This window comes from Brugia malayi, assembly GCF_000002995.4.
Source record: "Brugia malayi strain FR3 genome assembly, contig: Bm_v4_Chr4_scaffold_001, whole genome shotgun sequence".
Lineage (NCBI taxonomy): Eukaryota > Metazoa > Nematoda > Chromadorea > Rhabditida > Onchocercidae > Brugia > Brugia malayi.
Window position 1 is genome coordinate 8457167 of NW_025062478.1, and position 108699 is coordinate 8565865.

General features: G+C 31.7%; 22 protein-coding genes across 33 annotated transcripts; 8 read left to right on the forward strand and 14 right to left on the reverse strand.

Moving 5' to 3' along the window:
* Positions 1-4702: 4702 nt before the first annotated feature.
* Positions 4703-7686, reverse strand: Bm3245 (Uncharacterized protein; the record flags this gene model as incomplete). Of its 2 annotated transcripts, none has more annotated exons than XM_001901506.2 (9): positions 4703-4908; positions 5062-5275; positions 5546-5680; positions 5880-6071; positions 6212-6478; positions 6817-6909; positions 7137-7226; positions 7331-7452; positions 7593-7686. In XM_001901506.2, 9 exons carry the CDS (start codon positions 7684-7686, stop codon positions 4703-4705), a joined length of 1413 nt encoding a protein of 470 aa, XP_001901541.2. The 2 variants fall into 2 exon arrangements, with proteins under 2 accessions (XP_001901541.2, XP_042938073.1); XM_043082139.1 differs by having other exon boundaries at positions 5062-5281.
* Positions 7687-10031: 2345 nt separating this feature from the next.
* On the forward strand, positions 10032-12234 carry Bm3241 (Uncharacterized protein; the record flags this gene model as incomplete). Of its 2 annotated transcripts, none has more annotated exons than XM_001901504.2 (6): positions 10032-10134; positions 10360-10435; positions 10737-10881; positions 11113-11217; positions 11508-11766; positions 11993-12234. In XM_001901504.2, 6 exons carry the CDS (start codon positions 10032-10034, stop codon positions 12232-12234), a joined length of 930 nt encoding a protein of 309 aa, XP_001901539.2. The 2 variants fall into 2 exon arrangements, with proteins under 2 accessions (XP_001901539.2, XP_042938074.1); XM_043082140.1 differs by having other exon boundaries at positions 11508-11522; positions 11993-12004.
* Positions 12235-13008: 774 nt separating this feature from the next.
* On the forward strand, positions 13009-17341 carry Bma-fmo-4 (Uncharacterized protein; the record flags this gene model as incomplete). Of its 4 annotated transcripts, XM_001901503.2 has the most annotated exons (11): positions 13009-13146; positions 13827-14015; positions 14277-14394; positions 14621-14763; positions 15023-15178; positions 15516-15632; positions 15700-15837; positions 16015-16226; positions 16530-16626; positions 16785-16976; positions 17138-17341. In XM_001901503.2, the coding sequence occupies 11 exons, from the start codon at positions 13009-13011 to the stop codon at positions 17339-17341; spliced, it is 1704 nt and encodes a 567-aa protein (XP_001901538.2). The 4 variants fall into 4 exon arrangements, with proteins under 4 accessions (XP_001901538.2, XP_042938075.1, XP_042938076.1 ...); XM_043082141.1 differs by lacking the exon at positions 15516-15632; XM_043082142.1 differs by lacking the exon at positions 13827-14015.
* Positions 17342-18244: 903 nt separating this feature from the next.
* Positions 18245-20655, reverse strand: Bma-ccnk-1 (Uncharacterized protein; the record flags this gene model as incomplete). 2 transcript variants are annotated; one of them, XM_043082144.1, is made up of 7 exons in its annotated part: positions 18245-18298; positions 18737-18871; positions 19257-19361; positions 19495-19590; positions 19714-19836; positions 20206-20290; positions 20516-20655. In XM_043082144.1, the coding sequence occupies 7 exons, from the start codon at positions 20653-20655 to the stop codon at positions 18245-18247; spliced, it is 738 nt and encodes a 245-aa protein (XP_042938078.1). The 2 variants fall into 2 exon arrangements, with proteins under 2 accessions (XP_042938078.1, XP_042938079.1); XM_043082145.1 differs by lacking the exon at positions 20516-20655 and having other exon boundaries at positions 20206-20238.
* Positions 20656-21391: 736 nt separating this feature from the next.
* Bm10527 (Uncharacterized protein) lies at positions 21392-22828 on the forward strand (the record flags this gene model as incomplete). Its single annotated transcript, XM_001901501.2, has 5 exons — positions 21392-21479; positions 21712-21769; positions 22045-22145; positions 22265-22348; positions 22734-22828. 5 exons carry the CDS (start codon positions 21392-21394, stop codon positions 22826-22828), a joined length of 426 nt encoding a protein of 141 aa, XP_001901536.2.
* A 1129-nt stretch (positions 22829-23957) lies between these two features.
* On the reverse strand, positions 23958-26064 carry Bm10526 (Uncharacterized protein; the record flags this gene model as incomplete). Its single annotated transcript, XM_001901500.2, has 7 exons — positions 23958-24035; positions 24129-24269; positions 24436-24603; positions 24727-24861; positions 24932-25210; positions 25708-25863; positions 26005-26064. 7 exons carry the CDS (start codon positions 26062-26064, stop codon positions 23958-23960), a joined length of 1017 nt encoding a protein of 338 aa, XP_001901535.1.
* A 643-nt stretch (positions 26065-26707) lies between these two features.
* Positions 26708-27828, forward strand: Bm10525 (Uncharacterized protein; the record flags this gene model as incomplete). Of its 2 annotated transcripts, none has more annotated exons than XM_043082146.1 (5): positions 26708-26719; positions 26916-27011; positions 27201-27311; positions 27417-27506; positions 27718-27828. In XM_043082146.1, the coding sequence occupies 5 exons, from the start codon at positions 26708-26710 to the stop codon at positions 27826-27828; spliced, it is 420 nt and encodes a 139-aa protein (XP_042938080.1). The 2 variants fall into 2 exon arrangements, with proteins under 2 accessions (XP_042938080.1, XP_001901534.1); XM_001901499.2 differs by having other exon boundaries at positions 26922-27011.
* A 486-nt stretch (positions 27829-28314) lies between these two features.
* On the reverse strand, positions 28315-33087 carry Bm3623 (Uncharacterized protein; the record flags this gene model as incomplete). 2 transcript variants are annotated; one of them, XM_001901498.2, is made up of 12 exons in its annotated part: positions 28315-28510; positions 29480-29615; positions 29848-30042; positions 30393-30572; positions 30777-30867; positions 30982-31093; positions 31266-31402; positions 31542-31664; positions 31753-31836; positions 32134-32268; positions 32530-32695; positions 32855-33087. In XM_001901498.2, 12 exons carry the CDS (start codon positions 33085-33087, stop codon positions 28315-28317), a joined length of 1788 nt encoding a protein of 595 aa, XP_001901533.1. The 2 variants fall into 2 exon arrangements, with proteins under 2 accessions (XP_001901533.1, XP_042938081.1); XM_043082147.1 differs by lacking the exons at positions 31753-31836; positions 32134-32268; positions 32530-32695; positions 32855-33087 and having other exon boundaries at positions 31542-31607.
* Positions 33088-37327: 4240 nt separating this feature from the next.
* Positions 37328-45446, forward strand: Bma-pqn-73 (Uncharacterized protein; the record flags this gene model as incomplete). The annotated part of the gene is made up of 11 exons (XM_001901496.2): positions 37328-37412; positions 38067-38464; positions 40173-40367; positions 41562-41726; positions 42268-42399; positions 42514-42664; positions 42932-43126; positions 43314-43487; positions 43661-44190; positions 44539-44670; positions 45387-45446. The coding sequence occupies 11 exons, from the start codon at positions 37328-37330 to the stop codon at positions 45444-45446; spliced, it is 2217 nt and encodes a 738-aa protein (XP_001901531.2).
* A 939-nt stretch (positions 45447-46385) lies between these two features.
* On the reverse strand, positions 46386-48312 carry Bm10524 (Uncharacterized protein; the record flags this gene model as incomplete). The annotated part of the gene is made up of 5 exons (XM_001901495.2): positions 46386-46646; positions 47021-47268; positions 47446-47572; positions 47811-47960; positions 48073-48312. 5 exons carry the CDS (start codon positions 48310-48312, stop codon positions 46386-46388), a joined length of 1026 nt encoding a protein of 341 aa, XP_001901530.2.
* A 951-nt stretch (positions 48313-49263) lies between these two features.
* Positions 49264-50508, reverse strand: Bm10523 (Uncharacterized protein; the record flags this gene model as incomplete). The annotated part of the gene is made up of 4 exons (XM_001901494.1): positions 49264-49538; positions 49737-49823; positions 49940-50170; positions 50406-50508. 4 exons carry the CDS (start codon positions 50506-50508, stop codon positions 49264-49266), a joined length of 696 nt encoding a protein of 231 aa, XP_001901529.1.
* A 1064-nt stretch (positions 50509-51572) lies between these two features.
* Bma-sid-1 (Uncharacterized protein) lies at positions 51573-59131 on the reverse strand (the record flags this gene model as incomplete). The annotated part of the gene is made up of 18 exons (XM_043082148.1): positions 51573-51764; positions 52031-52141; positions 53242-53383; positions 53632-53725; positions 53825-53915; positions 54306-54436; positions 54690-54832; positions 55189-55343; positions 55491-55565; positions 55699-55775; positions 56185-56263; positions 56440-56518; positions 56748-56898; positions 57193-57349; positions 57461-57626; positions 57934-58107; positions 58591-58709; positions 59054-59131. The coding sequence occupies 18 exons, from the start codon at positions 59129-59131 to the stop codon at positions 51573-51575; spliced, it is 2214 nt and encodes a 737-aa protein (XP_042938082.1).
* A 1312-nt stretch (positions 59132-60443) lies between these two features.
* Bma-lsm-5.1 (Uncharacterized protein) lies at positions 60444-61391 on the forward strand (the record flags this gene model as incomplete). The annotated part of the gene is made up of 2 exons (XM_043082149.1): positions 60444-60490; positions 61205-61391. The coding sequence occupies 2 exons, from the start codon at positions 60444-60446 to the stop codon at positions 61389-61391; spliced, it is 234 nt and encodes a 77-aa protein (XP_042938083.1).
* Positions 61392-67914: 6523 nt separating this feature from the next.
* On the forward strand, positions 67915-68920 carry Bm17770 (Uncharacterized protein; the record flags this gene model as incomplete). Its single annotated transcript, XM_001901491.2, has 3 exons — positions 67915-68011; positions 68431-68497; positions 68875-68920. The coding sequence occupies 3 exons, from the start codon at positions 67915-67917 to the stop codon at positions 68918-68920; spliced, it is 210 nt and encodes a 69-aa protein (XP_001901526.1).
* A 2952-nt stretch (positions 68921-71872) lies between these two features.
* Bm876 (Uncharacterized protein) lies at positions 71873-72885 on the reverse strand (the record flags this gene model as incomplete). The annotated part of the gene is made up of 3 exons (XM_001901490.2): positions 71873-71918; positions 72321-72390; positions 72795-72885. 3 exons carry the CDS (start codon positions 72883-72885, stop codon positions 71873-71875), a joined length of 207 nt encoding a protein of 68 aa, XP_001901525.2.
* A 3580-nt stretch (positions 72886-76465) lies between these two features.
* Bm17771 (Uncharacterized protein) lies at positions 76466-77466 on the reverse strand (the record flags this gene model as incomplete). Its single annotated transcript, XM_043082150.1, has 3 exons — positions 76466-76523; positions 76908-76971; positions 77376-77466. 3 exons carry the CDS (start codon positions 77464-77466, stop codon positions 76466-76468), a joined length of 213 nt encoding a protein of 70 aa, XP_042938084.1.
* A 2607-nt stretch (positions 77467-80073) lies between these two features.
* Positions 80074-80603, reverse strand: Bma-lsm-5.2 (Uncharacterized protein; the record flags this gene model as incomplete). Its single annotated transcript, XM_001901488.2, has 2 exons — positions 80074-80255; positions 80510-80603. The coding sequence occupies 2 exons, from the start codon at positions 80601-80603 to the stop codon at positions 80074-80076; spliced, it is 276 nt and encodes a 91-aa protein (XP_001901523.1).
* A 1550-nt stretch (positions 80604-82153) lies between these two features.
* On the reverse strand, positions 82154-84567 carry Bm6926 (Uncharacterized protein; the record flags this gene model as incomplete). Its single annotated transcript, XM_001901487.1, has 7 exons — positions 82154-82228; positions 82656-82751; positions 82972-83055; positions 83270-83435; positions 83716-83879; positions 84002-84169; positions 84427-84567. 7 exons carry the CDS (start codon positions 84565-84567, stop codon positions 82154-82156), a joined length of 894 nt encoding a protein of 297 aa, XP_001901522.1.
* A 2951-nt stretch (positions 84568-87518) lies between these two features.
* Bma-par-4 (Uncharacterized protein) lies at positions 87519-90781 on the reverse strand (the record flags this gene model as incomplete). Of its 2 annotated transcripts, none has more annotated exons than XM_001901486.2 (9): positions 87519-87555; positions 87971-88206; positions 88342-88597; positions 88794-88980; positions 89361-89595; positions 89724-89903; positions 90191-90286; positions 90437-90556; positions 90719-90781. In XM_001901486.2, 9 exons carry the CDS (start codon positions 90779-90781, stop codon positions 87519-87521), a joined length of 1410 nt encoding a protein of 469 aa, XP_001901521.1. The 2 variants fall into 2 exon arrangements, with proteins under 2 accessions (XP_001901521.1, XP_042938085.1); XM_043082151.1 differs by lacking the exon at positions 87519-87555 and adding an exon at positions 87850-87856.
* Positions 90782-92572: 1791 nt separating this feature from the next.
* Positions 92573-94669, reverse strand: Bma-slr-2 (Uncharacterized protein; the record flags this gene model as incomplete). Its single annotated transcript, XM_001901485.1, has 6 exons — positions 92573-92764; positions 92932-93044; positions 93177-93352; positions 93790-93913; positions 94179-94326; positions 94592-94669. The coding sequence occupies 6 exons, from the start codon at positions 94667-94669 to the stop codon at positions 92573-92575; spliced, it is 831 nt and encodes a 276-aa protein (XP_001901520.1).
* An 881-nt stretch (positions 94670-95550) lies between these two features.
* On the forward strand, positions 95551-100113 carry Bm4506 (Uncharacterized protein; the record flags this gene model as incomplete). The annotated part of the gene is made up of 15 exons (XM_043082152.1): positions 95551-95636; positions 95912-96011; positions 96262-96367; positions 96574-96822; positions 97240-97442; positions 97599-97733; positions 98020-98166; positions 98267-98348; positions 98449-98598; positions 98699-98876; positions 98987-99086; positions 99189-99269; positions 99345-99491; positions 99643-99770; positions 99969-100113. The coding sequence occupies 15 exons, from the start codon at positions 95551-95553 to the stop codon at positions 100111-100113; spliced, it is 2037 nt and encodes a 678-aa protein (XP_042938086.1).
* Positions 100114-102391: 2278 nt separating this feature from the next.
* On the reverse strand, positions 102392-107423 carry Bma-dkf-2 (Uncharacterized protein; the record flags this gene model as incomplete). 3 transcript variants are annotated; one of them, XM_043082153.1, is made up of 10 exons in its annotated part: positions 102392-102523; positions 102701-102893; positions 103196-103271; positions 103704-103788; positions 104011-104109; positions 104560-104721; positions 104826-104932; positions 105501-105614; positions 105800-105988; positions 107138-107423. In XM_043082153.1, 10 exons carry the CDS (start codon positions 107421-107423, stop codon positions 102392-102394), a joined length of 1443 nt encoding a protein of 480 aa, XP_042938087.1. The 3 variants fall into 3 exon arrangements, with proteins under 3 accessions (XP_042938087.1, XP_042938088.1, XP_042938089.1); XM_043082154.1 differs by having other exon boundaries at positions 107138-107195; XM_043082155.1 differs by lacking the exon at positions 107138-107423 and having other exon boundaries at positions 105800-105908.
* Between the last annotated feature and the right edge of the window lie 1276 nt (positions 107424-108699).

A 108699-nucleotide genomic window follows, 5' to 3' on the forward strand; every position in this document is an offset into this window, starting at 1 on the left:
ACGAAAATTACTGGAATAAAAAAATGACTTACAGTATTGGTAACGATGATTGCTTCCATCACTTACTTAAATCAAAAAAGTAAGCCTAAATTGTCATCCACGTTGTATCTATCCTCAAAATCAAGTGCTCAATACTGAATAAATTCTTAAAACATATATCAATCCCAAGAGCAGTCAATATATATATATATATATATGATTTTAAAAACACAATGCTTATTGCTTTTTGATAAAAAATTTAGTTAAATAAGTAAATCTCAGGTGAACTGTTCATATGTTCTGTTCTAAAATTACATTTTGATCGTTCTACGACATCATTTCTATCAGGGATGATATATATATATATATTGCATTACGATGAGGTTAACAAATCTCACCGAAATATAAAAAACTTCATTAACAAATTACTTTACTCCTCTAACAACTCAATGTTTTATTTCAAAAAGAAAAAAATACTTGAAGTATGTAGGTGAGACGTTATTTCATATTTTATTAGACTATAATCTAAATACCAAGGCAGTAATAACCATAACAACGGATAGAGCACCTGACAGAAATCAATAAGCAAGATTAAATTCACACAATCAACTTTTCAAAGCACGATTAAATTTACATAGTAATGTTAATCATCTTTTATAATATCCATGGAAATTCTAAAGAAATGCCAATATGTTCAGTTAAGTTTAATTATAGCATAGTCCCATCAACAAATGTGCTACGCATACAAAAGTAATGCAATCAGGATTATGGCATTCAATTGCATCACTTTGGTAATAACAGTGAAACTGAAGATACACTTTTTTATCTACTGGATCGATTATCAATGGTCAAATTTATAATTTTTAGAACTCTAACATACTTAAAAATTATATAACCAAAAATATCCGTCCAAGAAACAGTGTTTGTAACACTTTTCTGAATGCAACAACTTAATGAACAAAGCATACATTTGTTTTTGTTCCTTTATTCGTTCGTAATAACGGATTCCACTGCAAATTCTCTACTAATTTGTAATTTCACTAAATAAATCTACAAGCCTATTCATAACTAACAGTAAGCCCTCGGATAACTTTGCTGGGACTTCTCCGGCAATCGTAATAGTGAATTAACGAATAATAGAAGTTTCATGATAGAATAAAATGGTTCTTATTAAAGAACAACTAACATATATCTGCCACTTAGTTCATAAAAAAATGATAGATGTCACTTATTTGATCAAAGAAAACGACAGGTGGACAATTTTTTTTGACAAAAATGTACAATCGCATGTTTCTTTTCCATCCTTCCAATTATGTAGTGCAAACTCCCAGCGGCGACAAATATTCATTATAGAGTTATATAATGTTATAACTTGAAATTTCTGATATCATTTATTCCCCGGTAGAACAACAATGGAATGATCATTTTCAAATGAAATAACCAGTGAAAATAGTATAAAATGACTCCAGTCAAAACAACTATGCAAAACATGTTAATAAGAGTTCTAATAACACTACCGTAACTTGTAAAGATATTCATATGCTGATAATCTGCTTTTAAAAAAGTACAGATGATAAATGTCGTCACAGAGTAGCCATTTTAGTGACACTCTACTTCATAAAAACCTTAATTACCATATGTTAAAAACGCTATACTTCATGCACTAATTCGCTCAGTGTATTCCAGCTCTCTTCGAGTAGTTCAACTGTGGTGCACATGCAAAAACCAGTTGTGTAAGAAAACATATATGTATGCTAATCCATGCCGAGATCGACCAGAACCTGTTTGTTTTCATAATTCTCACCATTTAAATTACTAAATGGGTAAACTAACCTCCCAAATTGTTGTCATCCCACACCCAGTATTTCGATTTCTTTTGCACAGCCAACGGATCAGTACGATTCAGTTTTGTTGCATCACTGAATGCTCTTCATCTAATGCAAACATATAGGAATACTTATATCGTCATGTGTTAAAGTATCGCATTAATCAAAACAATGCCATAATTATTGTGCCAAAAAACAGAACGTAAATGAAACGCGCCACATAACATATAAAAATGAACACATGAAATTGAACAGGTGGAGACAAAGAAAAAATGTAAAGTAACGAGATCAACAAAATCTCACTTTATATTGAAATTTATAGCTCCCATCAGCAAAATTTGCGACCCCTGCTAAACGACGTTGTCATACATCAAATTCTGTGTAAGGTCTGCTCGCAAAAAGTGTTACCAAATAAACTCGAATTCAATACCAGACATTACATATATCAAAATTTTAAAGATCACAACAGAAATGGGCGAATCAATTTTGCATTAATGATTATTATTGTAACTAAAATAGCCCTTGGATATGCAACACACTCATAAATGCTTCAAACAAAAGAATATAGTTTGTAAGTAAAAAATCCAATATTCACAAATCTAATCAAAATGCCGAGAAAATGACATTTCGAATATCGCACAAACACAATTTATCTTTAAGCTAACCGATAAACCAACAGAACCCTCTACATTGGTCCAACAAAGCACAAAAAATATCCCCGAGTAACCCTTAGTTACGGGATATGAAACATTTTCAGCGCTCATTTCGCTTATTTAGATATACCATCTGCTTATGGCTATTATCACACTCAATATCCACAAACCACTCCAATAAATTCTCCCTCGCCCTTTACTTCCTATTCCTTGGACTACATCACTAGCGAACAATTTGCGCAATCACTTAACCAATGGGCATAGAATGACGGCTGGCTCACACACCATATCATCCCTTGAATTTCCCACTTCCACACTAAGATTTCAAGGGAAAGTGATTACTTCTGGACAGTTCTACATATTCATAAAACTTCTTTATATTTACTGCCAAAAACACTTCCACAATCTCGAAGTGGAATACGCTGCCTATATGTAAGTCACGTCCCTCAATCGTAAAAAGTACCAACACTAGTAGCCATTTTTAGCAATGAATAACACTGAATAATTACTTTTCCTTACCTTTATGAAATAATGAATGGAGAAAATGCGTAAAAACTGGCTTAAAAAATTGTTTCTGTAATTGAAAACTAATTGCGGATGAAAAATCATCTACACTTTAGAATGCGTCAATAATAATAACCAGGAATTTCATAAACAACAAAAAATAAAACGGATATAGCATAGTGGGAACGAATGCCAGAAATTCCTTCCCTGATCTCTAAAATTTCCCTACAAAATGTATTCCAACAACGAAAGTAGTAACAGGACACATTGTGACGAAGAGAAGTTGAAATTTCAAGATACATCATTGACAAATTAGTTCCAAACATCGAAATCAAAAATTACAAATGATATTTTATGTACAATAAATTTTTTTAAAAGAACATTCAATTAATAAGGGAATTCTACGGCATGTGTTCTAAAGAATGAATGAATGAAGAAAAGAAAGGAGGTTCTAAGAAAAGTAGACTACGGAGATAGAGGGGAGGAAAAGACATTATGAAAACAGACAAACATGCACGCATCACTCAAATTACAACTGCTTTCCGCATAGAGGTAGATAAACATTCGAAAAAGAAGGAACTTGTTGGTATCGATGATGGATATGGGGTAGTAACAGCTACATAACATTTTATGTTATGAGAATAAGAAAAAATGCCAACTAATATTACCGCGTGGTCTTTTCCTCCCCCACTAACACCATGATACTTTCTCAACGGTGTAGAGGCAACGGATAATCAAATATTCCTCTCAGTTATGCTCCATATAATCAATCATTTCTCTATGTGACATGAATGTATGTTGAAATTAACAAGCTCTGTTAATTTCAATCAAAACACTAGAATTCTATTTCTGAGAATAACCACAGTACCAAACATCCCTATAAATAAACATGATGGGCCTTCAGCGAGTAATTTTTTTCAAACGTTATTCAGATATCAATGTTATCGTAGTGTGCATGTCATCCCTTTTTTTCAGTTCAGCATAAATTTTGGATAAAAATTTGGGAAACATGAAAACACGAGAATACCTTATAAAAAACTACCACATCACTTAATTAGACCCAACTACATTACTATAACGGATAACACTCCATTTACCAATCTATTCCAGTAATCTCTTACTATCAGCAGCTTAACGCTACCTGATCTCTACTGAAAGTAAAGAAAACCAAAGAAAAAAAAAAATCAGAAAGGAACACTAAGTGTGATAATAATTATGTCACTCCAAGAGGGCAGCAGTACAGGCACATCTTGTAGCCATAATATGATTTCAGAAGTGAAGCAATAAGCTTAGAGAATGAAGCTTACGAAGCATGACTGGAAATCATGGCGTTATATACTCCGCGCCTTTCAGCCACATGAGAAATGAAAACAATAAAAACTCATGGTGAGCCTATACACAAAATAAAAATATTCGAAAAATGAATTGACCTGTAACAAGTTCAACAATGTCATGTATTCCCATATAAAATGATAATGGCAATCAATTATCAACTTCTCTTCATTCATTCGTCTCCTCCTGAAATAATTTAACATTTTTAGAAGATAATTTTTTTCCATGATTACTGTCCATAAATGATGGAGCAAACGCAAGCATAAAAATCGTGATAAATCAAATAACTTTCGAGGACTCCTCTATTTTTTTTCCAATTTAAACTGTATATTTCCTCCCCGAGAAAAGTGAGACTGCAATAAGCAATGAGCATATTAACTGCAATGAAATGCGTATAAAAATTACTGCTTAATGCGTTTTAGCTGCTGGAGCACGACCACGTTTTTTAGGTGGCGTTTTAGGTGAGTGAGCTTCGGCAGCATAAGCAGCAGCGCGTCGCTTCGAAGGAGCAGGCTTATAGGATTCCTCACCAGAACCAGTTGAACCACCGGCATCATTGTCCGACAAATCCATTTCCTCATCGTCATCATCGCTCTCATCTTTGTTCTTTTTTCCTGCAAAAAACAGATTAATAGAGAAGCATAATTTGGGAAACACTGCGAAAATGGCGACTGTCCTCTAAAGGGCTTCAAAAAAAATGAAAGGAAGAACTTCATGCATCATTTTGCGCATACTATTAAAATTTTCCAAATCAGATGAAAACAGACCCAAACTTCGAGATGGTCTTCCACGACCTCTACCTCGTCCTCGGCCCCGTGAACCACTACTTCCAGCTCGTTTCCGTTTTTTGTTGCTACCATATTCAGAATCACTATCTTCACCATCATCGCTATCAGCTACAGCTCGTTTACGACCACTGGAACGTCCACCTCGACCACGACCACGGCCCCTTCCACGATTACGATTAACTTTTTGTTGAAGCTGAAACTGTAACAAGCTTGTGATAGTATCAGTGAGAGTGAAATCGCTGAATATTCCGAAAATATTTACTAACTTTAGTTAGTGAAATCTACTTTGTATTTTTGTTAAATCCATTTTATGACCGCACAGTGAAGCAGCCGAAAACACTGAGGAAAACATCATGAGTTAAAATAGTTGCTATCCAGGACTAACAAAAAAGAGTGCCTTACAATAAGAAATTGCGGAGTGTATTTAAGATCATCAGAAATCTATAATTTCATAGCACAATACCTCATTTTCCAAGTCTTCCTGCTCAGCAACTACAGTTGCTACATCTGGATGAGCATAATCTACGTTTGAACGTGTCGAACGACGAGGGCGACCAGATGCCAATGATTCTGGTTGCGGTTGTTCGGTAGCAGCCTCCTAAATCTCAATAAGATAAATAAAATTACTGACCCGTAATAAATTTACGATGAGCTACGTGAAAGTCATCCAACAACCCTAGTAAAGATCTGAATTTATAATAAATCACAAACTGTTGATTAAAAAAGGTTCTAAATGCTACCCATCTTCCCCTTCAAGCTTTGTTGATGAACTTCACCCTTTTGTAGTGCTAACATACATTATGAGGTTTAGCTACAGCTCTCGTCGTGTCACGCCCTCTCCTACCACGTCCTCGTCCTCGAGCACCGCTAGCTGGTTCGTTTTCAGTGACAGCTAAGGTTATCTCTTTTTCATCTGTCTCTTCTTTTGGACTTGGTGGTGCATCTGCATCCTGCACCATCCATTTTGGCAAAACACGTTTAGCACCACTCTGAAATTCCCATCCTTTCAATTCTTCATGAATGAAACATATTTCAAATGAGTAAAATTCTTTGAAAATTACCATTATGAAACACAATAAATGTAGTCCACTTCAAAAGGAAAATCATTAGTTTTCGAAGTATTACTCACTTCCTCTCTTTTATCAGTGGTATCAATTGTCTTATCTTCTCCTTTGTCTGAAGCATCTGCGTCATCCATCTTTTCTTTTTTCTGTGCTTCGTCTTCTCCTTCCTCAGTATCTGTTTTATCATCATCATCATCATCATCATCAGTCTTAGAATCATCGATATCTTTACCAGAGTTATTTTTGATTTCACTCGACCTCTTATTATCATCTTCTTCCGAATTACTCTTCGTATCCGTATCCATGTGCAATTCATCTGGAGCAGCGCTGCTCTATAAAAACAGTATGTTTCAAAAATAGACCATATCAAACTTGAAAGAAATAGGAAATGTGAATCGAGGAACCTTTGTTATTTTCTAAGTTGAAAGTTGATTGCCCTTCAAAACCTCAATTAGATGATAATCAGTCACGCCAAGACCTTTTTCATTGATAGTGAAAACTTTATAATCGTTAAAAGCTACAAATGCAAAACTGGAAAGTCATACAAAATACAAGAAAACAAATATACAAAGAAAGACACTGTAAGGAATCACTGTATTGTCTAACTGAGAATGTAATAACTCCTACAGCGCCGTTAAAACAAGCATAGCTTAAACGATAAAAAACTTACTGGTGGAGGAGATGAACCAGCTGAAGCTGCAACGCTGTCATGTTTTTCCGATTCGAGTACTTCACTAGTGTTTTCGCTTGATCCTTCTTTCAGCTGAAACTAATCTTCCGAAACGTATATTAACTTTATTATTAAAATGTTAAACTACCTTGGAACTTCATATGTGACCACGTAGAAGCGCTTGCTCTATTCACGGTTGAGAATACATTTAGCTACAGAAAATACGAAAATTTCACATATATAGTGTATCTTATTTGTTACTTTTATCTATAAGTCGCTCTAGTTTTTACAAATATTGCTTTAAATTAACAAAAATGAACCTCAATTCTTTGATCTTCAGCAGCATCCTTACTTGTCTCTTCATCACGTACATTTTCTGCAGATCCCTCAGTCCTTTGTTCCGAAGAAGCCTGAATTAAACAAGCGAAACATCTCTCATTATACTTTTACTACGGTAACACCATCTGGAAAAAAGTGTATAAGAAATCCAAACAAAATTAAAAGCTCCATTAACCTCAGAAATGGCATGAAGACTATCGCCGTGTTCGCTGTTCAAAATTTGGGCAAATCCTCCTTTTTGCTTCTGTTCCATGACTTTTTCACCATTTGTAACCGTGTCAGTTTTAACTGAACTTGCTATAAATGAGAATTGTTGGCTACGCTAAATTTCCATTCACATTTCACAAACCGCTACATAATTTTTTAAGCCAATTTCCAAGCAGTGTTAAATTTAATTCTTTAATACAAATCTAACAATTGAGTACTGCAAAAAGTACCGTTTGAAAAACCCACAACTTGTGGATCACTACGAGAACGATCTACCGACTTCTCACTATTTCCCGGGAAACTTTCCGACGATTCGGCGTCCATTGACGACATTGAACTTTACAATCACAACCGATTATTTATTTGAACCAAGTCCGCTCGATATTACTAAAACACTAAGCAGATACAAAAAAACTTCAAAAACATTCCGCTCAGACACTTTTCAAACTCTCATTTGTACGACATAACTGAATCGAACAAATTAAGTTAAAATAACTAATTTCGATCGACCATTTTCCTGTGTATTGTAAAGTATTATTAAAGCTTTAGAAAAAGAAGATAAAGATAACACGTGCATATGTAAATATACCAAAATACTAAACTATGACTACACGGAAGAAAATGTAAGGATAAAATAAGATGGATTATTAGTTTGCTTTCCAGTAGCTGTAAGCTCAATGATCCTACTGAAAAGACAAATGTCCCATATTTCATCAAAGTATACAGTTGACAACTTCTAATAACCAGCTACCTACACCAACCTTTTTTTTTTTTTTTTTTTAACTGGTCTGCTATTATTAAAAGAATCATGACTGAAATTCTACAAGTTTTCATCCAAGAAGTTGTCATGTTTATTAAAACAAATTTCCCCGCTTCCAGAAAAAGACGACAAGTGCAAAACTAAATCGAATTTTTGAATGGAAAAGTAAACATCGATCACAAATCAAACAAAAACTTTTTGACGTAATTTAAAAGCAAGTAAGAATCAGAAATCTTAGATCTATTGCTGAAATATCAAAATAACTGATAGCTATTTAAAGTGCAGATGCCATCTAAAACAACAATGTGCATGACTGCGGAAGAATCGGTAATAAATGATAATAGTGACGACGGTGATAAGACTAGCAACGATAAGGAAAGTATAAAGTTTTTTGTGATAACAGCAATAATAATTACAACTTCAGTGGAAAAATGGAAAATCGTAGCAATATTCCAAAATTTAATTCGACAATTTTCTCAGATGCGGAACTATGCTTAATGAATACTGATCTTGTCCCCTCCCCTTCTCCGCTACTTTTTACAGCAATATGACATGAGAAAAACGTTAATTTATGCCGGTAAAGGACAACCTAAGTTTACATTCCTAAAATTTAAGGAAATAATTAACAAACAATAACAACAAAATGATTAGTTAAATCATACTTCAAACACAACATGCCTTAAAAAGCTGTCAACCGATTTTAAACACTGAAAAAGAAAATAAAGAATGGCTTGTTACGATAGAAATATTTACGGAATATTGAAGACATAAAGGAGAAATAAAAATAATAAAGCTGAAAAGTTAATTACGACGATAGTACCACACTTTGAAAAAGACACAAAAAACAAGACAGATTAAAACTTCAGAATCGAATAACATTATTATCATTTTTGAAAAATTGAAAGTTCAACAGAACCCTAAGAACGAAAAATCCCGTACACATTAGTGAAAAGTGCAAATTTGTTGTCAACAATTGTTTAAACAAACCACTGCCAATAAGAAGGTGAAAGGGAGCGAGAGAAGTAAACACATTAAGAAATATATGGTAACAATGAAAACAAGGGACCTTCTCAAAACAGCATTAACAACGAAGTGAAAATGCTTATGCAATAAAATCTGACCGACAAATCATTACCCTTTCCTCTCCAAGTTTATTTTTTTGTTGCCATCTTAATTTATAACTTTGCTTTCTTCAAAACTTATCCTACAACGGTTACATTTACTCTTTAAGGATCCTAAAATTCAGAAGGATTCACTAACCTTAATAGTCTAAGCATGCCGTATGTAATCCACACAACACATTCACCATAACCTAATCATATGATAAAGCTGACAGACCACTTTATTACCACTCAAAGGTCAAAGAATAACTGCAACTGCCAATCGAACGCCACAACGGTGCGAATGCTTATGTAAGAGTGAATGAATATCTACGGGAAATAGTGAACTAACAAACAGTTCAACAACACTGCAAATAATCAAAAACGGTCCATCAGATGTACAGTTTTGGTTGCATCCTCCAACATTTTCTAGAAGAGCAACAACATTTAACTTCACGGTTACCGCCCCGAAAAGAACCGACGAAACCGCAACCTCTGCCCTCCACTGGAAATATCCCTCCCTCCACACGTCCCTCCCAGCTGCTTATCGGCTCATTTCACATGCATTCTTCGATTGCGAAATGCATCGCACATCACAGCGATACTCCGACCGCACTACATACGCTCGTCAGCCATTCCAAAAGAGACACTGAAAAGCAGCGCGAATTTGAACATTCCTGAAATTAGGTAACTGTGACTTTGTTTACGGCGCCCTCGAACGGGCCGGGTAAGGACACGTGTTGGGTTGATTAACTGTATAAGTGATTTTTCGCGCTATTTCATCCGATCGTAAGAATTTACGTGCGGTAATGCCACCAGTGTCGCTGTCGTTCAAGCGCTTACAACAACGCTTGCGAAGATCTCTTTGTTATGGGAGTCGTCAAATGAAGTCGTTGCCGCTTCCACTTTCCGGTAGGATAATCAACTTGAAATTTCACTTCAGTCGGATTTTCAAATACGCTATGCTAATGAGTTACTCTCATCTTTAAATATAGCAAAATTATTGTAAGATCAAAATTGAAGATGCCTTGAGCGGGATTATAGGATGGAAATTTCAAAGCTTGGTAATTCTTTGAAATCATTTCAATATTGAGTCGTATTGAATGACCAGTTTTCACCTGTTCCAAAATGTTTTAGAACTTGCAATGGACTATTTCGATAGGCATTGTCCGTATGATTACATGAGCATGGATTCAGCAACCTCTTTATCACGGTATGCATTTACTGTAAATTTTGTCTAAAGTTTGTTGTGAATTAATTTAGAATTTTACTTTATTTCATAAAACTTTGTTAGAAACAAAAAATTACTACACTGAACTGAACTCAATTTATTGTTTATTATGCCAATTTATATATATTACAAGCGTCCACACATCCATGACTGCCGAGAAGAGATTATTCAGAGAAACTGCTCTAGTCAATTGAATGCTATATTATCAGGATCTTTTCTTCTTTTCTTACAGGCAATAAGTTTATTTCTTTTAAATTTTGAATTTATAAGAGTTTATCCGCAGTCATGGATGTGTGGACGCTTGTACATTTTTAATAGCAATGGTTTATCTTGATCGTATACGAACTGCTGATAAAACTTGTTTTGAATCTTCTGACCCGGGCGAATTATATCTTTCAGCTCTTATAATTTCAAGCAAATATCTTCATGTGAGTTTTGTTTATAGATCTTTGTTCTTTTTTCATTCCTTTCGCATCACGAATTTTTATTTTATATGTATCTCAAATTAGTGATGAAACTATATCAAAATGTTTTACTATAAAAAGCATTTGTTGACACGTTGACTTCATCCGCTAGGTTAAAATCGACTTACTATTAGCATTCTTTGAATATATCATGCATGAATTTGTTTAATTTGTTTAGCAATGATAGGTTTTTAGGATGTAGGACAACGGGAATTCGTTTACAATGACGAGTGGGCTGCATTAGCCAGTATCTCTTTGAAACGAGTCAATGAAATGGAGCTGAGCGTTCTAGATGCTATTGTATGTTTTTCTGCAGTTAGTATTTTGTTAAGAGCTTTTTCCTTTTCTGATTCGCACTTATAATTGCATATTTTTGGTATTCTTGGGGAGTGGCTTTTCAGAAATTTTGTGAAGTTTTCCAAGTTGTTTCTCAATCTGTTAGTTTGAAGAGCATCTACGACAAGTGTAGTATTTACAACTTTTGAAACTATCTGAATTTTCACGAAAGGAAATTCAAGTCAATTTTCGGGTTTAGTGATTATTAAATTTCGATACTGATGGAATTTTTTTTTGTGTTTCTCATTTTTCAGCATTGGAACACCAATGTAAGTTATGTTGAATTTGTGCAGATATTAGAAGAAGTGGAAGTATGGGTAGCAAAGGATAGCCTAGAAAAACGCGGGTTTTGTACTTATAATGAAATAGCTATACTTCTGTCGAAGGCAAGTATCATATCTGATTGCGTTAAGCTTTTAATGTTATCACTTGCTGCATTTACTTTTGTTTATTCTACTGCGATTATTTCACTTCTTATATTTCCTCATATTGCGATATCAACAAGTATTCAACGTGAGTTTGACGGATTTCATTGTTTTTAGACTTCACTGAGTCATGTCTTGTATTGCTGAGGTTTTCTCTGAATTCGTTTTTTTTGTGGCCATTTGTTTTGAAAACATTTTAAGACTCTGAAATTTGATAATTGAAGTAAACGAAGAACAGAGCTAGGAACGATGTCACAAATTTGAATTTATTTTTCATGTTCGTCAAAGAATTACCAAACATTACATAATTTCAGACAACTTGGTAAAAAACGATAGATATATATTGTCTGCCAGCCCCACTGTTGATAACGTGACGCAACAAAAGATAGTTACTTCTTCTCTTATACCTAATAATTTTTACGGCTGGTACATATCCCATGTTCATCGTGTTTTTTGCTCCTTATTAACGTCAAATATTGCTATTAAATATAATATGCTCTTCAATCGAACTACTTTTTGGGAAGACGCTTTATCAGTATACGGTTTACACAGCTGAAAGATGTATCTTTTCATTAGAATTTATTTGTTGTAAAATTTATTTTTTATTTTTTTTTATTAATTACAAATTTAGCTCAGGCTTTTATCATTTTCCTTCGTTCTTTCGTTTCTTTTAACCAATATTTTTGCTACTATCAGTAAAAGTGATACTTGAAAGATGTTTTATACATTTCGTATATTTTAAACGTCTTTCCTGTAATTTATTTCAATTGCTGCTCAACAATCTGTAAGATCATACGATTAAGCTGTATACATATCGAGCATACTATTATAATAAAAACTGCAATTTTATAACATATGTTTGAGAGAGCGAGACTTTTTTGATTAAGAAGGGAAATTGTTCATTCACTTGAACATACGAACCAATTGAAGAATGAGTTTGAAAGATAGGAATTTTCTTTTGATCCTTTTTTCTTCCCGGTAAAGTCACTCTCTGATGCTCATAAAGTATTCTGGCATGCAAGAAGTCAAAAAGATTATGAAAGAAGTGAAAAGAATTTTCTAAACCTGAAGTATTTTATTTTCCACTCTCGCAGAATTTATAAGAACATGAAATCATTTTATGCAGCTCAGAAATGCATCCTTTTGCAGATTAATACTTGGCCTACTGACCTTTAATGTTAAATCTCAAGGACTGAGGGAAATAGATTAAAATGAAAGGCGGAGAAGGGAAACGACATTTGTCCTAGATTGTCGATTCTTGAAGAAACAAAACTATAACCACATATGAAATTGTTTTGGCTGCTATTGTACTAATCGCTGTGTCTGTACAATGAGAGTTTGTGTAATTGGCACGGGAGCAAGCGGATTGCCTGCCATCAAAGAATGTCGCACAGCTGGCTTGGAAGTGATAGCCTATGAACGCACTAATGATATTGGAGGCTTGTGGAATTATCGACCCGAGTTAATAGTAAGTTGATCTTAGCTTCTCAACTTCATTTCATTTTGGAACTTAAGAATTAGAAAACAGGAAGAAAGCATCAAGTACGTGCATTTGACGTTTAATTCTTAAAATTTTCCAGTAGTCTACCAATTTTTCATCATTTCGTGTCAAGGCCAATGGGACAATTAGGGGAGCAATCCTAGATAAAAGTTATTGCTAAAATTGTCATTGTAATCTTCAGTAACATAAAGTGATGTTCACTTCATTTCAATTACATCAATTATTTCCCAAAATTTTTTGGGAAAGCTTTATGAATTCCTTGGTATTTTTGTTGCCAGATTTTTTATCTTGGAGAACTCATATCAATAAAGTGGATTGTAGGAAGAAAAGAAAGAAATATATAATAAAGCAAGCTAGAAGGCAGCATAAATATTTACTTTATCTTCCAGAAATGTTAAAATGGGGAAGAAAAAATAAAAGTGTTCTTCCGCATTCTCACTTGTCACGTTGTTCATCAGTAAAGATATAGTTTCTCATAGAATTAACATCTTAGCAGAGTAAGTAGAATTATAAAACGAAAAAGAAAAACGAAAAAATATAACAAAGCAAAAGACATTGTTAAGCTGATGGAAACGAAAAAAAAGGATTTAAAAAAAGTGAGAGATGAACTTAATATAAACAAATTTAAATTTCGAAAATAAATTCAGGAGGGAGGTACAGTGATGAAGTCGACAGTAATGAATACATCGAAAGAAATGACAGCCTACTCTGACTTTCCACCACCGTCTAATTTTTGCAATTTTATGCATCATTCAAAAGTTTTTGAGTATTTGAAAGATTATGCTAATGTGAATAAGTTATACCAACACATTTGTTTTAATACCACAGTCCAGCAGGTAATTCTTGTGTTATTTAATAATAGCACTAAATAACAGCTTCGTTGAATTAATTTAGATCATTTAAATTTATATTAGGAAAATTCAAATATCTTCAAATGTCGGAATTTCTTCAAATTCATATATTAAACGAACATATCATGCTTAAATTTGAGCTTTTATTTTGAATAAAAAGATTACATTGCATTAAGTTATAAATTTTATTGGGTTTTCATTTTTTAGGTTTCATGAACGGATAATTTTAGGATGGACTTTTTTTAGGTTTCACGGAAGGATAATTTTTGGGAAGTAAAGACAAATAACGGTGATAAGAAGCTATTTGATTATGTAATGATATGCACCGGACATCACAGTCTTCCGCAGTATCCTCAGATACCTGGTACATCTTCATTATTTCGATAAAATCTTCGTTTGAGAAATATTTAAATGTTTTTGTGGATTTGTTGAAAAATCTTTTGGTGCTTGTTTAACTAAGACATTTAGCATTTTCATGATATTTTCAATGTTTTTTTTTTTTTTTTTTTTTTTTTACATTTAATAGAACTTTCTTGGTTGCTACCACTACTTATTTGAAAAAGTTAGCTGACTCGGTCAGTTCGATTTAGGAAGTGAGAAATTTAAAGGACGCATCCTTCACTCTCATAAATATCGTGATTACCAAGGATTTGAAGAAAAAAATATTTTTATCGTTGGAATTGGTAATTCAGCTCTTGACATTGCTGCAGAATTATCTGGAGTTGCCAAGACGGTTAGTGTTATTGCCAATAATAAGTTATTCATTGCAGTTTCTTCAAATTAATGATTATTCAAAATTTTCGTATATGAAGAGTGATTGAATATTTATGAGAGCCGGTTTCTGAATCACGATTAAGACTGATAGATACTGCTTGGAACATTCCCTAGCAATCCGACGACAGCGACTCATTAATTATCTATTTATTATCTAACACTAATTATTTAAGGGTTATTGTTCAATAATTTGTATTTGGAAGATAAATTTAACTTAGGTCACAATTTCTACCCGTCGTGGCTCATGGATTTTCAATCGTGTAAGCCAAGGAGGTATTCCTAATGATCTGAAGATGATGACCCGTTTATACAGTTATTTGATGGATAAATTACCGTGGACAGTTGCTAACGATTTCATGGAGCATCGCTTACAGGTTTCAAGTTGATATATTAAAATTATGAGTGAAAAAAAGAGTTTAATTATCTCCAATAGTAACATAAATAGATTTCAATTTCATAAATTCCAGTTCGTAAAACAGGTGACTAAACATTCTTCTTTTTGTTTTTGACCCAGAACAGTTTAATCTGTTTATTCTACAAATGTAATTCCTACGCTTGCTACCAGAAATTTAATATCGAATGCAAGCACTGCATCATGCATCATCCCTATTTTCATTTTTTTTTTTTTTTTTTTAATTACGTCTTATCCATTCTGACACCTTGCAAAGTTCGTATTTCAAAAATACTTTTGGCCTTTTTTTCAATTCAAAGCTACGACTGGATCATGATCTCTATGGACTTCGCCCAAACCATCGGTTTCTGCAACAACATCCTACTATCAACGATGATTTGCCCAATCTTCTTTGTAGCGGACGAATCGTTATTACAGTAATTTTTTTCTATTACATGAAATGTTTTCTTCAAAGATTTTTTGTTTATATTATTCATCATTCAGGAAGATATCGAATTAATCCAAGAGACGACTGTTCAAGTCAAAGGAGGACGTCAATTCCCAGCTGACGTCATCATTTTTGCGACTGGTTATACCTTTGGTTTTCCATTTCTGTATCCGAAATTTATTATACCACTAAAGGTACATCACCAATTGAGAAATTTAAATAATTCTAATCAAAATCTTATTATCCTTATACTATTAGAGGAAAACCATATGCGTCTTGGAATTTAAATTAATTTGGGAAAAGTGTTATTCCCTAAGTGTTTTCCTCAAACTAAAATCATTGATGAATTTCGTCCAAGCCATATTTTCCAGGATCATGAAGTGGAACTATACAAATATGTTTTTCCACTGAAATATCCTTCCTTAGCGGTTATTGGTTTGATTCAACCTATCGGAAGTATTTTGCCAATTTCGGAAATGCAATCTCGATGGGTTGCTGCTGTATTTAAAGGTCAAATTAGTCTACCTCCTCATACAGAAATGGAGGCTGATATTAAACTTAAACGAGCTCAAAATAAGAGAAGGTTAGAGCTATATCTCCAACAGATTAGAATTGACAATATAAACTGTTCATTGGAAATTATTTCTTTGCAATGTGAGTGTAATCTAAGAGGTGTCTGGTATTAAGTGTTCGAGTGCTGTTTAGACATAATCCAACTAACGTCGCTTATCTGATCATTCGAAATGATAACGGATTCAAACTTATTTCATTATACTTGAATCCACTAAGCATTGTATGACGGAAATATTGTAGGATGTGATGGGGAATCAACTTTGCTATAATGAACGTAATAACACCTTAAGTACTTTTTCTATTTTTATAACAGATATTTCAAAAGTAAGAAACACACTCTTCAAGTGGATTATATTAAATATATGGACGAAATTGCTGAACAAATAGGTTGTAAGCCTAGTTTAAAGAAGGTATTTTTTTTTTCAAATTTGTATTTACTTCAGTTTTCTACTCACATATATTTTTATTTTAGTTTTCTTAAATTAATTAAAAGAAATTAAGTTAAAATTTTTTCTTTATTAAATTTTTCCTGTACTACTTTATTTTTTTTTATCTGATCTGTTTTCAGTACATGTTCACAGAGCCTAGTTTTTGTCTTCGATTGCTTATTAGTGCTAATGCACCATATGTCTACCGACTTGATGGGCCTGGATCTTGGGAAAAGGCCAAGGAAGCACTGATAAGCCTTCCTCAGCGTGTCAAACTTCCACTGAAGAATAGAGAATGTGACATGAAAAGATATAAAAAGCACGGAAAAATTGTAAGTTTAAGTCGGTCTATGACCAAAAATAATGTTTTTTAAAATCCCAATCAAGGGATTTCAGCATTAAGGCAAAAATCAGCCTTAGTAGAGAAAATCTCATATATTAAAATTTTAATTGAAGTTGAAGTTATTTTAACCGAATCTAGAGAATACTACAGGATGAGTATTTCCGATATATATCCATGAAATGGCTTGCTGGATGGACATGTGTGGTACTTTTCACCGGAATTTGGGTATTCTGCTTAGGTTCCCGTAATCTCACTACATTCGCATATACCGTGAATGTTGTCATCTTCTTCGTATTTTTTTCATTCATTTTATTATGGTTCGATTTACAATACGACATGTCCACGATTTTTTGAACAATTTGATGAGACAAAATCTGCATCCTTAAGCTTTCCCGAACATTACTGTAGTATGTTTAAAATAAAAATATCCTTGCTTCCTCTTCACGATTATCTCCATCAGCACTGTTCAATGAAGAAGGCATTACGTCTCATTGATACAATAATCTCCTCTTCTGAATAAAATGCTGTATCTTATCTCACTTGCATTACATGATGTCTAACTCTTTATTCTCGCTATGTCAACGAGTTTTGCCTTATCCCTAAATTTCCTTACTCTTATCCCTGGGAACTAGTAAGTTTTCCTCGACTTCTTGACTGTAAAAAGTAAAATTTGAGCTAGACGTAAATAACCATTTCCAAATATATATATATATATATATATATTACTTCATGAAGCAAATATTTCTGAATAAAAAGCAAACTACAACATATATTCTACACCTATGAAGACTCTCAAGAGTATCCTTTATTGTTGCTATTTCATTTATAATTTCAATTTTTTCGATGAAAATCAGCTTTTAATAAAACCATCACTTGGGAAATATATGAATTGTATAGCATTAAAGACCGAAGTTTTTTGAAACACTATTTACCAATTCATTTTTTTCTTTCGAGAGAAACATAATGAGAATAAAAAACTTCATACCGAGAATAATACAACACACCATTATTTATGTAAAAGTTGTTTGAACGTAATTTGAAAGATATACGTAAACAATCTTCGAAGCAAAAAAAACTACCAAAACCTGTAGTTCTTCTGCAATCACTAGCTACAGTGACAGAATAGCGTACGCGAGAGGGGATTAATATTTCTTGATTGTGGCTCACTGAGTTGTTATCCTTTCTTTCTCTTCAGATGGAAACTTTATGTCAGTGCCAGATATCGACTCAAGCTCAAGCAAAATATGAAAGCGATTATCACCGACTTTCCGTTTTTGTAATCGTATAATAGTCAAGCACTTTATGACAAACCTAAAATTATTTCAGGTATTAATCAAATTTACTGTCTTCGTCAAGACTTTATAGAATGATTTAATCAAGTGGTATAATACGCTTGTGAGACGACAAGATCACATGCCAAACACAGCTATTAGCAAAAATATCTTATTAATCTATTTGTCTGCAACAGATGGTTCTGAATTGAGATCCTAACAAAACAAAAATATTTATCTGATTGCTTCGACTGTCTAGAAATAAGTACCGTTATGTTCAGATAACCATAAATATCTTAGCATTACGATATTGTTTCATGTCCAGTCTAATAGATGGTTACGATGATATTTATTGTTTCAAAGAAATACTATTTTCAAACTAATTTAGACGGACACTATAGCAAATAAGACAAATGATAAGAAAATCATGTATTAATAAAAAAAGTTTTGAAATCAAAGTATCAAAAATAAAACTAACATCTTCCATCATATCAGAAGTTAAGTTGGCAACGAACTGATCCCACCACTGCTCGCCTGGTTGCCTATCAACCCAGTCACAGTTATCCAGTTTCGTCATTTTCAAAGCCATATATATTAACGAAATAGCAATTACCTGAATAGTTTTTGTAGAAAATCTATTTCTCTTCCTTCACCAATAACTCAATGGTACAAAGATAGTGACAAATGGTTATTTAAGTGCTATGTCGGAAACTTCTTCCTACACATTTAACATTTGCAATAAGCAACTTGCATTACGATATTGCTTCATGTCCAGTCTAGTAAGTGGTCATAATGATAAAAAACTATCTACTAAACAGTAGATATTTTCAGACGAATTTTGGAGTTATTGTTTTGGTTCCTCGTTAAGTTCCAGCTATACTACTACGTCAATTAACAGCATGCTTGAATCATCCTAACTACCACCAGATTTTAAGATATGGCGACAGTGATTCCAATGACGAATTAAACTATACGATAAAAACAATATAAACCCCTACTTCTGGTTCCCACATAAGACATAACGTTGTCGATATCGAATCATTGACAAATGTCCATGCATTCTGCAATATCGTTTGCTTCTTTTCGCGATCTAACTTAAAAACCTTAAAACACTGTTGGTGAAACTATTGAATTCCAATAAGTTATTTTAGATTATTTTAGAAATTAATAATGGGAAAACACATTTTCAAGGTTTTCAAGGCACCAAATTAAGCTTTAATATGATAAAAACTTGACCTTCTGGTATTGCAAGAGAAACGTATATGGATGATCCACATGAAGATCGAACTTAATTGTTTGCAAAAGAACTCGTTCAATACCCATTACCTCCTCCTGAAATTTAATTCTAATTCCAATTATACTAGTTTTTAAATGTTATTTATAAAAACTTTTGGCGCTATACTCTTCACAATCACAAGTCTTATCTTGCTCGTCTTATATTATATAATCACTTACAATTGCATTTTTCATACTGTACAAATCAGGGTACTTTTCTTTTGCAATCAGTATAATGTCTCTGCACTTTTTTGGTGTCTCTTCGACCTTTCCAGCCAGGAATAGACAACCCACAGCTGTCAGCTGAAATGAACTTCCTATATTCATATTCAAAATCTCACTGATCCGATCCCACTAATTACAGCAATGCTTCTGTTGAGAGTCATACTAAACAACCCAAAACTTACGAAAAACATTTCCCTGTGTCCTTGAAAATAAACTTAAACTTTAACATAATTAAAGAAATGAAAGTGTCATTTCTGATGGCTTATATAATGAAAACTAACAAAAGAGAAATGAATAAAGGATAAAATAATTCAATCTCAAAAATTTTGACTACTGATTTAAGAGTGGAAAACGATAAAAATTATTAAACATTAAATCTGATTTCTTCGTAGACACAGTCTTTGACCTTCTGAGTAATAATGTAGAAAACGAAAGTCAAGCACATACATGCTTCTGGAATTCTTTGAAAGAATGAAACATGTAGAAACGATGAAAATAAACAGCTGCTGTTGCCAACGTTGGATTTGGCTGCCTGAAATAATTAACTTTCCAAAGCTTTCTGTACAATCCTAAATTTCAAACTGAAATGAACCATCCTCAACTGTATGACAAGTAAATGGAGGGGTTGGTAAGCTGAACTATCCAATCTTTTAGCATAGAATTTTATGAAGTAATCTTACAAAATATGAGAAATGAAAAGAGTTCATTAATATCATTTGATCATATGCAAAACAGTCTAATACAGATTCTAAATTACAGCTTTAAACCACTGCCAATTTCAACAATAAGCTTGATTCCCTCTCTTCGCAACTTGTCTTCTTCAACACGGTCAACTCCACCTCTTCTAGACGGCGTATTTGCAAGTTGTTCCTCCGTGAAAAGCCAGTCACGACCCATTTCAGTCGTTATCTGAATCCGAAAATTCATAAGCATCAATACATTTTACGCTAGCGGAAAAGTCGCTTGGAAGACTTGGAACTTGGAAGTTCCAAGTCTTCCAAGTTTCGCACATTTCGCGTAGATGAAATATCTTTTGGGCAACATTAATCCTTTGAAGGATATCAAACCAACTCAAGTCCTTCTCTACGGGTTCATGTTACAGGTAGTAGACACAACATGCACGGTTCATAATGATTTTAACCTTTACGCTTTTAATTCTTGCAAAGATATCCACAAAGACATCACTGTTAATACTTACTTCTAAGTGTAAAAAACAAACAAATGAAATGCACAACGAATTTCAGAACCATTTTTTAACGAACCGCGTTAAGGAGAACAACGAACCTTGTGTCATTCCAGCTCGGTGTGCGTTCTTGCTCAGATATATTGCGGTGAAGTAGGTTATCTAATCGTGATGGCTTATTTTAGAATTATACAAAATGGAATATGCCGTGGAATAAAACAGTCTAAATTTAAAGATCAAGATGTACTGTTACTATAATATTTAGTTTGAGAATCAGCAAGATGTTGTCAAGAATTTGCTTTATTTATTAGTAAGTGCTATATTTTCGTGTTATTATCATATATACCTGACAGCTGTATTACTGTTGTCAGCTATTACGTTATCTGTCATCGCATCAACTATTTCGTTATTCCTGATCGTTTTATTTGTTATCATTATATATAGTTTAGAATGTATAAAGTGGGTCATTCGTCAGCAGTGCCCCGTTCAACGTTGGTGTATAATGGACGTCGAAACTTACCAGCTCGATCAGGGATTTGTTAGTTGTTTGTATTAGAAACTTGACATAAACATAAAATTTTTAATTTTATCTTTAAAAATTTTGTGTTTTTTGGCTTTTCCAGTTTTCATTAAATAGTTACTGATTTTTTGTGAAGCTGAAATATGATATCGACAGAACTATCAATAGACGCGTTTTCTTCTAAGTTAAACAGCTTTTTTTTTCACATGTTGCTAGTCAGTTTAGCAATTGTTTCTTTCAATATTTTCAGGTGAGAGAACACTGAATCAATATGGTGTTCACAGTGAAAAACCTTGCAGAAATGAAATGTATGTTGTTGATGTAAATATTTCCTTACTTTACGATTTCATAAATATGACTATATTTTATTGGTGAAGAATAAATTTCTAAAACACTTGTCCTCATGTTGTTTGTCTCGATTTATTTTCATCTGTTCATCAGGACTAATCAAGCATTTTATATAAAGGTAGCGGTATTGTGTACCATGGTTTGGAAATTTGATCTTCCGTCATCCAGGACGAGGTGGAGCTTCAATATTCTATACTACATGCCTTCAAATTATCTCAAGAAATTGATCTTTCAGGAATACGCAAATCCCTGCACTGTCTAAACGGATTCATACTCGTATGTCATCAGATGCTACGAAATGTATAAATATGGAAACTGTATCGGTTTTAACGAAAGGTTAGTGTCAGAGGGAAAAATTGAATTAATCATTCTTTCTTACTAGCCGTTGTATGAAAAGGATATCAATGATACATACATGAAAAGTTCTCATTCTTAATATGATTATTTTTTTTCAGCAACTGAAGAATTTCTTCGTACTCCGGATGGTCATCCTGATAAAACTATCCAGCATTATCGACCAAAGGGACAGCTACCAGAAGGTCGTTTTTCTGATTGGTTTTCAGAAGTGGTTGTGCGATTGGCATATTCTTTAAAATTAGTTATCTGTATTAGTGCTATTTCTTTAAATATCTGACCTAGGTTACTTGACACATTCATTATATAAACAGTTATGTTAAATGAATAGTTTGAATGATGGCTACTGTAGACCTTGCGAGTGGCCATCGCAGTTATTGTCATTTGTTCCTTTGTGACAAAAGAAACTCATAATATTAGTTATATATGTCAGTCGTTGTCGAAAAGTCCCTTAAAACTCTCAGTGATCATTTTACAATTGATCACATCCATTTCCTAATAAGGCTTATAGACTATACTTTTTCTTTGAAGACTGGCAAATTTTATTTGTTAAATGAGAATTTATTTTAGATTTCGCACCTTTCGATGTTGAAGGTTATTTGACGGAGCGTTTTTTAAGAGATGTTAACTTGGATCCAAAAATTTTAAGTGGTTTTTATAAATGAAGAAATGTTACGATGGGTTATTACACCCTCTGCAGCTAATTATATGCTTCAATAGAACTGTCTGCGCCGGAACCTTTTTATCCTCGTTTAATGGGAAAATATTAGATTTTAAATCACAGTTACTATATTTCTTAATTTCTTGTGAATAATATTGCTTGATTTTAGTCACCTTTGTTTGTAACTGAACTGTAATTGTTGACTATCAATTAGATGTGGAAATATGCCTCATGATTTTAAATCGATTGCTCAATTTCTTGGTATTTTATGCTTATATTCTGACTTTGTATCCTACATTTTCTGTTGTTTAATCTTTTAATTTCGCAGTGATCTCGTGTTAATCACAAAGCATTTTTTGCATATATGAGTGTGCCTAAACGTATATTACGCTATTCAACATAAGATTGAATTACTTTACGTTTTCCACAACTGTCATATTCTCTTAATGAACATTCGTTTTATTGTATTTGTGAAAAATGTTAAATTCTTTCACAATGATATGCTTATAATTGGTTGAATGTAGCAGTCTGAAAATGAGATTCGGATTTACAAACTTAATTTTAATCTAACATTCACGAAGCAGTGATCACGGTAGCTGGCATTTCGTATATCAATTTAACTGCAATAGAGATTGAATTTAACAAAGCATTTTGAAATATTATGTCGTGAAGGCATTTGTTCCATCTAATAGTTTCTTAAATTTTCATTGTGCAGTAATATTTACTGTTGTAATATTTAGAAAAGTGTTGTCTTTTTTGCTTTGGAATGATAATAGTTATTGTATTCATTAACTGTTTAATATTGTTTGAGACGATTTTTGAAACTTGATTAAAAACTAGCTTGGAACTGGTTACACGCAGCCTCTGAAATGGAATTAGATTTCGTTATATATATATATATTTTTCTTTTTTTTCGGGGCGAGAAAATTTGCGAGGGATGCAATAGCTCTTGTTGTATTCGGCCTTATTGCGAAAGTAGATACAAAGAGCTGTAGGGTTGCGGAAATATGTGAAAAAACCAAAAGATCAGTGACATACCACATTTTGCAGAAGTATACCACATTACTTATCGCCTAATGGCACGAACTTATATTCAGTTTTCTTTTAAAACGTAGTTTCCAGTAAGCGTACTTTTATTCTCCAACTTGATCCTCTGTTTTTGTAATTTCATATGCCAGGATTCTGTTGCCCATATGATTTACTTCTTCCACCTAAATTATTAATGTTGAGTACAACACTAATTCGGGAATTTGCTTTGCTTCTTGAGAAAATCTTCAACAGAAAATTTTTAGTGGATGACTCACATCGCGTATTCCATTATAAATCGCTTCGACAAGTTCATCACGTTCAATTTCTAAAAGGCGAAATTGTTGCAGAATCAATTCTTGTGTTTCTGCGGACTTTCTAAGTTTATCCTTAAGCTTACTGATAAGTAATACGCTCTTCTGGAAGTAGAAAATTTAGTAGTATGATGTTGAAAAGTATGAAATCGTCGTCCATTTAGATTAACTCTGACGTGAGGATTGCGGTTAATAACAATATTGTGAAAAAAATAGCAGAAGAAATCCAATCTAACAATGTTATCAAAAGAAGGTTAAGGTCATCAGTTACATGAAGGTTTTGATTCGTATCGTGTCGTTTCACGAAATCCTGCTTGAATGTTCGGTTTTCTTCATAAAGCATACGATTTTCCGCTTCAATCTTAATGATGCTTGCCTGTATGCTCCTTAATTTTCTTTCACAGCTGTCTAATTTACCTTCCACTATTTTTTTTTCCTCCTAAAATGATTAGGATTTAAAATGGTCTCTAAAAATAGTATAAGTTAAATGATTTGACATGTTTTAAAATAAACTACCGTTCTCAGTATTCAAAATTGTTAGTACAAAAATAAGATCACTCACCTCAATTCGTCTTATATGACTCTGCAATCCACTTATTTTTCGATCATTTTGAGACTTAATACTTTCTACTTGTATCGTATGATTTTGTTTCAATTTCTCCAGATGTCTATGTTGCGCTTCTTTCACTTTCCGAATCTTAAAACTTCAAAATATGGAACTATGGTTTGCATTTTTTTTTTTTATTATTATTATTTTTATGACTTACGGCTGCATATTTCTCATCCTTCATGTTTTTCCGAAGTAATTTCATGTCTGCTTCAACAGATTTCGGAATTGCCAACTTCTGTTTAACTAAATCCGAAATACGATCGATTGATAGTTGAGGATCTTGTCTGTTCAGGAGATCTATGATTTGTTCTTCAGTTAGTGATGATTTGAGATTCGGATAATTAGCCAACAACATATCACCTGATAAAGGAGTTTGCGTCGTTGCAACCTTACAGTTGCGAGCATTTATTATTTTGTGCAGCTTGTTACGTAATGACTGAAAATTAAAAAAAAAAAAAGTTAATTTGAACAGAACGTCATTTGAATAGCACTGGAACCGTATCTTGATGGTTTTCTCTAGATTTCCAAGTAAAATGTTAGGTATGTGCAACACGAACAATGCAAATATAACACAGAAATTTATAGTGTGTAGCTGGTTTTCTCAAGTCCAGTTTAAAGAATGACAAATAATGCAATCTACTAAATAGGGAAGTAGATAAGTAGATTGCTCTGCTATAGAACATTTATGAGGAAATTATAGTTTTACAGAAAGAAAAAGGACCCGAGAAGTTCTGTACAATGTGTTTATTTATTATAATCATTTTCACGAAGAAAACGAAAGCTTTGCAATAATGACAAAAATTAGGGAATACAAAAATGACTTAATCACTTCAACTTTTGCAATGAGTCAATCACAATGAGAGGTCATCGCCATGTTAGGAGTGAATTTAAAAAAAATATTCAAATATAACTTGTGCCATTAATGAATTTTACCTGCTGCTCCCGTCGATAAAGGTCTTTTGTGAGGTCCGGAAGCGCTATGTCACCTTCATGAGCCTTTCTGATCTCATTTTTCAAATTTTGCCAGAATGATTTCAAGCCTTCATTTGTAACCACTTTTGGTTCTTCTATCGGCATGTCGATATTTTTCTTGAATAACGGTAAATATTTTGTGAAGCTGGGAATATAAAACTTTAATTGGTAAGTAAGACATCAATGAGAGTATCTCACTCAAATTTTGAAACCAATAAATAGACGGAAATGAAATTCTATACAATGAAAAGAATGTACCGATATGTTCAGTGCTTTTGTGCTATTTTCAGATGATGGTTTTGGATCCGTGGGAATCATTGCAACGTTTTCCGAAGTCAGCTCCTAATAAAATCATGATGAAGAGCTATTAAAATAAATTAGCATTAGGGGTAAAATTTGTCTTAATATTTTAGCAACATACTAAGTTCAATGAGAAAACGGAAACATAAAGTCCCACTTTGAAATTTTGTGTGAAATTATAGAGACCTGAAACAATTCTAAGAGACTGAATCTGAATCAAAACTGCTCATTTCCCATCGCTATGGTAACAAAGTTAATTCAATGCTATTCCTTCGTTGAATGCTAACGGCACTCACAGGAATTTGAAATTCTTTAAGAAAAAGTAACTTATAGTAACCCTTTCACACCAATTCATTTCTTGCTACTCATTACTGCTCTTCGTTTCTTTCCTGGCTCTATCTTCAGAAGTATCAACTTACTTATGTCAGATTTTATAAAAATCATACCCTTCATTTCTCTGCCTTCACATGGATTTCTTTCCAACTGAAGGTGCTTCCTTATATGTCGGCTGATCATATTTTGCATAAGTGCAAAACGAAATTAAATAGGTACATGTCACCGAAAAATGAGAGATATCATCAGAAGGCATATTTTAAGATTTAAAATTGCGTATCCATTCATTTTATATAACCACGATTAAATTTTTCGGTTGACCGCTAAAATGGCAGCCAAGGTTCCCTATTAATTAAATGATGATTAGAAATGATTAGAGTCCTAAATTTCCTCACAAAGACCCCTCATTTATTTAATTAATTCCAATCCTGCATAAAATATCACAAATAAATCCGCAGTACTATTAGCAGTGATGAATAGAATATAATTTATACCTAACAAAATTCGCGCTAATTGACTAAAAGTAGAGAAGACAGATTCAGGTAGCTGAAACTGCAAGTACAACACCTGTCGAGCAGTCATCGCCGACACCAACACACACTTCCACAATAGGAGAAAAGAAAAGCGAATCGGTATACTTCCAAATATGTTGATAATACCTCTTGCTTGTGTGAGCTTTAAAATCAATTATTAAAGGCTCTCAAACGTGCGATTTCATACTATCATGAAAAGACAGGTAATATTAAAGAGATTAGGAATTTGAATATTTTAAACATATTTCGAAACAAATAACCATACTTTTCACAAACATGAGTTACTAGACAAAGCGATCGCATACAAAATCATCGGGTTCCAAACGGCGTAAGAAAAAAAGGGAAACATTGCCTGAGGGATTCGACCAATGGCCGGAAACTGATCAGAAATATTATCAGGTACTTAAATACCTGTTACGAAGGAATTGAGAAGTCTTTACTGATAAAAAAGTACGTCATAAAACCAACCCAAAAGATTTGTCCATCGAGTATTAATGGTTGAAGGATATTTCGGCCCTTTTACGCGACTCGAAGGCAACCAGAAAACAATGCAGCTTCACGAGACACAAAATAGGAGTTTGGAAATCTTTGAAAGTAAAAATATTTTTCTATTTATCGTCATTACTTAACTTAGATGTGTTGTAGTTTTCGTTTGAGCGCACTAAAATCACGCTAACGCATTTGCACAGCACTCTTACAATTTCTACAATTTTGGCATCTTTAAGGCCTTATAATTCCAGAAATAAATTCCGGAACCTGGAATCGTGTTAATAATTTTAAGCTGATCCAAAATAAATAATTTCAGCTTCGCTGGGCTTATCATCCAACGCATAATACTGAAATGAGTGCTTATAAGAAAGCACTAAAGGAAGTGACACCACTGGAAAAAACTGAAAACCTTGATATCGACTTCTAATTTTCAAACAAGAATTAATCACACATAGTGTTTCACATTGAATAAAGCCTAATAATGCGAAATCTCGAAATATTCCAACAATTCTGCTTAAATTATTCATATTTGACAGTCTTAATCAAGTGACTTATGTTTTTTCTGAACTGTTTATTTTCTGAAAATGGAACGAGATACACAAAAGCATATTCAATATCAAAAGCGTCACAATTATCATGGACAAGTTTAAAAAATTTAACAAAATTCGAACTAACTGGCTGGAGTATCTCAGTGATTATTCGGATGCTGTAAAACATCATGCACCGGAAAGTGACATTTTTGAAAGGCAGAACAAGATAAATTCTAGTAATATTCAATTTCTCACATTAGAAATATATAAATTGTTTAAGAAAAGTACGCCGCTTTCAAAGCAAAATATTGAGAAGCAATGAAGAAGTAAAAATTTTTTTTCACATTCAAAAATTAGATTTCCATAAAAGATAAAAGATACCATCAAAGTACCTCCATAGGTTCTGTTGCATTACCGAGCATTGTATATGCTTGAACATCAGAAAGACTCTCACATTCTGTGGTTCTAGTACGTTTTCTTGGAGTATTCTTTGACTGGTCTGCGATTTCTGACGCATCTTCCTTCTCGTCCTTTTCAGTATTAGTGGTATGAGATGGTAGTGAATTGTCCCTTCGAGATCTATAAAAGAGATCTATTGGTTGGACAAGATAATTAAGATGAGGCTTTAGTTTTGATAAAAGAAACTTTACAAATCAATCGATTGCCCGTTAACTACAGTACTCTCTCCAGCATTCAAGCTTCCAGTTTTTTTATGAAACAAAGTCGAACAGCTTGAAGTTCGAGAATTCAAGAAATTACGCCAACTTTACAGTTCATCGTCACTTCCGAAACATCATGAGAATTGGGAAGAGAGAAAAGATGGTGATGGAACAAGATTAATGTGACACAAAGATTAAAGTAGAATATCCCTTAATTATTTGAACATTGCTCCCGTTTCTGAAATGGAAAATCTCATTTACCGCTTCAAACTGAAAGTTTTTATTGCTTCTATTTTTTCCGTCAGGAAAATACTGTTCTTGATGAGTTTCATAAATTAAATTGGGAAAAGTTGACGAAATAAAACTGAAGGTGAAAGACGCTAAAAATATTCAATTTTGTTTGATGAAAGAAATTTCACAAGTCAAATAGTTTTAAGGTGGAAAAAGAACTTAAGAAAGACGTAAATCATCAAATTCTTCACTGTTATCTTCTAGTGTTAAATTAAAAAAAATTATCTGAAATAACTAAAGAAAGTCTCTAAACGTACGGAAAATAATATTATTAACATGAAAAAGTAATATTATCTCAAAAGAAGAAAAAGAAAAAGTGATCATGATATTTTTCTACCAGGATTGAAAAAAGTGAGATCCTTACAGCAAAAAAGATGAAAGGAGGCAGGAAAAAGAACATATAATATTTTGACCGGTTCCGTTCGTATCAATAAGACTAATATTGCGAGGGAGAGATGCAATCCTAATGACTGTGTATCCATATAATGAAGTCGAGAACGGAATTTGCTACCTCATTATGTGGGGACAGAGCCTAAGATAAGAAAGTATATGAGTTATCAAGTTCTTTTATCCTTTAGTGTTAAATAAAACTAATCACTTGAAAATAGCCAACGACTTTGTTCTTCGTGGCTCTTGAACAGGCGTAGTTTCCAGACTGCGGTTTAATTCATCCCAATGGGACATTAAATCTGACACAGTGAAACCTTTATTTGATACTGTCTGATGAAGAACATCTGAAAAAGTATAATTATAAGTGCAATTCATTTGCAATACAATTAGAAAAAGAAAATCAAAGAAATTCGTAATAAAAGAATCAAAAATTTTTGGTTTTGATTTTAAAAACTGTCACCAATTTCCAGATTTCTGTTAAAAATAGATGAAACCATCTTCTGAAGGCCTAAATAGGAAAAGTAAGAAGTGAATTGTCCTATCATCTGTGAATTGCCAAAATTCAAAATAACTCACCACTAAAATCAACCAAACTTATCCGTGGTGAGTTCGGAGCACTCTTGCTTTTCCTCATCAGTACCCTTTTTCGAAAAATTTCACATTCTGCTTTTTCTTGAAGTTCACGGTAACGCTTCACATGTCTGCATGCTTTTCCAAGCACAACGATACCATTTACTATTTTCAGTGACAATAACAAAATCCATGTGAAACCTGAAATTGCTCCAAACATCATTTAAGTGTGTATACGAGTCCACATATGTAGTTGAATCCACACATGTGGTTGAAGAATGTCAAGGAGATTAACATTGAAAGGTTAATTTTTAAAAACAAATTAACAACAAGAAGTTTGTAGTTAGCCTAGTGAGCGACTAAATAGGTTTAGGGTATTTTTTTTTGTCAAGATATCAAGAGTTAAGAGACAACCTATTTATTTAAAAAGAGGTTCCAACATGGAATCAAGATATAAAATTACTTTCAACAAATTCAAATGTATCCAAAAATATTAATGAAATTAAAATAAGACAGATCTATACTAAAGCTTGCAATCACAAGTAACTTACAAAACACAAGCTGCACGGATGTAATAGTGAAATCAAATGTTTGAGTAATAACGCGTATCAGCATAATTGTTAATGGAATAGGTATAAAACCCATTCGTCTTGATACTTGGTCTGAATAATCTGAAAAGGCTTTCTCGTCGCGGCTCCGAACAACATCAAAAGCAATTGTTATCGTAAAGTCTGAAAAGAACATTCATCAACGTTTTTTCTTTTTCACGAACTTCAAAAATACAATCCTGAATTCACGAAGTCCAGCTTTTTTTCCTTTGTATTTTAACTACTATTTAATAGTTTAAGCAAAAATGGGTGAACAACGACCTAACTCCTCAAATAATTGAAGTATGGAACGAAGAATTTAGTTAACCTGAAAAATAATAATCATACCTTGATATACCTCCGCTGGTATTTCATTAAACTTAGTGATGAAGGCGTGTTTTAACCAGTCAACAATTATTTCAGCAATCGTCACCAAAGCCTAAAAAAGCTGAAGTATACAACTTCCATATGATGCAATATAAAAATAACATTTCAAAGCCAGAATACAAAATTCATGGTTTTTAATGTGATATAAAATAAAAAGCGAACAAACAAGATCTGGCAACATTTCCATGAAATGCTCGAATTTCCAATTCACGGCCATCATATTTCGTACAACCACAACTGCTAATAAAGTAAAGATATGAAAGCGCTCACGAACATCACTGGAAATTTTGTTTTTTTAAAATCTTAAACTATGAAAAACATCTCCCTCACCAAACACTTTCACATTTCCATTAATAAAAAAACTAATATTTTTAACTTTATCGAAACATATCAAGTGTAAAATATGGAAATCAAAAAATCTGAGAGTAAGATGCAGAAGTTCTATAATACCTGCAAGACATCTGGAAAAGATTTGCCTTAGCGAACTTTTTAAAGACTGAACCTTTCAGTTCAACAAAATTATTGGACATCATTATAGCAAGCAGTGCCTGCGTATGTGAATTAAAAGCAACATTCAAAGTTGTGGCCTGAAATTTTGCTAAAGTCATATTTTGTATGAATGGCATTATGAAGGGGCCTATAGCTTACAGTTAAAGCAACTTAAAATAATACCATAGAAATTTTTTTTTCTACTAATCTAACAAATATTTTTCATACTAAATGTACCTGTAATAAGACGAGTATTGTATGTAACCAAGTATAAATGATTGCAATAAATAGGTGCACAAACATTCGCACATAACTTGATGACGAATGTGTACTTGACCAAAATAAGGCGTCAAAAATATCCTACAATTTATAACTTTAAATCAAGTTAAAAGTGTTCAGCACTCTCAATGAAATGCCAAGTGAACGAAAAGGGAAAGAAAGCACATACCTGACCGAAACTACTAAATAACTTGTCGGCTACTTCAAGCATATTGTAAAAAATATAAAGTTTAATTACACCTTGTCCCCGAACCTGAAATTAAGTTTTGGAAGAGAACCAGCTAACGATACTTTCTACAATGATTTATCAGTTATTAAATTCAAAAATAAAATGAGAACAAAGACAGTGTAGCAATGTAAAAGAAAAAATCAATGAAATGCAGTTAACAGGAAGATAACAAACTATTGTTTTTTTTAATGTAATCAGATTTAATAAATTAAAAAGGAATGAAAAAAGTACAGAATGTACGATCTCGATAAAATCTGAAATACAGCTTCCAAACAATTAAAATTTTGTTGAGGAATTTACAAAAGGAAAATATAAGAAAACCTGGTGATACATTACTGATGTGTCAATCAAAGTCATGAGACATGAACAAACTGTCACAATGAAAGCTTTCAAAAAATCACAAGTATTAGATGCGGTCCATTTCCTTGACCATAATAACAAACCGACGACAGATGTCTGCAATTGAAAATGATTAATTTTGAATTAACCATCTATTTCATACTTCAGACATCCTGGACATAATAACAAACTCAGCTTCAATTCCAATCTCTTTTTTTCCAACACAGTGAAGTATTAACCCCCATCTATAAATCTTGCAAGCAATATGTAACACTTTCCGATTTTATCCAATTATCTAAACATATTTACTGCTAAATCGATCACGATAAGATGTAAAAATAATACTGCGTTTTAGAAATCGTCCGAAAAAAGTCTTACCAATAACCGAATTGGTAGAAATGTAGATAAATGACAAAAAGCCTCCAAACATTGCAATGTACCATAAAATAAAAATTTCTCTAATTCAATTGGTATCCTCAAAAATGCACTTATTTTCTTCTGTTTTTCCGTATATCGTAATTCATCGTTATCAAGCGAATATCCCCTTCAAAAGATCTGCATGAAAATTTGACTAAGTTAATTTATAACAGTGCGGTAATCTGGATATCAGGAAAAACTAAGCTCTTAACATGATTAAATTCAGGAATTATTTCTTTTCTACTTCTATTTTGAAATAAACTTCAGATGAAAGATTAAAATTAACCTCGTAAGTTCACCCTTTATATAGTCCCAAAAACTTGGCACGTACAACCATTCCCTATCACCATGTTCTTCGCAAGGAGATGCTGATATATCCTGACTTCCTCCTTGCGTCTCTTCCTTGAATCGATCAACAACATCTGACTCCTCTAATTCACTACACTCATCATCAATACCAATATTTGCCTTCACTTTCCGAAAGCGAACTCCTTCATTGGTATGAAAGTTCATTTCCATATCTGTATGAATAACAAAAATTGCAATATTAATAAACCAATCATTCATCAATACTTAAACTATTTAATTCCGTTATAATTTTCAGAGTAATAATATAAACCGAGAATTAAGTCTCTAATGTCATTTATCTGACAGTTATTCTCAAGAGAAAGTCTCGTTGAGTTTTCATGCCTTAGTTTAGCAAAAAAGCAATAAATAAATAAATGAGTCATAAAAAAGCGGAATGATATAGGAGCTAAAAATAAAATTTCAATTCGTAAAAATAGCAATCATAATGCCAACACCAATATCCTTTGGTATTTAACTTAATGCTTCTACTATGCAATCTGTATTGATAACAAATATACTAAAGAATTACTGAAACGTTTGATTTAAAAAAACTAACATAAATCACAACGAATCCAATAATGACAGCTATCATTAGAGAAAGTTAGGAGTAGATTAAAAATAAAACAAAGGAATAATTCTGAGTCATCATAACTGTCAATTCATCGCTAACATTTTATCATCGATCCATTCTCAACCTGAAAATTCTCCCTCCCAAAATTATCTACAAACCATCATTTCATACTCACAGTCAACAGTGTGCATTTCGTTTTTATGTAGGCAACTCGACCACAAACCTATGGTCACAAGGCGACCACCTGGACTTTCTCTTCATGTCATCTGAAACTCTCCGGTATGTCATCGTATTTCTTGACATTACGTGAGAATGATTTGCAAGGGATTTGTTGAATTACAAATGTTCCAAGACAGTAAAATGTTGCAAATTGAAGGCTTTTATTCAAGCGTATCTTTCTGCTTTTATCATTTTCCATTCTTGTCAGCGTGCTGTAAAAGATTTCATTTTTGCTATCGAATGTTCATATGTTAGTAATTTCTCCATTCTGAATTGTTCAAGCTAAAAGGGAAGTATTTCAGTAGTAGCCAGGTAAATTGGGCTATTCTGTCTCTGCATAATTTCAGATAAGAAACTAATTAAACATCTAACAAGTTTTTTGAAAAAAAAAAAAGAAACAACATAAATATTTCTTAAAATAATAGTAGATCGTCTGCTTAGAGATAAATCAAACTGGACAAGTGTCCATCGAATCTGAGAAAGGAGCAAAAGGAGCCGAGAAAACTCACACAGAAAACAGAAGAATGAAGTTAATTGATACAAAGGAATTTTGAGATTTCTTACTTCAAACTCTAAACTTTATTGACCAATACTTAATTGTACCAAAAAAAAAAAAAAAAAAAAAAAAAAAGCAGCAGTAAATATGCTTAACAGTTAGTGAAGAAGGCAGACATAATTTGGCTGAAATGTTTTCAATCAATGATTTGTTATTTTAATTATACCTTCAAGTGGTGAAATTAATCCAGTCCGGTTTTCTATGTAATAAACCTCTCGGAAATCATTCTTACTAATCGTGATAAAACTGCAATTTTATCAATTCATTTTCCTTTTAAATTTTAATTCTTTATTTCAGAACAATGTTTTCAGTCAGTTGCGATTTTCTCATCCTATTTCGATGCATTCAGAACTTTCAAAGTTTTTTGATATTATTATTTTTGGTGTATAATGTTTTGTAAATGGATCAGATAAAAGATAAATTCCACGGCTATATTATGCAAGCTTTTTATGTTCGTAATCTTATCATTACGAGAAGAGATTATTATTATGAGAGTTATGCGATTGTTATAATAGCTCGAATATCTTGTCGGAAGTAGGGATTAAAGCTCACGACTGAAGTGTTGATAAGATCAAAGTATTGGGTCTAAGATAATTTTATGTCCGAGGACATGTAATAATACAATCACTTGTGTATAAACAGCTAACGTCAAGAATAGAGGATTATCCTTTTTCACAAGCAAAAATTAAAATAGTTCTAAAAATAAGAGGCATTTCAAAGATCTTTCAGTTTTTAGCGGTAATACAAGTGGAAAGTGAGGAGAGCAAGAGAAATTCATTCATCAAAAAAACGTTGTCTTTCCTTACTGATAATGAATCAATGTTTGGTTTTCATAGTTATATCAAAAGTTTTCTGTTGTATTGCATCTGGGCACTTATTGATTGCCTTGAACATTCAGAATTTCCAATCATCCAGTTAAATTTCAAAAATATGTCAATTAAAAATTTCTCTTCATTATTTTCCATTACCTAAATCTTACGAACATAAATCATCGATTTGCTAACCATTCATTTGAAAATCCAGCAAAAATTTTTTGAAGATTAAGGAGTATCATAAAATGATCATATTAAACTCTCTCTGCTTCCTTGGTGTGATACGCACCTGGATAATCAAAAGGAAAACATATATCTTTTGCAAGCTACAGGTGAAATATTAGGGTGAGCAAAATGTTAGCTGTTTATATTGCTGATAAGAATGATATAGGTTCAACACTATTTCATCAAAGAAATCATATTTCAACTTATTCTGATTTGTTGACAAACCGTATTGTCATCAGTCTATGCTAGTCAAACTAAACATTAACTGAAATTATATTCATTTACTTGCTCATTTTATGCATCTCCTTTCTACAGCAATTAAGCTTTAGATACAGCGTTATTGCCTTAAACAATTCATTTTTAAACCAATTTGGCTTCTCTTATGCAAATGTATTTAGCAAATTTCACTTAGTATTTAGTCAACTTGAATTTAACTCAGTTTTGTTCAATTTAACAGGATTTAATTCGATATTTCTATTGCAGATTGACGAAATTGCAAAGGAACTTGTTCAGTTCCATTAAGATCTACAAAAGCTTTCCGGTAGTCATTATCAATCATTTTTGACAGTGACTTGGTTGGACTCATCGTAAATGAATTAAAATACTGGTTAATAATCAAATAGATAACACTAGACTCGATTTTAGTATTGGAATTAACTGCTGAAAAAAATTAATGCAAGCTGATTACAATCAGATTAGCGACACACGTAATAGCTATTTCAGAGAGGTGGAAAGGAATTAAATTAGAAAGTGTGTGCAAATTTTGGATGGGATTGTCCATGTGAAAAATTGCCCATATTGAATTCTTGATGCCAGGTTGAAATAATTTCGGAATGGAACTTAATTGCACACCTTAACACTTCAGAAAACTGCAATTAATCTATCCTAAATTTATTTTCACATTTTTTTTCTCAAATATTCATATGGTCATTATGTTCCAGCATGTTGCCTAGCAATCCAATGCTTATTTCAATTGATAGAAGGTCAATTTAGTGTCCGAAGTATTCAGATATGAAAAAAAAAAAAAGGTTTACAAGTATTTTTTTTCGATACGAGAAAGAGTGAGTTGCTGTAATCAAAAAGGTGCAGTAAATCTAACATAATTTATTTTGTATTTGAGTAGTTCTCATGTTGAACTAGAAGCGACGAATAGACAGCTTTTACTTCCGGCTTGTAAGATGTGTAAACTGATTTAGGAAAGAAAAGAGTTCTTAATTTTCTTTGAAGACTTTAAAACAATATAAAGGTAGAAGTGGAAAATGAAGAAAGAAAAACTATTTCTATTTTTTTTTAGCTTTTAAGCATCATTAATTTTATTTTGTTTTGAAGCTTAAAAAATTAAGGTGTTATGCTTTCAGTTTTAAATTTTCATCTAAATTTATCAAGTGTTTAAATTTAGATGAAATTTTTTTTTTCTTTTAATAAGCGCTACTTCCCATCATATATCAATAGATATGTTTAACAGTATCGTATGATAAACAAAGGAATAGAAGTTGTTTCATTATTTTTGTCATCACAGAAATGAGAGATTAAGGTCATTCTAAGGTGATTAGGGTACGCTGTTAAAGTTTCGGTCACTTGTTACGGGTTTAACATAAGTTATCTGTAACAGTATATTCATTATAAATGAGGGAGAAGAGAAATGTTTATATTCTGAGCATACTCTTGAGAGAAATGTCTCAAATCAGGGAAGGTCATTCCTCTAATCAACCGAAATGCTGATCTTCAATGTCCTTCATCAACTCTTTTCTTCTTTCAAGTTCCTTTATTTCTTTCCTTCTTCCACTTTTTATTATCCTTCCTGACCTTCCCGTCTTCCCGTCATTCTATATGGAAATCTCCCCCGCACGCGCATAACCCGTGTCACACTCCTCAAGGAACCGGTTCTTCCTTCTGTTCACATGATCATCAACAATATTGTTCCTTTTTGGGAAATGATACAGCTATAGGCCATTTACACATGTGCGTCTTCAATCGTTCTCTGATCATGCATAATGCTGCGGTGTCATGAAATTTGTTCAGAAATTTATGCAAATCGGACGATCAAAGACTCATTTTCAACAACTTAATGCTGAACTTCGATCAGCCGGTAATTCATCCTCTTTCTTCACAGGTAATTTCAGATTTTTTCAAGATAAAACCGTTCTCATTCCAAATTATTTAGACGTTTATTATCGATTTTTGCTACTGCATAAGCAGCAATGGTATTTAACGAATAATATGACAATGTCACAACGGAATGTAGGTTGACATGGTGGAGGAGAAAGAGACGAGGAACTTCTTTTGGACATACGGTTTTATCAGGATGACATTCAAGCATTGTTAGCTTATTGATAATTAGTGGAATCTGAAATTTGTAGACTGAAGTACTCATGGCTTTTAATTCATTTAATAGTTGGACATATGGTTTTGGCAAAGGAATATCATTTTTTTAAAAAATCGCTACTTCCTGTCTTTTTTTTGACCCATCTTTTTTTATATAAAGCTCTACGAAATAATCGAAAGCAATCACTCCAGATTATTTTTCTTTCTTTTTTAGTCTTTTCAACTATCATAATTCACCTTACAATTATAATCACTCTCATAGTTTTTTTAACATTTTGTAAACTGAAGCGTAAATTACAAAAAAAAAAAAACTATCCTTGAACTTAAAAAAATTTTTTCTTAATCGTAAACTAATTTACTTCACTCAAAAATAATTAGGAAGTAAAAAAGGAATTATGAGCACTAAACAATTTGAAAATCCTTTCTTAAATTTCTTTTTAAGGAGGTCCACCACCTTCTTATCGTTCTTCAACGAATGCTGATGACAGCGCTACACTCAGTAGTACAGAATCATCCAGCGTCCCAGCAACGACATGTTCTATCAAACGACGTAATTCTTGGATAAATTTAATCGAAAATAATGAAAATTTGTACGGAAAAGATGTACCACATTCTATAGAATCATTGTGTGCATCAGCTGTAGCAACGACAGTTATACCAACACGTAACGCTAATAATGTGATGTCTCCCTACCGCACATGGATTGAAAATACATACGGTAATAATTATCACTTCCTGGAAAAGTACAATTTAAATGGACGATATGCGAAGTATTTTACACCCTTCTACGTGTTAAATTCAACCGGCGATCCGATTGCTATATCCAAATTGAAGTTAACTGTAAGTCTCCAACTTTGTTTATCTTTGTTTATTCATTTGTTTCCTATAAGTAGTGAGCAGGTAAGCTACCTAGCTTATTTATGTATCTATATCACTTGTTACCTACCTGCTTATTTCATTTGTTCAGCTCTTTTTTGATAATCATTACTCTGTCTAGCACTTTGTTATTGTTAACATAAAAAAAAAATACTTTGCAAAGGTTTAGAACACACATACTGCAGCCCATGAAAGTGTCATCTGTAGAATTCATATTTGAGACATTGCGTTGTTTTATTTGTAATTAAGTCTTGTTGCAGAAGAAATACACAGAATATATTAAGCTGTCCTTTTGTTTTATTTACTTTTGCAAACCCACTTGATCTTTCTTGCACTTCCAATCTGAATCGGAATGTTGACTTATTTCGCCACAACTCAATTAGTTTGCCGTGCCTACAGAATGTTCTCTTCGCATACAACGGACTAATTTACTTATCGTATAGTTAATGTAGCGAAGAGGAATTTTGTTTGTTTAGTGCACTAGTGAGGATCAATGTTTGCAAATATTCGTATTTCATTTAAAGATAAGGAAAAAGAGGTAAGAAAGGTAGCTGAGAAAATTTTGGTAATAAAGAATTAAAGGTGATGATAATGATGATGATTCGTGTTGAGTTTTCTCAATCTTCGTATATTTTTTCTCATATTGCTTTTTGAATGTTAGACAATGACTGATTAACGGAAAAAGAAGGAAGACAAAAATAACGTAAAAATATGAAAATTACAGAAAAACATCATCCAGAAAGTGAAGTGAAGGAAAACATCTGTCCACGCATGTGTTTACTTCGCAAATTAATGAACGATATAAGTAATGTGAAAAGTAAAGGGAACGAGCACGAATAAAAATATTCGCAAAATGTTTAGACCAACCTACACTTTGTAATTTGTAAAGTTTATTTATTTTGTATTCATAAAGCATAAGTGACTTACGTTATGTAAGAATTTACATGTTTACGCCTAGATTATTTAGCTTAGTTATATTTTTTCATATTTTTATACGTTACTTGTAACATCCTTTCGCATGAATGATACGAAACAGATGGAAGTATTCAATTCACGGTATTATCATCTGAGCTCATCTATTCTCGTTTCTAATATCAATTTTTTCTTACCTCTAATCACACTGAGTCCTTGTAAAAATTAAAATTCAAATTGTCTTTTTTTGTTTCTCCATTTTGCTACCTTCTAGTACAGAGAAATCGGTTAATATGGTTACTTACAATTAGAACAATATCCGAGAAATAATATATAGATTTTTTGCGATTCATTTTGGGAAGTACGTATCGAAAGGTACTGAATTATTCATTTGCACTTTCTCCTGCCTTTCCGATTTATGTTTCTCAAATCCCTGAAACCATTCATATCACAGGTATGGTGGAATACTTAGGAACCAAAGTGGATTCTCTTGCAAATGTATAATTTTAATGAGACTGACTGAACAGGTATGTTATAAAAAGTGGCCATTTGCCAATGTTATCCAAAATTAATTGATGGAAACAAAATCAAAAAAAAATAGTTTGTTAGAAATTGGTTGATGTTTTGGTTTTAAACAGTCTTTTTGTATTATACCAAACCTAATCAAAATACATTACTAAATATTGTTCACATCCCAAAAGAATACGGTATTCCATTGAATATTTCATATGCATTAATTTCCTGCTAATTAAATTTTCAGAATTATGATTCACAATGTAAATTTAATGGTACAAGAGAAAGGTCACCAGCAGGTTTTTCAAAACGCGACCGGATGATTGAATTGAAGCACTGGTTTCGAGAGCCGAAAAATAAATCTTACGTGTTTACATTATTGTTTTTGTTTATTGCGTGCTGCATTATAGCTGTCATCTCATTTCTCAGCATGGGACTTGCGGTAAGTTTTTTTTTTTTTTTCTCTTTTTTTTTTTTTTTTTTTTAGAGACATTTTAGAAAAATGTAAATTCTTCATCTGAAATTCCCAGAATGCGGAAACAAAATGAAGGGAGTTAGGAATGCTAAATAAACAATCTGATATAAGTAAAATTAAGTAAAAAAATTCACCAAGTAGAATTTTAACATTACCCCATATAATTCATAGGAACCAATCGTATGTCGCACAAATAAAAATGCAACACTGATTGTAGGAACAGCCGAAATATCACTTTCAACATTTCGTGAAAATGTCTTTCTGAAAAAAAGTTACAAACGATCTTTTCCTAATATGGGTACAAAAAAGATTAGTGAAATTAAGGATTTACAACGTGCACATTTGAACATAACTTTCTTATCTTATCAGCAAGCCCACCAATTATAATCACAGAGCAAGTACTAGTACGTGTTAAATCTCTACAAAAATAGAAAGAATCAAAATATCACTGTGATACTTATTTTTGTCTTACACTTTATATTGAATATTTAATTAAAAAATCTTGTTTCTTCTGCTTAAGAACAATGCTTGGAGAGTCAGCAAAGCCTTCCGAAAAACTCTCATAGAGCGCTAATTTTCAGTTTATCCAATAAAATACAAGAAATATCTTTCCGTTCCAATTCTACTACAAACTTAGTTATATCTGAGCCAATCGATGCATCAAAAGTTGAAACAAAAAATGTTTAAGCAAATCGTTCTTGTGCCTTAATTTCTGATTTTTATTTAACTTCTGACTTGATAAAAGGGTGCTGAGGTTATTCCATGGAAACACTTTCTTGCACATCGTAATTAGTATGTCAAAATTCCAAGCTCTGATCAAACTTATAAATTGAAATCATTTGTTCCTTCAAAATTGTTGATAGAGAGTAACAAAAATGCTTGTAAAATTAATAATAAAGGAGGAAAATTTAGCTATTAGAATTTAATACGATGACTTTTACAAAAATCGTTTTAGTTTTTTTCTGAGAAAAGATTTTCCAGCAGTCACCGAGAAGTTTTATAGTGTGTAGATTAACTTGAATTGCAATTTGCACAATAATTCATTAATGTAAATTAGAACTTAGCCAATTTGTAGTAACATATTTAGCCGATCAACATAAAAGTTATTTGTGTTGATGTACGACTAATCGTTAATGTGAATTTAATCTTTAAATTCTGCAGCAAGAGTCGCGAAATTTTTCTTGGATGCCACCTCTCATATTTCGTAACCAGCAAGGAAATTCGACTGTAATCAAAATGTATCAAAATAATCGTCAAGTTAGATTCGAAATATTGGGGAATTTACCAATTAAGAACAACTATATTGCTATATACGATTTTAAAATGGTAAATTTTACTTTTGAAAAATCATTCAACTTTTAGGTTTTATTGAAAATATAAATGATATGAAGAGGCAGAAAAATCACTTGTTTTAGAATAATTAGTAGTTACTAGTAATTATCAATTCTAATTTGAAGTTGGTGGAACTTTTGTAAGATTTAAATCCTATTTCTGGAAAATCTGAGGCGTGAGATGATGTACTCTTTTGCATAATTTGCATTTGTTGCAGTAGTTTATTAAAGCATCATCTGTATAATCTTCATGATTTTTTCGAATAATCGGTTGAGATTATCTGAAATTACGTTTCTATAATTAATCTTCTGTGAGATTTATAAATCAAGCAGTATTAAAACGAGATGATAAAGTTAATGTAATTAATTAAGCTATGAAATGAATGTATAAATTCTGGTAAGTTTCATATTACTCAGTGTGGAAATAATGTTCACGGTGTTCAAAGTAGGCTATCAAAATTAAACTTGGTAAAATATACATGAATAAGGATTGCTGAAAATGTTGTGTTTATGCAACATTCAGAAGTGAATTATAGAGAAGAATAGCAATAATTGATTCAACTCTAAAAGACAGTAACAAAAATTTGGTTTGTTTTGTGATGAACATGAATGTGTCAACGATGCCCGATAAGTATTCTCTTGAAATTGGTGCGCAAAATGCTCTTAAGGTCTGTTTCCTCCTTCATTGACGTTCGGTTCACTTAAAATTTCTTTTGATTACTTTTCATTATTCAATTGTTTTATAAATTAATCACATATTTCAATTTTATTGTTATTTTAAGCGTAAGGAACAAATCTATGGATGGGAAGAAGTGTGGAATTTCTTGCCTGGTTCATATTTCGGTAATTCGTCGGCACTTTTTGATCCCTCCATTCCTGAATGTGATGGCGTACGGTGGATCTTGCTTAATTATACTAAATCCGATCAGAGAGGTATATCTTTGATTTTATTCTGAAAATAGTGAAATATAATTCTGCAGATTTTTGAGCTTTAAAATATATATGTTCGTGCATTTTTTGAGCTTAAAATATATATGATAAAATTTGAGATATTAAAAATATATATATGATAAAATTTGTTTTAAGCTAAAGATCTCAAATATTTAATGAGAACAGTTACTGTCCAAATCTCACAATAATATTTTGAAGAGTATTATTGTGAGATTTGGAGATTCAGCTTTGCAAAAAGACTTCATTCAGGAAAGAGATGTAGCGATTGTTATGATTTCTGTTTACCGGAGCTCGGTATTGAAAGGGATTATTTGAGAGCGGAAATATTTTTAAATATCATACGTCGTAATTGCTTTTATCTTTTCGTACCGGAGTGGCGCTTCTTTGCAGCAGCATATAATGACAAAGAGAATGAGTATAATTCCGAAAAACTTTATTACGAAGGTTAGCTAATCTCTCAAATTTAATTCAGTTGAGATTCCGATTTTAATTTAAATAAATAAATATACTTATTTATTTATTCCTAAATTTTTTCTTATCTTTATTTAGTTCAGTTTTAGTCCTTAAAATTCTCAAAATTGTAGCAAATTTTTTAATATTTTGAAAGAAGAGAGTATGTCAAATTTTGTAGGCCGGAATGATATAAATAATGGCAACAATAACAGGAGCATCAATAGCAATGATGGCCGTAATTATGAGAATCATCTTAATGAAATACAAAGTACTATTGATGAAATTGTACAGCCGGTCACAGATCAACAACAAAATTTCGAATCGAAATGGATTTCTCTGCAGGAAATACCGCGTTAGCTTCATTTACTGATTTTAATTTGTACTTGATGATGTATGTTTGCTTCGGCAGCTTAATATAATTACCGATTTGTTCAAGTAAAGGCGCACACTTATTGGTGGATCAAGTAAACCAGAATACTAGGAAAAATTAGTTGTTAAATATTTCAAATATTTTAATGTTTCTAGAACAAATTTCAAACTTAGCCGTGGATCAAATGAGCAATACTGCATCAAATGTACGGAATATTCCATCAAATGCTCAAAGTATTTTTGGGAATAGAAAATATCAGCAGCAGCAGCAACAACTAATGATGGGAAATGGTTACACTGGAAGTATGTCACCAAGCGTTTATAGTAATTTCAATTTAAACAGTAATAGCAACAGCTTAAACAACGATCAGGCTGGATTTGAAAATAGAAATAGCGATTTTTCGAACGATTATCGGATGAAACCTCTATTGCCAATGCCGCCACCAAGTTATCCGGTTCAAATCAATCAGAAATCGTCTTTTGATCACGGAAACTCCTTCACTGAAGTCCTACAACCCTATCAAAATTTTGGAGGTGGAAATTTACGACAACAAAATAGTGCCTTCGCCAATAACAAAAGTATTGGACAGTTCGCTTGGCCGACTAAATACAGGGAATATTCGAGTGCTGGTTATAATGCACAATTATCCAGTAGTCAAATGTTCAGTGGTGTATCAAATGCAGTGGTTAGTCTGATGCTGTTTAAATAATTGAATAATGAGCAAAAATAAAACACATTTTAACTTTATGTAATAGGGAGAGAAAAAGAAAGAGACGAAAAGAATGAAAAGTTTTACAAAATCTAAGCATCAAACATGTTTAAAAATCAAGCACTTTTATCCAAATATTTGTTCAGCATGCACTATTATTAGTCATATGACACAATGGTATTGAAGGAATTAGAAACTGTTTAAATTGAAATTTGAAAATATATGATTGGAATCTCCGATAGTAATTGTTTTCAGTCTTTTCTAGCACATAATTGTTTTTTTAATTAGTAATAAATATTTGAACAATTACAGAAATTGTTTTAGAGCATCGACGGTAAAAATAATCAACCAAAAAGTATTTACGATCAATCGATCATAGATGATGAAAGCATTTCCAAACAATCGAATTATTATACCTCGCAGTCTGTTTACGTGAAGCCTGAGCAGAATGATCAGGTAAATGACAATTTTGTAAACATTTTTTGTCATTCAATTCATTATCACTGATAACACCATAGTTATCGGTATTGTAGAATATCATAACCTAAGCAGAACATGCTTTGAGATGGAAGAAAAAAAAAATTAGGATAAAAATAAATATTTCCTTATCCATTAGTCATTCGGGTTTTCTTCTAGCAGATGAAGAATTTGAGCTGCGCAAATTCACTTCTGAGATTATTCAAAATTAAACAAATTTTTGTCTGACAAGAATTATTTGATAGAAAGGAGGTTAAGCAAACGCAGAAACATGGAGCTAAAGGTTAGAAATGGAAGGTCACCTTTTGATCTTCCTAGAATGTGTTTCATCCAGAATAACCTATCAGGATTAAGAAAATGTATTTATCAGTTGTTATCATTTGCATTTCAACAATTTCGCAATATAGTTTTTATCCCCGAGCATTTGGAAGTTTTTTTTTTCCTATATTATTACAATTATAATAATTAGGATCGAAGCCATCACCAAAAAGTAAATAAAATTAACTGTGATAACTGATTTTTTTCAAAAGAATGATTTTCGCTTGATATAATGACACGGAATTATAATTAAGCTTGTTTTATAATTCTAGTAAGTGTCTTTAGTCAGGTTTTCATCAAGTCTGTTATTATCGGATCCGTCATCAAATTTCAAACTTAAAGCTTAATAACAATCCAGTTGCTTATTTTTTTTACAGAATAATGGCCCAGGAAGTCAGCAATCAATCAATGATCAAGGATGGATTACTGTTGGTTAGCAAAACTTAAAATAATATGAACATCAGTATTTAATGATTATTGTGCTAGTAATAAACTAGGTTTTCTGTATTTTTCCAGTCTTGTATTTTTGAAGAACAAGAAAAATCCAGTAAAAAAATGGAGAAAAACTTAGTGTTTCTAAAGCTTGTAATATTTAAATTTTAAACACCTCGGACTAAAGAAAAAATTAACATTACCTTCTCAAAAAAAAATAAATATTGCAAAGTGATACAGCTACCCTGCTTGTTAAATCTACAAAATCACGTCTAGTTTCTACTACTTTTTGAATTCATTCTTATTCTATCATATATTTTTTATCTTTTGTTACTTGTATACAATGATGATGAACCGTGTATTCTGGCCAAAAATTTTATACTTCGACGTTGTTCACTGACAAAAACATGAACATTGATGTGTTTTTTTACAGTGGAAAAATTTCTTGTAAATTGCTCATTATATTTATGCTCAAAGCAGAAATTAAAACTTTTGAAGTTTTATTTACTGAACATAGCATCTATATTCTGTATATTTTATTACAAAATTTACTTTCTAACAATCTCGCTCCATAATTCGCTAGTAATGTATGAAACTTACAAAGACACTTTACAATTATGTTGTAATCCAGCTCACTTGAAGTAAACATCAGCACCGTCATACACATAAAAAAGGGGTAAGCTTAACGTAGGACTCTTAAAAGTTGAAGACATGTGACGAACAAGATTCAATTACTAATATAGAATAAGCATACTGAGATGTATGTAAACAAGTCAACTAAATCACGAACGCTATTTGGATACGGTCCTATATACCAAGGACTTTCCATCCTAGACATATTTCTTTCAGTTAAAAGTGCTTCCTACTAGGTTAGCAGCTCACCATTGAAGCCGTTATCGAAATGTTTACGAACAATAACAGTATAAATGCGAGAAACAACCTACTTACAATTCTGTATGAACAATTTTTGTTTCCAAATAATTTTCCAATTTCCTAAGTTTACGTAGCAAACGTTTATTTTCTTCCTCTAAACCACTGATATCTTCATCGAATACATTAAGCTTGCCCAATTTCTCCTGCTCTTTCTTCACAGCCTTAAGTTCTTCATCGTGATACTTCATCTTCTCAAGACGTTTATCAAAATGGTTCAGTTCTACTCGTATTGATTCCAATTCTGACATAGTGAAGTTCGGATTCTGCGTTGCCTAAACTAAAGAATCGTTATTATGAATTCACAAGAACTTGTGATAATGAAACTTTAAAGTTAGGAAAAAAAATTAATGAAGATTTTGAATAAGTGTTACTGCTATATAATCCTTGTTTCTCAGTTTGTTCCTTATTAGGGCAACGTGTTAGAGGTAACTTTTCTTTTTTTGCTAATTCTACTAACCACATTTTTTGCTGTTACAGATATGGAGATAACATACATTGAAAGAAGCAATAAAACATGAGAAAAAATTTGTCGCCTCAAAGTGGACTATATTTTTTAAAATAGCAGTTATCACCAATAAATCTTGAGCAATATAAAAACTGAAAGGATCAATGTATGAAAATAGAAAAACGCAAGAAAATAACTAACCAAATGCCACAAATTCTCCACTTTTTCATTATTGAATACTTTCCGCGATACTTGTAAAATTTTTTGATGCAATTTATCATACGAATTTATAATGTTATTATGATGGACTTTCAGTTCACGATTCAACTTATCACTCATTTCGAAAGAATTTTCAGTTAAAGTATTATCATTGAGCTCGTTGAACAGCTGCACTTTCTCCTCATACAATGCCATCTTTCGTTCATGATCTCTCAATTCCTTATGAACAACTGAAACAATTTATTCACATACATTAGCTATGAAAATAGTTAAAAACTGCAAAATACCATAAATTCAAATGAATAGTCAACTTTAAACACCTAAAATCCCCAGTGTCACTACTCCGATCAATATTTCTTCTGCACAAACAAACAAATGCACATAAACGCACAAACAAGGAACTTTACTTTTCTGTTCATTTTTAGAAAAACGCGAATTCTGCGCAGCATGCCAAAGTTTTTGTAGTTTTGGATCTTTAAATTTCTCTGAAGAAAGAATACTGTTTTCTTCTTCTTCGTCTCGCCACTTGTATTTCTAAAATACAATGTAAATTTTCCTTCAACTGTTGCATCAATTCGAAAATTTTTAAGTTTAAGCTTTGAGAATAACAGAAACGATTTCTATCTGGAGATCTTAATATATCACAAAAGATAAAAAAATATAAAAATTTAGATAGGAAAAATAAAAAATTTAAATAGGCATGATGCACAAGATACACACTTTAAGAGTGCATATGCCTTCCAAGAGAAATGCTTTAAGGTACTCTACATACCTTCATATAAGCAGTCACTGCTGATCCCAAACCATACTTCTCAAGAAGTTGTACAAGCTTATTATCCACCTCTTCCAGAACTAATTTCTCATTTTTTATACTCGCTGCTTTCGCAGACAAATAAAGCGAGTCAAAGTTGTCCAATTCATCCTAAAAATGACAAAAATGAAGTAAAAATACAATTCAATCTTCAGACAAACCAAATAAAAAATTTCAGACTTGGCAAAATTTCAGCAAGAAGTTCTTCATCTCCTATCATTACCTTCAAACGTTTGATTAATGCCTTGTCACTAAGATGATGTATGGCTTTAGACCAAATAAAATTCAGCTTGTTAATGCGAAACGACACATCTATCCATGTATTCGGACCTGTTCCTAGGCATAATCGCATCCCAACTAATATTATCAATGATAATGTCATGTTTATTGACATCATTTTGCAATTCTCGATGCCAATCATTTCAGTAACATCCTCCTCAACATGAACAACTTTATTGGTCATAAACAAATCGCGCTTTAAGACAGAATTAAATGGCTCAACGTTCTTTAAAATTCAATGAATCACATATTTTTTAACCAGCTCCTTTAACCACATCAACAATGCCGCTAATCATACCTTCTTTTTCCATTCTTTCAACAAATGACTCATTTAAGACTCCAGGTCATTAGTTAAACTGCTATCACAAATCACAATATATTTCCCAACTTAAAATACCACAAAAAAAAAAAATACTAAACTTCTTAAAAGAAATGACAGCAACGAAGAAGTTGAGCCCAACCTAAGCTCCCAACGGAACGGAATTAGCGCAAGCTAAGAAACTGGACCAACTTGCCAAATGCCAACAATGCGTCCTCTTTAAATGCCACTTTTATGAAATTAGCGACAGATCACGGCCCATAAGGTTAACCACACCGCAAAGAGCTCCCAAGGAGATTGCAGTTTTCTCGGGAGTATTAATTACACTTGTTTGGTAACTCGTGGAATGAAGTTCTTCAATTTCCTTAGAATGACAACTTTTAATTGAGTTCGCATAAAATTTAGTGAATTTGAAGAAAAACATTAATTTGATAGTTGTGTTCTCACATCACTTTTTTACTTTATTATTAGATCCGTGGCACAATAAATGGTATCCTAAACCTGAAATTGGAAAGTTGCGGGCTTCTCTATCACCCATCTGAATTTCTCTTTATTTCGGTTGCTTATTTAGTACTCACGTTACGTACGTACGTACGTTCACGTTGTCCGTTACGTATAAGGACGTATGATATGATAAAAGCGTATCTTACTTTCATGAAGCATATTGAATACTATTGAATGCTTTTATAATTTCTTTGATTGTAGCAATATATTTGTATATCTAACAAAACAAAACATAAAGGAAATTTAAACGAGACTATGTCCAAATTAAAGTTAATAAAAGGTCTAAAATTTTATATCAAGGTTTCTTCTGGATTAATCCCAATTCCCGCCATGATGGAAATTATGGAGATGCTCATTACTAGAATCTTTCCATCCATCTTCGTGTTCACTATTGCCCCATTCCTTGACACCTTGCTTCCAGGCACCATGATTGTGACCATGCCCATTACTACTTTTGCTACGTGCGACTTTATCCCAAGCAGAATGCGCCAAGCCGTGATCAGCGTCTGCATGTTCATAACCTTCCTTGAAACCACCATGGTTAGCGTCTTTTACATGGGCTTCTTTCTCTGCTTCGTGATCATAACCTAAAAGGCACTTTCAGTGTGAAATTAAAATATTATTTGTGTTATTACCTAAAAACAAAACATAAAGGAAATTTAAACGGGAAAAAAAAAAACACAAAAGTGAGCTGTGTGCTTAGTTTTTTTTAAAATAAGTTACCAAACTTTTCGAGCAAAAGAATTTAAATTGAAATTTTTATGTCGTCTAAGTGCAAAACTCACCGTTAGTTCCCCAATATCCTTTGGAGTAAAATCCATGTGGTCCTGATCCTTGTGTGAAATATGAGTATTTTTTGTGTCCTTCGGCTCCTTAAATGAGAGAAAGAATGTTTATAGAGAATTTTTGACAACAGGACATCAACTGTAACGCTTTTAGTTCACTATTCGAGACAAAAGTCCACAATTAAAAAAACAAGATTCCTCACCAGAAAGTGCGTGTTCTCCAGCTTCCAGTGCATCAGCAACATGTCCATCGGCAATATGTTTTGCAAATTCGGAAAATCCGTCCGCAGCGCCCTTGCTACCATATGCGAAACCGGCATGATCTCTGTCACCATATTCATGTCTTTTATCGCCGTACTCATTTGCGCCAGCTTTTCCACCCTTTGATCCGCTGAAACCACTCCAAGCAGTGCCATCTTTATCCCAATGCTGTCCTAAAATTCGACAACTTTTCGAACTATGCGGATGTAATTCTATATTATTGAAATTATAGTTGAATGATGCACTGAAAATAAATCGGAACAGTAGATTTTCAATTCTACAGCAGTTCATCCTTGAAGTGGTTAATTAGTAGGTTTCCCAGATTATGATATGTCCTATTGAAATGAAATGCTCAGTCTAGCTCACATCACTCAATAAACTCTAATAAGGAATTGTTAGCTGACCTACCAAGATCCCATTCAGGAGCAGGTTCATGATGAAACCATTCGGAGGATTGTGCATACTGCAATTGAATAATGCAGCACAATGCGAAAGTGGTCGAATCGAACATTTTCGTTCCTTTCGGGGGATCAGAGGAAAATAATATTTGAGAGAAGAGGAAGAAAGAAGCTTTTGAACAGTGTTGGGTGCTTGCTGAGACGTCCGCATCTCAATTTATATCCATTTGAGAAAGAAGGTCAATGCAATTTTCCAGGGAGATGAATTCCGGCTAGTTCTTTGCATTTCTCTCTCCTCCTTCCACGACCTATAATTATTTATAAAAGCAACACTTCAACGTAATATTTAATGCTTCATCTCCACTCTTATATTTCTGCTTCTGCACTCAATACAGGTTTTACGTACAGTTAATGACAGGCTGTTGTGATTCTCATTTTTCTATCAGAAAAAAATATGAATCTTTTATTATTGCCATTAAGCGGAAAAAAAAGCAATAAAAGTAGAAAGCGAACAGTTATTCAGTGACAAATATATGCATAGCAGCCGAGAGATCCTACTATAGTTGCGAAAGAAGTTCCGTTTATTCATCTCAGGACTTTATGATAAGAATTAAGAGCAGTAATCGAAGCAGTTAAATGCAATCGAGGGAGTGAACAAGTAATTTCCCATTGAATAAATTGAATAATTTATTCGCCGTAGCTGAAATTATTTTACCACTTGCTTCGAAATTTAGGAAGCGTTGTTTGAAATCAGCAGTGTAACAATAACGTCACAACGTTTAATGTATCTTTGTTAACATATCTGTATGTAAACTAAACTGTGATTAAAATTCTTCTCAATGTAAATGATAAGTGAGATCACATCTTTTAACTGACCACTTCTTGCGTTACGACAAAATTTCATATACATCTATAATATACGTCTTCATATACATCTGTTAGTTCTTATTTACAGTAATTAGTAATCAGTTATAAATTGTAAATCAGATCAACGCTTTCAACTTTCAGAGAATTATAATACGTGAAGATAAACTTTACTTGACCGGAACAACAATAAATGAAGTAGAAATAATGCAGAGGAAAAAGTATGGAATAAAAGAGCTGAAAATCAGTGTTAACAGAGTAAAGGTATGGAGATGCACAAAAATAGGAAAGGAGTATGCAATCAGGAAGAAATTCAGAAGGCAGAAATCAATCGTCGACCAAAATCGGATTTGGAAATCATTATATCATCATCAAGGACGACAATCGTAAGTAATGAAAAGAACGATGCCAGAGAAGAAATAAAGTGCCAAATATCGTGAGAGTCAAAGTATTGGAACACTTTGCATTCCTCTTCAGCAATTGCTCGATTTTGTGCTGCTGTTAGCTAAATTCCAGAAATTTATAAATTGAAGTGAAATCATTGTAGGAGAAGCTTCATGATAAAACAATGAAGACACAGAGAAAAGAAACTGCGCAGTCATTTCTCTTCCTTTCTAAGTTTTTGGATAGTTTTTCTGAATTAATGCAAACGAATATTATAAGTATACTTATAAGTTATTGTGCAATTATCTTAATTATTTAATACAACTCCTTCCCTTTAAATCATTTCTTGTTGTTATGACATTTAGTTGTAGTTGAGTGTTCACTTACAGTCCAATCGTTCTTGCTATGATTGAAGAAATAAAATGCAGCAATCCAAAGCAGAAACGAAGTAATAGCATAAACAAGACCATATTTAAGGATTGTTTCACCATTAATAATCTGAAAATAGTTGGTAACAAACAATAAATTTATAATACGAATTTTTTAATATTATTGTTGGAAACGGAATAGTGGACAACTTCTTGTGGAAAAAACTTGCCAAATAATGAGACAATGATTTGATGATCGTCTTCACATACCAAAGAACTTCAGCAAGTCAAATGATTCACTTGACTACTAATAAAATTTTACAGTGGCAAAAACCTGATCCAAACGACAACTTGAATAATCAGTTTCTCACTGGCAAATTTTTTCAATCTTTTGCTCCCGAAAATAATTTGTACTTTCATTCTCTAGTAATTCAAAAATTTGGAATACTTAAGGTTGGTGGCAATACTAACTAGGAGAAGCAACTCATTCTTTATCTTTTTGGAGAAAGCAATTAGGCTTTTTCCAATTTACATTTATTGTACCCCATTTTTTCTTCCATAGCTATATTAGATGAGCTAGCATCTCAGAATATTCAAAATACTAGACCCGGATAAATTCCTATTCAATGAGCTCGATAAATCTATCCATCTGTTCAGTTCACTGATTACAAGCACAGTATCATTTTCAAAATCTTTAATCCGGTGGACTCAAGGAATTTAGAACTACGGTAAAACTATGAGCAGCCATAAGAAAGCCATGCGATATGCATGATTTTATAGAAAAGTAATGGATTACCTGACTTTTATTTGCTTATTTCTCATAGTCCCCCTCACTGTTATCTTTATCTTTCCAGCACAAACATTTCTTATATTTCAGCCATTAATGAAATAGTAATATGTCAGCTGTGAACAATCTAGAAGGCCTAACGAAATATATTCTTAAAGCTTTAGAGTTAATACAGGATCAGAATCAAGGTCACCACGAAAGGGCACGTTATATAACCACTGAAAAACTCTTACGGATTTATGATACCGAAAGGAGAACGATCATAAACTAATAGCTAATAAATCATAGAGAAAAGGAAATATTTGCATTCACGCTTATTTTTTTTAGAAATATTTTAAGTCGAAAATCTGCTAAATTCTGGAGCAGAAAGATCAAAAGAAGCACAGAGAAAGAGAGAGAGAGCAAAAGATTCAACAGAAATTATTATCAAAATCGAATCTGACCTTACAGGAAATGTAATAAATAAAATAGCCAGCAGTATTAAGCATTATAATATACAATGTGATGTGTAATGTTTGCAGTATACCTGTCTCGAACAATAACACTAGTGCGATATTACATGCAATACTGCAAACCAACAATATTCTGCAACAAGATTTCTGATAGTTGATATATATCTCTATTATTTTCAGGAAAAATCATGAAGAATATCGTCATTCAATGCAATATATCTATAGTATTAGGCTTACTTCGTAGTAAATTTGTGATAAGAGATGTCCAACAATTTCAATTTAACTGAAGTATAATTAGAAATAATTATAACTGATGTGATAAAAGATGTGTAGTCCTAATCTATGCAAGTTAATTAGAAAATTAGCAATGAACAGGCCTACTTCTTCAATTTCAAAGTTTTGTCCATTCCATTTCTTATGAGCAATTGCCAAGAATACTGCAACCATTTCCTGCAGTCTCGAGATGGAGTAGATTCTAACAATAAATTTTAATTTGAATGAAAGAAATGGAAAATTTGTATGGAACATAAAATAGTGGACCAATCAAGCCTACATCACAAAATAGCAAAAGTACCAGTAGACGATTGACTGCTAAGAAATAAATGATACTGGAAAGCGATAAGCAATAGCAATCCTGATGTGAGAATAATCGCTAATGTTAGGGCCTGAAATAGCAAATGAATTGTAATTGTATCGGTGAAATCCAAGTGAAGTGGTATTTTGAATTCAATTACTTTTTTATTTCTTACAACATAAAGAAATCATTAGAATCTTCACGGTTCTACACATTTTCCAGCAAGAAACAATTGTTTTGGAAGGTAAACAATATCTTTCATAAACAAACCATATTTTTGTGTAAGTTTTGATACTACAAATTTCATTAAGTAAATAAATTGTTTTTGATATACATGATGATAAAGATGGAGCCGTAAGAGTATCAAAACTCACACAAAAATTTTCAGAATGCAAAGGGAACACAAAAAGAGAACAAAAAAGATTACAGAATACTGAATTCTCATGTTTTTTTATTAATCATAAAAAATATTGCAACATACATTACTCGCAAAATGGAAAGCAATGGCAAATGTAATTGAGTAGAAGATTCCGTTTAGTGAAATACCGCCACGGCGAACAAAATAGAACCGTACCATTAGGAGAATCAAAGCAATTTCGACAAATAACGTATCTGTAGGTTGATGGACTGTTAAGATTACTTTATCGTTGGAAATATCTGGTTGCATGACTTCTTTTTTCTAAACAGCTTTTGGTTCTAAACCAGAAACTTGAAACGCCATTAAAGCGATTTATCAATTACATCATATATCTCAAAAAAAGAGAAATCAGGAAAGTATCCTTTAAAAAAATCCTCTTTAAATCGCACAGCAATATATCAATAACTGGAATAAAACTAAATTGGAAAATCATAAGAAAAAAGTTACCATTGTGAAAGGTTCGCGGATTCGGACAAATATGATAGAAAGCGCTAGCAAAAGTCTCTAAACACATCATCAGACCAACATTAAGAAAAACTTGCGGGCAATAATTGTATCCATCACAGAGGCGGTATTTGCAGCACTTATAACTTCAGCAAAAAGTTAATATTTACATGAACTACTATGATATGTTTAGATCTAATTTCATTGATTCATCGTTTTACTAACAGATTAAATTGAAAGGAAGGGTTGAGGAGATAATATTATGAAATATGGCAATTATGCTTAGTATTATAAAATATGCTAATTATCCTAAGAAAGTTATGCTTGCCTAGATTTGCTTCCATTCTTTTAAGATTTGCTAACGAAATATAAGAGAACGAAAAATGTGCTAAAGGAAAGATAAATTATTAAAATCAGAATTTTGATGTTCTTTATGTTACAATCTCGTGACTGAACTTTGATCGTACAATGGCAATGCTTGAGTAGCTATATATATACCTACCGACGGCTGATTAAAACGATGAAAACAAAACCGAATAATAAATATCCTACATTACTGTACATGTGGTTAAATGTCATAAACGGTCCTAGTGCAACCGAGCATTCCATGTTGTAATGACAGACATCCAAATTATCTGTCATCAATGTCAACTGATCCTAAAATTTGATCCCTAAATTTAAGTAAATCTAATTATGCACGAATCACAAACTGAATTTCACAAATTTAATATCCGATTAAATATTCAGTAAATGTGTTCGCTATAAGGCTTGGTAACTAAACAGATGTACGGTTACTAAACTTACCAATAATAATGTATGAAAATATTGAAGTATAATTAGCAACCAAGCAAAATAAGTAATGTAATGCTTCCAATTCGACTGAAATATACAGTAAAAAAATATTACGCATATTAAAAGGTGAAAGAAAAGAAAATCTATTCCTACTATTTCCTTCATACCCATTTCATTTCTTTCAATAATTCATAATGTGAGTAGTTGCGAGAAAATTCACCTCAAAGCTTTGCACAACAATTTCATTTGTATCAGTACTAACGGACCGTTGCTTATTAGTCTTCAGCAATTCGATATCTGTAAATTACCACTCAGTTATGTCTTTATTGAAAGTAATATTTATAAAATTATGAAATATAAAACAAAATATTACAGATGGAGTTAAAACTATTTATTAAATTTACACAATTAAAAAGTCTTAAAAATTTAAGCAAATCTAATTGTGCATGAATCACGGACTGCATATCACAAATTTAATATCCGATTAAATATAAGGTTTTATATAAGGCTATAAGGTTTGGTAACTAAACACGATGTACGGTTACTCTTTTTTATCACGTCGTCAGAATTTCAAAATTAAAATCAACGATAAAGGTAAAACACATTAAAATTGTCAAATGCAATTATTAAGTTTAGTCAGTAAAATCATGAAGTTTTTAATATTCATTCGGAAACAATAAAATTTTGTGAATAATTGTAAGCATACCTTTCACAGGTTGCTGCTTGTCCTTATCCATTTCAATATCCACAAGAATACCTTGTGAATTGTTAACACGTATGGTTTTCTGGAAAACATTTCATGAAACAAATTTAAATACTACAAAAACAAAGAAATTATTATCTAGAGACAATATGATTTTTTTTTATTTATAACCATTTTATATTAATGCCGACTTTATTTGCAAGAGCATATAAGCAATGGCAAAAAATATCAGGTGAAAGCTGAACACAATTAAGTAACCTGCTGTGTAGAACCTGAAGATGCTTCTAAATTATTTTCATCTAATAGAACGATCAGCGGCATATCGGTTTCACCCTGACTAAAAAAAATTCTTTAGCTTTTTTCGAATAAAATGAACGCATAAATACAAGAGTTTGAAAACCAGCAATCAAAATACCTAAACCTTACCCAGTGACCAAAAATATCTTCTCAAATTAAAAATTACGTGCAGCTGGAAGAGGTATTTGTTTTGAGATTCCTACAAAATTGAAATGTATGTGGGGCAAAAAAAAAACTGCTAAATCGTATTACTAAATGCATATTTTTACCTGCAATGAAGAGGCGGCATAAGTTGATCGCTTCTAAGGAATACAACAACTAATACCAAATAAAACACCGTCGTTGTTACCAAGGGATATATTGAAATTGATTCTACTATACTAAACTTGATGTCGAATTTCTTTCTGTGGTTATATTCTCCTTAATTTCATAATTTCTAGAAGCTTATGTCAACATTTTGCTTTGTAGTTAGATTTAAGAAGGAAAAAAAAAAATTAAATTCAAATTCTTTTCATAAAAAAACTGTTTGTATTAGTAAAGATATTTACTTGCTAGCAACCAATTCTGCTACTATGTAATAATGATTACACTCTGACTGTTAAAGTAACAGCAGAAACGATTCCGTGTGCAGTAATTTGCACTGCTTTACAATAAACTGCTAAAATTTACATTGAGCAGCTGACATTTTTCAAGAAATGCAGAATGCAAACGTACGAGTAGGAGCAAATATATTGCATGCACGGTCATCATTCATCATCATTACAAAAACATGCAATGGTGAATTGGCGAGCAGTACGAGCGATGCTTTTCGAGTGAATGATACTCGCATGGAAGAATTTATAGCAAGCATCCTTGAATGCAGAAATGAAGTCTGAAAATGAATCTTTACATTCAACCACTGAAGCACAATGAAGCGGTCAAACGGACATTATCAAAAGCTAATAAATTACTGTAAACAGAAAATCTAAACTTCTAAACTTACCGAATAGTTTCGAATCATTATCCAAGCACATGAATTATCATTACTAATCACAGATATCTTAAGCATTCGGATAGAAACATCAGAAATGTCAACTCTAAATGCAGCTGGCATCAATGTTAGAACCTTTTGATTCGAAATAGAGTGGTTAAATTTTGATGGACGCAAACTGCAACAAGAAGGAAATCAAATATTACGACAAAACTGAATCATATTTAAGTCATTTTGGGAACATAATAACTTTTTAAAATGCAGAGCAAAGCAAAGTATGCAATTTCTTCAGACCAATTTCGTCACAGCAATGACGCAAATAGCACAGACTTAATAACTATGTGATTGTATCAGGTAACCTTTACTCTGCAGTAGGACTTAATTTTCAAATTTCAGTAAAATCAGCAAGGCCAATAGTTGCTAGTCTAAAATCAAATCAAAAAGTCGAAAAAAATGTCAAATTTTTGAAAAAATTGAAGATGTACATAACGTTGTATTGAGAACGATCATAAATTTTGACAGAAATGCTGTAAGTTAAAATATCGTTTGAATTTGCTACGACTAAAATAACCAAATAAATAGATCTGTTGTCAATGAATGGTTTTGCAGTATGCACATCTAGACCAGGTAACATCACAACGTATTCTGAATGACCACTTCTATAAAAAACAAAAATTGCTTAAGATAATTTATAAAAGAATTGAAATATTATTACCAATAAAAATTGAGCTAAATGAATGAAATTCACTTCTTGATTTGGAATTATTCTTAAGGCATCCTTTTCGTCCTCTCTATTTCTCCCTCTCTCTCTCTTTCTTTGTTTTATGATATAGTTACCTTCTTTGCATTATTTGGTGAAAAAAAAAAAAAAAAAAAACTTTACGGAGATAAAAAATAAAACCATAAAAGAACTTCACAGCAAATATGCAGTAACATGGATTCTTCGACGTTAACTTTATTCAGAGACTTAAAAATACTTAATTTTTTAAAATGCATAACAATCCATTGTTCATATTTTATTTAGAAAAGTCTTTTCAGCAGAATTCAGGTTTATAAAAACTCCACATGTTACAATCACAAATGTTTACCCGTATAGTGATTTGCTTAACAGATTCAGTCAAAAAACGAAATATGGAACTTACCCGGTTGGTAACGCAAATGATATGGCATCGATCGGAGAAGTAACTCGTAACAACAATTTACTGGTGTTAATGAACCTATTCACATCATGCAAGCGAACGTGGATTCGTAACAGATCTAACTAAACAAACAGCTTATAACAATCCATTTCTAAATAAATACTGTTTAGCATTACATGACGTAAATATTGATTAGCATTATATGAAGCAAATATTGATCAGCCTATAGAAGAAAATATTTATTAGCACTATATTAGAGGAGGAAATTCTTAACGTCTGATGCTACGTAACATAACAATAACGTAAGCAATTGCTTGCAGAAATGCGATGACACATCATTCATTTATGTATTAGTTCCAGTTTTTCTCACAAGTTTTTAAATTTCAAAACTCCTAAAAGAGTTTCCTACAGGAAATGCTTACCACATTTGATTTCTCAAGAGTAGCGTAATGGACGTTAAGATGACCTCTCCAAATTGTACCATTAATACTTGCGGATCTGTGCAGGCTAAACGGGAAATTTCGGATACGTGTTTCATCGTCATTAATTTGTATCGATGAATTAGGTAAACTGCCGCTTATCAATCCAATAAAATGCAGAACAAATAAAAGTATTATTGAACAGCTGAACAGCATCTCTGTGACGAATCACTATCAGAAATTCAGGTCTCGAAGTTCAAATTGTAAATGAGTGGAGTATAAAACGCAATTTTTAAGCAATGCGTTACCCATAAAATGTAAATTAAGAGAAGGGATGCTATATCGATGAAGCCGAAAAATTATAATTAATTGTTGTCGAAATACTTTCATAACAACAAAATAATCAAAGTGATTCTGAATGAAATCAATAAACATAAATTTATATACCAACTGCTGTCTTATTTGAATATTTGCTAAACAAATATAAAGCTGTTTTAGTTTGGTTTTAGTCTTCTTTTTTGTTAATTTTGTATATTAATCCAACATTCATCTTCCAACTTATGTGCATTGCCTACAATGTCACCGTTTGTTAACAAAGAATGACCGACCCTATCCACGATATTGATAATTTAATTCTCTTATCACATATATGTAATTTAATCTAGATATTCGAAAAGTAGAAAAAATATTCACAGCTGACAAAGAAAAAAATTGCCCCAACACGCAGTGAAAGCATGCGTCTGCTTAGTCTATTGCCCGTAAACAAATATTGCTGGGTTGTTTTCATTGTGAACAATATTTCTTTGTATCTCCCCTTAACCCTCTTCTGCATACACAGATCTTCGATTGGTATATCATGAATTGTGGTTAACAGGTTCAGATCTACCCTTAAGACATCAAACTTTCCGTCATAGTTTATTGATTCTTTTCAATATACTTGTAACATGTTTAATAGAATCCACTTCAGTCAATTTAGCACACGACGGAAAAAATTATAATATAAATTTTTAAATTTCACGTTCTTTTCATAATTTTCTATCCACAGCAAAATTTTCGAACCTGCAAACTCTTCAAAACTTAGCTCGTTAAAATTCTTGTAACTCAAGTACGAATATGAAATTATATTAAATCCAGAGGAAGAGAAAATTGAATTAAATATTTCTTGGACAAATATAAAACAAGCAATCATTTATTCAACACTCATCCATATCTGAGTATCTGAGCCTATCTGTATTGCCTAGAATTTTTCAATTCTTAGCATTATCGCGAAAGGAATCATTTAGCTAATTTAGACTCTTCAGATTCATTTCTCATGCGTCCTTTTGTTATCTTGATTTAACTATATTCACATACTAATTTTCCAATTTGATCTTGTTACAATTTTTACTTCTTATAGAAGTGGTCATTCAGAATACGTTGTGATGTTACCTGGTCTAGATGTGCATACTGCAAAACCATTCATTGACAACAGATCTATTTATTTGGTTATTTTAGTCGTAGCAAATTCAAACGATATTTTAACTTACAGCATTTCTGTCAAAATTTATGATCGTTCTCAATACAACGTTATGTACATCTTCAATTTTTTCAAAAATTTGACATTTTTTTCGACTTTTTGATTTGATTTTAGACTAGCAACTATTGGCCTTGCTGATTTTACTGAAATTTGAAAATTAAGTCCTACTGCAGAGTAAAGGTTACCTGATACAATCACATAGTTATTAAGTCTGTGCTATTTGCGTCATTGCTGTGACGAAATTGGTCTGAAGAAATTGCATACTTTGCTTTGCTCTGCATTTTAAAAAGTTATTATGTTCCCAAAATGATATTTTGAGTTAAATATAATTCAGTTTTATCGTAACATTTGATTCCTTCTTTGTTGCAATTTGCTTCGCTAAATTTAACCATTCGAAACAAAAGATCCTAGCATGATACAGCTACTATAATATAATATTCAGTTCAGCTTTCTCTTCCTTTGGATTTTGATTTTTTTGGATTTAATGTAATTTCATATTTGTACTTGAGTTACAAGAACTTTAAAAAGTGTAGGTTTTGAAGAAATTTTCGCTGTGGATAGAAAATTATGAAAAGAAGTGAAATTCAAAAATTTATATTATAACGTTATCCGTTGTGTGATTGAAATAATATTAAAAATGAATGAGCCGTATGTACAGATATTGAGATAAATCTGCTTTCAGTACAGTTGAAGACGAGATTGTTGGAACTTTAACAGGTTTTGACGACTACGTCAATATGGTATTAGAAGATGTTGTGGAGTACGAAAATACGGTTGACGGTAAAAGAGTAACGAAATTAGATACCATTTTACTGAATGGTAATCATATCACAATGTTGGTACCTGGAGGCGAAGGTCCTGAAGTTTAATTTTTGCAATTTTTTTGCTTCTATAAATGTATTTTGTATTAAAATATTGAACATTTTGTCATAAAACGTCCAAATTTTTTATTGTTTACAGTTCTCAATTATTTGACTTTGTTCCTAATTTTGGTCTTCCGATAAAGGAGACTTTTTAAAATTTCTCGCTTTTAAATATGCTCTTCAACCTGACAACTTAATTTTACTGTATTTGACTATAAGCAACAAGAAAAATCGTCGAGAGTTTACAGAGATTTCGAATCAAAATAGCTTTCTTTGTTTTTTTTCTCAGTGATTTAAAATTCGAGGATGAAAATATCATTGTAAGTGTTTCATACTAAATTCAAGTATTTTGGCAGCTCGATTCCTTTCAAATATTCTTTTTTTTCTGTTGACTGTTCCTAACAGTATTGTATTTGAAGAAAATGGAATTTTGTGAATAGTGTCATTTTTCGCTCTTAAAACATGCATATTAAGTGGTTCTGAGTTCTGGAAAGAAAGAGTATTCCCATATTTCAAGAATTTATGATGGAACGATTTAAATTGACGATAATGAATATGCATTTTTTATAGCATATAATTTTAAAAGGACGCGGTTACCTGTCCTAATAATGTATTTTTTCGTTGCCTCTATGTTGTTATGTTGTTTTCCACTCATAAAAAGTTATTTCTGAATTTCACATTAAGTTTGTAAGTATAAGTTTTATGGAACTTTTAAATGTGCAGTATTTCTTGAAACAAATGAAAACATTCCTCGTTCTGCAAATCTTGATAGAGAAAAATGTAAGGAATGATTTCTTCCTCTGTAGCGCTTTAATTAAATTTTCAGTGCCTAGTCGAATGAATGCTCTATTTGTTATTCAATAAGCAGGTTACATATAAAACCATATAATTTTTTTTTTTTGCAAAAGAATAAGATATCTTCAAAATTTCTAAACTATCCACAGTTACCAAAATTAAGCGTAATTTTTTCTGGGCTGCAATTTGCAAAGTCAAGATGTGATGTTCAGTTGTTTCCTAATCAACGGAATAAAAAAAGTGACTTCTTTCGGTAACTAATTTTTCGAAATAGACAGTATTTCATGATCATGACGTCGTGAAGAAGGTTTGTTGAAGGAAGCTTAGTAAACGTAAAGGTTATTAAACTGCCGAAGTAGATATATTGCTTGATAAAGAAAAGGTGAAAGAAAGTAGGTTCGAGGCAAATTTATTGCTTGTATCCTAGAAGTTGAATTTTTGAGATTGCTGTGATATGGAGCAAAAACACTATTGAGGATACCGATTTACGCCGACCTTTGCCTATTTGCAATTCTTTTTCCTTTTTTGAGAAAACTACTCGCTGCGGCAAAAGATAATTTTTTGACAATAGCCACTGAAATGTAAATATACGGTCACTCATTTTCAATATATAGCATTATTGAAGTAATCAACCCATCATTCTTAAAGAAATATTATATTTTGGAAAATATATTTAAGAGTTGTATAATTTTTCTGTGATTCAGTAATTAAGATTTTTTGAGAAATCGCTTCATCTCAGCCAGATTTTAACCTTTAAAGATTTCTTATAGAGCGCTAATTTTGGAACATATCTTATCTGAACTGGCTATCGACGATACATTTTCAATTTATATTAAATTTATCAGATCGAATAAAAAATATTCATTAAGATTAGTTTCAGTCATCAAAATTTTTGCACTTATTCAAATTTAGATAAGATATCGAGTGCAATGATTTGTAATATGGATATTACCTTGGATATCATTTATGTAAGTGCTGATTATTACGACAATATTGACTGCGTTTGGAAGAATACATATTTTCTAAGTTTCGTCTTTTATAAAATTCAAATTCCTTTTTACTCTCATCTACTAGTTGGCAATTCATTCATTCGTAGTTTATTGGAGAAAACGACAAATAGGTTAAAGGAATTCCTCAGTCACATTTGTGAATGATTTCAATTATTTCTGGATAAGTGACAGCTAGTGAAATTGGTAGTGAAATAAGCGAGTAAACAAAATTTATCAGCTTTGAAAAGGAAATCAATAATACCATTTGCCTAAATTGATAGCTAACCCTGTTTTTTACGGTCATTGGTTGAGAGGGAAAGGGAAAACTGGTTACGAAGACATGCATCTCTCACCATCATTTTTAATCAGGCAATTTGAAGTGTTTGAAGTGGATGTTTTTTAAATTGCAACACTATTTAAAAAATTATTTCAGACTAAACCGAGCATATTTGTTTCTATTAGCCAGACAGAACATTCAAGTTAGCTTGAAGCCAAGCTTTTAGAAGGCAACAGTTGGTTTCGTAAAATAAGAGCATAATAATCATAATTTCATAATGGTATTTCCCAGAGGAAATGATAATTATAAAAATTGAAGCAATAGCAATTTCATACAATTGCATAGCAGAGTTTTATCTGAGAATAATGCTGCTTTCTTAGCCTTTTTCTTTTTTGCATTAGCAATCTTTTTTGGCGTTTTTTTCCTGGATCAAAACGAAATGGATTTATTTTTCATAATAATTCTTAAGATAACTGAAATAAGTCTTCATTTTCCAGTGATCTTTGAGCATTACTTGAACATATTGTTTATAAAAATCTTTCCTGCTTCCCGAATCTTCAATTTTTGCAGTAATCATTATTAATAAAATGGAAAACAACATTAATAAGGTATTTCAGCTATAAGGCATCATTTGCTTACTTCTTATCATAATTTCTCATTAAAGCTTTTGGGAAAATTTTTTCATCCATGTTAATTCAGTTTCAGTTGTAGTTAATACTACAACTTGGACCGAAATCGCTGAAATCATCAGTTAATTAACTTCAGTCTAGCTAATCATCTGTGCTGTAATTAATGTTGACTCTCTCCAAAATTCATTAGATTCGTTTTTCAATTCTGTAAATGAGATTTTTCGCATATCTTGAACTTTTATGGTCAAAGAAGTAATATTCTCAATGATCTATAGCAAAAAATCTTCTCTGATGATAAAGTAATTTTTAAAACACCTTACTTTTTTTTTTTCCTTCCTGATTCTTAAATTTTTTTCTCTGTCAAAATTACAAAGCAATAAATGCATCAAGAATAATTACTCTCCGCAGTATTTGATAAGCATAAGTAATAGTTAGGTCCTGTTATTTTCCGGCTTGTACCTCGTATTGACATGTTTAAAAATGGCTTCACACTTTTTCTCTTCCTTGTATTATTATTTTACCATCATATGCATGATGACTCTAAAATTGAATTTGTATAAAATAATCGTACTTTAAATGTTAATGCAAAACATACAATTTTGTCTTTCCCACCTATTTTGATTGAATATCCATTGATCTAGGAACAATTCATTGATGTATGGAAAGAATTGTCAGGCAGAACAGCAAAAAGGGATAAATCCTGTTCTTTGTTAAAGTAATGTCTTTGTTTTGTCAAACGTTTTGGCTTAACTTCCATTGTACATAAAAACGGAAACATTTTTTAAACAAATTATCACAAAACAGAATATGCCATAAATGAACTATTTTATTTTATGGATAAATTATGATTTTTTTTCTTACGTGTAAATTGTGCTCAAAATACTTTACAGTAACTTTTGTTTACAAAATATATTAAAATTTCAATTTTTTCTTGTGCTCAAAATTCTTTTTTTTTGCTTCTTTTCATTGATTAATTAAATTTTCTACTTAATATAGTTGAAGAGATCCTTATAGATAACTTCTTTTTTTTCTGAAAACCTCAAAAAAAAAGATTAACTGTTTTTCAAATATTTGAAAATAAAATGAATAACATAGCTTTTCAACGCCTCCAATTTAGGAGGATTAAAAAGCTTTTGATATTAATGTTAGCAAATATATTGTCGTAATATGATGTCGATAGATTGAGTTCATGGCCGAATTTGAATAGACCATAGATTTTAAGATTTTCGTCGGTTGCTGACTTCGTAATTCTAAAGTAAATACTTTGGAGTCTTCTCTCATTTTTCATTTTTCTTCGTTCTCAGTATTTTCTATTCTCTTTGTTCCATTCCACAACTCTACATTCATAAATGTTATTTATTAATCATTCAATTTCATTATAAACGTTTATTTTAAATATTGCATTTTCAAGGAATTTTTTATAAATGCATATTTTTTTTGTCTCTTTACTTTTTAAGAGGTGGCTGTTGAGATGATAAAAAATTCCCTTTTAAAAGAATTGCCTTCCAGAAAAATTTCTAAGAGATATTCCAAATGATAACCAATCGGAAGAAAAATTTAACAAGTGCTTTCATAAGCAGAATCATTTTACAATAACATTTTTGTTTGTGCAACTCATACATGAATTATCAAACTATCACACATGACTGTTGATGATGGATATTCTCAAGAATACTTAAAGAATCAAGAAGGAATTTATAAGTGTTAAGATGTATAATGCAATGAATTTGTAAGCATATAAAAACTTCATTTGATTCCGAAAACTTTGGCTTAATATTTATTTTTCACTTTGGATCAATTAGACAGTAAGTTATTTCGAATATTTTGAGAGGAAATGGAAGTTATATTTATCATTTTTGTTTATGTTATGTTGTATGATTATACCGAGAAAGATTTCAACACCGTTTCAGAGACAAGAAAAGCTGGAATGTTGAAAATTTTCAGAAGTTGTTGGAAAGCTGGGATGTTGAAATTTTAGCAGTTCAGAAGAGTAAGTTAAAATGAAGCAGAGAATTTAGAAAAGTAGAGAAGTTATATATTTTTGAATTTCAATGTTTTTTTAATAATATCTTATTAGGAAGCATGTACTATTTGAGATTATTGTTTCGTTTCAGCTATCAATTGCTTTTGATTTTGTTCAGGTTTTAACTGTGTTTTGATGAAGTTGCATATCATTTGGATCTAGGAATGTTACAAAGGTTTCAGTAAGTTATTGAAAAAGGTTCCGAGGCATCCATTAACATCCAGTAATTTTTAATATCTAATCACGACTTGACAAATATGTAATTTACAACCTGAGCAGGTTGAGAACTTAAGGATTTGAATTAATATTGAAGGACTGATGCTATAAGATAGATTATAAATTAGTTATCGCTCAAACATATTTGGAAGAAAATCGCATGAATAAAATTCAATTTCTATTTTGCAAGGAAATATGCAATTAAAGAAATTTATTGTTAAAGCAAGTGTGAAAATTGAAATCTTTCGTATTATTATTTCCAAATTTATGATAGATAAAAAGAACGGAAAAAAATTATTCATTTTGGAATAAGGAAGAATTGGAAGGATTTTGGGAGAAGGACACGAAGAGAAGCATTAATTGTCTCTTCAGATAATTGCACCACATTGGATTGGAAATTTCAAATCGGTTCACTGCAGAATTGACATCTCACTATTTCAAATTAATTGCGAAAGAAATGAGAATTCTATAAGTTTAAATTGAAAAAATGTAGACAATATGAAGTGCGTATCATTCGCGTGCTTCTTTCACTTATCATTCTCTTCCTCTCCCAATCCTCAGGAGTTTTCAAAAATTGCTTCTGAGATTTGAATTTCTTAAAAGCCTTACTTATATTCATCTTTCTAAGTGCCTTAAATTTTTTATAGGCAAGATTTTACAAAAATTCGTAATCACAACGTTCCTATGATTAAAATACTGAAGTATTGGGCTTAGTGTGGGAAAAAAATATACATATATATATATATATATATATATATATATATATATATATATATAAGTTCTGCAATATATATCTTGCATATATTGAAGTAGTGCAACGTTATTTTATACTCCACTTTTAAGGATAAAACTTGTCATCACCTTCTTTTTCCCCAATTATTCACACTACATAAATATGAATTGTTTTACTTATTTTATTTTTACTTTTTTATTTGCTATTATGTTAATATTTGCTGATGTTTTCATCTTTTATTTCCCTACATTTATTTTTATTGATTTAAATAGGAAAGTATGGGAATTCTTGAAATTTCTGGATTCTCTTTTTTTTTTTCTATATTTTAACATAAAAACTTCAAAATCTGAACTATTACTACGTTAGGTTTTTTATCACCATCATTCTTTTAACTACACGAAATTCGCCCTAATTGTAATAATGTTTTTTTTTGATCTCGAAACATTACTTGTAAACTTTGGGCAAGTTAAATGTGTCACTAAATGGTTAAGCATCTGAAACCATTGACCCATGAACCGCATATGGATTTGAGGAACTGGTCTAAGTGCCATTTAAGACTATGTGCACGAAATTATATCAACATAGAAGTGTTGCAGAATTTCATAGTGAAACTCGATAACGTCGTCAAGTAACCTAATTTGCAAACAATCTTTCCTCTGAGCGAATATTTGTTGACATAGAAGTAATTTATTGAACGATTTGTGATTAGAAATTGTATTAAAGCAAAAAATTTTACAGTATTTAACTCATATTTATAGAGGATTTTGAAATAATCTTTTTTCAAAGTCTGCGTTGTTTTCCCTTTCATTGAGCTACTTGGTATCCCAACCTTCGTTATTACTATCTCAGTGCTACAAACTGCTAAGGATGAATCTGATAGTACTCAGTATTCTACTTATCACGCTATTCCAGCAGCAATATTTCGCCCAAGTAGCACCTCCTAACGATCTTTTCTATGAATTCAGTAAGTATTTCAGTTCATATCCATTGAATATTTCAATACTTCATATTTAAAAATTAAAAAATTTCGACGGATTTTAAATGACCGCTCTATATTGCTTGATGTTATCTTGCAATTTCTAAACATATTTCTTCTTATTTTAACATCTATGATGTTAAAATAAGAAGAAAAATGTATTAAAAGTACAGCAAATCATATGCAACTGTGAATAGTAAAGGAAAAAAGAGGATGAAGTGATGAAGAAATGGTATCTTCAATTATCTAAGCCTGGCTTAACATTTGATCACACTCTGCTCTGAAGCAGTGCTGATAGGATATACTTAATAGTAATTGATGCAAATTCCATCTAAGCCAAGCAAATCAAATTATTAGCCTATTTCAACCAACGATTATTTGTATCCTAATACTGCTTGTATTTTCAGTGAATCCGTATATGAATTCATTAAGATCACCAGATGTCAACATTTTATCATCATATGCAGATGAAAGGTTTCTATTTTCATCTTAAAAAATCAATAATGTTACTGAGCGGAATAAGTTCCAAGACAATCTACTAATGTATTATTTACATTGGAATTACCCCAATCTCAAAATTTCACTGAGTTTTTAAGAATTACAAATTTCCTTCACTTCAGTAATACTTATATTGCATGTGGTGATGTCTAAAAAGTTAGTTTTGAAATCTGATGTAATTGAATGAGTTAAAGTTTCATCTGCTGAAATGTGGAGAAAAACATCAATTAATCTATTATAATCTTCCCATATTTTAGTTAATTGCAAGAAGAAATTAACGATTCATATTAGAAGAGTAAAATGGAAAAAAATGAGTAAGTTAAATTCGATTTAAAAAATGCGCTTCATTTCAGATCATGGAAGCGAGCGCTGGGACCACGTCCTTTAAGATTTGGATGAAAACAGCTACCCGTTACACATGTCTATTTTTATCAAAAAGATTTTTGGAATTAGTTTTATCTTTGCCTCTCCCCCTTCCCTTTCTCGTCATACTATTTATTGATAACATATTTGATAAAATGATTAAGTGTTTGTTAACATAACATTTGTAATTACTTCAATGAACAGCTTGCAAACTGATACACTTAAATCAACAAAACTGCATGCACTGATCGAATAGGATCACGTATTCAAGACAATTATAGGATATTAGCATAGAAACGAGTGGAAAATCTTTTTAAAATCTCGGAGAAATTTAGAAAAGAGAATTTATTATAGAAAATGAATAGTATGAAGTAATAATATATGTGCAAATGATAGTGAACAAATTACTGCCTACTTTTCACAACTGTCGCCACAATGGCGAAGCTATAACCTAATGAACAAAGGCTGTTGTTTGAAATGACTTTAAGACGAATGTGTTCTGTAATGAGTCTGTTGTAAAGAATTTTATTCACTAACAACTGTGTTACACAAAATCTTATCTACATTGACAATACAATAATAATTTCATGGAGTTGTTATTTACGAGTACAGAATGAAACAGAAGAAATGGGAAATGAATGAGTGTGTAAGACTACCAAAATTGAAATATATGGACAGGCATTGAGCACTGTGCTATATAGTGTCCAACAGGTCTTTACATAGTAAGAGTTGGGTTTTAGCTTTATAACGAAAAATATAATTGTGTTCTGTTTCTCATAGGAATAGTTATTAGCTTAGAAAAAAACATTTCTACATTAGATTTGATTTGGAAGAAGTAATTTTCAATGTTAAAAAAGGGACATACTCTGCTTGTCATGAATTTTTTTGTCTTGAAAGGTTTTTTTATCAAGAATTAACAATAAATGGAATTTAAAGGGCTTAGTTTGATTCTGAAATAGGTAATTCATTTCAATTAATACATATCACTATCAGTGATATAGTCATAACTGTTGTACTTATTGACCGTGGAAACGACTTTATTGGCGTCGATTACGCTTACGTTATGAAACAGCAATCAAATGATTATTTGGATACACACGAAAGATTCAATTACAGCACAGCATAAAAACTGAGCTAAATGAATGAAATTCACTTCTTGATTTGGAATTATTCTTAAGGCATCCTTTTCGTCCTCTCTATTTCTCCCTCTCTCTCTCTTTCTTTGTTTTATGATATAGTTACCTTCTTTGCATTATTTGGTGAAAAAAAAAAAAAAAAAAAACTTTACGGAGATAAAAAATAAAACCATAAAAGAACTTCACAGCAAATATGCAGTAACATGGATTCTTCGACGTTAACTTTATTCAGAGACTTAAAAATACTTAATTTTTTAAAATGCATAACAATCCATTGTTCATATTTTATTTAGAAAAGTCTTTTCAGCAGAATTCAGGTTTATAAAAACTCCACATGTTACAATCACAAATGTTTACCCGTATAGTGATTTGCTTAACAGATTCAGTCAAAAAACGAAATATGGAACTTACCCGGTTGGTAACGCAAATGATATGGCATCGATCGGAGAAGTAACTCGTAACAACAATTTACTGGTGTTAATGAACCTATTCACATCATGCAAGCGAACGTGGATTCGTAACAGATCTAACTAAACAAACAGCTTATAACAATCCATTTCTAAATAAATACTGTTTAGCATTACATGACGTAAATATTGATTAGCATTATATGAAGCAAATATTGATCAGCCTATAGAAGAAAATATTTATTAGCACTATATTAGAGGAGGAAATTCTTAACGTCTGATGCTACGTAACATAACAATAACGTAAGCAATTGCTTGCAGAAATGCGATGACACATCATTCATTTATGTATTAGTTCCAGTTTTTCTCACAAGTTTTTAAATTTCAAAACTCCTAAAAGAGTTTCCTACAGGAAATGCTTACCACATTTGATTTCTCAAGAGTAGCGTAATGGACGTTAAGATGACCTCTCCAAATTGTACCATTAATACTTGCGGATCTGTGCAGGCTAAACGGGAAATTTCGGATACGTGTTTCATCGTCATTAATTTGTATCGATGAATTAGGTAAACTGCCGCTTATCAATCCAATAAAATGCAGAACAAATAAAAGTATTATTGAACAGCTGAACAGCATCTCTGTGACGAATCACTATCAGAAATTCAGGTCTCGAAGTTCAAATTGTAAATGAGTGGAGTATAAAACGCAATTTTTAAGCAATGCGTTACCCATAAAATGTAAATTAAGAGAAGGGATGCTATATCGATGAAGCCGAAAAATTATAATTAATTGTTGTCGAAATACTTTCATAACAACAAAATAATCAAAGTGATTCTGAATGAAATCAATAAACATAAATTTATATACCAACTGCTGTCTTATTTGAATATTTGCTAAACAAATATAAAGCTGTTTTAGTTTGGTTTTAGTCTTCTTTTTTGTTAATTTTGTATATTAATCCAACATTCATCTTCCAACTTATGTGCATTGCCTACAATGTCACCGTTTGTTAACAAAGAATGACCGACCCTATCCACGATATTGATAATTTAATTCTCTTATCACATATATGTAATTTAATCTAGATATTCGAAAAGTAGAAAAAAAAAGCAATGTTGTGAAAAGTAATTTGTTCACCATCATTTGCACATATATTATTACTTCATACTATTCATTTTCTATAATAAATTTTCTTTTCTAAATTTCTCCGAGATTTTAAAAAGATTTTCCACTCGTTTCTATGCTAATATTCTATAATTGTCTTGAATACGTGATCTTATTCGATCAGTGCATGCAGTTTTGTTGATTTATGCGTACCAGTTTGCAAGCTGTTCATTGAAGTAATTACAAATGTTATGTTAACAAATGGTTAAACATCTAGAGGATCTTATCAAATATGTTATCAGTAACCAGGAAGTATCATTTCATAATGATAATAGTTGTTTTCATCCAAATCTTAATGAAGGTGGAACTATCTCTCGCTTCCACAATCTGAAATAAAGAATATTTTCTTGAGATCGAATTTCAAAATTCCCTTTCTTTTAATTTTAATCTTCTAGTTTAAATTATAGTCGTTAATTATCTTCTTGTAACTAATTGAACAAATAGATAAGCAAGATTATAGCAGATTAAGTGTTTTTTCCCACATTTCAGCAGATGAAATTTTAATTCAGCCAGTTACATCAGATTTTAAAACCGACTTTTTAGAATTTCTTCATATTATCACATTCCGTGTGAATATCACTAGGATTGTAATTCCTAAAAAATCCATGAAATTCCTAAGGTTGGAATAATTCCAACCTAAATAATATATTAGTAAATTGGCTTGCACCTTGTTCTATTTACTAGTAAATTATTGCTTTTTTGATAAAAATTATGGAAATTAATAGGCACTTTATATCTCCATTTGGCAATGAACCGTCGGCATCTGACGATCCCAATACATTATTCATATGCCGATTCACTGAAAATACAAGCAGTATTAGGATACAAATAATCGTTGGTTGAAATAGGCTAATAATTTGATTTGCTTGGCTTAGATGGAATTTGCATCAATTACTATTAAGTATATCCTATCAGCACTGCTTCAGAGCAGAGTGTGATCAAATGTTAAGCCAGGCTTAGATAATTGAAGATACCATTTCTTCATCACTTCATCCTCTTTTTTCCTTTACTATTCACAGTTGCATATGATTTGCTGTACTTTTAATACATTTTTCTTCTTATTTTAACATCATAGATGTTAAAATAAGAAGAAATATGTTTAGAAATTGCAAGATAACATCAAGCAATATAGAGCGGTCATTTAAAATCCGTCGAAATTTTTAAATTCTTAAATATTCAGTGGGTGTGAACTGAAATACTTACTGGATCCAACGAAAGGAGGAGGTGCTGCTTGGGTGAAATATTGTTGGTGGAACAGCGTAATAAGTAGAATACTGAGTACTGTCAGATTCATCGTCAGTAGTTTGTAGCACTGAGAAAGTAACAATGAAGATTGAGGACACAAATAGCTCAGTGAAAAAGAAAACAACACAAGTTTTGGAAAAAAAAAATATTTCGAAATCCTTTATAAATATGAGTTAAATGATAATTCATGAAATCATTCCTAAGTCAATAAATATTCGCTAGAGGGATCATCGTTTATAAAGGCAAATTTTTAGCATAATTTGGCAAGAACAGATTGAAATTCTAACATATTTTGTAAAAAAATTGCTATAAAGTCTTTTGAGCACAGTTTGCTTGCTCATAAAATAAAATAATCTATTTATGGCACATTTTGTTTCATGATATTTGATAGCATGATTTATGATAGCACAGTTTTATGACAGCACAATCTGTCAACAAGAAAAAAAAATTCATAATTTGCTCATAAAATAAAATAATCCATTTATGGCATATTTTATTTTATAATATTTTAGAGGAAAACGAAAAACTTCCATTTTTCATTTGAGATGGAAGTTGGGCTAAGATAGTAAAAGGAAAGGATGCTTGGCGATGAGCAATAATCTTGCTTATCTATTTGTTCAATTAGTTACAAGAAGATAATTAACGACTATAATTTAAACTAGAAGATTAAAATTAAAAGAAAGGGAATTTTGAAATTCGATCTCAAGAAAATATTCTTTATTTCAGATTATGGAAGCGAGAGTTAGTTCCACGACCCTTAAGATTTGGATGAAAACAATTAACCTGTCATTCTGTTTTTATCAAAACATACTTTTGATTACTTTTTTTTGACTATTTGATAAGATCTTATAAATGCTTAACGGTCTGTAAACATAACATTTGTAATTACTTCAATGAACAGCATTCAAACTGATACGCATAAATCAACAAAACTGCATGCACTGATCGAATAGGATCACGTATTCAAGACAATTATAGGATATTAGCATAGAAACGAGTGGAAAATCTTTTTAAAATCTCGGAGAAATTTAGAAAAGAAAATTTATTATAGAAAATGAATAGTATGAAGTAATAATATATGTGCAAATGATGGTGAACAAATTATTGCCTACTTTTCACGACATTCCTTCATCATTTGAAATTTATTAGCAAAGAGGTCCATTTTGCAGTTCATGATGTCTTAGTACAATCTATTAGGATTTTTTTGTATAATGATAAATTTAAATTATTGCTTCAAAAATTGTCGGGAAAGAATATCTCTTGGGATCAAACCACAAATGAAGAAGATACAAAATTATGGAATGAACAAATAAGTGGCCAAAAATCGTAAACATTTGCCATGATTCATCGTATGCTTCTCAAATGGAATTAACAAAATTAACGTCTTCACTGGCAGCGTACACAATGATAATATGTGCACAAAATCGGGGGAAAAAGAAAAAAAAAAAGACATTTTTCATCTTTGCCAAATCAATTGCTACGTCAATTCAAAAACCAATTAGATAGTTGTCGTAATACTTGTCGTAATAAGAGCTGCTCAGTTTTTGGTAATGGAAAATTTATGAATAATTTTATGGTTAGATTTTTAAAGTGCATTTACATCGACCACAAAATTATTTCCAACTACTACCAGCTCTTATACAGAATTGAAATGAAGAAATAAGGAAGGTGAAAATTTCCTATTACATTCCCATCGAATGTAATTCAATTGACATGGAAATTAAGCGACTCCCACTCTAAAATGTTAAAAAATTATGAACTATAGTAGAATAAAAACATGACTAAAGGAAAAAGAATTAGACTGGTTATAGCGGCGAGTCGAAATTAAAGACCGTGAGGAATCGAAATTAAATGTTATGAACCAATTCCTATCCAAGAAATAAAACTTATTGACAGAAATCGTTTTAGTAAATGGTTAAGATTCTAATAGGAACAGCTTGGATCCTCAAATTTATAAAATTGACAATGAAATAAAACTTGTCATGGATACAGCCAATTTCAACTCAGAAAAATCAATTTACAGACGATGATTACAAAATTAGCAGAATAGATATTATTCAGATTAATGCGATTGGACGGTTTGACTGAAAAGAAAATAGGTAAAGAAAAATAGATCTATTACAGTGAATCGATGATCAAGAAGTCGATTGGAAAACTCAGAGCTGAAGGAAAGTTGTCGTGAAACTTAAAGCGTCTATTATTTGTAGCTTAGAGTTAAATTGGACTTTCATATGCTCAAGAGCCTTCCTTATTTGTTACTGTAGTTGATATAAACAAATGCGTTGAGTGGAAGATCTATTCTAACGATTTTATTCGCTAACAACTACGATACACAAGTATTAATATATAGTCTATAGAAACAATATACTGGTAATTTTGTAGAAATATCGAGTAGTAAGATGAAGGAAATGAATTAATTGAGAGGGAACTTGAGACGTTTAAATGAACTGAATTAAATCAATGCGGGAGAGCAGCTAAACTATTGCTGGTACAAAAAAGGGTTTATCTTTATCTACTGGGCATTAACTTACAAAAAGCATTCAAACAGGAATTAAGACAAATTTTAATATTGTGGATAATATAATTTTATTTGATATATTTTGTAAGTTATTTGGAGATTCGAGTGATTATTTCGAGTCTTGCGACAAAACTAGCACATATCTAATCTATCTCCTAAGGTATAGTAATTTAGGAATCGAGCTTTTCATACAACGAGAACTTAAAAAATTATCCAAAAAATATCTTTTCATAAAAAATGTGTGATATTAGCTATTTTCATCCAAATCTTGAAAATTTTGGATCTACCTTTCACTTTCATAATCTGAAATGAAGCGTATTTTTTAAATCGAATTTTAACTTTTTCTTCTTTTTTTTCCATTTTACTTTTCTAATTTGAGTCGTTAATGATCTTCTTGTAGTTAACTGAATAACTAAAGGAAAAATTACAAATTAATTGATGTTTTTCCCCCACATTTCAGCAAATGAAATTTTAACTCAATCAATTATATCAGATTTTCAAACTGACTTCTTAGGATTCCTTCATATTATCACATTCAATGTAAATTCCTAAAAAATTCCTGATATTCCACTTATTTGTTCATTCCATAATTTTGTATCTTCTTCATTTGTGGTTTGATCCCAAGAGATATTCTTTCCCGACAATTTTTGAAGCAATAATTTAAATTTATCATTATACAAAAAAATCCTAATAGATTGTACTAAGACATCATGAACTGCAAAATGGACCTCTTTGCTAATAAATTTCAAATGATGAAGGAATGTCGTGAAAAGTAGGCAATAATTTGTTCACCATCATTTGCACATATATTATTACTTCATACTATTCATTTTCTATAATAAATTTTCTTTTCTAAATTTCTCCGAGATTTTAAAAAGATTTTCCACTCGTTTCTATGCTAATATCCTATAATTGTCTTGAATACGTGATCTTATTCGATCAGTGCATGCAGTTTTGTTGATTTATGCGTATCAGTTTGAATGCTGTTCATTGAAGTAATTACAAATGTTATGTTTACAGACCGTTAAGCATTTATAAGATCTTATCAAATAGTCAAAAAAAGTAATCAAAAATATGTTTTGATAAAAACAGAATGACAGGTTAATTGTTTTCATCCAAATCTTAAATGAGCCAAATGAAATGGCTCCTCTACTTTTCGCTTCCATAATCTGAAATGACGCAAATTGAATTTTAACTTTTTTCCTTCTCTTCATTTTACTTTTCTAATTTGAGTCGTTAATTATATTCTTTCAGTTAGCTGAATAAATAAAGGAAAGATTACAAATTAATCGATGTTTCTTCCCACATTTCAGCGAATGAAATTTTAACTTAATCAATTACACTAGATTTTAGATTCCAAACTAACTTTTAGGGTTCCTTCGTTGTTATCACCATAGTTAAGGAAGTTTTTAATTCTTAAAAAAATCCGTGAAATTCTTAAAGTTGAAATAATTCCAACTTAAATAATATGTCAGTAAATTGGCTTGCACCTTGTTCTATTTACTAGTAAATTATTGCTTTTTTGATAAAAATTATTGCAAATTAATAGGCACTTTTTATCTCCATTTGGCAATGAACCGTCGGCATCTGATCCCAATACATTCATATACGGATTCACTGAAAATACAAGCAGTATTAGGATACAAATAATCGTTGGTTGAAATAGGCTAATAATTTGATTTGCTTGGCTTAGATGGAATTTGCATCAATTACTATTAAGTATATCCTATCAGCACTGCTTCAGAGCAGAGTGTGATCAAATGTTAAGCCAGGCTTAGATAATTGAAGATACCATTTCTTCATCACTTCATCCTCTTTTTTCCTTTACTATTCACAGTTGCATATGATTTGCTGTACTTTTAATACATTTTTCTTCTTATTTTAACATCATAGATGTTAAAATAAGAAGAAATATGTTTAGAAATTGCAAGATAACATCAAGCAATATAGAGCGGTCATTTAAAATCCGTCGAAATTTTTAAATTCTTAAATATTCAGTGGGTGTGAACTGAAATACTTACTGGATCCAACGAAAGGAGGAGGTGCTGCTTGGGTGAAATATTGTTGGTGGAACAGCGTAATAAGTAGAATACTGAGTACTGTCAGATTCATCGTCAGTAGTTTGTAGCACTGAGAAAGTAACAATGAAGATTGAGGACACAAATAGCTCAGTGAAAAAGAAAACAACACAAGTTTTGGAAAAAAAAAATATTTCGAAATCCTTTATAAATATGAGTTAAATGATAATTCATGAAATCATTCCTAAGTCAATAAATATTCGCTAGAGGGATCATCGTTTATAAAGGCAAATTTTTAGCATAATTTGGCAAGAACAGATTGAAATTCTAACATATTTTGTAAAAAAATTGCTATAAAGTCTTTTGAGCACAGTTTGCTTGCTCATAAAATAAAATAATCTATTTATGGCACATTTTGTTTCATGATATTTGATAGCATGATTTATGATAGCACAGTTTTATGACAGCACAATCTGTCAACAAGAAGAAAAAATTCATAATTTGCTCATAAAATAAAATAATCCATTTATGGCATATTTTATTTTATAATATTTTAGAGGAAAACGAAAAACTTCCATTTTTCATTTGAGATGGAAGTTGGGCTAAGATAGTAAAAGGAAAGGATGCTTGGCGATGAGCAAAAGCGTTGTTTTAACATGAAATGGAACTATCCCTTTGTCAGACCGCCAGTTAAGTCTTTATATTGATCAGTGAACTGTTATTCCACAACTAATGAATATTTCAGTTAAGATAAATTGTGAATGACAAGACTATCATTATCATTTAAGATATACTTATTTCAGATAAATTCATTTTTATGACAAAAGAATTTGAATTTTATAAAAGACGAAACTTAGAAAATATGTATTCTTCCAAACGCAGTCAATATTGTCGTAATAATCAGCACTTACATAAATGATATCCAAGGTAATATCCATATTACAAATCATTGCACTCGATATCTTATCTAAATTTGAATAAGTGCAAAAATTTTGATGACTGAAATTAATCTTAATGAATATTTTTTATTCGATCTGATAAATTTAATATAAATTGAAAATGTATCGTCGATAGCCAGTTCAGATAAGATATGTTCCAAAATTAGCGCTCTATAAGAAATCTTTAAAGGTTAAAATCTGGCTGAGATGAAGCGATTTCTCAAAAAATCTTAATTACTGAATCACAGAAAAATTATACAACTCTTAAATATATTTTCCAAAATATAATATTTCTTTAAGAATGATGGGTTGATTACTTCAATAATGCTATATATTGAAAATGAGTGACCGTATATTTACATTTCAGTGGCTATTGTCAAAAAATTATCTTTTGTCGCAGCGAGTAGTTTTCTCAAAAAAGGAAAAAGAATTGCAAATAGGCAAAGGTCGGCGTAAATCGGTATCCTCAATAGTGTTTTTGCTCCATATCACAGCAATCTCAAAAATTCAACTTCTAGGATACAAGCAATAAATTTGCCTCGAACCTACTTTCTTTCACCTTTTCTTTATCAAGCAATATATCTACTTCGGCAGTTTAATAACCTTTACGTTTACTAAGCTTCCTTCAACAAACCTTCTTCACGACGTCATGATCATGAAATACTGTCTATTTCGAAAAATTAGTTACCGAAAGAAGTCACTTTTTTTATTCCGTTGATTAGGAAACAACTGAACATCACATCTTGACTTTGCAAATTGCAGCCCAGAAAAAATTACGCTTAATTTTGGTAACTGTGGATAGTTTAGAAATTTTGAAGATATCTTATTCTTTTGCAAAAAAAAAAAATTATATGGTTTTATATGTAACCTGCTTATTGAATAACAAATAGAGCATTCATTCGACTAGGCACTGAAAATTTAATTAAAGCGCTACAGAGGAAGAAATCATTCCTTACATTTTTCTCTATCAAGATTTGCAGAACGAGGAATGTTTTCATTTGTTTCAAGAAATACTGCACATTTAAAAGTTCCATAAAACTTATACTTACAAACTTAATGTGAAATTCAGAAATAACTTTTTATGAGTGGAAAACAACATAACAACATAGAGGCAACGAAAAAATACATTATTAGGACAGGTAACCGCGTCCTTTTAAAATTATATGCTATAAAAAATGCATATTCATTATCGTCAATTTAAATCGTTCCATCATAAATTCTTGAAATATGGGAATACTCTTTCTTTCCAGAACTCAGAACCACTTAATATGCATGTTTTAAGAGCGAAAAATGACACTATTCACAAAATTCCATTTTCTTCAAATACAATACTGTTAGGAACAGTCAACAGAAAAAAAAGAATATTTGAAAGGAATCGAGCTGCCAAAATACTTGAATTTAGTATGAAACACTTACAATGATATTTTCATCCTCGAATTTTAAATCACTGAGAAAAAAAACAAAGAAAGCTATTTTGATTCGAAATCTCTGTAAACTCTCGACGATTTTTCTTGTTGCTTATAGTCAAATACAGTAAAATTAAGTTGTCAGGTTGAAGAGCATATTTAAAAGCGAGAAATTTTAAAAAGTCTCCTTTATCGGAAGACCAAAATTAGGAACAAAGTCAAATAATTGAGAACTGTAAACAATAAAAAATTTAAGTAATTGAGAACTGTAAACAATAAAAAATTTGGACGTTTTATGACAAAATGTTCAATATTTTAATACAAAATACATTTATAGAAGCAAAAAAATTGCAAAAATTAAACTTCAGGACCTTCGCCTCCAGGTACCAACATTGTGATATGATTACCATTCAGTAAAATGGTATCTAATTTCGTTACTCTTTTACCGTCAACCGTATTTTCGTACTCCACAACATCTTCTAATACCATATTGACGTAGTCGTCAAAACCTGTTAAAGTTCCAACAATCTCTTTTTCACCTATAACGAAATTCACATACACAAATTTACTTCGATATCTGTAGAATACTGTAAACACATAATATATGGCACATTCATTTTAATATCTAAAAATAGATGAATGCTCAGCCATTGCAAAAAATGAAATTAGCATAAGATATAGATGATGGCTAATGCTCACTAATAATTCGTCGCTTTAGGGATATTTGACTAATGCAATCATATGTACGAGTCGAACCTGATACCATTAAATCCTTTTTATTACTCTAACTAACCTTTCATAATAACCCAAATCCTGGAACCAATACATTTGTCTACCAATTCCAACGGTAGTAACGTCGACGGATTCGATGATGTAGAATTCGACATATCTAGAAAAATGGAACAAGGAAGGCATAAAAGTATTGAATTCCGGAGTTTCGATGAATATATACTACCATTCCAAATATTCTAATTTGTTTTTCATAGCCTCATATTCGATTTCTAGACTTCTGCCAATTCAGAATTTATTTGAATGAAATAAGGTATCATAAAACCATGTATTTCATCAAATCCGATGTTAAATGAAAATAACATAAAAGACGCGTGTATTAAAGCTAGCTTGGTTAAAAAAATGAGAAATTCTGACAATCCATTTCGTTCCAAGTAAATGAAAGAAACAGCTGTCCTTAGCGCAAATTCATACGATTTGAACAAAAGCAATTTTACTACATTTCCTGAATTTAACCAGAAAAAAGGCTTTAATAATAAAAATAATGAACATTTATCCACGAAAGGAGTTGTAATTATATTGAAAACCAAAAAAAATTTAATTTAATCTAATGAATATTTCAATATAAAAGAGAGAAAAATAAACATGTAATAAAACACCTCATGTAGTTTCAAGACTTCTTGCACATTAGAACAAATTAAAGGAAATATGAGATGAGAATTATTCTCGGAAACAAGCGGCATAGTTATAAGTAAAAGTTAAGAACAAAAATGAAGTTACAAGCACACAATACAAATGATGGGACAGATATAAGGTTGAAGGAAGCAAGAAATTTCAAATCCCTGCAAATTAAAAGCCTCAAAAGATTTCCAGAAGTAAGAGAATACTTCCAGCAATTCTACAGTTACAAATACTTAGCACGCTTAAAAATTTATGAAATTTTTGGAAGTTTAGAATCTAGAGATCCAACTTAAGGAACAAACAAAATGCTGCACCTTGCTTTAAAGAAACAAAAGGAGGAGAAACGGAATAATGCTTTTTACATGAAGCAATGAGGAAAGCTAAAAAAAATACGGTGTACACATAAATTTTACTCATAAAAGAATATGCAAAAATTTAGCAAATAATTTCAGGAATTAGCAGTGCTAAAAATTGAATCAAGAAGATGTGAACATTTGGAGCCAGTACTCCATAGTTGCTAAATGACTTTTTTTTATTATGTTTTTTTTTTTTATAATTTACTGGATGAAATTTACAGTTCTAAAACTTCAAAAATCTAAGAATTTTCATTTGATTTCATCCTATCTACTGTTCAACTTCAGTCTTAAATGTATTCTAAATGTATCCCAAAGAAACGTACACAAAAAGGAGATGAAAGTCAACAGAACATATAAAATATATTTCTAAATTTTAACACCTGCTAATAATCGCCAAAAAAATTATGATTCTCACTTCTTTTTGAAATATGCACCATTATATACCGAAATAACTTAAATTTACATAAAATAATAACATCTAAAATGGCTACTTTAGATAACTGACAAAAAAACACGAAGACTGGCTTTTATTATTTTTCAATAGAAATGGTAATTCAAAAAAAAGCCATTTTAAATAGCAATGAAATCATAAGATTAACAAATAAAAATACTTTGCTTTTCAAAACATTTTATTCATCCTCTATTTCTGTAGAACTATCACTTCCTCGCCTTCAGTAGATTTCATCTCCGTTCTCAACCTCGTTCTCGTCCGGCGGTGCAAATCCTTCTTCCGTTTCATACAATATCTTTAAATACCACTCTTTTAAGTTCCGAAGAAACGACAGAAAATTTTTTTCACAACAAAGTGATAAAATTATGAATGGAATCTTTTTTGGAAGAATCTAAACTATCTGTTCCAAGCAGTCCACAATAATTATGCAAAAATTTCACTTTATCCCTGCTAGGCTTCCAAAAATAGTAACAACTGCATTAGGTTTCAAAGAAGCGACAGATAAAGGATGGGATGAATTGGATACGCTTCATTCATTACTACAGAATGCTGAGTTATACATACGAAATAAAAAAAGATTCTCTTTTTTTGTAGACACGGTAATGAGTGACCTATGGCAGAACATGAGCCGAAAAAAAAAATGAAAAATACACAAAACAAATCGTAAAATAAAATTACTGTGTTAATCTGATAATTAAATCAGTAATAAACGAAATACATACCGCAATTACACGGGCTACATCAATGGTTCCAATCTGCTCATTGTCTTGACATATTACTTCAATCTGTCGCAGTTTCGAAAAATAAAAGTCACGTTCCTAAGAATTGAAAATATGGAAATGAGTAAATGGCATGTACTAATTATAAATTAATTATAAATTTTCATTTCAACTAGTGTTGCCTAACTAAAATTTATGTGTGTTCAATGAAATATTTTTATAATAATAAGTTTATAACAAATGGATAATTTTCTAGCAAAAAAAAACCCTCCAAAATATAAAACAAGAAAATCTTAAGAAATACAACAGTGCGAATAACCTTTTCAAGACTGACTATCACATTGTCACCTTCAGCTATCTGTCCCTTGGCTTCCTCCAATTCGCGTTTTAAATTCGCCACTACCTGTTAAGATGCAATGATTAAACGAAAGCATTTTGAAAAAGACTGAAACTCGATCGCCAATTTATTGCATATATTATATTCAAGAAAAAAAAAATCCGATGCAATAATTTCCAACCTAATAATAAACGCAACGTTGTCAATTCAGTTATGAACTGTTCTGCCCTTTATAAAATTTCATCACCAAGAAATAATTTTAAGGGATTTTCGTAAATACCTGAGGATCTACTACGGGTTGAATAGGATGTGCAGTAGCTCGCGCAACGGTAGTTGTAATAAGCGGTGCAGCTGTTCGAGTTGGGTTGTGCTTCCCTCCAAGAACTGGTGCCTTCCGTACTTCACCTTTATTCATAGAAGCATTTGACGCCGAAAGGGTTGATTTCCTGTTTGCGATTTCATGATAAGATAATTATTATATATGAAATGTTGTAGCAGAAAATCCGTAATTCATTATAATCCATTAAAAGTACTTTTTTTTGGCATTTTTTCTATGCCATTATACTCCGTTTAATGTTCATTTGTCTAACAAAAGCTTTTAGCATATTTTTTATAAACTTTTTTCCTAGATTTACTATACGTTACAGAAGTTCAAACAATCCTACTCAATTTCAGAAAATTTGAACAAAACAGTAGTTATTTCCTAACGAATTCATAAAAACCAACTTAACTGGTGGAGCTGAAGACTTCGCAGGCATTCGTGAAGGTGCATTGGCTTTTACATCAGATGGCAATGGTTCGCCACTCCGAGCTTCCAATGGGTCATATTCGTGCCCATCAAAATTTGCATCAAAAAATTTTTTAAACCACTGCAAGAACTCGAAATTGTCCTACAACAATAGAGTTTTACGAATTCAAGACTAGTGGTATCAGCATCCTTCACATGTGATCGGCGTTAAAAAATTTTAATACGTCATTTTTGCAAAATCTGTTCGATAAAAAAGTTACCTACCTGAAATTTTCCCTTGATAAGTTTCTCCACAGGAACAATTTTATCAACACCTAGTGTTTTCCATGACGTCTGCAGTAACTTCCAGTTACTTAACCAATCCAATTCTAATCTGCTGTTCCATTTCACCCGCCGTAATTGTATTGAACCAGGAAACAGGAAATCTGTGAACTTCAAAAAAAAAAAAAAAAACAGTAAACTGAGGAAATGATATTATTCAAACAATTCAAAGTACCATATATAAGATTTAAGATAGATATTAAGACTTTTCGTTCCAAGAATATTGAAGAATTCCCCACTATACAACTTCGAAATGAAATTACGAGCATCCGAAATCGTTACGATTTTGTTATCATAAATAAAACCAATTCATCATTAAATCACTTTCAGAAAAAAAGGATTTCGTCCAAAACTTCGTTTTGCCTTACTTGACAGTAAGCTGCACCCGTATGCATTTCTTCAATTTTTGCAAAATTTGACTGCAAGCAATCGTTTACCCACATGAGCATTTCATGCCGAGATAGATTTTCTGTCGTTGCAGATGTTGCATATACATTTACAACTGACATCTGGAAAATGAAATATCAGCATTAATATTCAATTTTCATCACTGTCCACTCTATACAAATTCAATGACTGATCTAGTTCTACTAAATCTAAACCAGTTTTCATTACATATCTAAATTGATACTGGGATGTATAATTGGAGCATGCTAACCTTTGCTGACAAACCCGCTTACTACCCTCGAAAGAGAATTAAGCTTCAAATCATAAAACGATCTCTGAAAAAACTGATGTGAATTTCCTTGAACATCGTTCCTGACCGTATAAGCATATACAGAGAGGAATTAAACAAAGGTACAGGAGAGAAGCAATGCCGTACATAATGCAACGAATAATTAAGAAATACTATATCCTTGCAAATTCCTCACTAATAGTTAGACTCAAATATCATTACAGAAGAAAGTCATTCATCGCTACTGATTGCAACTACGATACGTTGCCGCAATCTTCAACTGACTCATTACAACGATGAATGGATTTGTATAAAACGTAGGCTACGGCCTTGACCCGTTCCACTTTATACCAAACACTCGTAGTAGACCACAAGGCAGAGGATTACAAGAACGTTAGGAATTTATTGGTATTTAATTTTGTGCCGTATTGAAATTTCAAGCTAAACTGTAACTTGACTCTTCAAGTGTACCGAAAAGACACTGCATGACACCCACTAATATACTTACTACAAAGCTTTTTGTAAAAGCCTCGTGTCTGCTTTTGGCAGTCAAATCAATTATAGAGCCTGAGTAAATTAACACAGCGATGAATAAAAATTGTCCTTATCAAAACAGTTCAGAATTATACCAGAAATGGATAGCAGTGTAGTAGTAATTTTTGACAAGTAACAAATAGTGCTGTAAATGATCGATGAAAGCTGAAGTTCTTAGCATAAACGCTGCAGCATGGGCAAAGAATCGATAAAATATTACATTCAAACACAAAAACAACTAACAAAACGCCTGGAATAACTTATTCGAGACAGTAGTGATTTGAAAACACCACACTGCACTGGAAACACAAATCCACAAAGTTTAGACTAACTAGATGTGCAATAAAAATATTTACTACCAACTACTGTCACATTCCCTTTGCTTTTCTTTTCATTTGGATAAATTTCAAAAACTTTTAAAATTCAACGTCGAAATCGATTACACCTGATTCCTGATAAATCTATTTTTATTTATTGGTCCATTATCCAGCAAGTATTTCTTAGCGATAGACATGATTCGTGTCTACTGTCAGATTTCAGTTATTTTTCTAGCAACAAATCAAACAATTCCCAAAGAATAAATATTTCGCTAACATCCATTTCAAACAAACACTACAACAAATCCATTTTCATCCAATAACGAATCACTCAATCTATTAGCAAATTCAAAAATCAAATGTAACAAATAGTGCTATAAACGACAAACCAGACAATTTCCAAAGAATAAATATTATACTGACATCCATTCAAACAAATACAACAGCAGAGAAGGTTTTAAAGAGTTCGAGATAATGCAGTTAATTTTTGGAGTATCGAATTATTAAAGATCCTTTAATAAATGCTGATTGCTCACCGATCACCTGCTTGAAACAACTCGGCTATTATTCTAGTTCTGTTCTGCAGTAGAATCAAGGGAACTACCGCTTATTTCAGTTATAAATTACGGTGATAAAAGCAAAATGAAAGTAGCAATTACAAGAACAAAAACATAAGCAACCACAAACTACATGGTTTACATCTTGTTTTATTCACTTTTTTTGGAAAGCAACAAAATTATAAAATTACAATTTAACAAAACAAAGTAGCAGTAAAGGAAGAAATTCTCAAATCTAACTTGCAAATTAAAAGACAGTGTAGAACATGAACTTAACAACTTCGGAAAATCCATGCATTTACGATAATGATTCATCGCATATATTAAACAAAACTTTGTATTATGTTGCATATATTGTACACAGCTTTGTATTATGCAAGCTCTAATGAAAGTATTAAATTTCGTCATTAACGATCTAACAACTACCGAAATGCTTTCGAAGTAGTTTTAGTGGTTGTTACCATCAGAAAAGTGCCAGTTTGGTTCTGAATTGTATTCAAGGAGAGATAAGAAAATTAACAGTAATCAATAACCACTACCCGAAAGTTTTCGTTACATGCAACTTACAGATGCTGCGAAAATAGAATTAAAATGGCAAATGACAATTATGTCAATTCGTTGTTTGGAGAATATCAACTAGAAATGAAGTATGGTATAAAAATCATTACCGTTTAATAAATTACTGGTCAAAACCTATCATCCACAAAGTACTGCTTCACAAAAATAAAAACCGCAAGTGTTATCGAAAACATGACGGGAAAGAGATCATGTAAAACAAGTCTTTAAAATAATATCTGTTAACAATTTATTACATCATAGTAAAGAAATACAAAACCCAGAAACTGATTCCCTTTCCAATTCTTTCATGCATTTCAATACTACTACGTTTCGGGAGCAGAAACAATATAGAAGATTTTTCGAATTTCTGTGTCGAATTATCAGAATTGTCCATTACGATATCTTATTTTCGCTCAGTTTTTCGGTTTGATATCGACAGAAAAAGGAACCAAATATAATTCGAAAGCGATTCAGGATGTCGACTGTCATCATTGCATTTAAACCACCAACACGCTAGACTATCTAAGATTTTTTCATTTACAGAATAGCAAAATTCATGAAAATGCAGCAATGCAAAATTATGCTGGAATTCAGAAGTGATAACACAGAATACTAAATTTCGTAAAGTGATGATAATTACATGCAAATAAAACAACTATGCATCCATAATTTATGTATAAAATGTAATTAAATTAATGCCTGAGACAGACGACGTATTACAAAGACAATATATATAAAAGGAAAAAAAAAAAATGCACGCTACTTAAAGTATTTAAAGGAACACTAATATATTTCATGATTGCATGATATGACGTGGTTCATGGAGACCGCGATAAACCCATACACATAGATAATCTGCAATTTAATCATTATTAGGCAACGATCATTGAAAAAACATGACAGTGTTGAGTCATGCAGCGGAATAAACTTTGGTGACAAGGATTATTTCGACCAAGTTTCAGTTTGAACATTTCAAGTCTGAAATTAAATGAAATTGATAGATAATTTATGCAGTGCGTCAGTAGCACTTACCTGAATCCAGATAACAATGCAATTGTTAAAAACTCAGAAATGAAGGGAAATACGACTCCGCAAGGAATAGAAATAGTTGCTGTTTTTAAAAAGATGCATTTCAGATATTTCCATCAGCTACGCTCTGAATTAACCAAAACATATTTTAGATTGGTAACAAACAAGGATGGTCAACAAATCTATTTTACAAAGCATACTTAACGGAAAATATGGGAAAGAAATATGACTTCACACTAACATGCTTCGATTTCGTTTTGTGTCATTGAGTGGTACTTGTTCCCCAACATGTCGATCCTCCAGTGATGGTTCAACAATCACTGCAGAAAGCATATTTCGAGGGTCCTCGGAATACTGTGATCCACCGTCTTCTTCAAGTGTTGATCCATAAAGATGATCGAGTTGTACATATACGCTCAGTGGACGATGAGCTGGTATATTGTTACATGCCGATATTGGAACACGATATAAATCGTCCTGCAATATTCTTCACCTCTCAGTTTTCTTAATACCTCACTCATTACAGTATCTTTTTTAAGCTCATCCCTTATATTCATTCAATTTCTTCTACGAGAGAAACTTTGAAACTTTCAAATCAGAGTAACAACGTACGATATTCACTTTTTGCATATACCATTCGCATCTTCTAATTTCATGCATATTTATCCGTCTTTCTGGGTCTTTATCAAGCATGGCAGCAAGCAAATATTCCAACGGTTTCGAAAGCTCCACACTTTGCGGCATTTCCAAGGGTTGATTAGCGATGTTGTCAAAAAGGCGCATGATGACGTCACCTTCGAATGGATATTCACCACTCACCATGTTGTACAACGTTACACCGCAAGCCCAAATATCAACTTTCTGACCTCTAAAGATGAAAAAATAATAGACATTTAATTATGACTGAATCCGTATGTAATGTTTCTAGAATTATTCAATAAGCTAATATAGATTTCTCTTCATTATTCAAGCATCCAACATTTAAACGATAAATACCAGAAAGAGATGTCGTCGGGAAATAATCTCTAGAAACATCCTTCACGACAAACAAAAAAGAGTTATACCGGTAATTTTCGGAGGTTCCCGAAACGATTTCAGGCGGTTGAAATTTAGGAGTACCTTGAACCACTGTACACCAATCTTCTGCTTGAAATGTATCGAGCATTTCGGCTACACCAAAATCACTAATTTTGAGAGTTCCATCCAAAGCGACCAGAAGATTACCCGGTTTAATATCTTTGTGTATTATACCTGAATAGAGATTACTTTGCTAAATAGATAAAAACTTCAGAACAACATTTCCGGCTTCCAGAGACAGGAAACGTGTTAAATTACTCTTGTTTAGACAACAAAACCACTGTAAAATGAGCTAACATCGATATTACAATATTTATCGTTCTTGGAAGGGAGTTCTGCAACTCCTGCTATGACTAACATGTTTCACAATGCATTTCAGCTCTTAACTTAAATAACAAATAGGTCTATGACATCTTGTCATTCAGAAAAGTGTTTATTGCTGTATTAACTTTCATCATTTAAATTCTGCTTGAAGCTACGTGCAATTTTGTAAGTCATCTAAATTCATGGAACAAAATTAGTAAATATACCATGCTCCAAATAAGTTAACATACCATGAGCATGGAGATAACCTAAGCCATCGCAAAGTTGTCTAAAGAAATACTGTGCTTGATACTCAGGCAACTTCTTTTCTTTGGAAGCATCTAGGAGCTGCTGCATCGAACCAATACAATACTCCAATATCATATACAATTTCTGTTTGTCGTCAACACGAAAAAAATCGCGTAAAGCAATGACATTGCGATGTCGCACTCGCTTTAATATTCTCAATTCCTGCTCAACGTTAGCCTAAATAAAAGCAAGATTTTCTTGAAATAAACGACTCTCTTTATTTTAAACTTAACTCATCTGTTATAATAAATATAATCAGTTTAGGAACCAAATTCGACAATCTAAATGAAAGTGAATACACATACATGACCGTTCGGGATTTTCCTCAGTCGTGCTTCTTTGATGATTTTGACAGCTCTTCTAACTAAAGTATCTTGTTCCAGCACTTCTTTCACTTTCCCATAAGAACCTTCCCCAATTCTTTCTCCAAATAAATAGCCATTCAGTATTTTCGGTTTTTTTTCCACAAAAACTTCTTCAACAAACTGAAATCGCTAAACATTGATTCCTGAAGTTACTAACACTGAATGCAATAAAAATTACTTTCTGAGTTAAAACGCTACCTTTCAAAACTTCATATATAGGAGCTGTGGCAATTTATCCCCGTCGAGTAGAAGATGAATTAAAGAAACATCACGTTTAATTTGATAATGTATGCTATTATGATGGAATGAATCAAATGTAATTGTGGCAGAAAAATCACTATCAATAATCGCCATTGTTATATTAGCAAATGTGCAAAAGCATATATTTTTTTAAAACATTTACTTACTGTATCATCCGAAAGTGGTTGAAACAAACGATTATCTGCAAAGACACTGCTGAGCACTGCGTCGAAGTCAGAATCACAGTCCGGCGAAAATTCAATCTTTAATGTATATGTATTACTGAAATTCAGCTTTAAGCTTAATTTAAAATACTGAAACGCAATTATTAAGTGCTCAGAATTTTGAAGCAGTAATGTTCAGTCTTCAGTAAATTTTGAAATCATTAAAAAAAACTTCGACTACAGACATACCACTGGCTGGTCAACTGCACTTGACGATGGACTAGCTAATGAACTCCATGCACGTAAACTTTCCCTGAGGTCGTTCATTTCGGTTTCATCTTCACAATCGTCACCTCCTACTGTCATGCTCTGCAATATGATTGCAAAATCAAGTAGAACAGATTTAATCATGTAATCCAACATTTATCCATCAAAAGAAGTAAATTAAGATTAAATATCAGAAGAAATAAATTAAGATCAAACAACAGTTATTGGTATGGAAGAATGGTAATCTAAAATATGAAAACCAACCACAGTCCGCCATCTGGATCTATCGGACTCCACCGACATTGCAGTACTGACTTCCGAACTCATTGACTGATCAGCAGAACAAGGAAAGATGGTAAAGAAAAAGATTATAAATATCACATCACATGCATTCGGCCTGGTATGAGCGATCAGCTCCTGAAAATTACTAGTATTTTGTTAGAAAGTGAAAAAACGCCTTCTTCCTTCCCTATTTTCCGTTTATCTTTCCGATTAATGCACATAAAGAAATTGCTTTTTTATATTTACCACTTCGCTTGTAAGAGAAGAAATCCATTAGTGTATATTTTCCACCCAATCAAATCATTCCTTCGATATTTGCCTCTACAAAAAGTTTATTAAAAATCCAAGTTGTTTACAGCACTGCACGCTTTGTAGATATACTTTTCGAATTTATTAATACTACAATATTGCTACATATTCCGGAACAAATCCGTTCACACTACTTTGTTCCACCGACAAAATCCGAAAAGTTGTGGAGAATGGAGAGTTCGGATTTGCGCAGTCTCGATTTGTATATCGAATCCTGCTAGTTCGAAATTAAGGTTGTATAATTAAAATGTCTGATTAAAACATCACAAAAATAATCGAGAAATGACCTTCCCATAATATGAATCAGAAGACGTAATTCCTGGTCCCAAATCCTCCTTGTTTCCATCTCACTTAAACTCCCTCAATGAAACTCAACTTCCCAAGCACAGAGCAGTAACCGACAACTCAACAACATAATCCTGATTGATGCTGTCAAGTGAACAGAGGCACTTTTTAATTTGTTAAAAAAAAGAGAAGAAAAAAAAAAGAAATACCATCCTAACAAATAGGGAGCACTGGAAGTAAAAGTTGTTTACGACAACAAAAATACAGCCAACCGATGAATGACTGTGTCTATGGAAACATTTAAACATAATTCTTCATCTAACGATTCTTCACTTTTCGACTAACTGAAAACTTTGTTAGAAACACAACAAGGGATAATATTCAAGCACGCTAACTCCTAGCTCAGCTATAACATTTTTTCTTTTCATTATAATTTGTTTTAACTGGCTACTTTCTGCAACATTTCTCGCAAGTGTAACAAAAACAAAGGGGGAATTTTATCCCACTTAACGAACGCGAGTTTTAATAAACAAAAAGCACAGGATATACAAAACATGATAATTCATTGCTATTAAGTTAAATGTTGAGCAACACAAAATCGACGAATACAAACTTTTATAGATAAATTAAGAAGTATAACAAAAGCAGTTTTAAGATTCTCAATACGTATAATTGTTGACTTTATTTCGTAAAGAGAACATGAGAAATCTTATGAGACAGAGAAATAACTTACCAAATCCTGGACATCCTTAGTGGATGAAATATGCATTGCAGAGATGACATTATGTGCATCAGTTGTTTACCCAAAAACTTACAGATTACAATTCATGAACAATCTCATCCAAAAAGTAACAATATAGGAGAAAACTCTTCTTATATTTTTGAAAAAAGTTGAAGCTGCGAAAATTAGAAAGAGATGTTCCGTCTACAATTCAAAATTTTTGATTTGATTAAATTTCATACTCACTTCGTACATTCCCCAATCCGTTTAGTTTTTCCATCTAAAACAATGCTCCATATTTAGTATACGATACAAAATATCAAAAACGATTTCCAAAAAAATGGAGTCTTAATCCAGACATTTGCACACTATACTCTGAAATTCGATCGTACAGCACTTAGTCTAAACTTCATACTCAAACAGCTCTCTAAGGATATCAAATTCTACAGACAAAGATGCAGTGAATCATATTAGATGACAAGCAGTCTTTAAGCATCATTATATATTTTTTAAATTATACTTTAATCAAGGTCTGGTTCAATCATGCCTTCTTGAAGGCAATCGACAAAATTGCTGATGACAGCTTCAGGAAAACTTATGTTATCATTCAGAAAATCAAATTCTCCTGGTTCAAAAAGGGCATGAGAATGAGATCCTTTAATCATAACAATCGGTTTTACTTTACTTTTTTTTCCTTCGTCATTTTTTCTGACCTGAAATAGCTACCATGCTTTTCCAAAGTATTCAAAGCAAAATCAAAGAGAAATTAGTCTAAGGACCATATTATATATTATAAAACAATCTACATGGACAATTTAAATAGCAAAAAAAAAAAAAAAAAAAAAAAAAAAAAACGATTTAGGAAATTCTAAATAAGAACCTCATGTATTTTAAGAGAATTTTTCATGTAATCCTTATCATTTCTTAACGATTCTAGTCCTTGCAAAACCTCCATTCGTCGAATGCTAATTGACCTTCGGCCATAACCAACACCTTAAGTTTTTAAAATTAAGAACGTAGCCCAACACCTTCGTATAATATACACAGAAAACGATATGAACAATTTCTTCCTAAAACATACAACCTTCCTTATCCGTAATTACAAAATTCTAAAAAAAAACTTACCAAATCTATCATCTACAGCAAATCTAAACAGTCTATAATTAGCCTCTTCGTGGATATCAGATGATAAATTAGAGTGCTTTTCTAGATGATCACGGAAAAAGGCCGATGAGCAAGTTGAAAATGTACATCTCCGCAGTGGACAACCAAACGTTGCTGAAAGCCCAAAATGATACGATCTAAAAATAGAAAATCATTGTTAATATTTAAAGAATCAATCAAAATTCAACCGAAAAAAATAGGCTATGGAAGTCTCAGAAATTAAAAGACTGCATTAATCAAATTTTGAAAAAGCGTTCTTAAATTATTTTCTGAAAAACTTCAAATATGAATGATAATAACTTCATTTCAACGCTTTTGTAGCTAGAGAAAGAAAGCACCATCACATTTTAAACACATCTAATTATTTAATATCAATTTGTATAAGTGTGAAGAAATAATTTCATTTCTCAATTTTACGAGTTCTATCTTAAGCAATGCTTCCTACTTATATATTAAAGTCGAAGTAAATATACTAAAGATAACATACTGAAGTCGAAGTATAGTAAAGACAACATATTAAATCCGGGTATAGGGAAATTAAGAAATTTTGAACAATGAATAATTCGAAATTAACCCAACGTGTTGTTGATAACTTGCGGGTTCCATGTACATTTCGTTACAATATGGACACTGATAGCCCCATGCTTGACGTGGAATGTGATTTCGCAAAGTATGCCGTCTCAAAGTCATCTGGCTAGCTGCAAATTCTGAATAATTACACTGAGCAAACAAATTCAGAACAAAAATTACACTCTTAAATAGTACTTTCAAGATACGCAAAACTACTTCCTTAAGTATTATACGAATTTAATCAGTAGGAATGAAGATTCGCTAGCACAACTGCTACTATGTATTAAGATGAACTATTCCCTTGAAACTGATGCTTTTCTAAACCAAGCATTCGCATTGAATTGCTCCTCACTAATTTCTACCTTTTATGCTATTGTTTAAAGTGTGCCTTACCTGCAGCATATCCGCAATGTTTGCAAGCGAATGGTCGCAAATTGGTATGTACGTTGAAATGCTCATCATACGAACGTTTCGATGAAAGCTTTTTACCACATAGCTCACAAGTCCATTTCATCTTCAGTATTAGATCCTGATTATAAGCCTGGAAAGAGAAAAAAACAATTTTATTGTCCCAACAGGTTCTACTTATCTAAATTTTGGCTTTGTTTCTCTTTTCTATGTAGTACTTGTGAAACATCTTTGACAGAACAATAGAATATTGAAATAGTAACCAACTCCAAGGTCAGAAAGTTCCAATTCTAATAAGAAACAGTTATAGGAAGTCTTATTTGCAACTAGTACCAACCTTATCTCTTCCTCTTCACCACATGACAGTACCATAATATAAACTATATGAAAATAGATACCTTGTAATTTTTACTAACAAACAGAGGTACTTGTATTCGATGTACTGATGATGATGTCGCCGTCACAAATGGTTTCATTGCTTTTCTTTATTCTTAAAAAGTAGCTCTTTGTATGATTACCACAATCAAGAAGGATAAAAATAACAAACTAGAAGTTCAATGACTTAAAAGACATTACAATAATTAAGATATTATAATAAGACACATTACAATGATAAATACTTCTCGAAAATGTTTCCCAAATAAAGACGTCTACAACAATTACGTATGATTCACTTACAATTCATGTATTAGTGCTCTAGTTTTTAAGCCATAAAGATAACTTATCATAATGAAGACACTGTCATCCCACACTTTTAATTTGTAATTCGCATTTTTCTATTTCATGCTGTCACTCCACACTTATAATGTTTTATTTGTAAAGAAGAAGTCACGAAGAAATTTAAGTATGTAATATAAATCAAAAAATTAACCCTAATTATTATCAGAATATGAGTAACAATTACTAGCATGCTCAGGAGATTTCCTTTCAATTTGTGAAGAACTGAATTTTAATAATCTAGTGAAGTGAGAGATGCCAGTTTTCACCTCGACCAGGGCAGAATGGCATACGAACACCGGGAGTACCAGAATTCGGCTAGCAAGAAAACAACTTTAGTGATCATTGGTAGTTAGTTAGTGTTGAGGATGAGGTAAAGGTAGCTCTTCTCTTCTCCTCGAGTTCTCGGTCCTTTCAATGAGTTACTTCCGAGAATGCTACCTATGAGATAGCATATGGGTTCACTTTTGGTTTAACACGAAAATAAGCGTAGTCTTTTCCCTTCTGAAATTTCGTTTAAAATTTATTTCTTGTGGATATCTTCCTTGTTAATGTAATTGTTACTACTAATTAGTGTTGAATCTTAGAATTACTTCAAAAAAGCAGTACAGAAATAAAACGGAGAGGGAGAGTTGAGCTAATGAATATTGCATGCATTTCGCGTCGTTTGTTCTGTACACGATGCGGTCTCCGGAAACCGTCACCATCATTTTCGACAAGTAATAGGTATGCACATTCATTCTTTTTGAATTTTGATGAATACACTACCATCACAATTATTTTTATTCTTCATCGAGAATGCTACCTATGAGTTAGCAACCTAACTAATTACCATTAACTTAAAAAAAAACTTAAATACACGTGCAAACTACTTTATGTTAATGTTGAAACTGAAAATCATTAGAAGTTAGAAATTTTCACAAGGTCCAAAAATAAGAATTGTGACCCGGACAAGTCATTCGTCATAACATGAACACATGCGGTTTTCCCATAAGTTTCAGGTTTTTGTACACCATATTTTATCCGAAATCGCTAATTGTTCTGCACAGATTGAATAGTGGCGGTTTGAGGAGGAACACTTATCTGTTTCTGGTTAGGAGTGTAAGTTGAAGTGGTCATTACATCTTCTGTATGTTTTCCACATACCATTTTGAAAATGACTACTTTTATACTTCAAAGTCCTAAATTGATTTATATGACAATTAATACTTTTTGTATGGAGTTTGAGGATTATTTATTCTAGTTTCTTTTATTTCTTTTTTTGAGACCCTAACTAATTACCATTAACTTAAAAAAAATGGTGATTCTGTGCTCCAATTTTTTTTTTTTTTGATTTTCTACTATAATTCAGCTTTCAAAAGCTGCCAAGCGAGAACCAGCAAAGGTTCGGAATGTTCGGTGGAAAGATTTGCGCGATATTTTTTCACTTGCATATCCTTGTAGGAGACGAATATACAGTAAGTTTTGAAAGTTATGTGAGTTATTTTCCAAAGTATAACTATCTTTACTTGTTTTTAGTCACTAAAACACAAAATATGCGTAAGGAAAGATCTTATTAAAGGCACTTAATAATATCAGATTATTATGATACGTTTTCCTTTTTTTCAGATTTTCTTCATACTTTTATTTTCGAAAAGTTAATAAGATGTATTGTTGTTTTTAGCTGGTTTATTGTTTCTGGTTATCGGGAATGCTATTGGCCTCATTTTGCCTCGTATAATTTTCATGTTTATTGATATCGATGGTAATTGCGAAAAAGAAGGAGACGTGAGAGAAAATAAAACTGATGAAAAAAATATGTATTTTATTTTGGCTGCCAAGTATCTCAGAGTGCATTACATGGTACTATTCGGCCTTTTTTGCATCGCTGCCGCCTCCTATGGTATCAGGCATTATTGCATGCACACTGCAGGTGTTTTTATGCACATTTGGAATAATCTGAAGAAATATTTCATTTTCAAAGAATATAGCTATCTGTGGATTCTTTAATTTTTGTAGTATCCATTTTCAGTCTAATTTCACATAAGTTGATGAAAAAAGACATCGGAAAGCATTCATTTTACAGCAGCTTTAGAGTTAGAGGTTTTTCATTTGCAGATTAGAGATTTTCATTTCCAGTACTCTATTAGGTAAAAAAAATCTAATTGATATAAGACCTCTCAATTGCAGAAATGCAGGTTAAGCTTTTTATTTCCACTACTCTGGTAAGAAATATAAGCAAATGCAAGATGGATAATCTTGATAGGACCTAATCTAATTTAGGTAGGTGCGCAAGTATTTCTTGACATAAATGATTTTGAATTATAACAATTGGTCGTAAAAGTTCCAGGTCAACTCGTCATCAATAATTTAAGACAGGCAGTGTTCAGATCGGTTATTCATCAGGATATGAATTTCTTTAGCAAGAATAAGGTTGGCGAAATTGTAAGCCGCCTTTCAACTGATGCGTTAATTGTGGGTCAGTCGGTTTCATCAAATTTAACTGTTGGTGCGCGAGCTTTTATGTCTTTCTTTGGTTCTGCTGTTATTATGGTACGTGTCATCCACATCAGCTGTTTACTTTTTTCTTACATTCATTAAATTCGGAATCTAGAAATCTATATTTTTTAATAACAGTAGTGTGTTCTTAAATCACTCTATTACTTTATATTGTTGTTTGATTTGCTTTGAATGTATTTACTAGGATAGGTGTATACGTCACGAGAGTTATCTGAAGTGGTTACTTGTCTTACGGCGGCAATCATAACCTCAGGGTATTGTTTCGGTAATTTGCAAAGAAAATATACGTTACAAATGCAGGAAGTAGTCGCTGCATCTAATGAGGTATTATTATTTGCGAAATTTTTAATCTTCTACTACATCTTTTATGTAATGTTTTCATTCTTCTGTCTTCAACATATTGTTTGGCACGCTGTTTTCAGTTTGCTAGTTTAATTTTAGACCTCAAATGGTTATGCAGAAGATTTTAAAAAAACTGACGAAATTAAAAATCTTCATCTCATTTACATTTGATTTTCATTTGCATCTGTTATTATATTTGGTTTACTAAGTACAACTTTCCAGGGAAGGATTCGTTGGTAATTAGATATATATTTATTCTTTATTTGAGGTTGCTACCGAAAAATTTTCAAATATCGTAACCGTGCGGACTTTGGTTTCCGAATTGAAGGAATGTGAAACATACAAAAAAAGAATTCATCAGCTTTGGGTTGTTTCTTGTCGTGAAGGTCGTGCAGCAGGTTGCATGATAGCCCTGGTATAGATCATGTGAAATTCAAAATTTTTTAGCATTCATTTTGGAGACTGGACTTACTATAAAGTATTTGTTAAAATTCGTATAAATCGAGTCATTTCAGCACGAAATTGCGATACTTGCTTCTCTTTATACAATTGTATATTACGGTGGACAATTAATGAATATCGGAACATTGACATATGGTTAATTTACTTACATTGTTTGTGTTCCTACTTAACTGAATCGGATTTAATATAAATTTGGTTTATAATAAAGGACTGAAAAATGAGGAATGAATTTCAGGTGACCTTCTTGCATTTATTTGGTATGCGAGTTTATGCGCTCTTAGTCTTCCTGGAATGGTCAACTTTTACACGGAACTTATGAAAGGTCTAGGTGCTAGTGCAAGACTATTTGAGCTTCGTAACCGAATTCCTGAAGTACCAGTAAGAGGTGAGCAAATCTGATGTCATGACAGACAATTTAATCAGTTATATTGTTAAAGGTTTTATTCGAGTAGTGATTATCAAAGAAAATCTAACGTTATTTTCAGGTGGTCTGTTAAAAAGGAGTATCACTGATGGGATTACTTTCAAAAATGTCAGCTTTGGTTACCCAAATCGCCCGCTGTTGTTTACGGATGTCTCTTTTCACATACCAGCAGGCAAAACCACTGCAGTAGTTGGTCCTTCTGGTTCTGGAAAAAGCACAATTGCCAACCTTATACTAAGGTTTCATTGCATTACACTGCATTAATTGGTTATTATTTTATAAGGAGCTGCAGAATGACTAGTGGAAGTTTATGTCGTTAAATTCAGTAAAATCTCAAATTGAATTTTAGGTTGTTTGATTCTAATTCTGGACATATCCTGATTGATAATGACGATTTAAAATCAATAGATCCATCCTTCTGGCGGCAACAGATTGGCACTGTAGCACAGGTTTTCTTCCATTACAACAGCATAACTAGTTTAAGCGAATTTCTGCTGAGCTACTACCAAGGTGACACTTTTTCACTTTTCTAAAAGCATCAAATATTTTAGGAACCGATTTTGTTCTCGACAACAATAAGAAATAATATTATTTACGGTTCAAAACATCCAGAGTTAATAATGGACGTCCAGGTTTATTGCTTGTTTGTAATTCTAGTGCTTCTTCACTTTGTGTTCTGTAAAAGTTGAAGTCATTCGAAATTTTAGTTGGAAGAGGCATCAGATCTAGCAAATGCTTTGAATTTTATCAAAAATCTTCCGGATGGATTTGAAACCGTCGTTGGTGAACATGGGACTTCCATGCTTAGCGGTGGTCAACGTCAAAGAATTGCAATTGCCCGAGCGCTCATTAATGCATGTTTTAAAATCAAAGTTTCTAATGGGGAAGAGCTAAAAGGGAAGGAAAATGGCTATATTCAGAATTTTTAAGTAACACAGAGACATATGTTTTTGTGTTTTTCAAATGCAAGTTTATTATCTAAATGCAATCATTTCCTGATACTAGGACCCAATGATGCTTATCATGGATGAAGCAACAAGTGCTTTAGATGCTACAAGTGAGGATTTAGTCCGAAAGGCTATTTTAAAATTAATTAAGGACAGTAAAAAAACTGTTCTTATTATCGCTCATCGGTAAGGATGCTTTCACATTTGTTTTTAATTTTTCATTATTTAGGACAATATTTCACATTATCATCTCATAAATTCTATCAGGCTTATAAATATTCTGACAGAAAAAAATCAAGAAATAATGAAGGGATAAGAAGTTTTAGATTTCTAGGAGGAAATTCGGTTTTTAAAAAGTGCAACACCAATTTCTGTTGTTTGCAGCCTTTCAACCATCAAATATGCTGATCAGATTGTGGTTATTAATAACGGTAGAGTAGAAGAAATTGGAACATTCGATGAATTAATGCTCATCGAAGATGGCGTTTTTAAAAATTTGGTGGAAAAACAAGCAGTTAGTTTCAGTTAGCGGGTAAGTCGTGTAGCTACTGATCATGCACAGTAGTGAACAGTGTTAAAAAATCTAAGCTTGTAAATCGGTGAATTAGAAATCGGGGTGATATCGAGATATTCATCAATGACTTTTTAATAGTTATTATGTGCTCATTTTTGTTCTTTTTCTTTAGTTAGTGAATCACTTTTAGTAAACGCGGCCACATAAAGTCGGTGTCCGCAGATATTCATATCTTTATGTTTCTAGTAGCTTCAGCTCCTCATCAGTTAGAATTAAATGACAAGTTCCTTGAAATTGAAGTCTTCTGACTCATTTTTAGACAGGAATCAGTTTGCTTACACTTCAAAATCTAGCCTTACCAAGTCAAATTGGTTTTCAGAATAGTAGTTTATGTGCATATTTCTACCTTTCAAGTTAAAATTAAAATAGATGACTATTTTTTACAGCACTCAACATTACTTCTGTGATAATTGATTCATCAGTTTTGTAGTTTTAGTTTCCATTCTTACTCCAACAATTTAAAAATGTGCTACATTGATGATGTCATTTTTATAAATGTTTGGTTCTCGTTGTATTTCATGTTTCAAAAAATTATACTGATCTTTTATAACATCATTTATCAACAATAGTATACAAGTATTCGAGTCAGAAGTTGCAGAAATGATATTTTTTGAACTGATCAGAAACGTCTTCGTTTTTAAAAACTAGAATTTTTATGATAACAATAATATTAAAAACGACTACAGGAATCTAAAAAAAAGTGGAATAATTTGTATCACCCTTTTCCTTTTCCCTTTCCCTTTTTTTCTGATTCTTTCCACCGTCGTTTGAAAGCAAAGCAGAGTTGGTAGGACATCTTGAGACCAGTCTAAAAATCATAAGTAAAATCCTCAAAATTCATTGCTAGTTATTACTGTACGATTTTTTTTTTCGAACACACAGTTTGCTTTAGCAAATGTCTTGTATATGATTTAGAAAAAGCTGTATGGTATTTGTGTCAAGCAAAAGTTAAATCCTTCTCGCTCGCTTCGTTCTTGTCGTCAGCTATCTGAACCTGTATTGAGTTTGCATATCATCGATAAGGTGGTTTATAATGCAAATTTCATTACGTCTGTTTTGAAAAAGGTAAACGCAATTTTTTGTATTAGGTCCTATTTCGGTACGTGCACAAATGCGTTTCCAGTTCTAATTAATTCAAACTTGAGTATATTCTATTCCATAGTACTTCTCGTAAATCATAAATTCTGCCCGCTATTTATGGAAGGAAAATGTACTTTAAGGAACTAGAATTTTAATAACAAATAAAGAAATTTCGTCAATTACGATGTACTGTATGTGAAACAACTCTTTAGACAGTTCAGTCGTTATCATTCTGATTGTGCTCAATAGCTGCTGAAATTGCTGTCAAATAATTTTCTATTGAAATTCACTACAAAATGCTACGTATTTTATTGTTCAACTGAAAAAGAATTAAGAGAATTGAAGCGAGAATATCACGTGGAATATTTCTAAAAGACTGAATCAATTCATAATGTAATCGAAATCAAGTGTAAACAATTTTTGGAGATGTTATGTCATTACTTAAATTTCCTGAGACATTATTGCATTTTATTGTTATAAAATTTTGCAAACGTACACTACGAGTGAAATTTGACGTTGATGGTTTCATGCTGTTGCGACATATTTAACATTATTTGTTAGTGATAAGTGTCTCCCGATCATTCGTCGTTAATATAATGGGACACATAAATTTTAAATTCGATAGAGAGGTTTTTACCTACTCATGATGCTCCGATTTGATTTGACTTTAAGCTGATGCAATAAAAAATAGTCAGTTCTGTAAATAGTTCTTATTTCGTTTCTTTTACGCACCTAAAAAGATAATTTAAAACTAAAGATATCTTAACGACTACTATGACTGAATAAAAGATGCAGACTTTCATGTATATAATATAATTCATATCTTCAAATCCTGTAACTCTAAAACTGAAGTTGCGTAAGCATATCAGAAAGTGGCTATCGATTTGGGCTAGACGTGCTTATCGTAGTCATCTTACCGATATAGTCTAAAAATCTATCTCCATAATAAGGGTCGATAAAACTTAGAAGGAATGTTACAAACCAGGGTGGCCGGGTTTTAATTTAGTGTATTGAACTCCAATATTTTTTGGACTTTTTTTTTTTTTTTTTTGGGAGATCAGGCATGCACTCCCTGCTTATCAAGTTGTACTGAGTGCAAATTAGATGTAAAAAATTAGTTTCATTCCCAGTATTAAGTGGCTCCGACATATTTCTACAAATAACTAGGTTTCAGGCCTAGCTCATTCTCATAATTGATCCATCGGGCATCATCTGATTCATGCGTTAGAAATCGTCCACCAACTTCTTTTTCCAAAGATCGTAGATCCGACCAAAGTTGATATTTCTGAAAAGCATCCATAATAACGAAATTTCATGATTTTTCGGGACAGTAGTTTTTTTTTTTTTTTTTTTTAATTTGTAAATATAGTCGAGAAACTCCAAGCATTTCAAGAACCGATAAATATCAGAGGAAGTAAAAAAAAAACAAAAATCGAATAGACAATGTCATTAATGCGCACACCTGCAGCCAATTATGACTTAGCGCTTTAAGCACTGTTAGTCGCTTGCTCATTTTAACTTGCAGTAAATTATGGACGAAATCGATTGCTACAGCTGTAATTTCGCACCACGGGTTCATCGGGTACATGAAATCGGCATTCTGGATTTGGTCATTTATGTCCTCATCTTCATTGAATGGAAATGTGCCGGACAAACTAAAAAATATTTCAGCTGGAATGTTGAAATGTAGTGCACAACAACAATAAATTTCAAATATGAATGTTGTTAGAATGATAATAGTATCTTTTAAATTATTGTCTTATCTAAACAGAGAGTAAAGTGCAGATGAGTGGAAAAGATAAATTTTATTCTAATAGAATACAGTACTGCTTTAAAATTATTCATCTTAATAATGGGTTATTTTTTAATTATGGAAGAAGTATTAAGAATTTTTACTAATCTCACTTTTAGATCATCTAAAATTTTTAAAGAAGAAAATTCGAAAGTCAAAATTAACCTGACGTAAACGATAACACCAACGGACCACATATCTAATGATCGATTAAAGCCTTTATTACACAGCACTTCTGGGGCTTAAAAAATCAGCAGCCAATCAATGAATTTCATATAAAGTGATAAAGTAAAATTAACAATGTATTTCATCTTGATCACTGCAAAATGCTAGCAGTCGATATACATAACGGCATCTCAACATTAAAGAGAACAACTATTGCAGAAGTTTTGCGAAAATATTGTGATAAGCCATCTCAATTGCTTCCACGCTTGATTAGACTTTCAAAAAAGAATAGTTTTTATATGATATATCAATTCACTTGAAATTTACAGCAGAAAATGGGGATTTTCGAAAATGACAAAAACGAAATGGTTTTTTTCTCAAAAATGAGAAAAATTTATAAAGAAAATAAAAAAAAAATGTTTCGTAGATTTTATTCTGACTTACAAATTCTTCCTTCGACAAGTGCCATATAATCAACTCAGTCATATAGGCTGAAGAAAGAACTAACCAAGATAGGCAGGTGTGCCAACAACAGATCGCCTAAATCCCCGTTCACCAATAATGCGAGCAAAACCGAAGTCACAGAGTTTTATCTAAAATCCAAATAACTGAAAGAAAATGTTGAATTTAGATCGTGGACTGAGCATTTTGTATTAACTATTTTCGGTTTCAGTACTATTAAAATTTTGAAGGAATAGAAGGAAATCAGAAAAAAACCTGAAGTATTTAAAAGAAAAATACCGTGAAATATTTTCTTGGAAATGACGGGACAAATAAAATTACGCTGTTATCACTGGAGAATAAAAAAAGAATACCTGAGGGAAATCCGAATCCGAAGTTAACAAAATATTTTCCGGCTTCAGATCACAATGTACGATATTTAAACTGTGAAGATAACGCAATGCAATGAGTATCTGGAAAAGAATACAAATTTAATTTACTAAAATGATTTCCAGAGCTACAGCAGTTCATCCATTCCATCTATATGATTCGATGAATAGTAGAAGTGTAGGATGATAATGAACTTTAATTAGGAACAAAATGGCTCTACTTAATTATGTTTCTATTCCGTATGTTTAGAACAATGGGATTTGATTGTAGATTTTTGACGCCAAGTAGAACTAAGTAAAAATTAAGTAAAAAATAAAATTTATTTTCGAGTTCTTTAATTTCATCAAAATTAGGATTGCCCACAATAACAGTGTTTCAGATTTTTTTTTAGAAAATTTGTTATTATGCGAAGCGGTATAATCGATTTGATTAGAAATTTAAATCTTGTAATCGGTCAACAGAATCAGAAACCGTATTCTTCTTATAATCAACTTTGAGTTGATCAGGAATTGAGAGACTTTGACAATCTATACCTGATAAACAAGAAACTGTGTAACCCGTTCGGACAACCTCCCTCTTTCACTACACAAAATCATCTCCAACATATCACCCTTAAGCTTTTCCATTACAACGAATATTCGATCTGTAGTTTCCAGCATTTCCTGGAATGCCACTACACCCGGATGTTCAACTTTCTGTAAATTCAGAACAGAATTGAATTTTTCTTCATAATTATAGAAAAAATTAAAAAATTTAGGCTTGAAAGATTTCTGTTCTATACACTTAACCAAAATCTTACGCTCAAAATATCAACTTCGGTTCGAAGAGCTGCTTCTTTATTGTTTGGAAATTTCATTTTATTAATCAATTTTACAGCAACATGTCTGCCTGTTTTCCGATGAATTCCTGGCCAATAAACAAATAAATAAACAACATTCACAGATAAATTTAGTGAAATATGAAAATTTTTCGAACAATTCATTAAATGTTTCCAAAACTTGACAGTTTTCACTTTAAATTCTGAAAATTTCTTCAAATATTCTTCAAACGGAATTTCTGCGATCGAGTTTAGATCACATAATCTTACAATTTCACACTTATAAACTTGAAAATTTATGTTATGTATCAATGAATTTTGGCTAATTTTTACTCTGTTTGTTAGCAATCAGTTTATTAATGCTTTTTTAATGGAAATTGTGAGTAAATATGCAATTGAAACCTGATATATTTTACAATAATTTCTTAATTTAAAGAACTTCACTAAGTTTCTGGAAATTTGGAAAATAATGCTTTAAATCAATAATAACACATACGCACCTCGACTACTTAAATACGTAGTCCACTAAACAGTCTACATATACATTTCCTTGAATTCCTCACAGAAGAATACTTGAATTTTAATATTAAATGAAGTTTTATACGTGTAATGAATGAGTTTAAATTAAGGAAAAATTCTGATAATTTTAAAATAGACCTCCATATACAGTACCAAATTGTCCAGAACCAAGGACTTCATCAATGAAAATTTGATAACGTTGTGAAAAATCTTGCTCATCCCGTAGTTGTATACCTAATTGACCCATTTCATCTAAATATAAGAGTGATAAAGTTAGAAAGCAATTTCAAATAAAAAAATGTTATCAATCTCAAATGAAAAATGCAGCACGAAATTTAAATTCAGTTAGCTCATAAGCCATCTGTATAGATTATGGCGGCGAAAAATTTTATTTAATGGAATGTAAAGTGAAGCTTAATATAATTTTGAAGAAATGCCTTCAGCAGAATTGTTGAATTGTATATTTTTGGACTGTCGCTGCTGACCACTGTCCATGCTTCCAGGCTTGTGTACACTAACTGCACTTTTTTGTGGTGTAATCGGCATCAAGGCTTGTTTAATAGCTGCTGCCCAAGCCACCAATACATCGGTACCTTCGCAACAAGTATTCTTGGTTGGATCGCCAGCTAAGACATAATTGATGATTTAATGTGCCATCTGCATAGTGAAATAGAAAACAGTGATTTCCGTTAGTAAATACCTTCGCTTTGTTACGTAACATAAATTACATTTTGGTAAATTAAAAAAACTCAAACCACTAATTTACACTCCCTTTAATTTTTTTTTTTAAAGCAGAAGTGTGTATTGCTTCGAGATATAGCTCCATTCCTAACAAATTGTTATATTTTGGAATTAAAGTCGATTTTTAAGTTTAAAAATTATTTGAAAATACATGATGCGTTGGTCTGGTAAACAGAAAATGAGAACGAGTTCTAGCCTATGAAAAATCCTCAGTTTGGAGGATTAAATTTGCCCAAAAATTATATCTGTATTTTGTCTTTACTCTCAAATAAAAACTTACCTTTTATTTTCTACAACCTTAAATTTGATTCTAAGTGTTTACATAGCTGAGGAATAGATTGGAAAGTGGTATTAATTAAAATTTCATGATGGCTCAAAAATTACTGTACATTGAATAACTTAGGTTGATTTCTCGTCAAAACGGTAGTTTTATTTATCACAATGATCTTAAATTGCTGAAGTCCACTTACTCATTTCAATTTCATAAAAACTGGCTATGATATAGCATTGAACATCTTTTGAGCAATGTTATTTCAGTTATCAGCTGTATTGGTATAGAACAATTTTTTTATTCACAGAAATATTATTGTTAGATATGGGCAAATCAACTAATTATTAACTTATTAGAAAAAATATTCTTTTAACCGATCTCTCGAGATGCACGCTGTAAAGCGACCGGGAACAAAATAATTGAAAACATGAAATTCTCAAATGCTTCATCCTTTTGTATCAATATCATCAAGCTTATCGACAGATTGCTACGTTTTTGTGCTGCGATAATAATATATAACAGAATTAATTTGTAGAATAGGAAAATTAAAGAATCATAGGTTGAAATTCTAACTTTGCTTAAATTTAAAGTATAAAAATAACTTTGCATTTTTTTTAAAAGAAGCAAATTTTCGAAGTATTGAGATCAAAGTTTAAGCTTCCTAAATTATTCAGCATATGCCATCTTTGAAAAAGAGTAATTGTAATGTATTTGGAAATATAAGGAAGTATACGGAAACGGAAATAGCCATAAGTAACGCTACCAGTCTGTTTGTATTGTGGTAACAAGCGCTGCATATTTGTGTTATCGACAGGTTTCATCCGACGACATCTCAGGTGAACTCGTGGAATATCGGTGCAACTAGACCATAAGAATTTATCATTAAATTGTCGATGGTTATATGATGACGGGGGTAATGTACCAGTATTGATGCTACAACTACTAGTATCAGTAGTTGTGACACTCCCTGTGCTATATTCTTGAATAGACCTTTGCACACCTGCAAGGTATCGTAACGCCGGTGTAAAATGGATCAGCGGATAGTACATTGGTCTGTTCTATCATGGCACCACAACATTAACATATTCATAGCCACGACAATAACCTTCAAATAGTGACATTTTTTAATAAGTATATCTCGCAACAAAGCAACTATACCCGCGAAAAGTTTATGATAAGAAAAACAAAAGGAAAAAAAAGTGCAATGGAAGAAAGTAAAAAAATAAAAATATTGCTTCCAAAAAGGATCAAAATAAAGTAAAAGTCAAAAGTGTTTGCATATGAAAGTTTCATTTTGTTATATCTAATATGTAGAGATAGAAAGAAATTTTTAAACCACACTTGCTAAAAAATGAAAATGACACTGTTTGTAATGAAGAGAGGCAGTTTGTAAATGAGATATATCTCTTCTCGATAGTCAAAAATAAAATCTAACTTAGATAAATTTCTGTTACAATCCAGAAAATCATTCTAAAACCACAAAAATTGGATTTGTTAATCTACAAAAAATGATACAAAATCTTTACCTTTGAAAAATAATTGGTTTAGAAAAGCGATAACTGAAAATATTTTAGAAAAAATCAGAGCACTGAAGAGGAATGTATACTATGAACGCATACATCTCACGACCGTGCAAAAAGATGAGATGAAAATGATAGATTTTAAATGAATGGGAGGGATATTGCCTCTCCTTATAGCCATCAATTTAATTTTAATTGAAAGAAAGAGTGATATACCAGTAAGTCATCGAAAGTCTAACTATAGCAAAAAGCTATTAATTTAGATTTTAGGCCCAATAAAATTGATCAGTTAAGTAAATAAAAGTGGAATTTTTTCCTAAAATTACAATTCCTAATATAAAAGCACATGTTTTTCTTACAAGGTGATAACTTAATAGAGTAAGAGTGATAAAGGCGGTAGTTTTTAAAATTGAATGTGCCACACATTTGCTTTTTTTCTCACTTCAACTATCCCATATTACTGTGAACGAAAACCTTATATTTCTTCACATCTGAAATGATAACACTTGTAATTTCAAGGCAAAAGTAAAATTTATGATCAACAATACTTCGCTAGATGAATTCATTTGAAAAACAAATAAGAAATAATCTCATGCAGTTTATGTCGTTTTCACTTGTAAATAAAAAGAATTGGAAAAATTTCTTTCAAATATCCTTTTTTAAAATAATAATGGAAAGGATAGAATTTTAGCCGATGCAAATATCATGCGGTATGAGCTTTAATTTATCAACTACACTAGAGATCACATTAACGAGAAGCTATACTATTTCATGTGCTTGCAAGCTAACACATAAATATTTATAA